General features: G+C 42.8%; 3 protein-coding genes across 5 annotated transcripts in view; 2 read left to right on the forward strand and 1 right to left on the reverse strand.

Annotated features, from left to right (window-relative positions):
* Positions 1 to 18,295: 18,295 nt before the first annotated feature.
* Positions 18,296 to 114,103, forward strand: furinb (furin, paired basic amino acid cleaving enzyme b). The gene is made up of 16 exons (XM_088997363.1): positions 18,296 to 18,988; positions 24,442 to 24,713; positions 53,545 to 53,643; positions 66,083 to 66,178; positions 68,177 to 68,305; positions 68,382 to 68,458; positions 82,582 to 82,670; positions 86,189 to 86,361; positions 91,192 to 91,404; positions 93,804 to 93,904; positions 95,603 to 95,706; positions 102,645 to 102,762; positions 102,860 to 103,039; positions 104,723 to 104,850; positions 110,478 to 110,606; positions 111,260 to 114,103. Exons 2-16 carry the CDS (start codon positions 24,540 to 24,542, stop codon positions 111,910 to 111,912), a joined length of 2,463 nt encoding a protein of 820 aa, XP_088853489.1. The 5' UTR covers positions 18,296 to 18,988; positions 24,442 to 24,539; the 3' UTR covers positions 111,913 to 114,103.
* On the forward strand, positions 113,835 to 118,613 carry LOC148898252 (ribosome-binding protein 1-like). Its single transcript, XM_088995952.1, is given in 3 exon segments — positions 113,835 to 113,841; positions 115,478 to 117,708; positions 117,787 to 118,613. Coding segments are annotated over 3 exon segments (2,604 nt in total). The 3' UTR covers positions 118,153 to 118,613.
* Positions 118,614 to 126,716: 8,103 nt separating this feature from the next.
* Positions 126,717 to 135,121, reverse strand: part of man2a2 (mannosidase, alpha, class 2A, member 2) — a 22,868-nt gene continuing 14,463 nt past the window's right edge. For all 3 annotated transcript variants that reach the window (XM_088997368.1, XM_088997367.1, XM_088997366.1), the window contains 9 exons: positions 134,461 to 134,697; positions 134,270 to 134,392; positions 134,066 to 134,180; positions 133,805 to 133,938; positions 133,582 to 133,723; positions 133,301 to 133,434; positions 131,145 to 131,339; positions 130,034 to 130,144; positions 126,717 to 128,800 (listed from right to left, as the gene is read on the reverse strand). In XM_088997368.1, coding sequence (XP_088853494.1) covers positions 128,648 to 128,800; positions 130,034 to 130,144; positions 131,145 to 131,339; positions 133,301 to 133,434; positions 133,582 to 133,723; positions 133,805 to 133,938; positions 134,066 to 134,180; positions 134,270 to 134,392; positions 134,461 to 134,697 — 1,344 coding nt within the window. In that variant the 3' untranslated portion in view covers positions 126,717 to 128,647. The remainder of the gene's footprint in view (positions 128,801 to 130,033; positions 130,145 to 131,144; positions 131,340 to 133,300; positions 133,435 to 133,581; positions 133,724 to 133,804; positions 133,939 to 134,065; positions 134,181 to 134,269; positions 134,393 to 134,460; positions 134,698 to 135,121) is intronic.

A 135,121-nucleotide genomic window follows, 5' to 3' on the forward strand; every position in this document is an offset into this window, starting at 1 on the left:
CCATCATAGGGCTAAACCTAATACCAACTAGCACTGAAGGTAGAGAAAAGGAGTCAAAACATATCAGGAGAGCACTCACTAACTGGGGTTACCCTCAGTGGTCATTCAACAAATGTCAGAAAGAAAGAATGCGGAAACGAAACCAAATAATTTCTCAAGATACAAAAAGGGAGAGGCAGTAGCAGTACCGTACATTGCAGGAGTTTCTGAAAAATTACAAAGAGACCTTTGGCAACAAAAAAATCCTACTTATTTCAAACCAATAAACACGTTAAGGCAAAAATTAGTGCATCAAAAAGATAGGCTACCAAATGAAAAACCAAGTAAAGTAGTTTATTCCATACATTGTCAGAATGAAAATTGTAAAGAGCAGTACATTGGGGATACTCAACAAATTCTCACAAAAAGACTTTATCAACATCGCAGGGATAATATAAAGTGGACCTCAATCGGCAGTACATTTGCACCTAAAAGCTAGCAACCACTCATTTGACAACAAAGAGGTTAAAATCTTAGCGAAAGAACATAGATGGTTGAAAGGGGGGTAAAAGAAGCGATTCTTATAAAACAACAAAATCCTTCATTAAACCGGTCTGGTGGGGTGAGGTTCAATTTTGGATCGTTCATACAACAGCCTGCTTAGGCAAAACAGTTAGGCAACTTTCGTAAATGCTGATGAGGGTCGTTATGCTGATGAGGTGATACCGGTGGGAGAGGGGGTAATAGGCCAGTTCTTAGTCAGGGAATGTAGGAACAATCAGTGGGGCCACAGGGAGGGGTCCTCTGCCCCCCCCAACCTGAGAGTAGGGACCTATCATAGCTGTGTCCGGCGCCACACCATGTCTGGGACAATAGGGATATATAAATAGGGCCGATTCGACCAGTCAGACTTTAGTTCGCTGACGAAGCCTCTTGGATAGAAGGCGAAACGTCCGAAACCTCCACATTAGTACAGATGACGGCTGAAGAAACCTTCTCATCGAGTGACAATTATGTTATCATTTACAGCAGGTGATTGTGTACTGGGGTGCAGGAATACTAACAGATCCACATTGGTTAAGTATTTGTGTGCTAAAATCAGCAACCAAGACAGTATATTTAATTGACACCCAGAATGAATTGACAAATGAACATTTCAAAAATGATATAAATTGTGATTGCTATGTTTTATTAGTCCTCAAATGTAACCCCAATTATCCATTTAAAGTGAAGTGATAAGAGAAATGATGAACAAAAAGTTGAAGAAAAAATGGCCATGGTTGTCGATTCAGCCTTCAATAAATGTTACTTCGAACCAATTGAGGAGCCTTAAAATGGTTTTTCAGTCCACAACAGCACACATCAAAAAAAATATGTTTATTGCTTTGAGTAATTCATGTTTACATTTTAATGTAATAAAATTCCAGTAATGACCAGGTATCTGGAAACAAAAATGAATTTCACCAAAGGTTAATGTCTCTGACCCCTGAAAACATCAGCATCTAATTTAGAGTTGCAGTAAGGGCCTCTCTGAGTTGCCAGTACAAGTTCACAGCCTGATACGGCTCTTTTGGTGGCATCAGACCAGACAGGGCCATTAAGGAAGCACACAATGCAAAATACATCTGGATCACAAGGCATAGTTAAACAGAAGACACACTGGATTTTAGCATAGTTGAAATTGTTCATTGTCAACTGTGGAGAGGAAGTACCTTGTGCCATAAAGTTCAGGTAAAGAATACATCACGTTGGGCCGACCACTGGGGACATTTATGTTCTTTGAGGGCCTGATGATGATGGCTGTTCCAAACTCGGGCAGTATCATCCAACTCATCCTGTTGAGAATAATATCTGAATCAGAATCATCTTTTATTGCCAAGTATGTAGAACACACAAGGAATTTGTCTCCTCTAGAACACGCTGCACTAGTCTCGTTAAAAAATGGAGGCACTATAACAGTTCTATTTGGGTTACTTTTTTGAGGAGTAAATGGCTTGAGGAAGAAGCTGTTAAATGTATGTCTTGCTGGATTTGGTTTGCATAAACAGACAGATTTTAGGAAGAGTTGCACAGTCATAGCAGCATTTATGAGCAAGAAATAATAGAATGAGACTGCTTTTCTCTCCCTGCTCCCTCCTTTCTGCCTAACACTCGTCACTCTCATGTTTACCACTGCACATCTCCCACATTTCCAACATTTTTGTTTTACTTTGATCATTTCACCTTCACCCCATGTCCCCCACACACAACCCACTATCTTCTTGCCCACTATCCGATTTATTTACCTTCTTTTAAAAAAAAAAAAAAAAAAAAATCTCAAATACAAAAATACATAATTTCATAAACGGAGCTACAGAATAATTTGAACTCACCTGAATAAGTCCCATGCAACAAAATAAGTGCAGGATGCATTTTGTACCATCAAAGAAAACATTGTCTCTGAGGTCTTTGAAGCGTGATAACCGAGAATTCCATGCATTGGCTGCTAAGAAACCCTTCACCAATAATTCAAATCTTTGATTGGCGGTGCTGGCTCCATCCAAGTAACTGTCAAGGGTGCTGCCTGGTGGTATGGGGCACCAGAAAACCACTGAAAGCCTTTAACATGACCATTTTCTTTCCCCGAAAAATCAGCTCGAAAAATTCGAGGACAACCTCACCAAACGGTGCAACAAAACTTCAATGTAGTAGCCTCCAATTAACTTTGGGTCACTACTTGTTGTGGTAGGCATTGGAGCCACATCATTTTCCTTGAAAAGCCCAACAATAGCCCCATTGATGCAAAAAAAAAAACGGTTTTCATTTTGTCAAATGAATCCATATGCCAAAATAAAAATTCGGCCCTTTCGAGAAGTAAAAAAAAAAACTCAAAAAAATTGCTTGCCTAAACGACAAAAAAAAAAAAATCCAACTCAAAAAGGAACAAATCTAAAATCCTCCTTCCTGAAAAGAAAAAAACATGTTCCTCTGCACTTACTGTACATCCACCTGTAACTGTGTAGTTTGTCCGGAATGCTGCAACTGGTTGTGAATAAAGTCAACCAAGACGGCCAAGTCATCGAACGTTTTTTGACGAAAAAGTCCACATTTGTTCACCACTCGCTTCAAATGTCTTTCACTTATGAGTAAGCCGTGTTTAATCTCAAGAACGGATTTTATATCTTTGTATTTCAAACCTTATTCCTCATTAGGGTGGCAGGGGTTGCTGGAGCCTATCTCAGCTGTCTTCGGGCACGAGGCGGGGGACACCCTGAATTGGTTGCCAGCCAATCGCAGGGCACACAAAGACATACAACAGTCACTCTCACACTCACACCTAGGGACAATTTGGAGTGGTCAATCTGCCTGCCATGCATGTTTTTGGAGTGTGGGAGGAAACCGGAGGATCCGGAGAAAACCCACGCGGCTCCGGGGAGAACATGCAAACTCCACACAGGGAGGCCGGACCGGGACGCGAACCGGCGACCTCTGCACTGTGAAGCCGGTGTGCTAACCACTTGACTACCGGGCCGCCACCCGTCTCCATGAGTCGTCACCTTACCGTGGTGGAAGGGTTTGTGTGTCCCAATGATCCTAGGAGCTAGGTTGTCTGGGGCTTTACGCCCCTGGTAGGGTCACCCATGGCAAACAGGTCCTGGGTGAGGGACCAGACAAAGTACGACTCAGAAGACCCCGTATGATGAGAAAGACAAATGGATATAGTTTTCCCTTGCCCGGACGCGGGTCACCGGGGCCCCTCTCTGGAGCCAGGCCTGGAGATGGGGCTCATTGGCGAGCGCCTGGTGGCCGGGCCTACACCCATGGGGCCCGGTCGGGCTCAGCCCGAAGAGGAAACGTGGGCCCCCCTTCTCAAGGACTCACCACCCATAGGGGGGGCCAGAGGGGTCGGGTGCATTGTGAGCTGGGCAGCAGCCAAAGGCAGGGACCCTGGCGGTCCGACCCTCGACTGCAGAAGCTAGCTCTAGGGACGTGGAATGTCACCTCTCTTACAGGGAAGGAGCCTGAGCTGGTGCATGAGGTCGAAAAGTTCCGACTAGACATAGTTGGGCTTGCCTCCACACACAGCCTGGGTTCCGGTACCAGCCCTCTCCAAAGGGGTTGGACTCTCTTCCACTCTGGAGTTGCCCACGGTGAGAGGCGTAGAGCAGGTGTCGGCATACTTATTGCCCCCGACTCGCCGCCTGTACGTTGGGATTCACCCTGGTAGACGAAAAGGTTGCTTCCCTCCGCCTTCGGGTGGGGGGACGGGTTCTGACTGTTGTCTGTGCATATGCACCAAACAGCAGTTCAGTGTACCCATCCTTTTTGGAGACCTTAGGGGGTGTGCTGGAGAGCGCTCCCCCTAGGGACTCCCTTGTTCTGCTGGGCGATTTCAATGCTCATGTGGGCAATTACAGTGTGACCTGGAGGGGCGTGATTGGGAGGAACGGCCCCCCCGATCAGAACAGGAGTGGTGTTTTGTTATTGGACTTCTGTGCTCGACACGGATTGTCTATAACAAACACTTTATTCAAACATAAGGGTGTCCATATGTGCACGTGTCGTTCCCCCCCCCCTATGATCATGGGTTCGGGGGATTCCTCCAGGCGCCGCACACGCTCGCTGCCGGGTGTGGGAGATCTGGACCGGCTGCGTGGCTGTCTGGGCCGTCGGCCGCGCTGCTCCCTCTGTCGCTCCCGAAGGCGGTGATCCAGGCCGATGACTATGGCGACCAGGTCGTCGAAGGTGGTGCCCGCGTCGCGGGTAGCCAACTCGTCCTTGAGGTCGGTGTTCAATCCGCGACGAAACACCCCCCTCAACGCTCGGTCGCCGTAGCCGCTGCCAGCGGCCCGGATGCGGAAGTCGACAGAGTATTCCGCGGCTGAACGGGCCCCTTGGACGCAGTCCAGTAGTCTCCTCTCCGCTTCGGACTCCGTCACCGGATGATGGAAAACCCGGCGTAACTCGGCGACGAAGTCCGGGTACGAGGTGCGCAGCTCCGGTCGGGATTCTCGGATGGCCAGCACCCACGTCTCGGCTTCTCCCGTGAGCAGGCTGGTGATGAAGGCTACCTTCGCCTCATCGCTAACGCAGGCGTATGGATGTTGCTCAAACACGAGCGTGCACTGCATTAAAAACTGAGCGCAGCGCCCGGTTTCGCCTGCGTAGCGGGAGGGAAGAGGAAATTGAGGAGCGTGCCTACTCACGGGCGGGGAAGACTTGGCCGTGAGAGCGGAAATGCGTGCCTCAGCCGCCTCGAAGCGTTGAGCCAGCCTGGTGGTAATTTGGCTGATTTCCGCGATGGCTCGGGCCAGCTGGCTCAAACGCTCCGCTTGCTCGGTGAGGGCGGCGAGATATCTGTCTTCGCCGGCGGGATCCATAGTTGGTCGGAGTATTATGTCACGTCACTCGAGGCTCGAGGGCTGGGCTCGAGTGACGAAAGGACAGCGGGGAGTGTGGATCCAAAATACACGGCGAGACAGATACTCGGATACAAAAGTCTTTACTGAGGCACGCATGAAAAAATAACAAACAGGGAAGAGTGGAGGAAGATAACTAAATGACAGCAGACCTGGCAACACGGAAGTGGAAACGGCAATGTCCAAAAATACTCCGACGGAGACGGTAGTGAGCGACAGACAGATATAGGCAGAAGGCACAATCAGTGAATGACAATCAGCTGTGGGAACCCAGGTGAATGATGATTGGAGGGGCCGTCTCCCAAGATTGGCGGAGGAGGTGACAGGAGGGGCGGGGCGCGCCCCGGATGGCAACGAGATGTGACAAACCTAAAGATTTGAAGTTGATATGTCATGTAATGTTGCAAATATGTGCACTGTTCAAACAAAAGCAATTATTTTTGTACTTGATATTGTATTCCATTTATATGTTTGTGATTGCTGTTCATACAAATTTGTCAATGTTAATAAAATTTGTTCCAAATAATTCATGGTTTTTTTTAAACACAAGACACCACCTGCTGACGAAATTGAAGAGTGACAATTATGTCTGTGTAAGCTCTCAGTCGTACAGGAGTGTTCCATCGATGAGAAGGTTTCTTCAGCCGTCATCTGTACAAATGTGAAGGTTTCGGACATTTCGCCTCCTATCCAAGAGGCTTCGTCAGCGAACTAAAGTCTGACTGGTCGTATCGGCCCTATTTATATATCCCTAATGTCCAGACATGGTGGCGCCGGACACAGCTATGATAGGTCCCTACTCTCGGTTAATTCCTAAATGCTTGAAGCAAGCACCCCTGGAACCCGGATACTTAGCCGATAAAATGCAACAAAATTATACTAGGAAAATTCTAAATTTGCGAATTAGGAGACTTAACATAGAGATAAAAAACAAACAGTCAGAAATAAAAACTTATTATCAGCGATTACAAACTAAAATTACCCACAAAATCTATCAGGAAGTGTGTGAATTTACTAAATCCGGTTATATGAGGCACCATAGCAAAACCAAAGAGAGACAAAAGGGTAAATTTCAAAAATTACTTTTACTGAAACAATCTCAGCTACTGGTAAACACGCGAAATATTAGGAATGAACAGTTTGCAAGGGAGAATTGGATCAAAAATTTGTCAGACAGAGATCTCTCAGAGACAGAAAAGGCGGTACTTACCAAATGTTTAAATTTCTCAGTGACTCCTAAAACTATACCTACAATAGATTACATCACAGCTACTGAATCGGCTATTAAAAATAACAAACTTTCGTATGCAGAGGCAGATGATCTACGCATTAAAATATCAGCTCTTCTCAGTAGTGCCAAACTTCCCCCGTCCAACATAACATTAGAAGAGAGAAAGGCGTTAACTACTCTACAAAAAGACAAAAATATTACTATTTTGCCAGCAGACAAGGGCAGATGCACAGTGCTTCTCAACACTTTGGATTATGAAAACAAAATAAATAGGTTAATCAGTGATTCTAACACGTATGAGCAACTAAAAATGGACCCTTCCAATAGATACAAGAAAGAAATGATTGACTGTCTCCAAAAGTTAGAGAAAGGAAAACATATAGACAAACAGATGTATTTTAGATTATACCCGGGAGAGGCCACGCCATGTATCTATGGCCTGCCAAAAATACATAAAGAAGGGTTCCCCCTCAGACCCATTGTTTGTAGCATTGACTCCTCTACATACAATGTAGCCAAATATTTAAAAACTATTTTAGCTCCGTTGGTTGGTAACACAGAATATCACGTAGAGAACACCACAGGGTTTGTAGAGAGGATCAAAGACCTCATATTGGAACCTGAGGAAACTTTGGCATCATACGATGTGACTTCTCTCTTTACATCTGTCCCAACCCCAGCAGCAGTCTCAGTGGTGAGGACGAGGCTGCTGGCGGATGTTTCTCTGCATGAGAGAACCAAACTTAAACCGGATCACATCTGCCAATTATTAGAAATCTGCCTTAATACTACGTATTTTCAATTTCGGGAAAAATTTTATAAACAAATTCATGGTTCTGCTATGGGCTCACCAGTTTCACCCATAGTGGCTAATCTTTACATGGAAGAGATGGAGAAACAGGCCCTCACATCCTTCCCAGGGACAAAACCTAGACACTGGTTTAGATATGTGGACGATACTTTTGTCATAATTAAGAAACAAGAAATTCAATCCTTCACAGATTAACCTCAACTCTGTAGACTTCAACATTAAATTTAGTCGTGAGGACATTCAAGAGAACCAACTAGCCTTCTTGGATTGTAAAGTAATTATAAAAGAGGACAGAGCGCTAAAAGCAGAAGTCTTTAGGAAGGCTACGCACACTGACCAATACTTACTTTTTGACTTTAACCACCCTTTACAACACAAACTAGGAGTTATCAGACCCTCCAGCATAGGGCTAAACTAATACCAACTAGCACTGAAGGTAGAGAAAAGGAGTCAAAACATATCAGGAGAGCACTCACTAACTGTGGGTACCCTCAGTGGTCATTCAACAAATGTCAGAAAGAAAGAATAGGGAATGAAACCAATAATTCTCAAGATACAAAAAGGAGAGGAGTAGCAGTACCGTACATTGCAGGAGTTTCTGAAAAATTACAAAGAGTCCTTTGGCAACATAAAATTCCTACTTATTTCAAACCAATAAACACGTTAAGGCAAAAATTAGTGCATCAAAAAGATAGGCTACCAAATGAAAAACAAAGTAATGTAGTTTATTCCATACATTGTAAGAATGAAAATTGTAAAGAGCAGTACATTGGGGAGACTCAACAAATTCTCAAAAAAAGACTTTATCAACATCGCAGGGATAATATAAGTGGACCTCAATCGGCAGTACATTTGCACCTAAAAGCTAGCAACCACTCATTTGACAACAATGAGGTTAAAATCTTAGCGAAAGAACATAGATGGTTTGAAAGGGGGGTAAAAGAAGCGATTCTTATAAAACAACAAAATCCTTCATTAAACCGGTCTGGTGGGGTGAGGTTCAATTTGGATCGTTCATACAACAGCCTGCTTAGGCAAAACAGGTTAGGCAACTTTCGTAATGCTGATGAGGGTCGTTATGCTGATGAGGTGATACCGGTGGGAGTGGGGGTAATAGGCCAGTCGTTAGTCAGGAATGTAGGAACAATCAGTGGGGCCACAGGGAGGGGTCCTCTGCCCCCCCAACCTGAGAGTAGGGACCTATCATAGCTGTGTCCGGCGCCACCATGTCTGGACATTAGGGATATATAAATAGGGCCGATACGACCAGTCAGACTTTAGTTCGCTGACGAAGCCTCTTGGATAGGAGGCGAAACGTCCGAAACCTTCACATTTGTACAGATGACGGCTGAAGAAACCTTCTCATCGAGTGACAATTATGTTATCATTTACAGGCAGGTGATTGTGTACTGGGGTGCAGGAATACTATTCAGATCCACATTGGTTAAGTATTTGTGGCTAAAATCAGCAACCAAGACAGTATATTTATTGACACCCAGAATGATTTGACAAATGAACATTTCAAAAATGATTTAAATTGTGATTGCTATGTATTATTAGTCCTCAAATGTATCCCAATTATCCATTTAAAGTGAAGTGATAAGAGAAATGATGAACAAAAAGTTGAAGAAATGGCAATGGTTGTCGGATTCAGCCTTCAATAAATGTTACTTCGAACCAGTTGAGGAGCCTTAAAATGGTTTCACCCAAACACACATCAAAAAATATATGGTTATTGCTTTGAGTAATTCATGTTTACATTTTAATGTAATATAATTCCAGTATGACAGGTATATGGAAACAAAAATGATTTCACCAAAGGTTAATGTATCTGACCCCTGAAAACATCATGCTTCTAATTTAGAGTTGCAGTAAGGGCCTCTCTGAGGTGCAAGTACAAGTTCACAGCCTGATACGGCTCTTTTGGTGGCATCAGACCAGACTGGGCCATTAAGGAAGCACACAATGCAAATACATCTGGATCACAAGGCATAGTTAAACAGAAGACACACTGGATTTTGCATAGTTGAACTTGTTCATTGTCAACTGTGGAGAGGAAGTACCTTGTGCCATAAAGTTCAGGTAAAGAATACATCACGTTGGGCCGACCACTGGGGACATTTATGTTCTTTGAGGGCCTGATGAGATGGCTGTTCCAAACTCGGGCAGTATCATCCAACTCATCCTGTTGAGAATAATATCAGAATCAGAATCATCTTTATTGCCAAGTATGTAGAACACACAAGGAATTTGTCTCCTGTAGAACACGCTGCACTAGTCTCGTTAAAAAATGGAGGCACTATACAGTTCTATTTGGGTTACTTTTTAGAGAGTTAATGGCTTGAGGGAAGAAGCTGTTTAAATGTCTGCTGGATTTGGTGTGCATATACAGACAGATTTAGGAAGAGTTGCACAGTCATAGCAGCTTTTATGAGCAAGAAATTATAGAATGAGACTGCTTTTCTCTCCCTGCTCCCTCCTTTCTGCCTTACACTCGTCACTCTCATGTTTACCACTCTGCACATCCCCATTTTTGTTTACCTTGATCATTTCACCTTCACCCCATGTCCCCACACACAGACCACTATCTTCTTTCCACTATCCGATTATTTACCTTCTTTTGTGTCCCATCAACACCCTCTCAAATACAAAAATACATATTTCATAAACGGAGCTACAGAATATATGAACTCACCTGAATAAGTCCCATGCAACAAAAGTGCAGGATGCTTTTGTCCATCAAAGAAGACATTGTCTCTGAGGTCTTTGAAGAGTGATAACCAGAATTCCATGCATTGGCTGCGAAGAAACCCTCACCAATATTCAAATCTTTGATTGGCGGTGCTGGCTCCAAGTAACTGTCAAGGGTGCTGCCTGGTGGTATGGGCACCAGTAAACACTGAAAGCCTTTAACATGACCATTTTCAGTCCCCGAATCAGCTCGAACGATTCGAGGACAACCTCCCAAACGGTGCACAACTTCAATGTAGTAGCCTCCAATTAACTTTGGGTCACTACTTGTTGTGTAGGCATTGAGCCACTTCATTTTCCTTGAAAAGCCATCAATAGCCCCATTGATGCAAATCCCAAACGGTTTCAGTTTGTCATATGAATCCATATGCCAAATAAAATTCGGCCCTTTCGAGAAGTAGTTTCGTCGTCTCAGACGTCTTGCTTGCCTTAACGACACTCCTCTCGGATCCAACTCTTTCAGGAACAGACGAACATCCTCCTTCCTGAAAAGAAGCCCATGTTCTCTGCACTTACTGTACATCCACCTGTAACTGTGTAGTTGTCCGGAATGCTGCAACTGGTTGTGAATAAAGTCAACCAAGACGGCCAAGTCATCGAACGTTTTTTGACGAAAAAGTCCACATTTGTTCACCACTCGCTTCAAATGTCTTTCACTTATGAGTAAGCCGTGTTTAATCTCAAGAACGGATTTTATATCTTTGTATTTCAAACCTTATTCCTCATTAGGGTGGCAGGGGTTGCTGGAGCCTATCTCAGCTGTCTTCGGGCACGAGGCGGGGGACACCCTGAATTGGTTGCCAGCCAATCGCAGGGCACACAAAGACATACAACAGTCACTCTCACACTCACACCTAGGGACAATTTGGAGTGGTCAATCTGCCTGCCATGCATGTTTTTGGAGTGTGGGAGGAAACCGGAGGATCCGGAGAAAACCCACGCGGCTCCGGGGAGAACATGCAAACTCCACACAGGGAGGCCGGACCGGGACGCGAACCGGCGACCTCTGCACTGTGAAGCCGGTGTGCTAACCACTTGACTACCGGGCCGCCACCCGTCTCCATGAGTCGTCACCTTACCGTGGTGGAAGGGTTTGTGTGTCCCAATGATCCTAGGAGCTAGGTTGTCTGGGGCTTTACGCCCCTGGTAGGGTCACCCATGGCAAACAGGTCCTGGGTGAGGGACCAGACAAAGTACGACTCAGAAGACCCCGTATGATGAGAAAGACAAATGGATATAGTTTTCCCTTGCCCGGACGCGGGTCACCGGGGCCCCTCTCTGGAGCCAGGCCTGGAGATGGGGCTCATTGGCGAGCGCCTGGTGGCCGGGCCTACACCCATGGGGCCCGGTCGGGCTCAGCCCGAAGAGGAAACGTGGGCCCCCCTTCTCAAGGACTCACCACCCATAGGGGGGGCCAGAGGGGTCGGGTGCATTGTGAGCTGGGCAGCAGCCAAAGGCAGGGACCCTGGCGGTCCGACCCTCGACTGCAGAAGCTAGCTCTAGGGACGTGGAATGTCACCTCTCTTACAGGGAAGGAGCCTGAGCTGGTGCATGAGGTCGAAAAGTTCCGACTAGACATAGTTGGGCTTGCCTCCACACACAGCCTGGGTTCCGGTACCAGCCCTCTCCAAAGGGGTTGGACTCTCTTCCACTCTGGAGTTGCCCACGGTGAGAGGCGTAGAGCAGGTGTCGGCATACTTATTGCCCCCGACTCGCCGCCTGTACGTTGGGATTCACCCTGGTAGACGAAAAGGTTGCTTCCCTCCGCCTTCGGGTGGGGGGACGGGTTCTGACTGTTGTCTGTGCATATGCACCAAACAGCAGTTCAGTGTACCCATCCTTTTTGGAGACCTTAGGGGGTGTGCTGGAGAGCGCTCCCCCTAGGGACTCCCTTGTTCTGCTGGGCGATTTCAATGCTCATGTGGGCAATTACAGTGTGACCTGGAGGGGCGTGATTGGGAGGAACGGCCCCCCCGATCAGAACAGGAGTGGTGTTTTGTTATTGGACTTCTGTGCTCGACACGGATTGTCTATAACAAACACTTTATTCAAACATAAGGGTGTCCATATGTGCACGTGGCACCAGGACACCCTTGGTCGCAGTTCGCTGATTGACTTTATAGTTGTATCATCGGATTTGCGGCCTCATGTTTTGGACACTCGAGTGAAGAGAGGGGCGGAGCTGTCAACTGATCACCACCTGGTGGTGAGTAGGCTCCGTTAGTGGGGGAAGATGCCAGTCTGACCTGGAAGACCCAAACGTGTTGTGAGGGTTTGTTGGGAACATCTGGCTGAATCCCCTGTCAGAAGGAGTTTCAACTCCCACCTCCGGCAGAACTATACACATGTCCCGGGGGAGGTGGGGGACATTGAGTCCGAATTGACCATGTTCCGTACCTCCCTTGCTGAGGCGGCAAAGCAGAGTTGTGGCCGTAAGGTGGTTGATGCCTGTCGTGGCGGCAACCCCCGTACTCGCTGGTGGACACCAGTAGTAAGGTATGCCGTAAAGCTGAAGAATGAGTCCTACCGGGCCTATATAGCCTGTGGGACTCCTGAGACAGCTTACAGGTATCGATTAGCCAAGCGGAATGCAGCCTCGGTGGTCGCCGAGGCAAAAACACGGGCATGGGAAGAGTTCGGTGAGGCCATGGAAGCCGACTTCCGGACCGCTTCGAGGAAATTCTGGTCCACCATCCGGCGTCTCAGAAGGGGAAAGCAGTGCACCACTAACACTGTGTACAGTGAGAGTGGGGCGCTGCTGACCTCGACTCCAGACGTCGTGAACCGGTGGGCAGAGTACTGCGAAGACCTCCTCAACTCCACCAACACGCCTTCCTTGGAGGAAGCAGTGTCTGGGGACTCCGAGGTGGACTCTCCGATCCTTGTGACTGAAGTCACCGAGGTGGTTAAAAAGCTCCTCGGTGGCAAGGCCCCGGGGGTGGATGAGATCCGACCGGAGTTCGGATCTGGATGTTGTGGAGCTGTCCCGGCTGACACGCCTCTGCAACATTGCGTGGTCATTGGGGAGAGTGCCTCTGGATTGGCAGACCGGGGTGGTGGTCCCCCTTTTTAAAAAGGGGGACCGGAGGGTGTGTTCCAACTACAGAGGGATCACAGTCCTCAGCCTCCCTGGAAAGGTCTATTCAGGAGTCCTAGAGGGGCGGGTCCGTCGTAAAGTCGAGCATCAGATTGAGGAGGAACAGTGTGATTTTCGTCCCGGCCGCGGAACAGTGGACCGGCTCTACACCCTTAGCAGGGTCCTCGAGGGTGCATGGGAATTCGCCCAACCAGTCTATATGTGCTTTGTGGACTTGGAGAAAGCGTTTGACCGTGTCCCTCGTGGAGTTTTGTGGGGGGTGCTTCGGGAATATGGGGTACAGGAGCGCCTGATACAGGCCGTTCGGTCCCTATACGACCGATGTCAGAGTCTGGTTCGCATTGCCGGCAATAAGTCGGAATCGTTTCCAGTGATGGTTGGGCTCCTAACCTTTATGGACAGGATTTCTAGGCGCAGCCGAAGCGGTGAAGGTTTCCGTTTTGGTGGCCTCAGTATAGCATCGCTGCTTTTTGCAGATCATGTTGTACTGTTGGAGCCTTCAAGTGGAGCTCTCCAACTCTCGCTTGAGCGTTTCGCAGCCGAATGTGAAGCGGTTGGGATGAGAATCAGCACCTCCAAATCTGAGACAATGGTCCTCAGTCGGAAAAGGGTGGAGGGCCCTCTCCGTGTCGGGGAGGAGATTTTGCCTCAAGTGGAGGTGTTTAAGTATCTGGGGTGTCTTGTTCACGAATGAGGGTGTAAGGGAGCGAGAGGTCGACAGGCGGATCGGTGCGGCGTCTGCTGTGATGCGGACTTTGTACCGATCTGTCGTGGTGAAGAAGGAGCTGGGCCACAAAGCAAAGCTCTCAATCTACCGGTCGATCTACGTCCCAACCATCATCTATGGTCACGAGCTATGGGTTGTGTCCGAAAGAACGAGATCCCGGATGCAAGCGGCCGAAATGAGCTTTCTCCGTCGGGTGTCCGGGCTCTCCCTTAGAGATAAGGTGAGAAGCTCGGTCATCCGGGAGGGGCTCAAAGTCGAGCCGCTTCCCCTCCACATCGAGAGGAGCCAGATGAGGTGGCTTGGGCATCTGATTAGGATGCCCCCGGGACGCCTCCCTCATGAGGTGTTCCGAGCATGCCCCACTGGCAGGAGACCCCGGGGACGACCCAGAACACGCTGGAGAGACTATGTCTCCCAGCTGGCATGGGAACGCCTCGGGATCCGCCAGGACGAGCTAGAAGAAGTGGCTGGGGAGAGGGAAGTCTGGGCTTCCCTACTGAAGCTGCTGCCCCCGCGACCCGACCCCGGATAAGCGGCAGAAGATGGATGGATGGATGGATGGATGGATGGATGGATGGATGGATGGATGTACAGTAAAGTCTCGTTATATCGATATCGGATATATCGATAGTCCCGGTTATATCGATACTATTTCTATGCACGCACGGAGAAAATTACATGCAAACAGGGTCGGATATATCGATAGTCCCGGTTATATCGATATTTTTTCGGACTCCCGTGGATATCGATATAACGAGACTTTACTGTATTTCAAACCAATTTTAAAGTAAAACTGGATTTTTGTTTTTTGTTGTTTGTTGTTTTCGGTTACACTGACGATGAACCGGAAGTACATGTATGCACATTTTTTTAAAACAGATTGTGAGATCTCACATTCTTTGCAAGATCTCGCAAAGAATGCGAGATCTTGCAAAGTTTTGTGAGATCTCGCAAAGTTTTTTTCTTTTTCTTCGATGTCCCCTTAGGGCCTCCGTATTTTTCTGATGTCAGTTAAAAAACAAAAAGTGACGTCGGTTGTCCTTTAAATCCAAACTACAAGCGCAATGGATTAGTGGAATTCTTTTATTTTGAAGGTCACAAACGCCGTTCGCTGGCTATAGATTATCCGAATGCAGATTTTTTACCTTCGCTGTGGCAGCTAGTTTGACTTTAATTTTGCCAGTGCGGACATGCATGACCGCAGTCAGACTCACGCACAGTTTTGGTTGCTTTAGTGTTTCAAAATATTATCTGCCCACACTTTTCCAAAACCTCGAAAATGCTACTTTTCAATAATGTTTCGATGGTCTAAATGCATTTTAAAAATCACAATTTACCCAGTTTTTCAAAAGAGACAGTTCAAATTTTGCACAGTCATCCACTTGCTTACTCTCACTGCACCTCGTCTCAGTACATCGTCTTCTCCCTGAAGCAAGAAATCTACATTCAAACTCGAGTGGTGAAATTGTACTTGACACACGTTTAGATCGGTTTGAAGAGAAGTTGATTGCCTTGGTAGATACTGTTTTGACTTTTGGGGCGTCTCAAGACAAAAAAAAAAAAAGGAAATGAAAAAGAAAATAATAGACACGACAGACTACACTACAGATCCGTGCTGATTTATTCCAGGATACCTGTACCGAGTTCAACGTATCCGAATGGACTATTGCTGCATTCCAAAACATGGGGAATCGGAAGATCCTACTCGAATTGTTCTAATACAGCATAATTTTGCTGCTGTGTTACTTCAGGGTAGAGTGAACACTGGCGCGAATGGCTGCCGCTGCTCACCCGCACAAAAAAAATAAATAAATGTGACTGTTTGAAAAACGGTTATAAATGAAATGGATTATTATTATTATTATTATTATTATTATTATTATTATTATTATTATTATTATTATTATTATTATACAGTATCAATGTAATGTATTCTTTTCCTTTCAGCTTTTCCCCTCAGGGATCGCCACAGCGAATCAATGTCCTCCATCTATCCCGGTTTTGTGCATCCTCTTCTCTCACACCAGCTACCTTCATGTCCTCTTTGACCACATCCATAAACCTCCTCTTCGGTCTTCCTCTCTGTCTCCTGCCTGGCAGTTCAAGACTCAGCATCCTTCTCCTGATATAGTCACTCTCTCTCCTCTGGACATGTCCAAACCATTTCAGTCTGGCCTCTCTGACTTTCTCTCCAAAGCCTCTAATATGAGTTGTCCCTCTAATGCACTCATTCCTGATCCTATCCAACCTGGTCACTCCCAAAGAAAACCTCAACATCTTCAGCTCTGTTACCTCCAGCTCTGCTTCCTGTCTTTTCTTCAGTGGCACGGATGTTATGAATTTCTTGTTCATAAAAATACCTATTTCCATCTTCATAATTTCATACGTTTAGAAAGAAATGTAGTTTCGTTCATTTTACCAAATAACTTCATGCGGGAAGATTACAATATATCTCTGTCAATGAGTTTTGTCAAATAAATAATTGAGTGTAATAGACAAAGACGTACATTAAATTGTTTAATATGGTAAATTATATTTTGCATTTTGCAGAAGTCGTCAGGGGTTGAAACCGCAGGAAAGACTTAGTCCGTTCCTGTTGGGATTGATAATGTGTTTTTTTTTCCTTCCACCTAAAACACCGTTAACTGTGCGCGCTTTATTCCAGTGAAGTTAGTTTCGTGACAACATGAAGAAGACGAACATTTGAGTAGCAGTCGTAGATGTACATTGTACGAAAAAAACAGAATCGCATGCTTCCGTCAAATCTGCATGTTACACTTCTCCCGCATTTATTGCGACAACCATACGCCACACGATGTAGATATTTACAGTGTAGAAAGAAATTACGAGAAACATCGCACAGAAAATCCACGAATTCAAGATAAGCAAAATTAGTGACTGGCAACGCAAGATGGCCTCCAGCATCGTCACTCGTATGAATCCGGTGCTGTTCTTTGCGCCTTCTACGACCGTAATTTAATTCATGTGCAACTTGAATATAAATCCACAAGATGTCGCTATCACACAGCTGTCGTAAAACAATAAGTAAGTACATAGTTGGAGACTACAATTTTTATGGTAAGATATGTGCGTTTGTTTGCGTGCGTACTGACGTACCTGCTTGCGTAACGGACGTGCGTGCGTGCGTCCGAGTGTGCACGTGTGTGAATGCGCATGGGCGTGTGCATATACAGTTTTCGTGCCCCAGTTAGCCAGCCTTTCAGTGGTTAATGAGTCGACCTTCCAGTGCAGGGATGCAGTGTTCGATTTCGGCTCCGGTCTCCCCGTGTAAAGTTTACATGTTCTTTCTGGGCCTGTGTGGGTTATCTCAGGGTACTCCTGTTTCATCTCACATATGAGTGTAATTGCGGATGGTTGTTCATTCGACCCTTGTTAACACAAATAGGATCACGAAATGGATGGACAAGATTGCTGGCATGTTGCAGCCTATCCCAGCTGTCTTCACGCAGTAGGCGGGGGACACCGAATGCCTTCCAGCCAGTCTCAGGGCACCCAGACAAAACGGCCTGAAACTCTCACAAGCCCACATGGGGTCAATTTGGAGTGTTCCCGAACCTTCTGTGCACTTTTTTTTAGAATGGGCCAGGAACCCAGAGTACGAGGACAAGATGCAAGCAAAAAAAATTGTCTTGTGTTACCTATTTATTTGTTCATTGCTGCTGTATGTATGTATGTATGTATGTATGTATGTATGTATGTATGTATGTATGTATGTATGTATGTATGTATGTATGTATGTATGTATGTATGTATGTATGTATGTATGTACATACATACGTATGTATGTACGTAATGTACGTACATACATACATACGTATGTATGTACGTCTGTCCGTCGGTCTGTCTGTCTGTCTGACTGACTGACTGTGTCTGTAGGTAGGTAGGTACGTATGTATTTATTTATTTATTTATTTATTTATTTATGTGTTTATTTATTTTTCATTCCTGCTGCTTTAACCCATAAGGCTGTAACACGCATGTAATACAATGTAATTTCCAGCCTCTCTCTAATATTGACAAATGGATTATTTGGATTGGATTGGATTGGATATGCCTTTATTAGTCTCACAGTGGAGAAATTTACATTTACATTTGAACCCTTATTATGTATTAATATGTGACTATAGATGACATATGAGTCAACTTTAAACAAGAAAAAAATAATTCCGAGATAAAGGTTCCAAAACCCTGAAGCACAGAACACAAAACCAGGTTCAAGCCCCGCCCCTTCCAACAATTACGGGGACCCGATCAAGCACGCTCTGGAAAACGTCTAAGTGACGCATTTCCTGGACAAAGGAGACGGTTCGTTGTCCATCAGCCGGTTGTCAACGCGCTTGCATCCTGCGCTGACCCCACGCAGATTCCATTCACCCGCTTTGTCGCTGTCTCGTAAACCTGGGTGGAACTCAGTTTTATGAGCCAGGAGTATTGACTGTAATGTCAGATGAACGGCGTTTGGAGAAGAAGGAATTTCTTTCAAATGTTGAAGTTACCCGACAAAATAGAATCATCCTGAAGATGGCAAGTTGGTTGTGGACGACAGGCTAGTAATCGAGCTCCAATGCAAGGATGTGGATATGGTCTTGAGCCTCCAATATCGATTTTAAGTTAAGCGGCGAGAGAAAGGTTCGGTGCCCGCCCGACGAGAGAAAGGGGATGGGTGGGCATGACGTCTTGGATTTTGCTTTGTGGCGAGTGGCTTTTTGTGGTTGAAACTACAAGTAAAACGTGTTCCCCGCAGGGTGGGTCGCTACGGCAAAGTGGGTGGGGGCAAACGAAGGGTTAGTAGAAAGCTGAATTCTATTTTAGCCTTAAGTCCACGCCACAGCTGACGACAACATCCCACCAGGATACCCAGTCAGGTGATTCCTTCCAAGTCTTGATCCAAGGCGATGCGATTCGGTGCAGGTGGACCTCGTTCTTCCAAGGGAACCGCTTTCCGCGGTGCGTCCTCTGAAGTTTGTTGGAGGTAAGACTCTGTTCCTCGTCCTCGGCTTTTACCTTCAGGGGTCGCCACAGCGAATCAATGTCCTCCATCTATCCCGGTTTGGTGCATCCTCTTCTCTCACACCAGCTACCTTCATGTCCTCTTTGACCACATCCATAAACCTCCTCTTCGGTCTTCCTCTCGTGTATATATATATATATATATATATATATATATATATATATATATATATATATATATATATATATATATATATATATATATATATATATATATATATATATATATATATATATATATATAGTAAAGTCTCGTTATATCGATATCGGTTATATCGATAGTAATGCTTATTACGATACTATTTCTATGAACTCAAGGAGAAAATTACATGCCCCCCCAATTTTTGCTTTATCTGTACAATCAAGTACCCCTAAAATCATCTGAATGGCTGTAAATGTGTGTGTGTGTGTGTGTGTGTGTGTGTGTTCCCCCTGCATATAGCCAATTTCTGATTTGTGTCGTTCTTTGCTCAGTACATCCCCCTTGCCAGCCTCAGTCAGATGTGCATTAATTTCCCCACATTATCCACGACATGATATAACCACTACCATCATCATTTGTATTCATCCCCGTGAAATGGGATGGTATAGCTAGTAAAATTCACTATACATTATGCAAAGTCGTTTAAAACTCAAGTGGCCTTTGGGCAATCATTGTAGATATATTCCTCCCCTTTCAAAATGTACAGTTTATTGATATTAAGGGCCAAGGGCAACGTAGCTCGACAAACTAACAATTCTATATTTTGCCTTAATAGTAATTTATGGGGGCTCATAACATCAGTATATACGTTAGTATTCAAGTGATGTAACTTTTTTGAAATTGATTAAATGGAGTGACGTGCGGTGAGGTTCATGGCTGGTGAAGCACTGACGTCATCACCGTCAGACTTACAAACATGAACTCTACAGTGTAGCTTAGTCACCATGTTATTGGCAACAGTTAATGTGTTTTGTTTAAAATGTAATGTCAGCATTATTTATATATACAAACTTGGATAGAAAAAAAAGAATGCAAAAATGTTATCATCGTGTTACCTTTACTTATAATGGAAGTGCATGCGCCGCTCCTTCTGAAGAAAGGCACCAATAACTTCTTTGTAGAAGAAGGAAGGCTTTCTTCAGTTTTAAAAGTCTCTCTGTCTCAATGGAGATCACTGCCAGTGAAGAATGTCGTCCTTGATCAGTCATGTTCCGACTGTATGTTTTCAGTCTTTTCAGTGCTGAGAATGACCGCTCCGCTGATGCTGTAGTAGCTGCAACAGTGAGCACAAGCTGGAGCAACTTTGTCGCCTCAGGAATAGTTTCAATGAGATCCTTCTGGGCTACAAAGCTGAGAAGCTGTCCAGGAGATTTACATTCATCCCCCACCGTTTGTGAGCTATACAGTCCGGTGTTGATCTTCCTTTAATTATTATCTCCTGCTTCGATTGAAAGTCCAGTTTATAAAATTCCTTCAATTTAGATATGTAATCCTCCATTCTGAAAATAAGGCCAAGCAACGCAAAAAAATGACTGGATTGTTGCACTTAACCTGCGAACTGTTTACTGTAGCTTGCTGTCACTAATTCTATTGTTCTGCAGCCGAGGAGTCGCAAGAAGAATCTCTAATCACAAGCGCCCCCTGTCATGAGGCAGGAGAACTGTGTGCCTCACATATGCCCACAGTTTTAATAAAAAAAAATAAAAAAAAAATAAAATAAACACTGTAGTACAGTGTTTATTATGTACAGTGACTGTACATTATATACACCAGCTAAACTAGAAATTTAGTTCATATACTAAAAGTGTTGTTTGAACACTTTACGAGCGATATGCAGAGGGGCAGCAATGCAGTCTCACTGCAGAGCAAGCCAGCACCGTTAGCATAGTTACAGTGAGACCTCAACTTTCAAACACCTTATCTTACAAACTTTTCGTCTTACAAACGTCAAATTTCTGAAAATTAAACCTTATAATAAGCACTATTTTCATAATACACACCCACCACGGCTGGCGGAGTGATCTTCGGCGGAAGCACACGACCGAACAGCACCAGAGGTTAAGTTACCAACAGTCCTTATGGAAGGTGACTCTCCTTCCATAAGCCATCAACGACCATCAAAAAGGTAAATAAAACTTTATTTTACAGCACAGTTTATTTCTTTAATTACAGTCCTCATGTAATGCGCCTCTCTTTCCAAACAGCAATTCCCTTTGACCTTCAACCTCCAACGCCATTCCATCAAGCCATAAATGACCATCACAAATGTAAATAAAGTGACTTTATGATACAATGCAGTGTATTTCTTTCATTACAATACAATAGCACATTTATTATACATAGAATAAGGTATGTTGTGTGTAGATTTAAGGCTTATTTAGTTGAAAAGTATATTTTATGGAAACCCGGGAACGGATTATTCCCATTTTAATGGTTTCCTATGTGATTTTTTTTTTAGATACACACTTTTCGCCTTACACACTCTGTCTGGGAACCAATTAAGTTTGTAAGTTGAGGTGTCACTGTATTGCGCAATCCATGGTGAGGTTCAGCCGGCTGCTGCCTCACCGCTCGTCTCTACTTAGTATTTGAACGTTAAATGTGAAAATTCAGCAATTTTGAAAAAAATCCAAAAATGTTAAATGGAAAAGAACTTTAAATTACAATAAATATAACTGTTTAATTTATATTTTCATTTGATATTTCTGTGATGACAGGTGAGGCATGGCCTCACCTGCCTCCCCTGACTGCACGTCACTGATTAAATGCTATATCCCATTTGACTTACATTCTGTCTATTGCACTGCATACATATTCTGTCATGATCTGGTTGGCGACCAACCGGTGGTGCTGTCGGCCCCGCCTGCACCTTCACAGGTGCTGGTCATCCCGATCAGTGGCGGACTGCCACATTAGGATTGGCGACCAACGGGTAGCGCTTTAAGCCCTGCCTGCTGCCTCGCAGGTGCTGGTCGTTCCCAATCAGTGACAGTTAAAAGGACTCCCGGCACGACCATTCGGCGCCGGGTCATTGTATGCAATTGTATGCATTGTGCATTGTGTATGCTGTGCATGTGTTTGTTTCATCTTGGCAGACTTTTACTCTTGGTTTTTCTTTCTTTTGATACTTTGTATTTTTCTGTTCAATTGATTTTACCGTTTTAGATTTTGTTCCTGCTGACTTTATTTTAATACAATTGCTCAAACACAACCTGCTGCTCCCTCCTGCCTGCTTTTTGGGATCCACATCTGCCGTCATCACCCTGCAAACTGTGACATATTCATACAATTGCTACATATTTATTTACAGAGACGAGCAACTTTTATATTTACAGTGTTATAGATCCACTCTTGACATAATGGCATCATGTGTTTATTCCTTCATGGAAAGGTTTCAGCAATGCCGATTAAAATTCAACTATAAGTTTACTGAAATCAGCCAGTATTTTGTCAGAGGTACTATGTACAACATAGTAGAGTTACAGAGAAAGATGTAGGAAGACAAGATGCCATTAGGATAAATTCTCAGTGACAATGATGTGTGAAATTGGTTTTTTAAAAAGAAATATACACGGATCTCCCTAGCAGCCATTGTTTCTAGACTGCATTTCTGTCCAGAGTTGCCTCTGTCTCAAGCAGTAAGCGCAAAGATGGTTTTGGTGAAGAGAAATTTAATCTCAGTACTGTCACTCAATTTCCCATGCATCTCAGACAAAGGCTATTTTGCTATTATTGGGTCCTGACACACATAGCACAGTACAATATGTTGTTTTTCTTTCCATTGCACTGAGCTCCATCTACTCTTGTGAATAGATGCTCACCTGTCACAGTTCTGCCCCATCACTGCAACTTACTGCTGAGAATTCTTTTAGAGGAGAGTCCAACGCACATGGGTGGGTGTTTATTTGGCCTGGGCACAGCCTGAAATTGAACTTCAGTTCTGGTTATGCTGTGCTACCTACCTACATCTCTTAAGCCAGCAAGTTGCATTTTTAACAGCATTGCGTGCATGATTGTTAGTTGACAAATGAAAAAAAAACCACTATAAGCTGATCTCACAGAAGAATGTAACATGGGCGAAAAAAATTACTTCATGAAAAACACTGCATTTGAGTTCTTCAATGAGGGAACATCACTCGGTCATGATAGTAAAGACAGTCACCCATATCTGACCTCTTGCAAGTGATCAGTATACAATGTTTATAATAGTAAGTACAGTTGCCATTTGAAAAGACAAATCAACTTAAAAATGAGGAAAATGTGTGGTGCGTCACATTTTTGGATATTCTGACACTTAGCTTGGATTAATTATCACAGGGTAGGGCGAGACTAAGGTTTTGCACTGGTTACACAGGTGTATCCAACATTTTCCTTGGTAGCACCAGCACTTCTGTTATCCAGCTGTCCATCCACCCACCCACCCATCCATCCATTCAACCGCCCATCCATCCATCCAACCGCCCATCCATCCATCCATCCATCCATCCATCCATCCATTCATCAATTCCTCGATTCATCCATTCATCCATTCATCCATCCATCCGTCCATCCATCCATCCATACATTCATTAATATGTTTTCTTATACATGTACCAACTTTCATAATTCATAATCTCTCAATAATAGATCTTTTTTTCCTCACGTTTATTTTCTTCACACGTACTCTAGTTTTACCAGTTATATATCATATTAACGATGGAAAAATGTCTTGCTTTCATTTTTTTGAACTGCAAAAATCTGACATTGCAACAGAGATGTACACACTTTCATTGCCACTGTCAATGAGTGAATTCTGTCAAGAACAAGTGAAGCAAAAATAATGACCGAAGCTTGTTGCTGGCCACTGAGAGTGTTTGATCAGTGTGAAACATTCAATCAAGTATTACTGGAGCTGCACCACATTTTGACACTTTGAAGTTAAATCATTGCAAGTATCAAATAGTTAATCTTGTTACATTTTAAAACAGTGTGCAATACAGCAAATTATAAATTAATGGTAACTCACACTTGTACAACCAATTCTTATACAGTAAAGTCTCGTTATATCGATATCGGATATATCGATAGTCCCGGTTATATCGATACTATTTCTATGCACGCACGGAGAAAATTACATGCAAACAGGGTCGTATATATCGATAGTCCCGGTTATATCGATATTTTTTCGGACTCCCTTGAATATCGATATAACGAGACTTTACTGTATTTAGAAATAATAAGGGATATTCATTTCATAGTCATCACTGTAACAGTATAGTATGTATTAACTATGCCCTTCATATTTATTAAAAGAGTTGGAAAGTAATGTAAAGCTTCAGTGGCGACCATGGCCACGTTGAATTTGTGCCTGTCCTGCTTGGTTTTGAATTGGTTCTGTGAAGGTAATTTTGACCCAGCAGATATGCCGTTAAGAAAACGTTTGTCACCTCTAGGTCACTTTTCCACTTTACCACCATAAGGGAGTGCAGCTCCAGTTTGCCTGTGGTGCAGTAAAAGACCCACCAAAACACTGCCCTGCGTTCTGCTTTTCATGGATGCCCAGGTGGCTCTGCTGCACTTATGGACATTCCTTGTCCTGACAGCAGAACAGAATTGGATTGATACTGCAGAGGTCTACACCAATGCTTGGGCTATCCAGATTAATGGAGGCCCGGAGGAAGCTGACCGCATCGCAAAGGAACACGGTTTCATCAACCATGGCAATGTGAGTTGGACATACAATATAATCTATCTGTGTGTGTTCGCGCTTCTTTTCAAGATGTTGCTGTCATGTGTGATTGTCCCCACAGCACTCCACGTGGCACAAATTCGATCAATGTTGGAATACTGTCTTCACCAAACGTATTGCTTAATGCACTTCTTTTAATGTACTGTTGTTATCTTTGCTTGTTCAAGATGTAATCTTAAATGCAAACATTTTATATCAGAATCAGAATCAGAATCATCTTTATTGCCAAGTATGTAGAACACACAAGGAATTTGTTTCCGGTAGAACACGCTGCACTAGTATCGTCGTCAAAAAAAACTGCTAAGTGGCACTATACAGTTCAATTTGGGCTACTGTTGAAGAGTTCAAAGAGTTAATGGCTTGGGGGAAGAAGCTGTTTAAATGTCTGCTGGATTTGGTGCGCATGGATTGGTAGCGCCTGCCTGAGGGGAGTAGCTGGAAAAGGTGGTGGGCAGGGTGCGGAGGGTCCAGTATTGTCCACATATATATATATATATATATATATATATATATATATATATATATATATATATATATATATATATATATATATATATATATATATATATATATATATATATATATAGTCCATATTGATCTAATAGAAAATTTATAGAGTGCAATAAAAATGTTTCCTCTATCATAACATTCTAATGCTAGGTCACAGGACTTGTAAACATTTCTAGTTTTATTTATTTATTTATTTATTTATTTATTTATTTATTCTTTCTGTCTTTCTTTATGATGACGAATGATTGGATTGGGTAAGAATATAAAGTAAAGTACATAAAAGTTTCAGAATAAGTAACTATGGCATACATTCCAGAAGAAACACTGTGCTTGGTCATTTGTCCTTCAAATCTCTTTATTTCAGAAAACCTCAGGAACCTTGATTAGTGTTGAAATATTCTTCTCATGGTCAGCTCAGGTTATCGACTCGTGGCTCAGGGGGTCCGGATTTGGCCGGCGACATAATTTTATGTTGCCCTTGAAATTGCATCATGTGTGTCAACGCCATGTCTCTTTAAGCGATTCAGTGCTTAATTTAGTTTACAGGAACCTATAGCTTGCGAGCCATGTATGACTCTTGATGATTGAATCTGGCTCGCAGATAAAAAAAATATTCTCACTTGTTTAATTCACCCATTGATTAAGTTGTCACTGCTCCTTTCCTGTTAGGGCTGCAGTACCGTATTTTCCGGTGTATATAAGTATATACTATAAGACGCACCCCAATGAATGATGTGTTCTCAAACCTTTTTCCGTATATAAGGCGCACCGGGCTGTAAGGCGCGCCTTCAATAAATGAAAAAAAGCTTTCCTAATATACAGCACACCACTTTATAACGTGCTACAGTAGAGGCTGGGGTTATATAGAGAATATCGATATAATGAGACTTTACATATATATATATATATATACAGTAAAGTCTCGTTATATCGATATTCTCGGGAGTCTGAAAAAATATTGATATAACCGGACTATCGATATATCCGATCCTGCGGCATGTAAATTTTCTCCTTGCGTTCCTAGAAATAGTATCGTAATAAGCAGTACTATCGATATAACGAGACTTTACTGTGTGTATATATATATATATATATATATATATATATATATGAGAGGAAGACCGAAGAGGAGGTTTATGGATCTTCTTTTCCTTTCGGCTTTTCCCTTCAAGGGGTCGCCACAGCGAATCAGTAACCTCCATCTTCAGAGGTATGATACGCATGTTTGTTTTGGCCCAGCTTTTACGTCGGATGCCCTTCCTGACACAACCCTCTGTATTTATCCGGGCTTGGGACCTGCACAAGAAGACTTATGTCCCTTTGTGGCTACAGAACAAGCAACACGCTCAGTAAAAGGCTCCCAAACACAAAATGGTCATGAGCACAGCAATATATATATATATATATATAGATATATATATATATATATATATATATATATATATATATATATATATATATATATATATATATATATATATATATATATATATATATATATATATATATATATATATATAGACGTGCAGTCAGGGGAGGAAGGTGACCTGTCATTACCTACCATCATGGAAATATCAAATGAACAAATTAATTAAACAGTTATATTTATGTAGTGATTTGTACTTTAACGTTCTTTTCCATTTAACTTCACCTTTCTTGGATTTTTTTTCAAAATCGCAGAATTTTCACATTTACCGTTCAAATACTAAGTAGAGACGAGCGGTGAGGCACCAGCCGGCTGAGCCTCAGCATGGATTGCGCAATCACTATGCTAACTGTGCTGGCTTGCTCTGCAGCGAGACCACATTGCTGTCCCTCTGCATATCGATATTAAAGTGTTCAAAATATTTTAGTATATGAACTAAATTTCTACAGTTTAGCTGGTGTATATAATGTACAGTCACTGTACATTATAAACACTGTACTACAGTGTTTATTTTATTTTTATCAAAACTGTGTGCTTAGGTGAGGCACACAGTTCTCCTGCCTCATGACAGGGGGTGCTGGTGATTACAGATTATTCTTATGACTCCTCGGCTGCAGAATAATAGAATTAGTGACAGCAAGCTACAGTAAACAGTTAGCAAGTTAAGTGCAACCATCCAGTCATTTTTTTCGTGTTGCTTGGCCTTATTTTCAGAATGGTGGATTACAAATCTAAATTGAAAGAATTTTCTAAACTGCACTTTCATTTCAATCGAAGCAGGAGGTAATAATTAAAGGAAGACCAACACCGGACTGTATAGCTCACAAATGGTGAGGGATGAATGTAAATCCCCTGGACAGCTTCTCAGCTTTTTGGCCAAGAAGGATCTCATTGAAACTATTCATGAAGCGACAAAGTTGCTCCAGCTCGTGCTCACTGTTCCAGCTACGACAGCATCAGCGGTCATTCTCAGCACAAAAGACTGAAAACATACAGTCGGAACAGGACTGATCAAGGACGACGTTCTTCACTGGCTGTGATCTCCATTGAGACAGAAAGACTTGGACTTCATTTACAAGTAAAGGTAACTATACTACAGTTTGTATAAAGTATATAAAGAAAGCTGACATGACATTTTAAACAAAACACGTTAACTGTTGCCAATCAAATGGTGAATAAGCTACTCTGTGGAGTTCATGTTTGTAAATCTGACTGAAATCTGACTGTGATGACGTCAGTGCCTCACCAGCCATGAACCTCACCGCACGTCCCTGAGATATATATATATATATATATATATATATATATATATATATATATATATATATATACAGTAACGTCTCGTTATATCGATATTCAAGGGAGTACAAAAAATATCGATATAACCGGGACTATCGATATATCCGATCCTGCGCCGAACTGCATTAAACAAAAGCCGCCAAAAGAGGGCAGCCAAGCGCCATATAAGAAACGGAGCTGGCCATTAGCTCCGTTTTTTTTAGGTGAGAGATGTTCCCCCATTGTTGCCTCAAAATGGCACATATAATTCTTTAATGATTGTAAACATGTATGCTTTAATCTTCAGAACTACAGTGTATTTGAAACATATTCATAACTGGATGTGTAACAAGAAAGCATATTATCCGAATCTGAAGCCATTGTTTGGATTCACAAGCAATGCAAGACGTCTTGGCGTGAAGTCATTTTTATTTGCATTTGAATAAAAAGTGACATCGGCTGTCCTTTAATACACAGTATGGAATGTTAATAATTTTCAAAATCATCGCGCTTCAGCAGACAAAACAAGAAACATTGTTGCAAAAAACGATTGCATTCATATACAGTACAGTGGGCATGTACATAACACAACAGGGAAACTGCAACACTTACATCTTACTGTATTATGTATACAATTTAAAAAAGTCATCAATCTTCTTCTGCTTCCCATTTTTACCTTTTAACACAAACACTTCAATCTCGTCTGCTACACACAAGCTAGCGTCTGAAAATGAAAATGGCTCTGCTACACGGGTGCTGGGCACGTAACCAAGTCACCTGACCAAGTCGACCAATGGCGCGACTGATGGCGTGACACGTAACCAAGACACGTGACCAAGTTGACCAATGGCGCGACTGATGGCGTGACACGTGACAAAGTCACACGGCCAAGTCGACCAATAGCGCGACCGATGGTGGCTCATGTGACCAAGTCCACCAATGGCGCGACCGATGGCGGCTCACGTAACAAGACACGTGACCAAGTTGACCAATGGTGCGACGGATATATCGATATAAACAACAGAAATGGCCGGCGGGGGATGAAAAGGAGCACCGTAATAACCGGATTATTGTAAAAACCGGGTATCGTACTAAACGGTACTAATTATACATTAAAAGACTAGAAATGTGCAAGGGAAATGAAAATAGTATCGTAATAAGCGGTACTATCGATATAACCGATATCGATATAACGAGACTTTACTGTATATATATATATATATATATATATATATATATATATATATATACACACACATACACACATACGGATGGCTGCGTGGAACTCATTGCCAGTTGGGACCCTAGGACGGAACACTGGATTTGGAACCTTGCTAATGGTGGCTAGGCTACGTAGGAAGGACATGAACACGGGTGAGGCCTAGAAATACATGGAAAAGAACCCCATCTTCAGTTTTACCTCAAAAGAGACTGTTATAATTTAAGAATTGGAAGGGACGCTAATCTTGCCTTTTTTTTGCCTGTCAATTCCCCCTGAAACCTTTATTAAAATCGTTTGCATTCAAACCTGTTGCCCATTGCAGTCTTTGTCCTGCCCCGCTGAGCGCTAGCCTCTCATGACATCACATATGGTGGAGGATGCGGGCACTGGACAAGCGTTAATAAGTGCATGGACATAGATGGAGGTTTGTGTTTTGTTTTTTACAAATTGACAATATCTCAAATTACAAATTCAAAAATGGAAGACATCTTGAAAACCCTTCTATGTCAGGCCAATGTGGCTCTCCTAGAGGAGCAAAAGAGGAAAAATGAACTGAAGGTAGAGGAATTGCTCTTGCAAAACCAAATGGCCGCCAAGAACATGCCCCGGGTGAAGGCGGGTGATTTTTTTAGCCAAGATGGGGGTGCCGGATGATATTGAGGCGTATCTGCATCAGCCACTAGAGAAAGGTGGCCCAAGCAGTAATGGGTGGGATTGCGTGCACCCTTCTTGACAGGGGAATCACTGAATGCTGTCCGGGACTTGACCGTAGACAGAGCAGAAGACTACGATTATCTAAAAGCTGAAATTCTCAGCAGACATGGGCTCACCAAGTTTGGGATGGCACAGCGCTTCCAGACCTGGACGTTCCAGCCAGACCAGCCTCCACGGGCACAGATGCACGAATTGGCCCGCATCGCCCGGAAGTGGCTGGATCCGCAAAGGAACACGGCAGCTGAGATGGTCGAGGCCATTGTCGTGGATCGCTACTTACGGTCCCTGCCATATGAGGCAAAAAAGATCATCGGTCAGCAGTCGCTGAGGACTGCCTGTCAAACAGTGGCAGCAGTGGAGCAGTACCAGGCCACAGCGCAGATGCTGTGAACGACCAGGAAGGAAACCAGCAACACATCCCCACCCCGGACCAGAAGGCCCGCACAAAAATGCCTAAGCTTCCCAACGCAGCCATGATGGCTCCAGGTGGCGTCAGAAGCCCACCCAGGCAGTGGCGGATGCCCAGAGGCACTGAACCCAAACAATGCTACAGATGCGGAGAGACGGTACACATCCCATGGCAGTGTGGAAAACCAACGGAAGAGTCCATGCCGACAGGTAACGAAGCAAAATGATGAGGTACATGACCAACTTCTCGTGCCACAGCAACACCGAGCTACAGTACTGGACTTGGCCCACACACACCTGCTAGGGCAGGGGTGCTCATTATGTCGATTGCGATCTACCGGTCGATCGCGGAGGTAGTACTGGTCGATCGCAGCGTGACAGTAAAAAAAAAACATTTGTCAGCCTATCAAAAGTCCCGTCACTTGATTGACATACAGGGCAACCATTCAGATGACAACTGAATTTTTACCTTTAGGTCACCGTGCATGCGTAAACAACGCAGCAAAATTTACAAGCTAGTCAGCGAATTACCTCAGATTTTAAGCCCTTGCTAAAACATATGGTGATCAAAATGAGTGAAAAAGCTGGATCAAGTAAGAGGGCAAAACATATTACTTTCATACGGAATGGGAAAATTTGGAGCGGCATTTTCGGACTGTTCATGGAAAATACGACATTGACTTCACGCCGAAAAGCCAGCTGAGAAAAAGAACAGTGGACGAACTAAAATCCCAGTTGTCCGGACAGCAGTCATTTTTCACTCAACATACTTCAAAAGCGAAAGCCGCCAACCTGAAGCATCTTTCCGGGTGAGTCACACCATCGTTAAAAACAATATGTCCTTCCAAGACAGAGAGATGGTAAAAGAAGCATTCGTTGAAGCAGCTAACTCCTTGTTCAGAGACTTTACAAATAAGGCAGAGATATTATATTCAATCAAAGCTCTGCAGCTGTCTGCGCTGTGAAGCCACGGCTGAGGATTTAACCCAGCAAATGTGGAAAGACATCGGAGATTGTGCGTGTTCTCACTGCTGAAGTCCAGGGCTCATGGGCAGTTCTGTAACTTACTAACACAGGAAAAGTACCCCAACATGAGGAAATGTGCTACCTCCTTGACTGCATTATTCGGTTCCACTGATTTATGTGAGTCAGCCTTTTCCTACATGAATATCATTAAGTCCAAATACCGTTCCACCATGAATGATGAACATTTGGAAATGTGCTTGAGGCTGGCTGTCAGCAGCTACTGTCCGGACTATTTATCCCTGGCTGATTCAATTCAGTGCAAGTCATCAAAGTAAACTCAGGTAATTACAAAAAATGTTAATGGTTATTTATTATGTTATGTATATGTAGTTATTTTGAACTCTTTCAACAGTAGCCAAAATGGAACTGTATAGTGCCACTTAGCAGTTTTTTTTTTTTTTTTGACAACGATACTAGTGCAGCGTGTTCTACCGGAAACAAATTCCTTGTGTGTTCTACATACTTGGCAATAAAGATGATTCTGATTCTGATTCTGATTATTATGTGTGTTGTACAATATTGGCTTATTCAGTTATGCAAGGTACATCAACATACATTGTACATACAACGATGAGAAGGTTTCTTCAGCCGTCATCTGTACAAATTTGAGAACCAAATTAAGAACCACCACAGATGTATTGTACATACAAAGAATCCTTAAAACATTTGAAAATAATTCTTAAATGCAAACATTTTATATCAGAATCAGAATCAGAATCATCTTTATTGCCAAGTATGTAGAACACACAAGGAATTTGTTTCCGGTAGAACACGCTGCACTAGTATCGTCGTCAAAAAAAACTGCTAAGTGGCACTATACAGTTCAATTTGGGCTACTGTTGAAGAGTTCAAAGAGTTAATGGCTTGGGGGAAGAAGCTGTTTAAATGTCTGCTGGATTTGGTGCGCATGGATTGGTAGCGCCTGCCTGAGGGGAGTAGCTGGAAAAGGTGGTGGGCAGGGTGCGGAGGGTCCAGTATTGTCCACATATATATATATATATATATATATATATATATATATATATATATATATATATATATATATATATATATATATATATATATATATATATATATATATATAGTCCATATTGATCTAATAGAAAATTTATAGAGTGCAATAAAAATGTTTCCTCTATCATAACATTCTAATGCTAGGTCACAGGACTTGTAAACATTTCTAGTTTTATTTATTTATTTATTTATTTATTTATTTATTTATTCTTTCTGTCTTTCTTTATGATGACGAATGATTGGATTGGGTAAGAATATAAAGTAAAGTACATAAAAGTTTCAGAATAAGTAACTATGGCATACATTCCAGAAGAAACACTGTGCTTGGTCATTTGTCCTTCAAATCTCTTTATTTCAGAAAACCTCAGGAACCTTGATTAGTGTTGAAATATTCTTCTCATGGTCAGCTCAGGTTATCGACTCGTGGCTCAGGGGGTCCGGATTTGGCCGGCGACATAATTTTATGTTGCCCTTGAAATTGCATCATGTGTGTCAACGCCATGTCTCTTTAAGCGATTCAGTGCTTAATTTAGTTTACAGGAACCTATAGCTTGCGAGCCATGTATGACTCTTGATGATTGAATCTGGCTCGCAGATAAAAAAAATATTCTCACTTGTTTAATTCACCCATTGATTAAGTTGTCACTGCTCCTTTCCTGTTAGGGCTGCAGTACCGTATTTTCCGGTGTATATAAGTATATACTATAAGACGCACCCCAATGAATGATGTGTTCTCAAACCTTTTTCCGTATATAAGGCGCACCGGGCTGTAAGGCGCGCCTTCAATAAATGAAAAAAAGCTTTCCTAATATACAGCACACCACTTTATAACGTGCTACAGTAGAGGCTGGGGTTATATAGAGAATATCGATATAATGAGACTTTACATATATATATATATATATATATACAGTAAAGTCTCGTTATATCGATATTCTCGGGAGTCTGAAAAAATATTGATATAACCGGACTATCGATATATCCGATCCTGCGGCATGTAAATTTTCTCCTTGCGTTCCTAGAAATAGTATCGTAATAAGCAGTACTATCGATATAACGAGACTTTACTGTGTGTATATATATATATATATATATATATATATATATATATATATATATATATGAGAGGAAGACCGAAGAGGAGGTTTATGGATCTTCTTTTCCTTTCGGCTTTTCCCTTCAAGGGGTCGCCACAGCGAATCAGTAACCTCCATCTTCAGAGGTATGATACGCATGTTTGTTTTGGCCCAGCTTTTACGTCGGATGCCCTTCCTGACACAACCCTCTGTATTTATCCGGGCTTGGGACCTGCACAAGAAGACTTATGTCCCTTTGTGGCTACAGAACAAGCAACACGCTCAGTAAAAGGCTCCCAAACACAAAATGGTCATGAGCACAGCAATATATATATATATATATATAGATATATATATATATATATATATATATATATATATATATATATATATATATATATATATATATATATATATATATATATATATATATATATATATATATATATAGACGTGCAGTCAGGGGAGGAAGGTGACCTGTCATTACCTACCATCATGGAAATATCAAATGAACAAATTAATTAAACAGTTATATTTATGTAGTGATTTGTACTTTAACGTTCTTTTCCATTTAACTTCACCTTTCTTGGATTTTTTTTCAAAATCGCAGAATTTTCACATTTACCGTTCAAATACTAAGTAGAGACGAGCGGTGAGGCACCAGCCGGCTGAGCCTCAGCATGGATTGCGCAATCACTATGCTAACTGTGCTGGCTTGCTCTGCAGCGAGACCACATTGCTGTCCCTCTGCATATCGATATTAAAGTGTTCAAAATATTTTAGTATATGAACTAAATTTCTACAGTTTAGCTGGTGTATATAATGTACAGTCACTGTACATTATAAACACTGTACTACAGTGTTTATTTTATTTTTATCAAAACTGTGTGCTTAGGTGAGGCACACAGTTCTCCTGCCTCATGACAGGGGGTGCTGGTGATTACAGATTATTCTTATGACTCCTCGGCTGCAGAATAATAGAATTAGTGACAGCAAGCTACAGTAAACAGTTAGCAAGTTAAGTGCAACCATCCAGTCATTTTTTTCGTGTTGCTTGGCCTTATTTTCAGAATGGTGGATTACAAATCTAAATTGAAAGAATTTTCTAAACTGCACTTTCATTTCAATCGAAGCAGGAGGTAATAATTAAAGGAAGACCAACACCGGACTGTATAGCTCACAAATGGTGAGGGATGAATGTAAATCCCCTGGACAGCTTCTCAGCTTTTTGGCCAAGAAGGATCTCATTGAAACTATTCATGAAGCGACAAAGTTGCTCCAGCTCGTGCTCACTGTTCCAGCTACGACAGCATCAGCGGTCATTCTCAGCACAAAAGACTGAAAACATACAGTCGGAACAGGACTGATCAAGGACGACGTTCTTCACTGGCTGTGATCTCCATTGAGACAGAAAGACTTGGACTTCATTTACAAGTAAAGGTAACTATACTACAGTTTGTATAAAGTATATAAAGAAAGCTGACATGACATTTTAAACAAAACACGTTAACTGTTGCCAATCAAATGGTGAATAAGCTACTCTGTGGAGTTCATGTTTGTAAATCTGACTGAAATCTGACTGTGATGACGTCAGTGCCTCACCAGCCATGAACCTCACCGCACGTCCCTGAGATATATATATATATATATATATATATATATATATATATATATATATATATATACAGTAACGTCTCGTTATATCGATATTCAAGGGAGTACAAAAAATATCGATATAACCGGGACTATCGATATATCCGATCCTGCGCCGAACTGCATTAAACAAAAGCCGCCAAAAGAGGGCAGCCAAGCGCCATATAAGAAACGGAGCTGGCCATTAGCTCCGTTTTTTTTAGGTGAGAGATGTTCCCCCATTGTTGCCTCAAAATGGCACATATAATTCTTTAATGATTGTAAACATGTATGCTTTAATCTTCAGAACTACAGTGTATTTGAAACATATTCATAACTGGATGTGTAACAAGAAAGCATATTATCCGAATCTGAAGCCATTGTTTGGATTCACAAGCAATGCAAGACGTCTTGGCGTGAAGTCATTTTTATTTGCATTTGAATAAAAAGTGACATCGGCTGTCCTTTAATACACAGTATGGAATGTTAATAATTTTCAAAATCATCGCGCTTCAGCAGACAAAACAAGAAACATTGTTGCAAAAAACGATTGCATTCATATACAGTACAGTGGGCATGTACATAACACAACAGGGAAACTGCAACACTTACATCTTACTGTATTATGTATACAATTTAAAAAAGTCATCAATCTTCTTCTGCTTCCCATTTTTACCTTTTAACACAAACACTTCAATCTCGTCTGCTACACACAAGCTAGCGTCTGAAAATGAAAATGGCTCTGCTACACGGGTGCTGGGCACGTAACCAAGTCACCTGACCAAGTCGACCAATGGCGCGACTGATGGCGTGACACGTAACCAAGACACGTGACCAAGTTGACCAATGGCGCGACTGATGGCGTGACACGTGACAAAGTCACACGGCCAAGTCGACCAATAGCGCGACCGATGGTGGCTCATGTGACCAAGTCCACCAATGGCGCGACCGATGGCGGCTCACGTAACAAGACACGTGACCAAGTTGACCAATGGTGCGACGGATATATCGATATAAACAACAGAAATGGCCGGCGGGGGATGAAAAGGAGCACCGTAATAACCGGATTATTGTAAAAACCGGGTATCGTACTAAACGGTACTAATTATACATTAAAAGACTAGAAATGTGCAAGGGAAATGAAAATAGTATCGTAATAAGCGGTACTATCGATATAACCGATATCGATATAACGAGACTTTACTGTATATATATATATATATATATATATATATATATACACACACATACACACATACGGATGGCTGCGTGGAACTCATTGCCAGTTGGGACCCTAGGACGGAACACTGGATTTGGAACCTTGCTAATGGTGGCTAGGCTACGTAGGAAGGACATGAACACGGGTGAGGCCTAGAAATACATGGAAAAGAACCCCATCTTCAGTTTTACCTCAAAAGAGACTGTTATAATTTAAGAATTGGAAGGGACGCTAATCTTGCCTTTTTTTTGCCTGTCAATTCCCCCTGAAACCTTTATTAAAATCGTTTGCATTCAAACCTGTTGCCCATTGCAGTCTTTGTCCTGCCCCGCTGAGCGCTAGCCTCTCATGACATCACATATGGTGGAGGATGCGGGCACTGGACAAGCGTTAATAAGTGCATGGACATAGATGGAGGTTTGTGTTTTGTTTTTTACAAATTGACAATATCTCAAATTACAAATTCAAAAATGGAAGACATCTTGAAAACCCTTCTATGTCAGGCCAATGTGGCTCTCCTAGAGGAGCAAAAGAGGAAAAATGAACTGAAGGTAGAGGAATTGCTCTTGCAAAACCAAATGGCCGCCAAGAACATGCCCCGGGTGAAGGCGGGTGATTTTTTTAGCCAAGATGGGGGTGCCGGATGATATTGAGGCGTATCTGCATCAGCCACTAGAGAAAGGTGGCCCAAGCAGTAATGGGTGGGATTGCGTGCACCCTTCTTGACAGGGGAATCACTGAATGCTGTCCGGGACTTGACCGTAGACAGAGCAGAAGACTACGATTATCTAAAAGCTGAAATTCTCAGCAGACATGGGCTCACCAAGTTTGGGATGGCACAGCGCTTCCAGACCTGGACGTTCCAGCCAGACCAGCCTCCACGGGCACAGATGCACGAATTGGCCCGCATCGCCCGGAAGTGGCTGGATCCGCAAAGGAACACGGCAGCTGAGATGGTCGAGGCCATTGTCGTGGATCGCTACTTACGGTCCCTGCCATATGAGGCAAAAAAGATCATCGGTCAGCAGTCGCTGAGGACTGCCTGTCAAACAGTGGCAGCAGTGGAGCAGTACCAGGCCACAGCGCAGATGCTGTGAACGACCAGGAAGGAAACCAGCAACACATCCCCACCCCGGACCAGAAGGCCCGCACAAAAATGCCTAAGCTTCCCAACGCAGCCATGATGGCTCCAGGTGGCGTCAGAAGCCCACCCAGGCAGTGGCGGATGCCCAGAGGCACTGAACCCAAACAATGCTACAGATGCGGAGAGACGGTACACATCCCATGGCAGTGTGGAAAACCAACGGAAGAGTCCATGCCGACAGGTAACGAAGCAAAATGATGAGGTACATGACCAACTTCTCGTGCCACAGCAACACCGAGCTACAGTACTGGACTTGGCCCACACACACCTGCTAGGGCAGGGGTGCTCATTATGTCGATTGCGATCTACCGGTCGATCGCGGAGGTAGTACTGGTCGATCGCAGCGTGACAGTAAAAAAAAAACATTTGTCAGCCTATCAAAAGTCCCGTCACTTGATTGACATACAGGGCAACCATTCAGATGACAACTGAATTTTTACCTTTAGGTCACCGTGCATGCGTAAACAACGCAGCAAAATTTACAAGCTAGTCAGCGAATTACCTCAGATTTTAAGCCCTTGCTAAAACATATGGTGATCAAAATGAGTGAAAAAGCTGGATCAAGTAAGAGGGCAAAACATATTACTTTCATACGGAATGGGAAAATTTGGAGCGGCATTTTCGGACTGTTCATGGAAAATACGACATTGACTTCACGCCGAAAAGCCAGCTGAGAAAAAGAACAGTGGACGAACTAAAATCCCAGTTGTCCGGACAGCAGTCATTTTTCACTCAACATACTTCAAAAGCGAAAGCCGCCAACCTGAAGCATCTTTCCGGGTGAGTCACACCATCGTTAAAAACAATATGTCCTTCCAAGACAGAGAGATGGTAAAAGAAGCATTCGTTGAAGCAGCTAACTCCTTGTTCAGAGACTTTACAAATAAGGCAGAGATATTATATTCAATCAAAGCTCTGCAGCTGTCTGCGCTGTGAAGCCACGGCTGAGGATTTAACCCAGCAAATGTGGAAAGACATCGGAGATTGTGCGTGTTCTCACTGCTGAAGTCCAGGGCTCATGGGCAGTTCTGTAACTTACTCACACAGGAAAAGTACCCCAACATGAGGAAATGTGCTACCTCCTTGACTGCATTATTCGGTTCCACTGATTTATGTGAGTCAGCCTTTTCCTACATGAATATCATTAAGTCCAAATACCGTTCCACCATGAATGATGAACATTTGGAAATGTGCTTGAGGCTGGCTGTCAGCAGCTACTGTCCGGACTATTTATCCCAGGCTGATTCAATTCAGTGCAAGTCATCAAAGTAAACTCAGGTAATTACAAAAAATGTTAATGGTTATTTATTATGTTATGTATATGTAGTTATTTTGAACTCTTTCAACAGTAGCCAAAATGGAACTGTATAGTGCCACTTAGCAGTTTTTTTTTTTTTTTTGACAACGATACTAGTGCAGCGTGTTCTACCGGAAACAAATTCCTTGTGTGTTCTACATACTTGGCAATAAAGATGATTCTGATTCTGATTCTGATTATTATGTGTGTTGTACAATATTGGCTTATTCAGTTATGCAAGGTACATCAACATACATTGTACATACAACGATGAGAAGGTTTCTTCAGCCGTCATCTGTACAAATTTGAGAACCAAATTAAGAACCACCACAGATGTATTGTACATACAAAGAATCCTTAAAACATTTGAAAATAATTATGTTTTGCATTTTTGTCGTGGGTAGATCATTTTGACTTGGTAGTCTTTATAAGTAGCTCGTATGCTGAAAAAGTGTGAGCACCCCTGTGCTAGGGGGACACCTAGGGGTAGAAAAGACAAAAGAGACAATGTTGCGACGGTTCTTCTGGCCAGGGGTGCGACGGTTCTTCTGGCCAGGGGTGCACAAGGATGTGGAAAACTTGTCAACAGTTTTGATTCTCAGAATGTTGCTGCTCACAAAGAATCAAGAATGGTCTGTGAGTGGATTGGTCCTGAAATAGGTTTGGATGAGAAACAAGGAAACAGCCTTAACTAATGATGTTGGGTTATGTTGAGAAGCTTCCCAGATAGCAAGAAGGACCTTTCTAAACCAAATATTTTTGCCTGATGTCGCCACCTTCACTAAGCTTTTAGCTCAGACACACCCAGAATACGTCTGAGAGCGTCGGCCCCTATTTGGTACTTTTCTTAACTTTGTTTTTGTTACGTGACGTGAAAGGGCTTGGTCTCACATATTAGTAATTCATTTAATTGTGTGTTCCGTACAAAATATGTATTTTATCAGCAAATGAAAGGACAAATGTTATTCAATTTAATGAAAGATGCTACTTTGGGATATATGACTTTTTTAACAATATATTGACATTTGTGGCGGAAAAGCCGAAAGGAAAAGAAGATTGACATTTGTGGCGGCCTGGTAGCTTTGTGGTAAGCATGTGAACTTCACAGTGCTGAGGTACGGGGTTCAAGTTCAGCTCTGGCATTTCTGTGTGGAGTTTGCATGTTCTCCCCAGGCCTGCGTGAGTTTTCTCCAGGTATTCCGTTTCTTCTCACTTTCCAAAAACATGCATGGCAGGTTGATTGAACACTCCACCTTGTCCCTTGGTGTGAGTGTGAGAGCGAGTGCGGATGGTTATTTATTTCTGTGTGCCTTGCGATTGGCGGGCAACAGTGCAGTGTCCCATGTCTACTGCCCAAAGACAGCTGGGGTAGGCTTACGCGCCCACTGGGACCCTAGTGAGGATAAAGTGGTTCGGAAAAATGAATGAATACATTCATATTCACATTTGAACCTTGCTGTTCACAGGGAATAGAGTCTGAATTGTGAAAAGCTGCGTAATATTGACAACTATTGTTTTGACGATATAAACCATGGTTGTACTCGTACGAACCATTGAGGTTTTCTCTTGTGCGGCCCCTGACCTAAACACCTTGAAAATATTTGTCTTGGTATGATTATAGCGAGAATGATCCTTGAGCAATTATTTTGACTGAAGTACGACTGTAATTATGCTCTATTTTCACTTTCTAAGGTATGGTGGAAAAATGGGCAAATAAAGTGAACTGTTGTTATTTTTATGAAATGCTTTAATACAATGCAGTACAGGTGGAAAATAGCCACGATGTTCAGGCAATAAATAAATGATAAAGGGAATAAATGAAATTATTGACAGCTAATTCCAACTCAGTGCTACATCAGTTTGAAAAATTCCATCATTGTCTTAAAAATGAAAGACAAAAGTACTTCAAATTTGGGGAAAAAAGAAAGCAATAACCCCAAATCACGTATTATTAATTATTGTATCTATGCTTGTCTGTGACTATAACGATTCCTTGAGAGCTTTGAAAGGTGCTTGAAAGAAAATGTATTATTTTACTTACTTTTATTTTATTATTATTATACTTCCCAACGACTTCATTCCTGATCAATCCACAAAGTCCCAATGGGAAATTTGTACAAAGCCAGGGTGACAAAAGATAAATTTGCTGTGAATGATGGTTGTTTTGGTGGGGAAACCATTTGATCAATTCAATATTCTCACAAAATCCAATTCAAACTGTGATGGCTGGAATTTCAGAGGGCTAAACATGCTAAAGGGAATCTTTATCTGTCTCCCCCTTGTCTCTGTCAATAGTTCATTGTTATTATTATTTTCATGTAATCCAAAAGAAGAAATCAGATAATCATGTCTGTCTCCTGTTGTACACAAAGACCTATTTGTGTGCAAAGATAGAATTCCGATTGAAGAGCCCACAAGTCTCCAGTGCAATCTTTCTATCATACAGCTTTAGTCTGGAAAGAAAAAACAACTTTCCGCTGACCTGATTTGGAAATATACTGAGATGAACTTTAAAAGATCTCAGACTTATTGTATATGCAACATCAGTTCAATATACCCTGAGCTGATCTGCCAAATCAGGGTCAGTCATGGGCAAGCTTCAACATAAATCCTCACATACACATAGATGAAAAGGTTTCTTCAGCCGTCATCTGTACTTCTTTGAAGGTGTCGGACGTTTCGCCTCTTATACAAGAAGCTTCGTCAGCAAACTAAAGTCCTACTGGTAGTTTTGGCCCTATATATATCCCTACTGTCCAAACGTGGCGGTGCCGGACTCTGCTATGATTGGTCCCTGCTCTCAGGTTAGGGGGAGCAGAGTACTAATCCCTGCAGCTCCACTGATTGCTTCTATTGTCCTGACTGACGACTGGCCAGATTGCCCAATTTGCCCTGGTATCACCTCATCGGCATAACTAAGGCTATGTTGCCTAAGCAGTGTATTGCACAAACGATCCACCTGGACAGTAGGAATATATATATAGGGCCAAAACTACCAGTAAGACTAGTTTGCTGACGAAGCTTCTTGGATAAGAGGTGAAATGTCCAACACCTTGAAAGAAGTACAGATGACGACTGAAGAAACCTTTTCATCGATGGACCATTCCTGTATGACTCAGAGTTTACACAGACGTGTCACATCCACATAATGGCAAAGAATCAGGTGCATACGTCTAAAACAAGTACTGTATGTATCAAAGTTGGTCTGCTTGCCCTCACCCAGGTTGGTTTCCTGGAAGTTTTTCACTTCTGTGTGCTGAAAGCACACCTGCTTGAAATGAGCAGCTAATCAGCCAAGTCCGCAGAAGCTGACTAACGATCGACACCATTTGAATAAGGTGTGTTGCGGCAGGGCAGGATGGAAAACAGGCAGGGCGGTGGCCCTCAAGGAACAGGATTGAAGACCCCTGCCCTAACCAATCACAATGTAGATACTTGACCCCCCGGCAAATTGGAGTTTTCATGTTTATGTTTGTTAAGTAATTATAAGTGCCTTGCATGCTGGGTCCGAGAGTACAGTAATTTCATCTGTGCTGTATGTCATGCATATTAGCATATTTGACAATAAAGCTGACTTTGACTTTGAAGAGAACCATACGATCACGAGTGAGGTAAGTAAATGTACTGTGGACCTCAATAAGAATAATAAAGCGACTACAAGGCAGTAGCGACTAAATACTGCGAAGCAAGCTTACTGTTCTGAAACGATATGCTCTCGGTTTCAAGCGTGTGTTTGTGATCACTAATGTTTTCATTTGGAATTTGTCACGTGTGCCAAAACCTCAATCATTTGAATAATGATTCTGATTTGTTCCGTTCAGTGACATAAATTACCCTCATGAACTGTTGCATCAAATTTCACCTTACATGAAATGCAAAACCGGCACTGTGCCACATCATCTAAAAATTAATGAGAAGCACATTACATGAGTGCATGCCCTCCCAGGCGCAGCACAAACAAACGTGTTGCTTCAACAAGCTGCAATGTACACACCTTTCTGTTCAACATGGCATCTAAATCACTCGCTTCTGTCTTCAATCCTGAGATTAATGGAAATGAACACTTGCTCTCGGTTTCACGGAATGTATGCAACTTGACTACAATGAAATGGCTCACCCATAAGGCTGTCCATAACTCTAGCCGGATGCTTAATTTTGTCAGCTGCTTAGAAATCCCTGCTTAGATGAACTGACATAGTCAAAATGTCCACAAAAATTGGGCAAAATGTCTAGGTGTCCTGCAAGTGGGCTGCAGAAAATTGCAGTGACGTTTCAAATTCCATCACTTGCCCTTAAAAAAAATCCTCATAAATAGCACAGGTCTTTTTTGGGAGAAAATCCCAACTGGTCGGCCTGAAAAGCAAGTGACAGTGAACGGTGGAACCCACTAAATTTCGGCAGTATTGAGTGATAGGTTGCAATAAATTACCGTATTTTCACGACCATAAGGCGCATATAAACGTCTCAGATTTTTTTCAAAATGTGCGGTGCGCCCTATAGTGCGAACGTATTAGAGACCACCATGAGGAGGACGCGGTAAAGAAAACGAGGGGTGTGTGTGGGCGTGGTTTGTGTATAAATGAACAGGTATGTGCTTTATGTAGAACATTGCTGTTTTAACAACCCTGAAAATGGCAAAGAGACATGGTTATGAAGCTCAGTTTAAACTGAAGGCTACGCCGAGGAACATGGGAATCGAGCCGCCGTGACATAATAAATAAGGCAAGGTCCGGAGTTGGAGGAACGGCCAGCGAATTATTCTGAAAAGCTAGCGAAAAGCCTTCGTTTCCTGTTGTGCTTACCTGCCATGCCAACGGAAAGAAACTCCTGCCGATTGTGATTTTTTAAAAGAAAGACTTTGCCTAAAGAGACATTTCCAGCAGGCGTCATTATCAAGGCAAACGAAAAGGGCTGGATGTTACGCCACAGTTTGACAATGGATTGTGGATGCTTGGGCTAACGTGTCTGCTGGCACGGTGGCTCGAGCTTTCGGAAAAGTCGGTACCGGTAATGTGCTCTTTTTTACCATGCCGACGCCTATTGAGTGATGATTACAAAATGAAATTACTTTGTAATTAATAAATAAAGCACTACCAAAGTCAGTTTTGCTCCCGATCTGTTTTTTTAAATACGCACACTTGTATGCCTGCGTGTTGTTGTGGGGCGGACGTACGTATGGCAGTAGAGGATGTGTACCGGTATATAAAACTTGCGCCCTATCAGCCGGTGCGCTCAATGTGTATGTTAAATACAGAAATGGCACACATAAATGAGACTGCACCTTTTCACACGGTGCGCCCTTTGGTCGTGAAAATACGGTAATCACAACTTGTTGAATTCTTGACCGATTTTGACAGAGATGGGTTTGTTGTAACCATCAGACAGCGTTGCACCCCAGTGAATGGACCTCAGTAGTGTACTGTCCCCTGATAAGTAGTCTGAAAAGTCCTGTACATAGGAATGCATGTACACCTTATACTTTTCTGAACCCCTCAGACCGACTTAATGAATCTCCAGTGTTTGAGTGAACTCAGATTAAGAACCATTGCATTCAAGGAAAGCACAACTTTGTCTGTCACATACGTGCACACACATGCGCACACACACGTACACGCAGTATATGCATGTACACGCAATCACACACACACACACACACACACACACACACACGCACGCACGCACGCACACACACACACACACACACACACACACACACACACACACACACACACACACACACACACACACACACACATCAGATTTAAAGGCCAGATAAGTCTCAGCTTGAGTAAAGAATTTATGGTGTGTAGAACGAATGGTGCTCAGAGACAGGGATGAATGCAGTGTACTTTGAGTGTTCCTATTTCATTTACTTTGTGAATCTTTAGTGTACAGTCTTGCTACAGCCCTGCAAGAGTAGATCTCTCTAAAATTTACATTTCTCCGGACTTTTCTGATAGACCAAATACTTTTTGTGAAAATACTGCTTGGAAATAAAAAAATGTTATTATTTTATTTTCCATGTTCTGTTAAGGACTTTGTTATAACCGTAGTGGTTGTGAAAGCTCTATCAAAATCAAGATGTAGTGTATTAAGATTATTTCTTGCTTTTTCACCTAAATATGTGCCATGCGACAGACTGGCAACAAATTCTGGGTGTAGTCCACCTTTCGCCTACGAGTCGGCTACGACAGGCTTGCACAACAGCCCAGAATGGATAAACGGTTTTGAAAATGGATGGATGACTTCCTGTTTTTTAAGCATGATGTTAACTAGATGACATGTGGGTGCGGTGGAGCATAACTAAATGAGGCTACGTTAAAATCTTGCTCACAGCTTGAATATCTCAGACAGCACCTTTACTAATACAGTGACATCAAAGGATTAAGATGGATTGGATTGAATTTACCGTTATTAGTCTCGCAGTGGAGGCATTTACTGTTCAATACAACATCAGCAGCGTAAAATTGCAGATTTTGATTAAAAAAGATGCGGGTGTAGTATGAGTTTTACTTTTTTTCTTGGCTTTTTTGTGTTGCATGTTGAAATTTGCTAACATCACCCATTTTTTCTGAACTAAGCCCTTGAAGTCAAGGTCAGAATCCTGAGATGAGCCTGTTTTACATATTTCCTTCTGGGGTTCCATCACTAATGCAACACTCCCTCAGTCTCCCTGCCTCCAGTCATGCATCACCAGATCGATGAATTGATGATGTCTTTGAAATATCTATCAGACAATCTTCACATTGATTTTCTTCATTTCCTGGACGAACACATATAAATCAAAGTCAAAGTCAGCTTTATTGTCAAATATGCTAATATGTATGACATACAGCACAGATGAAATTACTGTCCTCTCGGACCCAGCATGCAAGGTACTTAATTACTCAATTACTTAATTACTTTAACAAACATAATAAACATGAAAACACAGAGAGAGGGGAGCCGCTGCGTGTTCACGCGGCGCCATCTTGGGAAAAACAAAAATAACAAATATGACAACACAAAGACACAGAGTCATTCATTCTTTAGGACATGCTGTACCCTCTTTGTGATGACATGAAGCAGTTCTAGTTGAAAGAGGAGAGGATCAAAGCATCCATGTCAGCAGTGGATCAGGGACGTCATGGTGGAATTAGTACGTCTATTACAAGCTAAATGTTGAAAGTAAACACGAAGCTGTAGCATCCATTGACGAAAAGACATTGTCTCACATCTCCTGTCCCACATAAATCCGCTTCAATTCCAAGCCGCGACAGTTCCACATACGCATCAGCGCTCCAGCCGCAGACTGTCCAACAGCACTGACTTTCCGCTGAACAAAGCGGGGCTGTGAAGATGCTGCCCATTACAGGCGCAAAAAAACCACAATGGCCCCTTTGGTGTCCAGCGATGGCTGTCGAATGGCTCCGACATTCCTCCCATTCAAAAACAGTACTGGCATATTCATGCTGCCGAAAGGCGCAACCGCTCAGCACAGTCTCCTCCTTGATGATTATCGTGGCCAAAAATGCTGAAAAACAATCTGTATCCGTTCCACGTGACGCACAACAACATAAAGTGACAAAAGAAAACACAATAACAAGACTAAAACAACAAAAAAAGCAAGGCTCGTGAGAGCACTTGCTGATGGCTGCCTACCCAGGCGCCATCTTGGAAAAAAAAAAAATGCTCCTTCACATGTATTCCAAGACAGGAGAACAGCTCAAACTCTTACAATACAACACAATACATTAAGATTTATATAGTGCATTCATGCCCATTACAGGCGCAATAAAATACAATTTTGAAAATTGTACAGATGACGGCTGAAGAAACCTTCTCATCGATGGACCACTCCTGTACGACTGAGAGCTGACACAGACATAGTGCATTCATACCATCTTAAATTATCGCAGATTCAGGGAATAGTAATACACATTATCTGAATGACAAACCCATGCTTACAATGCATAGGATTCAAATATGAATGCTGTCTTGAGACCTATATTTAGGATCAGCAGTACTTGGGTGGTCAGAAAATTATGACCTGGATCTATAGCTTTTAGTCACCTGCAGATACTTGGTTAAAACAATCCATACTTGGCCAGACTATCAAATTAGCACATTGCACTGAGCGGATGTGAGCAATTATGCAGTCAACGACTTTTGATGCAAAAAAACTGACGAACAACAAAACAATAAAAAATGCGAAGCTCACCGACACCCAACTGTTCCCTGGCCTTGGTATGACTTATATTCAGTCTCATCTACTTGCATCATGTGGTCATGCTCGTATATACATCACCCCAAACTAATGCTCTCTTCGATACGGATGAGCTACACAAAGCCAGTAGAAAGCTTATTTTGTTGCAGTGCACATACTCAATCACCTTGGTTTCAGTCAGATTTCATTAGCTACAAAATGTGCAACAAAGGGTAAAAACACACTGGACAAACCCTAAAACAACATCCCAAAATAGTGTAGTGCAATTATCTGCCAGACAAAAATGAGTGACTGAAAGGTTTCTCAAAGAAGATGCAAACCAACTGCCTGAGCTCTTCATGAGGTTTTTCAATCAATCACGAGCACGGTACTTTATTGCACCGTCTGAACGCTGTAACAATCAACAAATCAACAAACAACCACCAGCAGTCTCAATGACTATCGACCAGTCACTCTCACACCAGTTATCATGAAATCTTTTGAGAAACTGGTCCTAGCTTGCATCATGTCCTATCTCCTTCCAATGCTTATTTGCCTACACAACAAATAAACTCGACAAAAGACGGCATTTTCACCATTTCCCACCTGGAGCAGCAGGGACGCTATGTCATGCTGTCCTTTATTGCAGTAACTGAAGCTCTATTTTTACCACAATACTGCTTGGCAAACTGACAACAAATTACAGCACAATTGACTTGCTCTCGCCACCTGTTGTTGTGCACATTCTGTTTGAGTGGTTGTCATTTGTCCCGATGTGGGACAATACCCCAATTTCATTCACTTCAATAGCAATATGGAGCTGGATTTTTTCTTCATTTGCATAATGCTCGCTTTATTTTGTATGCTCTTTGTCAGATGCACTCATCACATAGTAGTATATTTATATGGCAAAAAAAACAAAAAACTAAATGTGTGTTCCTCAGAAAGTATGGCAGGATACCTTTTATTCTGTGTCCTTTCCTCAATGCAATAAAATTGAGATCTGAGAAAAGTCATTTTCTGCTTTCAAGCACCACTTTAAATCCTATATCTGTCTGTCTGTCCGTCCGATCCTTCAAGTCTGTGGCCAGCAAGCTTTAATGGACTTGGAAATAGTTTAAATTCAAAGCATGTTTGTTTGTAAAATACCTTGAGGCATGATGGTGTTGCCCAGGTGAGAGAGAGCTAAATAATTGAGTTGAGAACCCTGAATTTGATAGAGTAACTATAAACTGCGCTAGAAGTATTTTCGTGTGAAGTTAGCCTCTAATACAAGCCCATCATTTCCTTGTGGCCGTACACTCTTGGTCTAATAAATACATAGTCACTACAAGTATTAGAAACAAGTTTACTCCACAGAAGCACACTTGTGCAGCACAAATAGCCCTCTGTCTAATCGCTATCAATGTTAATGTCTATGCCATTCATGATACGGGTCATACCTTGGTCCTGCATACATAATAATAATAATAATAATAATAATAATAATAATAATAATAATAATAATAATAAATAATAAATACAGAGGGTGGTGGCCCGGTAGTCGAGTGGTTAGCACGCCAGCTTCACAGTGCAGAAGTCGCCGGTTCACATCCCAGTTCGGCCTCCCTGTATGGAGTTTGCATGTTCTCCCTGGGCCCGGGTGGGTTTCCTACTTTCCTCCCACACTCCAAAAACATGCATGGCAGGCAGATTGACCACTCCAAATTGTCCCGAGGTGTGAGAGTGGCTGTTGTATGTCTTTGTGTGCCCTGCGATTGGCTGGCAACCAATTCAGGGTGTCCCCCGCCTCGTGCCCAAAGACAGCTGAGATAGGCTCCAGCACCCCCCGCAACCCTAATGAGGAATAAGCGGTAAGGAAAATGGATGGATGGATGTAATACAGAGGGTTTTGTCAGGAAGGGTATCCAACATAAAAGCTTTGACAACATGTGAATCAAACCTCTGAAGGTCGAGGACACTGAATCGCTGTGGCGACCCCTAAAGGGAAAAGCTGAACGGAAAATAATAATAATAATAATAATAATAATAATAATAATAATAATAATAATAATGTGTCTTTTTATTGCATTATTTTAAAAACTCAAGTACGTAGCCGTAAAATTGTAACCAACAACTATGGGTTTTTATTTCACCATGTGCAATGTAGAAAATGGCTTTCCTTATTTAAGGTGTGAGAGTAGTGACATTCATATATGACTGTAAAAGATAAATCTCAGTTTGGTAGTCTTGGTGTACGTATTGTGTGACTTATATTTTTGTCAGCCAGTGGCTTTAATCAGTCATACACATGTAGTATTTTTTTAAAAATGCTCATCCTGTGTCATTGCAACACACCATATACGGTATCTAAGTGCCATGTGTGTTCTCTTGTCATTCAAATTGGTTCAAGGTTTTGATATAAACATTTATGTCATATTTAAGGCTGCTGTTTGCCGTAGTGAGTGACGTAGTGAAGTAGTATTTCCATTCTTGGAGTGCTGTTGTAGGTAAGGTATTATTTTTGCTGTTTAGAAAAAACGATGAAAATAAAATGTACCCAAAACTGATGAAACGATAATAATAAGACTATTTTTGAAAACTAGAAATGAATGTCTTGTGCATTTTAAAAGATACAATACTTAATTCCCGCTTTCTTCTAATGTCATCGGATGATACAAAAAAAGTGCAATGTACAATCTCATGTTTCATTACTTTTGTCACTTCAGACGGTGCGGTTATGCGCAATCTGAAAACCCCTGATGGGTATCAGTACTTATTCATCATGTTGGCCACATTTTGTGATCACCTCATAGTAATGCTTCAAAGAATAAATCACTCACGAATTACTATTTACTCAACAGTAAGATTTCAACAATGCACATTGCACACACCCATTTTTAGACAAAGGCAGGACCCCAAATGTTGTAGTGCTACCAGCATTTCCATGTGAAGAGGCTTTCGAGGCCACACAGAGAGAAGCGAGAGAGAGAGGCAGAGAGAGACTGAGAGAGAGAAATATGTTGTCTGTGTTGAAACAAAACAATAGAAGTTGTTGGATTTGCATCCATCATAAACTACAAATGATCATCATTTTCTAGTCACATGTATTTCATGTTGGCATTTTAATTTGCATTTATTGCAGCTTTCTCTTTAGAAATGGTGCAATTCCATAGTAGTGCCAAGTCGATTTGGGTCCTTTGATGGAAAATTATGACTTATTTCATTGCAAAGTAATAAAGTTGATTTACTCTGGTATGATTTGTTGTCAGGTAGTAATTTTAATTCACGGCTAGCTGGACAGTTGGTGACTTTCACTCAGTGCTTCCAAGCAAGGCTTCGCGCCTCCAGTCTGTTCAGCCAGCCTGTAGCCCCAAAAGGGCCTTCCTGCTCCTGTTGTCTCCTCTTCGTTCTCTTCACACACATCCATCCTTCCTGGTGTGCCTGTCAAATCTTGAAACTCACTCCTCTCTTCCCTCCCCTCTTCTGCCTCTCCTTTTCTGCTCCACTGGGCAGGGAAGGTGAGTCAGTCCCTAGTGGCACCCTTGTACGGATTGCAGTATTTCTTCATGAAACAAAGAGTGGTTTCTTCTGAAACCCTATGCTCTCTTCTTTCCTTGTGCCTTTGCTATTTCGGTGTATTATCCCAGCCTAATTTTGTCATCTACTGTCATTTCTCAAGCATGACAAAAAAATTAAAAATCACATTAAAATCAGTGAAACATTCTACACACCGGAAAAAAACATTGTGTAGACATATTCAGGTAACGAGGGCTTGTGAAAAACGTATTAAATCCCAGTCATTTTGCTGAATTTTGACTGATTTGCCCACCTATAAAAATCAAAACTTTTCTTTAGCTAAAAAGACAGTCGACATTACATAATGGTTAAATTTAATGAAATTGCCATTTTATGAGGGAAAAAAAAATGAGAAAAAAATACATTTTTTGTAAAAACATCATTTTTGGCACCACTGTTTTTTGCTTTTGTGGCATCTCAAACATCTAAATAAGAAACTTTTTTGATGGATATTTGTTACTTTTGAGAGGACAAACGCATTCTGCTTTCAGCAAACCCAAATGTCTTTGTGTTGTCATATTATTTGTTATTTAGTTGTTGTTGTTGTTTTTTTACTTCAAGATGGCGCCGCGACAGTGGCTGCCTTTCCAGCATCTCCTGTATTTTGGTTTTCTACTTCTTCCATTCCTTTCATCTTCCTTTCATAACTTTGCTGCTGTGAATTGTAAATTTCTCCACCACGAGACTAATAAAGGCTAATCCAACCAAAACTCCCTCGTCATGATGGAAGACTGGTTTGAATGCACTCAAACATAGTTAGAGGCTGTGTGAAATCCTTTTGTGCTTTATGACGCAAAAAAAGGGAAACGACGTATCAATATGTCATAGGTAGGCCTTAATGGCTTTTCTTTACAAAAAGATTTTTTTACCAATATTATATCTAATGTCTAATGTTAAAAATGTATTTATAAAAAAACTATGAAATAACATTTTCTTCCTCCAAAACATTGGATCGCTGTGTCTTTTCAATGTAACTTGCTTATCAAGGCTAATTGCTCTCTTTACGTTTGTTTGATATTTTCCCCACACTTTCTGTCACAACAAGGTATTCCATAGCCTCCCTCAAAATGTTTAAACACTTCATATTTTAAGCTTGGACACCAGCTGGTTTGGTCAGCATGTTATATGGAGGTAAAACGAAAAATCACCATGGTCAATTTTTATCCCTGCTTGCTTCCTGGATGTGCTTTGCCGCTGTTTCCGCTGACCAATGGCAAGAAAAACGACCCGATCAATTCCTCCCCTGAACGACTGCCGACTTTCCAATGGCTGAAGGACCTCATTGCCGACAAAATGGTCATTGCCGACAAAATGTTCCTTGCCAACCCGAGAACCAAAAACAAGTTGTATCTGATGGTCGACGCCTCCAAGGATGCTGTTGGTGTGTGACGATTCTCTTCACCTGATGGTAAGAGGTGATCCCTCTTCCTAACAGCAGTACAGTCTGTCATGCTGGCCTTGCACCAACACTGGGTCGTTCGCTTTGGTTCACAGAGAACCATCCCCACTGATTGTGGATCCCAGTTTGAGTCGAGCCTCTTCCGCCAGCTCTGTATCTTCCTTGGGTGCAAACGACCTTGGACTACCTGGTGCCAATGGAATGGTCGAGGGCCTCGAGAAGGCTTTTCTGATGTCCTCTGACAACGCAGAGCTCTGGGTTGACAACTTGCCGCTCGGCTTGTTTTGTATTCGCTCCACACAAATGCAAGACATCGACTTGTGTCTGAGACTGACTGGTGAGTTTTTCATTGCCACCGATCCAAGGACAGGTGGCATATAGGATCTGCTTCTTCATTTATGTCAGTTCAGAAAAATACAACTGCCCAATCCGCCATGAAAATCCAACATGTCGGCTTGGGATGATCTCCAACTTTGGACCTGAACTCATGTCTTTGTCCGCTGCGATCAATTGCAGAAGACCACCGAACAACCGTGCCTTCCCCATCATTGCCCGAGGGATCAAAACCTTCAAACTATGGATATGGCCATCATGAACAGCAACTTTCGCTGCCATCATGAGACCATCCTCACCCGAAATTCCCTCATCGACAGGAGCCATTTCATTCCCGATTCTGTCAACCTCAAGCGCTGACCTTCCCATTCACAATTTGACCACGACATCATCCAGAGCCGTTCACTCTTGATATCTAGCATTCATCCCCTGAAATTGTGTCTGCCATCTTCTTCCAGCAAACCACCCACAGCGGCTGACGTATCTGCTTCCCCAATTTCTTCGCCTCCTATCGGTGATTCTGACCATTCCGTCATTACAATGATTTCCTTCCTTCGTTTCTTTCGCCGACTTTCGATCCACACGATGGGGAGCCTGTAGTAGCGGCACTGGAGTAAAGCACATCTCACTCAGCATGTGCTCTCAACCAATCAGTGCTCACGCAACCTTTGACACAGTTCAAACAGACTTTGAACTACAGAAAAAGCTAAATTAAGCTAAACTAAGCAGACAGATGGACATGTTCCTACTAACAATATGTGTTTTTTTCCCAATATATTCTTTGATTGCAATAACTGTCCATGTCGTCTTTTTTCTTTCCACTGGGGTTTAGCTAATGTGTTGACAAAGAGACAAGGACGTAATGTAAGTTATATTGTCTATTGAACAGCATGAAATAACAGCAATGGTATTGTATATGTAAGTAATGGAATGTTGTAATTTTTTAACCGGAACTCTCAATGATTTGCCCACATCAGATTAAAATAATTATGCATGCATTTCACATATACAACTGTTTCTGGTTGACAGTTGCAATTCAGTAAAAAAAATATTTGTCATTTCATTCATAAGTCTTTGATGACCTGATTTTGATGCAGTCCTCATGGGTTGAGTTCCCACTTAGTAGCGGCTTGAATGGCAGTGTGACTGGTTGTTCATCTCAATATGAGCCATGTGACTGCCTGGTTTTTACTTCAAAGTGTAGTCCACCTTTCACCTTAGATCAACTGGGATAGGCTCCAGCACACCTGTGACCCTGAACAGGACAGCCGGTGCTGAAAAATGAATGGAACGTTTTTGATGGCTCCAGACATTTTCTTCTGTGAGAAAAAATAGCTCATCTCTACCTCTTTCTGTGTTTGTGTAGGTTTTTGGAGATTATTATCACTTCAGACATCATGCTGTGGAGAAGAGAGCATTTTCTCGACACACAAGGCTGCACACCAGACTGCAACGAGATGCACAAGTAAGATTTTTCTATGCAATCACAGCTAACTACTCAAGACTAAAGTCAATTATCATGTGCATAACTGGAAGGGGGAACTGATGTAGATGTGAAGGACAGCTAATATTAATCAGTGATTGGCAAACACGTGTTTATGATAAAAATGGGCTTTATGTAACATTTTAAATGTAACATTAGGTAGAAATATAATCTTCACTTTTAACTGTTTTTAAATGTTTCTTTCTGATGTAATCAGTGTTATATTCTTCAATATTGTATGAGAGTGGTAATGAAAGTATCACTTTAATTCTGGTTCATGAGGACAGGTGGGTAAGAATCTGCTTTCTGCTCTTCCATCAAATCTTTACTGATAATTTCCAGTCGAGGATTTCAGCCACAGTATTATCAGGAAGATGCTCTAGGACAAAAAAAATGGAGGATAATATTCTCCATCATTTGGATGGAGATTAAAAAGCACCAAATTTGTCGAGTCTGATGAGGCTCCAGAAAGACGACTTGTGGACAGCTTCAAAAAAATCTCATCAGCCACCCTGCAGACAAAAAAAAATTCTTAGTTGGATTCTAAAAAAAGTTAGACTTTAAAATCTCTGACTCACTTATTCCACTGTCAATCAAAAAGAGATTCACCTTCAGACAAATCGTCCACTCATCACGCAGAAACCTGAGCGTCTCATCCAGCCCATTGCCCCATTGTCCCCCAGGGACGCTGAATTGTCGATGGTCATGATAAAGTCCAGTATTTAATTGGTGGCCCACTTTAAGCTTCCCCTTCAAAGCAGGGAAAAATCCTGAAAAAAAAGCAAAGTAAAAATACAAGTTGACAGCGTCCGGTTTTTGTACCCGCTGTCCTGATGAAGGAGGTGGGGGAAGCGGGGAGGCGCTGTCAATCTGTATGATGTTTATTTGCTGGAGCAGCATTGCACAAAATGAGGATACAAAATAACTGTTTCTTAACAAACGCGTCCGACAATTTTGTCCAGCACGACAGCGTCTCACTCGCACAGCAATCGAGTGCGTCGGTTGGTGTCGGCGCTCGAGCGGGTGGGATTGCCGCAACGCAAATGGTGCGTCGGGCTCACGGTCGGCGCCTCTTTCAGACAGTTCATTCTGCTGTGCGGCAAGAAGGCAGGTTGGGCGGGTTGGGCGAGTCTGCATTGCAAACGGCCCCTGGGTCAGGCCGCACGTCGCCCGCGGGGTACGGCCGGGGAGAGGGCAACCGGTAGAACCTATTTGCTTCAGTGTCCGCCTCAGTCCGAGCGTGTACGTTGGGTGACCTCTTCTGGCTTATCCGTTAGCAGGCAGAGCGATTTTTGGACAGCTTGCGTGGGAAGTCGTGCGTATTTGGGTCAGCAGAAAGCGTGTGCGCCGACACAGTTATAAAGATCGATAATATGAAATATTAAATGATTAAAATGACCTTAAAAGTTATAAGATTTATAAATGAACTGTCAACATTTTTGTATATAATAGTATTCAATAGAAAACGTTGCTTAAAAACAACAAATTGACATTGTATACTATCCTGTCATATAAACCTCACGTCAGCCATTTTGAATGCATTTCGATTTACGACCGTTTGACTTACGACTGTTTTGTCGGAACGGAACCGGTCTAAACTCGGATGTTACCTGTATATAAAATAATTAAATGTAAAATAAGTATTTAAACACAAAATCAGTCATTATAAAAATGGTCGTTTGTCGAATGTGTAGGAAAGAAGCAACAAATGTCTTTTGTGTTGTGCCGTATTATTTTGTTATTTTGACTTCAAGAATGCGCCGCAAGAGTGGCTCCCTTTACAGCAAATTCTATGTTTTGTTGTTCTACTTCTTCCTTTTGTAACTTTGCTGTTGTTCTACTTCTTCCTTTCGTAACTTTGCTTCTGTTAATTGGGAATTTCTCAGCTGTGAGACGAATGAATATTTCATTTATTTTGCTATACTTAGAATATCTTGTTTCTATCACCCCCCCCCACACACACACCCCATCCCCTTTCAAATTGCTGCTGTGGACTGCAAATTTCCCCATTAAGATTGAGCACTACTGGGAAAAAGCCACACTCTCTTTCAACGTCTCTGCCTCCTCACTCAGCAACAGCACAACCCCAACACTCCAAGCTTCAGAGTAAATACAACTGAGTTGCTTACAACTGTAACATTCAAAAAGATCTCTGAGCCCATATCTAATGCACCATAAAACTGAATTAGTGTTATTGATCACATACCCACATGCCATCACAGAGAACAAACGGATTCACAGGCTTAGAAAATGCAAGAACACTTCACGAGACTCACGAGACGAGAATCAATGAGAGCACGAGCATTTTTTGACGGAGAATCAAATCACAAGTTGCTTTTTCATGGCAACTTGTAAATTGCATGTCATTATATTCGAAATGTTCGGAACGCAGAACCGTGCTGGCTGGTTTTCACTATTGGCAATAAGATGAGTGGTTGAATTGAGTATTGCTGTGTGCCCTGTGGATTGCCTGCTCGGCAGTGGAAATTGTACCATGCCTCCTTTAGAATATAGATCGAGGTATTTTATTCCAAATTCTACATTTTACACTGTACATATGTTGTTCAACTCAGACTCATTGGAATGCCCTCAGAAGGCTCAAAATGTCAAAATTTCTGCTGCAGTGATGTTCGGTTGGTTTTTAAGGCACAATTTTACGATTTTATATATATATATCTCATCTCATTTTCCGTACCGCTTATTCCTCATTAGGGTCGCGGGGGTTGCTGGAGCCTATCTCAGCTGTCTTCGGGCGCGAGGCGGGGGACACCCTGAATTGGTTGCCAGCCAATCGCAGGGCACACAAAGACATACAACAGTCACTCTCACACTCACACCTACGGACAATGCCTGCCATGCATGGGTCCGGGGAGAACATACAAACTCCACACAGGGAGTATATATATATATAAAATAAACAGATCCGCCATGTACAACATTATATATATATATATATATATATATATATATATATATATATATATATATATATATATATATATATATATATATATATATATATATATATATAAACAGATATATATATATATATATATATATATATATATATATATATATAAAATAAACAGATCCCGGGAACAACATTGGATATCTCGGTCCAGAAAAGCGCATTGCTGGGAACAGCACGGATACTGCGCAGAACCCTCAAGCTTCCTGGCCTCTGGTAGAGGACCCGAGCTAAAATGGGGGACAGACCCCACCCATGAGGGGTGAGACGAGGATTTTTATATGAGCCCGCAATGAGAAGAAGCTTTTGCGTCGGATGCCCCTCCTGACAAAACCCTCTGTATTTATCCGGGCTTGGGACCGACACAATAATACACTGCTTGTGTCCCCTTGTGGCGACAGAAGAAGCATCTCTATTAACTTAATAAAGATGGAGATGCGGATCATACCTCTGAAGATGGAGGTCACTGACTCACTGTGGCGACCCCTTGAAGGGAAAAGCCGAAAGGAAAAGAAGAAGATGCTCAATAAAAAGGCAATGACAGCAAGGATAACAGTCATTTACAACATTCAAATAAAGTAAAACTACCCACCATTTGATGACAATGCTCTGATGTTACACTGAAATGGGTATTTATTTCCCTACATTTCATTAGAAACAGAACTTCAAAGGCCTTTCAGAAAGCCTTGCCTTTACGACAACAAGGGCTATGCTAACGGTTGCATAAAATCTAATATTAAACCCCAAGCGAACAAAATGAGTAAACACACAAATCACGCATGAAGCCAGCGCTGCACACTATGCGGCCATCAGCTCTTGATCTTGCGTTACGGAGACTTGCTCGTCTCCGTAACGCAGGTGAGGTCTAATTAGGTGTATGACACATTTCCCAAACTGTTTTTCTACGTTTGTTGAGTTTGTTTCATGCAACTTTAATAAAGCCTGGAAACAAATTTACACAACATTTCCTTCCACATTTTTATGAAGAAGCAGCTGTTTTCATGTTCACATCGTTTGGGCCGATGCAATGGCGTCGTTGATAAATCATTTTTCTTGCTTTTGAGAACACTTGCTAAAAGGACACTGATGATGCCGTCAATAGAAATTCAAGTAATGTTTGTGTGAGGTCGGGTTATGTGTCATGGCATCAGCAGTGGCATCGTCTTCTACAAAGCTAAGCGGCTTACAGTCTGTGATGATCATATTCTCAATGGCCTGCTTTCTGAAAGCACCACAGTTCATCACAATAATGTCCGCCGGTTCTTCTCTCTAAAGCCGGGCACGATAAAGCCTCAGTATTGTGGAAGTGATCCGGTTCCTGCAAGCTCTTGGGAGCAAATCCTACATTTCACATACAATAGAAAATGAAGCATAATCAATATGAACCGATTATCCTCCAGAAACACATTAGAAGGACCCAAAAGAAATAGGATCACTCATTCAGGCAATAATAGATAAATCATTTAGCTTGTTCTCTGTCTTTGTATGAAAATGTTTCTCCTTGACAGAAACCATCCTTGTCCCTAGTTATCCATCATTGAGAAGCCAATACCAATAACCAACGCAAAGCAAGAAGTCTCCAGCCAACAAAACCCACAAACATCTCGACATACAGTATTTTCTCCCTTATGAATACAATTTGGTGCTTCCGCCAACAAGCAAAAACAGCAGTGAGGCGTCGCCTTGCTTGCCTGATGCGTGTGCCGAGGATTCACTGTTGTCATTACGGGTTACTTTATATATAGTTATGGACTTTATAATTGTTCAACGCTTATAAATGAAACGTCTTCTTCTTCTTCTTCTTCTTCTTCTTCTTCTTCTTCTTCTTCTTCTTCTTCTTCTTCTTCTTCTTCTTTTTCTTCTTCTTTTTCTTCTTCTTCTTCTTCTTGTTATTATTCTTGTTATTATTATTATTATTATTATTATTAATATTATGTCTGCCTCAACTATGATTTATATTGCGATCGAAATACCTCCATTTTTATGTTGCTTGTAGAATAAATACTCTTCATATTTTTTCTGTGATGTGTTCCCCTTGTTATGGTATTGGTGATCATCGTAAAGGTACATAAATATGTTGATTCTCGTTTGTTGTTTTAATTTCTTAATCACCACTGAAAACTGTATCAACCGTTCAGCAGTACTGAACATGTTGAGGACTCAAGTGATAAAACATTACAACAACATCGCTTCCATTTTATTAATGAATTTGGTCAACAGGAAGATTATTCCTTTTGGTGAGTAAAACAAACATTTCTTCTCTTACACACCATGGATGTGTCTGTGTAAGCTCTCAGTCGTACAGGAGTGGTCCATCGATGAAAAGGTTTATTCAGCCGTCATCTGTACTTCTTTGAAGGTGTTGGACGTTTCGCTTCTCATCCAACAGGCTTTGTCAGCAAACTAATTTTTTTTCTTGGTAGCTCTGACCCTATATCCAACTTACCAAACGGTCGTTTGTGAAAATGGTCGTAAGTGAAATACATTCAAAATGTTGAATAGAGACTCATAGGCTAAATGACTGGCAAACACCCTTCTCTGGTGCCATCAAACGGTCGATAGCTGTGTGGTGGTGAGATGCTGGCTGGCTGGCCAAAATTGTTGTACGCGTTGCTGGCCTGCTAACACGTTGTGGTGCCAGGCACAGAATTAAAATTGCAAAAATAGGGTCTGGAGGTCGTGGTCGTAAGTATGGGTGGTCGTAAGTCAAGCCGGTCATAAGTCGGGTGTTACCTGTATATCTTTACTGTCCAATGGTGGCAGTGCCAGACCTCTGCTTTGATAGGTGCCTGCTCTAAGGTTGGGGGGAGCAGAGGAGGCTCCACTGATTACTTCATTTTTCCTGACTGATTATTGTCTGTGCTATGGGCTCACCAGTTTCACCCATAGTAGCAAATCTGTACATGGAAGAGATGGAGAAACGGGCCCTCACATCCTTCCCGGGGACAAAACCTAGGCACTGGTTTAGATATGTAGATAACATTTTTGTCATAATTATAAGACAAGAAATTCAATCCGTCACAGATCACCTCAACTCTGTAAGCATCAATATTAAATTTACTTGCGAGGACATTAAAGAGAACCAACTAGCCTTTTTGGATTGTAAAGTAATTATAAAAGAGGACAGAGCGCTAAAAACAGATGTCTTTAGGAAGGCTACGCACACTGACCAATACTTACTTTTCGATTCTAACCACCCTTTACAACACAAACTAGGAGTTATCAGAACCCTCCAACGTAGGGCTAAACTCATACCAACAAGCGTCGAAGAGAGAAAAGGAGTCAAAATATGTCAGGAGCGCACTCACAAACTGTGGTTACCCTCAGTGGTCTTTTTGTCATGGTTTGCAAGGTGGTGATGGCGGTTGTGGATCCCAAAAAGCAGGCAGGAGGGAGCAGGAGGTTGTGTTTCACGAATTGTATAAAATAAAGTCAGGAGGAACAAAATTTAAAACATCAAAATCATCTGAACAGAGAAAATACAAAGTATCAAAAGAAAACCAAGAGTAAAAGTCCGCCAATGTGAAACAAACACATGCACAGCATACAATGCATACACAATGCACCATGCATACAATTGCATACAATGACCCGACACCGAATGGTCGTGCCGGGAGTCCTTTTGACTGCTACTGATTGGAACAAACAGCACCTGCGAGGCTGCAGGCAGGGCTGACAGCGCTACCCGTTGGTTGCCAATCCGAACGTGGCAGGCTGCCACTGATCGGGATGACCAGCACCTGTGCAGGTGCAGGCGGGGTCGACAGCGCCACCCGTTGCTCACTAACCAGATCATGACAGTACCCCCTCTTCAAGGGACTTCTTCCACAAGTCCCAACAGTCTCCCAAAAGGTCCAACTAGCCAGGAAACAATGGTGGAGACGGCAACCGTTGCCTCTCCAGCATATAATGGCGGCGGCCTGATGGGAACGGGACTCAGCCTGACGAGGACGTGGCACGGATCGTCGTGGACGTGTGTGCAACCCTTCTCGCACAATCACGTGACGACGCCTGGCTCGACGTGGACGTGCATTGCCAGGCGCAGAGAGGCACCCCGGACGGCCGCATGGGAACAGGTCTCGACCGGACGTTGACGTGGACGTTACGGCTCGTCGAGTGACTCAATTCAAACTCGACGCACCGGGGAAACGAGACCAGTCCATAGCAGCTGTGGGATCCAGCGGTGAGTGGGGTCTCGGACTGACGCGGACGTTGCACGGCTCGTCGTGGATGCGACTCAATTCAGCATGCACGATGACACGTGGCTGGACGTGGGCGTGCACTGCCAGACACCCAGTCTCACCCTGGACGGCCACCTGGAAGGAGGTCTCGACCTGACGTGGACGTGCAAGCGGTACCGCCTGTCGTGGACGTGAGTGTGAACCTTTTCACAGAATCACGGGACGAAGCATCTTCTCGACATGGACGTTGACTGCCAGGCACAGGGTGGAAATGAGACCGGTCCGTTGTACCGATGGTTGGGATCCGATGGTTGGTCGGGTAATTCTGTCACGGTTTGCAAGGTGGCGGTTGTGCATCCCAAAAAGCAGGCAGGAGGGAGCAGGAGGTTGTGATTGACAAATTGTATTAAAATAAAGTCAGCAGGAACAAAATCTAAAACATCAAAATCATCTGAACAGAAGTAACACAAAGTATCAAAAGGAAACTTTGTGTCTTTGTGTGCCCTGTGATTGGCTGGCAACCAATTCAGGGTGTCCCCCGCCTCGTGCCCGAAGACAGCTGAGATAGGCTCCAGCAACCCTCGCGAGCCTAATGAGGAATAAGCGGTACGGAAAATGAGATGAGAATGAGATAATAATAGGTATATTATTATCTCAAATGCTCCCTTGCTTAATTTGTCGTAAATATCCTTTGCTGATGATTTTGTTCCAGTTGTGGTTTGTCCATACACTTCCCGGCAGGTTGCCCAGTGCAATATTTGTGTTGCGTCGTCTGCTGCAAGCCACGTAAACTCCTCAATGTACGTTTACGTTTTGTAGCGCCATACATTTTGTGAGCTTCTTTTGAGTCTCTCTTCTGGGGCTGAGGTTTTGGCTTGATTCCTAACCACTTATCCATTTTCTCTGTGCGTCTACTTTTGAAAATGATATGCAAAGTCACGACCTGATAACGTTCGGGAAAGTCCAGACGCGAAGTTATTCGATGCAAGCTTCTGATTATGTCAATTGCCAAACGAACCGAAATTAAAAATTGCCAAATGAACCGAAATTCCGAAATTTAACCAAACAAATGTTTCGAAATCAAATCAACAAAATGTTTGATTTGAAAAAAAAAACTTTCTTTTTTTTCTGGAAAAAGTTTCGGCCATCTGGGCAGAGAGGTTCTGGAAGTTGTATGCCCGGCGTAAAAATTACACGCCTCGGGCATCCGGGCAGACATTTCAAACACTGCTTGAAGACAAAAATGTGTGCATCCAAAAGATAGGCTGCCAAATGAAAAACAAAGTAATTTAGTTTATTCGATACATTGGAAAAATGAAGATTCTAAAGAGCAATACATTGGGGAGACTAAACAAATCCTCAAAAAAAGAATTCATCAACATCGCAGGGATAATGCTAGTGGGCCTCAATCTGCAGTACATACATCCTTAGTCATGCTGGTGAGGTGATACCAGAGTGAATGGGGTAATCAGGGTCAGTCATAGACTGTAATCGCACGATGGATGTGTTGTTTTTCTTGTTATTTTAACCATGTATAATAGTTATTATCGGAATAATATTATTTTTTCTTTTGTTTGAACATTTATTATTCTAAATCAGAACAATTTTCGTTCTTCTACCCACCTTTACCCATCTAACAAATTTCACAGTGTCAGCACCAAACTAACCCTGAAGCAAAAAACATACATGCATGCGTACGGTTAGTGAGTGAGTAGATGTTTGTCTTCATATTTTTCTAAAAGCACGATTCAAGTCAAGGTCAACTCCATTTCATGTAGATGGCGACCATTTATAGCCGAAATTATCTCACGGCACTTTTACACATTGAGCAGGTGAAAAAGTGCACTCCTCATATGGAAAACCAACTCAACCCAAGAGAGCCATGTGGATGAAAAAAATCCCAAAGAAAATGTGACTTGAACTGTAGCCAACATAGCCGTTGTAGAAGGCAACAGAAATATTTTCTGGAGGATGAAGAAATTCTAAATTTTGAGATGGCCTGGTGCTTCTGTTCTCTCTTTTATGTATTTATGTTGTCTTTTCTTCCATTCTGGGATGCTGACACGCAGCGTATTTTCCCAAGTGTATAATCAGAGAGTCAAAAATTAGCTCATAATTCATGGTGTAGCTTTGTCTGCTTTCAACATGACACACGGCGGGGCGCATAAACTAATGCCGCTTTTAACAAATGAAAGAGAATTTGATAAAGTAATCTCTATTTGACAGTCCAGATTATTTTCTTTCCTCTGTTTTCTCTCCTTTACTCGAAGGATGAATCTGAAAGCTGTGCATGCATGACATTGTACTCGGAAATATACACAAACATTTTTATCTATATGCAGTGTCTGAAGGGCCTGAAGCTGCACGCCCCGGACGCCCGGGGCGTGAAACTTTTACGTCGGGCATACAATTTACAGAACGTCTCCGCCCAACTGGCCAAAAACTTTTCCAAGGAAAAAAACCCGAAAGATTTTCGAAATAAACGTTTGCTTTCTTCAATAAATCAAACATTTGAACGAAGATTTCGAAATAAGAATAATGTATTCTTTTTTTTTCTTTTTTTTCGGAATTTCGGTTCGTTTGTCAATTTGCATACTCGGCACGGCAGCCAATCAGAAGCCTGCTTTCTGCTGCCGGACTTTTCCGAGCGTGACTTCCGGGAGGCCGATAGCCAAGTAAACACAATTGTCAGCGAGTGCAATCATTGTTGTGTAAGTTTGTGCCTTTCATTTTTGGTTTTGATGAATGAAAGTCTTCGCGTTTTATTTAGTACGATGGTGATATCGTTTGTGGTTGTTAGCTGTACGAACCGTTTTGCGAAAGGATCTGCGTTAATATTTCACCGAATACCGATTGAAGGAGGAAAACAAACCGGTTCGTTTGGCAATTTACATACTCAGCACGACAGCCAATAAGAAGCCTGCTTCGGATTTTCCCAAGCGTTATAAGGTCGCATTTGCATATCATTTTCCAAGGTAGATGCACAGAACCTCAGCCCCAGAAGAAAGATTCAAAAGAAGCTACATTTATGACGCTACAAAATGTAAACTTACATTATTTTGTGCATATTTTGCAATATAGCTACATATATCAATATGCCTTTCTTGATACTTGCATTATGTACATTTTTTTATGAAACGGTTTTGCACATTTACAGTATACAATTGACATTTTTATTTTGCTATGCTTAGAATATCTTGTTTTCTATCCTTTCACCCCCTACAACCTCATCCCCTTTCAAATTGCTGCTTTGGACTGCAAATTTCCCCATTGTGGGACAAATAAAGGTTTTCTGATTCTGATTATCCCGTGTCCTTGAGAGTTTTGAAAGGCGCTTAGAAAATGTATCATTATTATTAGTAAAACTATCGTGGAAAGAGGAGTTCACGTGGCTTCTAGCAGACCACGCAACGCGAACAGTGTATGGACAAACGACAACTGGAGCAAAATCATCAGCAAGGAATATTTACAATACAGGTAGCAAGAGAGCATTTGTACATCCTTCGTTAAAAAAAATCCTTAATACTTTGCAACAATGTTTTTTTGCGATTAGTCGTATTATTGTGGTTGAAGTTGTGAAAAACGAGGCAGGCAGCTTTATGGCCAGGCAGACAACTTGTCAGAGTTGTTTGCCCTGGTGTCCGGTAACTTTTTGTCATGAGTTTCAGACACTGCCATATGTTGAAGAAGCTGCCGATATCAATTCTTCCCGGCCAGATAGTATACATTTCTGAATTGTACCACCAAAGCGACAAAAAAAGCAAAACTATCCAGAGAAAACCCACAGACGGGGAGATCATGCACACAAGGATGTCACAGCTGGAATTGAACCCAGTATCTCTGCACCGTGAGGTCAATGCACCAACCACAGGATCACCGAGCCATCATTAAGATCCACCATGAATCACTTTTACAACCACAAAACACATATGTCCACACTGTACAGTTCTCCATAAAAAATACATTGAAAAAACATGTCAAACCAAGATGAACATTTTTAACCCTTTCTTTAAATACATCTTCTTTCATTCAGATATTAAAAATGACATACCAGATGACAAATACTAAAAAAGTGTGCTTGTTTGTTAGCATGTCATTTTACCAAGACAACTTTGTAATGCACTCAGTTTGCTGGAGCCAAAAGGTCAGTGATGCGTCAGAAAAGAAATGAAATATGTGTGACTGAAAAATAAGTTGTCATTCTCAAAACCTATTTTTTCCTTGGAATGTTATAACCATTCAGTGAGCTCATTGTGTAGGACAAGGTTACCATGGGACAAGAAAGCCAAGATTTGTTCTAATACAGTGACACACGAGCACGCACGCACACACACACACACACACACACACACACACACACACACACACACACACACACACACACACACACACACAAATCAATAGAGACACTTTGTAATGAAAAATCGTTTTCACCTTCATAATCTAACTGCCGTTGAACATTTAGAGATAAGTGAGTATCCAATTGTCAAGCATTTATGGTGAGATAATTCAAACAAACCCCTTGACTTCTGTGTGGTTGCTGTCATCCCCCAAAATATGAGTGTGATTGATGTCTTTTCTGGAACTCAGTAAAATACCTTTGCCGCATTCACCAACATTTTCTATCTCTTGCTTGTACTTTGATTTTGTATTTTGTAGCGCTCTCCCAAATTCACATTAAATTCAAAACGCTCTTTTAAATATGGTACATAACAATCCATCCATCCATCCATTTTCCAGATCGCTTAATCCTCATTAGGGTGGGGGGGGGGGCTGCAGCCTATCCAAGCCGTCTTCGGGCACTAGGCGGTACATCAAAATAAAGTATTAAAATCGCGTCCAAAGCTGTTACGGTGAGGACAATGAATCAGACTCCCATCCTACCCGCCGATCATTGGCCAAGACTTTATTGAAATGATTATTTCATCCCACAAGAACTCGCTGCAGGTCTTAAGCTTTTTCGATATTATATTGGAACGTATTTGAATTTATGTCACACTGTCTATTGGTACCGTGGAAAGAAAGAAAAAAATGATCGCAATTTTATTTAGTCATGGGAAACAAGCCCAACAACGGTGTGCGCAATCTATCAGAGTGTACTTGCAATGTACCTGCCGCTATTTTTATGTTGGCCCCTTTGCAAACAGCTGGGGCTTGTTTTTATCTCTACCTTTGATGTTTGATGGCTATCACAATAATTTCTGACATTCGAGTCCAATCATGTCAAAATGATGAGTGTCTGTCTGTGCTTGTGTGTTTTTGCACACTGCAGGTTCTGTGGGCAGAGCAGCAAGTGGTGAAAAAGAGGAAGCGAAGGGATGTCTTTAAGGCACCAACAGACCCCGATTTCCCCAAGCAGTGGTACCTGGTATGAAACGATCTCTCAGATTTGTGATTTCTACAAACATGTAATGCTTTCTATCTCTAGTCAGCATAACAGTCCTGAGTAGTAAAATGGGTGGAACGCTCGGACTACTGTTTTACCGCACTTTTCACTCGTCACAAGTAGGCGTTTAGGCTCCTTGTTAGGAAATATGTCAGGCACTGCATTTGTTTTGAACCATTGTTTCTAGTCCAATGCACCACTGAGATTTCTCAGAGGAGAGCGCAGCCGCAGGTCTTAAGGCAGGTGGACTCTTACAAAAGCATCCTCCCGCTGTTTTCTTCACTTGCTCTATTTGAGAAAGCTTTCTAGGCTGAACTTGCTTTCTTTATTTGCCTGTGATTCGAAGCGAGATCCAAAATAGACACCATGTGGCATCTTCGCTCAATGATTGCAGTTGTTTGGAATTATGTGGCTTTGACTTTGCTGAAACTCTGCCACCTGACCTGCTCAATTCAGATATTATTATTATTATTATTATTTATTATTATATGGATTGCTGTTTATATTATTGAAGCTATTTTTTTCTGATAAAAGCCTTTGTTTCAGCTCTACAGTGTTATTGATTTCCAACCAGAGCAGGTTGTACACCAAATGGTGGAAAATGAAAAAGAAAGACAAAAAAAACGTTTGCTTGATTGAGTACCACTGAACAAGTAAATATTTAAATGCTGTTTGAAATTGTAAAATGTGCCTCTACTTAGCGCCTTATAACGTGGTGTGCCTTATACTGTATATGGAAAACATTTAAAAATATGTCATTAATCGTGGGTGCACCTTATAAGTCTGGTTGGCGTTTTACACAGGAAAATACAGTACTTCATGATGCTGGATGATCTCTGTTTGTTGGAGGTTTTGTGTTGTTCTCTTTTAAATCGTTGTAACCTCCACAATGATTCGCTGGCTGGGAAAAGTTCAGACTGGCATCACTTTCTGAGTGGAAATCTATGATACGATTCTTTGTGTTTGTCACTTCCCCAAATAATCAACATTTTCACCAAACCTGCTCAGTGACTCACACTACGGTCCCATTTGTGAACTGAATTGACTAACGGGTGAGTTTTGCTTCCTATTGAAAAAAAGTCGCCGACCCCCATACCCCACCCTCAACATCAAGGAATCATTTAAATAGAAATTCTCTTACAAAATGAAGTCCACCAACAGACCTCAAAAACCTGCAACAAAATAGCCTAGACCAAAGAAAAATGAGAAGTAAAATTAATTTCATCGATCCATCTTGAAACAGTTACAAAATCTTTCCTAAAATGTTTGGACTCGGTGAGAGCTATTCTTCACAAATTGAAAATGCATGGCATTGTGTATGAGATCAAAATTAGCCCAAGAGCACAGTGACTACTTGTACAAGAGGTCGCAGAGGAACCCAGGACAATAGTTAAATAGCTCCTGGGCTCCCTCGCCTCAGTTATTAAGGTCAGTATTAATGACTCAACAATGGAGAAGTGGCTGAGTCAAAATGACATCCGTGGTCAAGAAAGAGCCTGCAGTGTTAAAGCAAGTCTGCAAGGAACAATGGGCCGAAATTTCTACATGGGGTTGTGAAAGACTCATGTTTTCAATTGAATAGAGGTTGAAGTTGATTTGCAAATCATTGTGTTCTATTTTTATTTCGGTTAAACAGAATGCTCAGGGTACCAGTTACAAGGTTTAGAAACCAATCAACTTTTCACACAAGGAACTGATTTTCTTCCTCATATCCAAACCATTTGAAAATGTGCACTTTGTGTTTACCTGTGTTGTCTTATGAATTCACAAAGACAGCAAACACATTTTCACACCACTGTAAAAATTGATTATTTGTCCAACCACAAAGGATCACATCTGGAATACATATAAATAGACAGTCAAAAATCTGGTTTGGCATAAAATTAGGTCTGAGTCTAAATCAATCCAAAAATGTTTTGATTCTTATTACATCATATTGTAATGTTGAAACCTGTCTTATCATCTTATTGTCTTCTCCAGTCCACTCCAACCCATCAAGACTTGAATGCCGAAGTAGCTTGGGCTCAGGGCTACACTGGCAAAGGCATTGTGGTGACTATACTGGATGACGGCATTGAAAAAGACCACCCAGACCTCATCAACAATTATGTTAGTGAAGAGAACATTATATTATTAAGATACGTCCAAAAACATCCCGAGGCTTATCACCTTCTTGGTCTCGTAGGACCCCGAGGCCAGCTATGACGTCAATGACGGAGATGCGGACCCCCAACCAAGATACACTCAACGTAATGAAAACAGGTAAGATGGCCGTCAATTCCCCAATTTGCCCGGGGATTGGTTTTAACCCTCCGTCAAATGAGGAAAGCGAGCAACTGCATTTAACAGGTACTAGATAATGTAGAGCATAATTTAGTTAGATATCGTCCCATCCCCTCACAAGGAAGTTTGACAGTCCTGCTTTGTCCATTCTACTCGAGAAAATATAAACTCTCCTCTCTTACACACATTCATCTGCAGCATTGAGGTCCCTCACAGCCGTTTTGGTAGATTTATGTTTCATGCCTCAAGCCTTTGATTATTGCATCCAAGTGTGTTTGCCACGCCTCAATGTTATGAATGAAGCACCTGAAAAGAGTAAATGCAATTCTGTTCTGCCATGGTCCAAGTGTGAAGTCACACTGATGTTGGATGACAAGCACTGGTACCAGTTACCTCTCGAAACAAATCCAAATCAGGTTGAGGGCAGGACTCTGCGGGTGAGTCAAATTTATCCACACCAGATTTTGTCTTCCATGCAGCAATTTGAATTCACTGTTCTACTGGATCAAGATGGGCCAATATTCTGCATTTTCCACAAAAAAATGATGCAATTGACCTTAATGCAGTGTTTGAAATAACATCCGGGGCGGACAACTTTTACATCGGGCGTACAACTTTCAAAACGTCTCGGCCCGGATGGCCGACAACTTCTCCAAGATAAATAAAAAAACGATATTTTTTTTTTCAAATCAAATGTTTGTTTTATTCAATAATGCTAAAGTGTAAAGCAGAGAATTAAAGTGTAAAGTGTAGTTGAGAGTTTTGAAACGTGCTTAGAAAGAATAGTCCACGTGGCTTTTAGCAGACAACGCAACGCAAACATTGCATTGTGCCCCATGATGACAAATGGCAACTGGAGCAACTGGAGGATCTTCAGCAAGAGGATACTTATCATGAATTAAGCAAGGGATCATTTGTGGTAGGTACTTCCTTAAAGGACAACCAACGCCTCCTGACAAGTTGTGTCCATAATTTGTAAAATCACTTCAAATGACTTCTACTGAGCGTATTTTACAAAGATTCCACCGCATATAGCTATATTTTACGTTTTAAGACTCGCGCTTAATATTCAGGAAGTCTTGTTTTTGAGTTGGTGACAGTGCCTGACATGACGTCACGTCTGGAACGCCCCTGACCGAGAAAGCGACACACAATGCATTTTTGGGTACTTTGTTTGGTCTGAAAACTTTGTGTTGATCCGTGTTGATGGCGAAATTAGAAGGAAAACACAAATAATGCGATGGTGAATCGTTGTGTGTTGCACCATGACTACTATTTGATACTAGCTGACACAAATTCCCAGCAAACAAATCAGTTCATATCCAACGGAGCTTGGGCGCCATCTTGTGCATTTTCTGGGGCGCTACATTTCAGTCCAGGTGCCTCAAAATGACACGGAATAACTTCTTTAATCAATTGCAAACATTTATGCTTTCCTCTTCAGAACTATATGAATCATATTCATAACTGGATGAGTAACAAGAAAGCATCTTCTCCGAATGTGAAGCCATTGTTTCGATTCTCGAGCAAGGCAAGACGTCTTGGCGTGATGTCACGAACAAGGGGGCGGGACCTTCTGAAATTGGCCATTTCCGGTTTCATTTTGAAGTAGTTTTTGGACACTTTAAGTTATTTTTATTAGTGTTTTTCATTTGACTAAAAATATCAGCCTGCGTGTTTTGGGTATTTTAGATGCTATAAAACGTTTTTCTGAATCAGTTAGGAAACAAAAAAATGGTGTCGGTTGTCCTTTAATTAAAAAAAAAAATCCTTTATACTTCGCAACAATGTTTTTGTTTTTTTTTGCGATTAGTCGTCTTATTGTGTTTCAAGTTGTGAAAAACGGGGCAGGCAGCTTTATGGCCGGGGAGGCAACTTTTCAGAGTTGTCAGCCCTGGTGTCCGCTAACTTTTCATGATGAGTTTCAGACACTGCTTGATGTCCCCAAACCAGATTTTTCTTGTTAATAATTTTGTCAATGTCAGATGAAATAAGAGTAACTACCAGATATTTCACATTTTTTTTCCATTGTTGCTATGTGGGAAAAAGACAACTATAGTAATCGCAGATTTTGACTTTTACAAATCGTACAGCACACATGCTGTTTTGTTGTTGTTTGAGGACTTTAAATATGATGTGTTTTTTTTCTCACAAAAGCACCTTACTTTTGATAAGAGAACTTATTTCATGTCAACGCCGTGGGGTTGAGCAGTCATGCAGAGAACTAAGCCATTTTGTCGGTGTGAAAGTACATTAATATCATACAGTCCCGCTGACAGAACGAAGCACCGGTAGGGAGGGGATTATGTATTGCCTCTGATTCAGCCCCACGATGGAGCCAAACCATCACCTTGAGATGATACACATACAGACTTTTTAATCAGAGGGCGAACATTAGCACTCACATACTTTCTGATACTAAGTCAGTTAAAGGACAACCAATGTCACTTTTTTGTTTCTTAACTGACATCAGAAAAACGTTTTATAGCATCTAAAATACCCAAAACACGCAGTATGACATTTTTATTCAAATGCAAAACATCTTAAAGTGTCCAAAATCTGTAAAAAAAATTGAGCTGCGAATTGGGACTTTTCAGAAAGTCCCGCCCCCAGTTTGTGATGTTCGTGATCGTCCTTTAGTGACGTCACGTACGGATTCGTCACCAACTCAAAAACAAGACTTCCTGAATATTCAGCGCCAGTCTTAAAACGTAAAATATAGCTATATGCGGTGGAATCTCATTAAAATATGCTCAGTAGAAGACACAACTTGTCCGGAGAAGTCGGTTGTCCTTTAAAGTACATTCAAGATTGCGCATTGTCTTCAAAGGTGTTGACCAGAGTGAGCAGCTATCATTTTGGAATATCTGTTTAAAAAAATCTGCAGTGATTGAGAGTAACACTAAACACATGCGAATAATATGAACAACCCTTGCAATTGGATTTTATGACCTAATTCATAGGCTGGAGGGCGCAAGGAGGTGGGTGATTTTCTGGCTACCAGTTTGATTAAAACACATGACACAAAGGCTGCTTTCCTTCCTTCTCATTAATATATCAGGCACTGTGCTTCATGAGTCGGCAATTTGGACAGATATTATGGGAATGGAGACAGGCTATACCGAAGGCTGGTTGTGGTTTGTCCTAGCTGGTGACATTGATGCTCTCAATCATAAGTGTGGTTCTTTTTGCTTTTTGTCTCTGTAATGTCAATGTGATGACATATGTACTTCTTTGAAAGAAGTACAGATGACGACTGAAGACTGTATGTAGTCAATTCAGAGCAGTAGATTGCAGGATTTATCCTCATCAAGTTTGAAACTACTACATGTGGTTCCTTCAACTTTTTTAGCCCAGGAGTGAAAAATGACAAACTCCGGTGTACAATGGACTATTGGTTACCTGTAGCCAGCCATTGCTGCATTTCTCAATCGAAAATATATTTTGTGAATGCAAAGTTCAAGCAAAGAATGTGAGGTAATTCTGAGCTCTGTTCAGACGTTTTTATTTATCATTCATGAGTGTCAAAATCATGCATTACTCATTTTTAAGTGTAAGCCCCATCAAAATGATGTATTTTGTTTCCTACCTCAGTGCTACCCAAGTGATAAAATTGACTGATTCAGGGAGTAGAACATCTGTCATGATTCATGATCGGAGGCGACTATCAAACGCTTGTATAACTGCCGCTGCGGGGAATCAAACATGTGGCCTTTTTTTGATTATGAGATGGAAGCTTTGGACTATTATTATGTTTCAGGGCCAAAGCGAATTGCATTGTGCACAGCTGTCAAACTCAAGGGCCGGCCAGGGGCCACATCTGGCCCACCACATGATTTTATGTGGCCCGCAAAAGCAAATCAGATGGCAACTTTCATGAGGCTTGATAAAATCTCAACCAAAATTTCACATTCTCCTTTGTAATAAATAAGAGTTGTACTGTAAGCATGTTGCTGTGAACAATTCTCCATTACAGTAACTTAAACAATTGATCCTACGTGTTAAATTTCAGAAATCATAAATCGGGAGACTTTCGTACTCGCCTCTCTGTGGTGCGCGTTAAAATAATGTGAGCGTTACAAAAGTGTAAATTAGAGGTAAATAAAACACAAAAATATACATTCAATTGTTTTTTTTTTTTTTACATTTTCTTTTGTTTCACCTTAAAAATGAACTGTCTGTATTGTGTCAATAGTTGCTTTATTAAGTGAGTATTGTGAGTACTGTGATGAAAATCGGTAGTCTCATGACCAAATCATAACACTTAACATGTATGGTAGATGAATACCATTTTTCTGGACTCCTTTCAGTCAGAATGGCCCTCCCAGTGAAACTAACTAAAATTTTGCCTATGACAAGTATGTGTTTGACACCCTAATTTTATTATTTTGACATGATTCAGACTTCATCTTAGTTTTACTCCCTGGTGCTTTCTACTATCTTTGTGACTGCTTTATTTCCTGTATATGATAGTTGTCCATGTTAAGCGCTTTGTTACAGCTTCAGCTGTTGTTAAAGCTTTATATATATCAATATGTATTGTATTGTGTTGTATATTCTATTCTATCAATTTTAAATACAGTATTCTATTAAAAAACAAAAGACAAACCAATAAAAGCATGATCAGGAGAAAAAATATTGAATTTATGTGTGCAGTTTTAGCAGACCTCATAATATTAAGACCTGAAAAAACAAATATTATCTTTTGTTTAGCATGTTGGAGAAAGCAACTTTGTGCTTAGTGTGACAATATCCCAACCTCCAATCTAATCCTTTGGATATATCATTCACAAACTGCAAATGAACAGAATACAGCAACACAGTGGGTCACACCATTGAATAGACTCACCATAGAAACCTACTTAAATGAAAAGCCAAAATGCAAAATACCAAGAGACAGATCCCTACAATTGAGCCAAGCATGGGTAAGCTACAAGCCACATTTGGTCATGCTTTCATGCGTCCTACTCAAAAGTCAAAATCCATCCGACACAAACAGAGGCATCCACGTTGATCCAGCAAATTTTAACCAGCACTTGAATGCTCTGCATACACAGCAAATGATTTAACCGGAGCTTCATCCACTGGAACGAATAGGCTTTCCTGTAAAAAAAAACATTTAAATAAATACAGACCGGCAATGGGCTGAAAGAAAAGCCATTATTTAGCTATTGGGAAAAGCAATTCTCTGTAACATAAAGTCCTGTCAAAATCAAATTGTGTGGCTGTGTGAGAATGGTCCTGTAACTTCATATGCATGTTATTCTCATAAAACAGAATGCTCAATATACAGAAAAAAATATCTACATTAATTCCTAGGACTAATGAATCTTCATTCATTCCTACAAAAGACAGTCAAATGTGGCTACGAGATTTTTGTACTGTTGATCCCCAGTGGCTAAAAGATTTCATCAACCCTAAAAACCAAATGTATTTTCTCCTTGCTTTTTGCTACTCACAAAACGAGCCCAAACATTAAAAAGTAACTTAAAAATTAGAAACATGAATTAATCACTGTTGGTGGAATTGTTTAGTTAACATATCATGGGGATATGATATGTGAAGCTTTGACTTTCGACCTGCATCATGGGTCCCAATTTGGCTCTTGATTACATTCAGTATATTGTTAATAAAGGGACTGTTAATGTTGCATGAAAATATTAGCCCAGCCAAACCTCTTGAAAGCAATCGTGGCATTTGATTGCACAGGTGATATGCAGTATAACACCCTCCTGTATGCTGTGCCATAATGCTTGTGAAAAGAAGACAAATCTGAATGTTCATGAATAATGAGCCCTGTCAGAACATTAATTTGTCTGTTTTATGAACGCCTTTGCACACAATATACAATGTAGTTATTGACTGCCTGTAGTCTAATAAATGTGATGAATGATTTATGAGGATGTTGACTTGTTTTTTCCCTGTATTATACTTTTGTGTTGTTGTGGTGTCAATACCTTATTGGCCTCATTTATTAAGATCCCAAATAGTAGGAGCTAAATTGCATGTTTACTCACTCTACACATCGTGTGCATCATTGGTAACAATTGTCAAAATGACAGAGACCACCGTATTTTAAAGGTTTTTCGCTTTTGGTAACTCTGAGTTTTTTGGAATGGAACATTTGGGAGCACACCTCAAGCGCAAACATTTATAATAATGGAATTGGACGTGATTGGAAGAGGCAAAACAAAATAAACTTGGCTCTGACAAGTTGTGTTTCTTTTCTTTTCCAAGATGGCGGCGCGTGCACACACAGCGGCTCCTCTCTCTCCCGGCAAATTGTTTTTTTTCGTGTTCATTATGTTTGTCTCACTCGTGTAAATGTTCGTCTCCGTCTGCCTCGCTACACCCGAGGCGGACCTACTCCCGTGAGGTTCTACTCAACATCGGCAGTTCCTTTTTAAAACTAAACCAGCTGAAGCAGAAGTACTACGCAAGCATGGATTGCTCAGGGAGTCGGCTCGTCCATTGACCCCCACTCTTCCACCGACCCCCACTCCTGCACCCAACCCAGAGTGGAGGCGCCACAAGCGCTGTATGGGGAAACAGAAGAAGGGAAAGCGTGGAGGTATCTGCAGTAGGCTCGCGGCTAGGCCCCACCGGCCGATCATTCCTACCATCACGCTGGCTAACGTGCACTCGCTCAACTTCCAAGACCGTGGGTGAGTGTAGTGCCCTTGTGTTTGTGGAAACATGGCTGACCGACAGCCTACCGGACAGTGCCATCCAGCTAGCCCAGCTAACTAGCTTCCGGGCAGACAGAGCGCTCGTCGAGGGGGGGAAGACTCGTGGCGGGGGACTCTGTGTTTACATCAGTGATGCCTGGTGCCGCAACGCTGTTGTGGTATGCAAACACTGTTCACCACTGATGGAGCTTATCATCATAAAATGTCGGCCATTCTACCTGCCGAGGGAATTTAGTGCCATACTGCTGGTAGCAGTTTACATCCCCCCCGAGCTCAATTAATGACAGGAGCGCGGCATTGAATGAACTCTACCAGCACATCAGCGAGCAACAAACAGACCACCCAGATGCTTTCCTTATCCTGGCTGGCGATTTCAACCATGCTAACCCGAAAAGCGTGTTTCCAGAACTCCATGGACACATTAACTTTCCGACTAGAGGTAACAACATTATGGACAATGTTTTCACCACACACAAAGAAGCCTACAAAGCCTACCCCCTCCCCCACCTAGTGTCACGTTCCGGCGGCGACAGTGGCAGCTGGCGAGCAGGAACGTGTGGGATTGGCGGTGGATCGCGAAGCAGGACAGAGGCGTAGGTACCGGCAATGGATTTATTAACATAAAGCGCGGGTCCGAAAAGACGCGGACCCGGTAAAAAGTTCGTGAGACAAAACCAAAAAATGACAAACTGACAATGCTAGTGGGTGAGTGGCGGCAATCCACCCAACCTCACTAACTAAGAAACATAAAATGGCACACGGGGGTGCAAAATAACCTACGACGCGGTGCAACAAACAAACGCGTTCGTGGCTAAGATCATTCCTCGGGCGAAGCAAATTATGTACTGGCTACAAGATCCAAGTACTGGCATGGCACGAGGCGAAGTTTCTTCCGACGCTGGGTGAGTGCCAGCGTCGGGTTTAAATGTCCACAGACAATGAGGAGGAAATTGACAGCAGCTGACGAACGGCGGGAGCGGAGGCCCCGCCCAGCTGTCAACTGGCTCATGACACCTAGTAGCTTCGGACCACTTAATGTCCGCATACAGGCCACTTGTAAAAGTCGTCAAACCAGTCAAGAAGCAGATAACGGTGTGGCCTGATGGGTCGTCAGAGGCACTGAAAGACTGCTTCTCCAACACCGACTGGAACATGTTCAGACAATCGGCTACCTACAACAACATCACAGACCTCCAAGAGTACACAGACTCTGTTATCTCCTACATGAGGAAGTGCATGGATGACGTGACTGTCACCAGATCTGTCACCATCCGGGCCAACCAGAAGCCATGGCTTACGGGTGAAGTCCACAGGCTCCTTAGGGCTCGGAACGCTGCTTACAAAGCTGGCGATGACCTGGGCCTGAGGACAGCCAGGGCTCTCCAGCACAGAAGACCCTACCACGTCCTGGCGAACAGGTGCTGACACTGTCCCAGGACAGTATGAGGCGGTCCCTCAGAGGGACCAACGCACGAAAAGCCCCGGGTGCCGACGGCATTCCTGGCCGTGTTCTGAGAGACTGCTGAGGAGCTCACAGATGTCTTCACGGACATCTTCAACACCTCTTTGAGCCAGGCTGTTGTGCCCACATGCCTCAAAGCCACCACCATTATCCCGGTCCCTAAGAAGTCATCCCCCACCTGCCACAAAGACTACCGCCCGGTCGCACTCACTCCCATCCTCATGAAGTGCTTCGAGCGGCTAGTTATGAACTACATCAAGGCCGCCTTCCCCCCCAACCATGACCCTTTCCAGTTTGCATTTCGGCCCAACCGCTCGACCGATGATGCCATCTCCACTGCTCTCCACACAGCGCTCACCCACCTGGAGACCAGAGACTCATACGTCAGAATGCTGTTCATCGACTTCAGCTCAGCATTCAACACAATCATCCCCCAACAGCTCACCGACAAACTGAGCAAACTGGGGATCAGCACCTCCCTGTGCAACTGGCTGCTGGACTTCCTGACGGGTACACCACAGGCAGTCAGAGATGGAGACAACACTTCCAGCACCATCACGCTGAACACAGGGGCCCCCAGGGGTGTGTGCTGGGCCCCCTCCTCTTCACTCTGCTCACACATGACTGCTCTCCATCATCATCCAGCTCCACCCTCTTCATAAAGTTTACGGATGACACAACTGAGGTGGGCCTCATCAACAACGATGAGGAGACAGCCTACAGGGGTGTGTGCTGAGCCCCCTCCTCTTCACGCTGCTCACGCACGCATGACTGCTCACCATCATCACCCAGCTCCAACCTCTTCATAAAGTTTGCGGATGACACGACTGTGGTGGGCCTCATCAACGACGAGGAGACAGCATACAGGGACGAGGTCAGCCGCCTGGCCACGTGGTGCAAGGACAACAATCTCCGTCTGAATGTGGAGAAGACGAAGGAGATTGTTGTGGACTTCAGGAGAGTGCGCCCCCAGCAGGCTCCACTAACCATCAACGGTGCTGCAGTGGAGAGAGTGAGCAGCACCAAGTTCCTGGGAGGGCACATATCCGAAGACCGATCCTGAAGCCACAACACAGCATCACTGGCCAAGAGATCCCACCAGCGCCTGTACTTCCTCCGCAAGCTCAAAAGAGTTGGAGCCCTGACCCCCATCACGACCTCCTTCTACCGCGGTACCATCGAGAGCATCCTGACCAGCTGTATCACCGTGTGGTACGGCGCCTGCAGCGTGTCCTGCCGTAAGACTCTGCAGCGCATCGTGAGGACAGCTGAGGAGATCATCGGTGTCTCTCTTCCCCCCCTTCAGGACATTTACAACACCCGCCTCACCCGCAGAGGCATCAGGATCGCTGGCGATCCCACCCACCCCTCCCACAGCCTCTTCAGCCTGCTGCCATCGGGTAGGAGACTGCGGAGTCTCCGAGCCAAGACCAGCAGGCTCAAGGACAGTTTCTGCCACCAGGCAGTCCGGAGACTCAACTCCCTCCCGGCCCTGCCCAGCCTGCCCCTTCCCACTGCCACACTCACCGAACTCTGAGTACACGCTACATGCTGTACTATCATCCTGAACTCTATTTTTTTTTTCTTTCTCATTTTTTTCTGCAAGACCTCACTTCAACCCATTCTTGTTGTTTGTTTTTGCATTACTACATTACGTCACTTTATATACGTCACTTCCTCACTTTACATATGTCACTACCTCACTTTACATACGTCACTACCTCACGTTCCAGACGACACTACCTCACTTTACATTCAGAAATTGCATGTATTGTCTGTTGTCAATTGTATGTATAGTTCTATCAGCTATTTTATTATGTATCATTTTACATATGGTTTTATTGTTATGTGCTTTGTTTTATTGTTTTTATTGTAAAGTGTCCTTGGGTGTTTTGAAAGGCGCTTGAAATAAAATGTATTATTATTATGTCTTTTTAGCCACATTATAAGTGCTTTGCATGCCTTGCACGCTGGGTCCGAGAAGACATTAATTTCATCTGTGCTGTATGTCATGCATATTAGCATATTTGACAATAAAGCTGACTTTGACTTTGACTTTGACAATTTGAAGGAAGACAGCAAAATCATTAAAAAACACGTTTTGTTTGATATAACTTGCTCTGAGTACTCAGTGGATATGTATAGGATGTATCACTTCATCTGTTTCACACATGGGACAGCACACCAGTAAAACAGTTCTGGGAAAGCTTACCATCAATTTTCATCGTTCATTGAAATCATGCAGATACAAGGAAATACAGATGTAAAAGGAGGTTTTTTTCATCGATGGTATGTGTGACTCCAAAGGCGGGACGTTCCAATCGATGGCAGAGGTGTCGTGTGCACCAATCTTTCAGAGACTGTATTTGAAGACATAAACCAATCATCTGTGTGTATGTACTCCTCCCAGAAAGCACAAAATAAACTAGCCATTATCATGGCCATTTGGCAAGCACAATCCTGTGCCTGTCTGCCTTGCAGATTGGATTCCACATCGCGGAAAAAAATGGAAATGTTTTTTTTCTTTCATGCTCAAACCTTGAGTAAATCTGAAACTGTATCAGGAAAAATAGAAACAATAACTGTGAAGGAGTGAGAACAGCAACAAGATGGTAATACATCACTGTGTTCCAGAACTTAATCAGGAGTCTTGCTTGAGGCGTAGCTCGGCTCTGTACCTGTGAAATTACTTTAAATTCAAAAGGTTTTTTTTTTCTTACCCTCTGCGACAGCAGCAATGCGGCTGTAATCACCTTGACCACTTTAATGCTGTGAAGATAGGACATCCCCGAGACAGCTCCATCCATGTATGACACTTGGGGAATGAATATCTGATGGCGCCCCCCTGTGTGGCTGCCTCCACAGCAGCTCTTTCCCTTTCTTGTCTACTTTTTCACTTTTCCGTTTTTTCTTTGCCTAATTTCGTTCCATAAACCTACGGAGAGGTGATGGGCATCTTTTCTTTTGCTCATAGCCCTTATTTTTTACTTTTTCACCGCTCCTGTGAACGGGGAATCCACGCGCACGCGGAATCCCATTGTTTACAGTCGAGACCAGCTACTAGCGTGGCGGGCTAATAGCGGACTAGCGGCCGCCGCACCAGACATCCCCGATGAACTGAAGAGGAGGAAACGAGGATGTCGGGCCGGGAAAGATCGTCGCAAAAGAACGAGGAAATACCGACACGTTCTCCCGTCCGTCATCATGGGGAATGTGAGATCGCTCCCGAATAAAATGGACGAGCTGGCGGCGCTAACGCGGCACCAGAGGGAGTACCGGGAAGCCAGCTTGCTACTCGTCACGGAGACATGGCTTTCGTACGACTCGTACGAGCGGACAGAAATGAAGGCAGCGGTAAGCAGAAAGGAGGGGGATTGCTGTATTTGTGAATGACAAATGGTGCAACCCTGGGCACATCACGGTGAAGGAAAAACTTTGCACTCGCGACATCGAGCTGCTAGCCGTTAGCCTCCGGCCGCATTACCTGCCACGGGAATTCTCACACGTCATAGCCGTGACGACGTACATTCCCCCTACGGCAAATGGCGGCGCTGCCTCCGATGCCCTCATATCTGTTGTAAACAAGCTGCAAACCCAGTCCCCCAACCCAGTCCCAGAACTGTGCGGTGTTTTGCCAACAACAAACCATGGATTAATCCCGACATAAAAGTCCTCCTGAAGGAGAAGAAAAGGGCTTTTGTGTCGGGCAACAGAGAGGAACTGAAGGCCGTGCAGATCCAACTGAGGAAGATCAGAGAGGGGAAGAAGGCCTACAGGATGAAAATGGAGGAGCAGCTGCAAGCCAGCAATGTCGCTGGTGTCTGGAAGGGCCTGAAAAACATCTCAGGCCACAAAAGCCCAGTGACATTGAACGAAAAAGACAAGGACTGGGCAGATGAACTCAACCGCTTTTTCAATCGGTTTGACAAGACGCCAGCCGCCCCCGGCCCACCGTCAACTTCACCTGTAGCTGCACCTGCACCAACTCTCACTGTGGCCTTACCCTCCCTGCCCCCTCTCACGACCAGCTTTCCACAACCAACATCTGCCCTCCCAACCGTTGCCACACCCTCAGCCGCCACTCTGCCTCCTGGTTCCTGCCTGTCTGTCACAACTGCGCAGGTGAGGAACCAACTGAGGAGGATGCAGGTGGGGAAGGCAGCAGGTCCGGATGATATCAGTTCCCGACTCCTCAAGACCTGCTCCGACCAGCTGTGTGTCATTGTCCAGCACTTGTTCAACCTGAGCCTGAAGCTGGGCAGAGTTCCACAGCTGTGGAAAACGTCATGCCTGGTCCCAGTGCCCAAGATTGCCAACCCCAAAGAGCTCAACAGCTACAGACCGGTGGCGCTGACGTCTCACCTGATGAAGACGCTGGAGAGACTCGTCCTCGCCCACCTGCGACCGCTGGCAAGCTCATCGCTGGACCCGCTACAGTTTGCCTACCAGCCCAGCATCGGTGTGGAGGATGCCATCATCTACCTCCTCCATACGGCGTTGCTGCACCTGGAGAATGCTGGGAGCACGGTGAGGTTCACATTCTTCGATTTCTCCAGTGCCTTCAACACCATCCAGCCAAGTCTACTGGGGGACAAGATGCGGCATGCCGGAGTCGACCATCACCTCACATCCTGGATTACAGATTACCTCACAAACAGGCCACAGAACGTGAGAGTAAAGAACTGTGAGTCGGGCAGGCTTCTCTGCAGCACCGGAGCGCCGCAGGGAACAGTCCTGGCTCCATTCCTCTTCACCCTCTACACCTCGGACTTCAATTACAACACCCCAACCTGCCACCTTCAGAAGTTCTCTGACGACTCAGCTATTGTCGGCCTCATTACAGAGGGAGACGATAGGGAGTACAGGGGACTGACAAAGGACTTTGTGGACTGGTGCCAGCAGAATCACCTCCAGATCAACACCGGGAAAACCAAGGAGCTGGTGGTGGACTTCTGCAAGAAACAATCCTCACCTGCACCATTGAACATCCAGGGTTCGGACATTGAGAGGGTGACCTCCTACAAGTACCTGGGTGTTACTCTCAACAATAAACTGGACTGGACAACAAACACGGATGCCCTAATCAAAAAGGGACAGAGTCGCCTCTTCCTCCTCAGGAAACTGAGGTCTTTTGGAGTTCAGGGGTCACTCCTAAAGACTTTCTATGACTCTGTGGTGGCATCAGCCATCCACTATGGCATTGTCTGCTGGTCAGGCAGCATCACCACCCGGGACAGAAAAAGACTGGAGCGCTTTGTCAAGCGGGCCAGTTCTGTCGTGGGCTGCTCGCTGGACACTCTAGAGGAGGTGGGCAACAGACGGACGCTAGCTAAACTAAAAGCTATGATGGACAGCCCCTCCCACCCCCTCCTGCCCATCCTGACAGCTCTGGGTAGCTCCTTTAGCCAGAGACTATTACACCCGCGCTGCAAGAAGGAGAGGTACCGCCGCTCGTTCCTACCGACTGCTGTCAGGCTTCACAATTCCCAATGATCACATGTGAAAAAAAAAAAATGGACACTTGTAAATATGGGTTGTTGCAATATATCTTAATGCATTTCTTGATTCTGCACTATGTACAGTCTTGTTTATAGAACGATTTTTGCACATCTACATTTGCACAGTATACAGTTGACATTTTTATTTTGTTATGCTTAGAATATCTTGTTTTCTATCCTTTCACTCCCACCCCAACCCCATCCCTCTTCAATTGCTGCTGTGGACTGCAAATTTCCGCATCGCGGGACAAATAAAGGTATTCTGATTCTGATTCTGATATTTTAAAAGGAGTTAACCTTTATAAAAATAAAGGCAAGGTTTGAAGAAAGAAAGCAAGGTTTGGAAAATAGGAAAGGGTCTTCCTTCAATTCAGGACTAACGGACTCTCATGCTCACTTTTTAATGGTAATAATGTTTCTTTCATGGACCTTTCGAATCTGCTCTCGTCAAAGACATGGAACTCGATGCGCAGGAGAGGTTGCAGCTGCAGCTAACAATGGAGTGTGCGGCGTTGGTGTGGCCTACAACGCTAAAATTGGAGGTAAGTTCATAGTCATAACTAGGATTTTCTCTCATCTCTCATGCCCCTTGACTCGTATTCGTAAGAGAGAGCACATAGCTCCTACTCTGGAATCCCTTCACTGGCTTTCTATACATTTTTCTTTTTTCAGATCCAAGTATTCATTTTTAAATGACCTTGCGCCACCTTACCTCTCCGAGGTCATCTGCACCTACACAGGCCACAATTCTGTTGACCAGACATTATTAGAAGGAAAAAAAACTGAGGCTCAGAGGAGATCGAGCCTTTTCCGTTGCTGGTCCCGCTCTCTGGATTCACCTCACACCTCCCAGTATTTTGCAACCCCCCTTGGTCTCCATCTTTAAAACCTTCTTCAAAACTCACTTGTATTCTTTGACATTTGATTCGGCGTGACTCAGATATTTTTCTTATTGTTTGCCGCTTTCTACCGTCTTTGTTATTGATTGATTTGTTATTGATTCATTGTTTTATTGTTCATAGTCTATATGATAGTTAATCTATGTATATCGCTTTGTATACAGCGATGGGTGATTGTATCTATATTTTTGCAACACAGTGATGCTATTTGGAAGGGATGGAAGTAAACTTTTAATTTCCCTTTTTGTAAGCATATGTTTTGACATGATGCCGTCAAATATGCTTTACTGCGTGTTTATTTGCCTTCCGCTTCTGCTTGATTGGCTCGTCATGTTTTGAAAGCCTGATGGCGGTGGCTGTAAAGGCCTCAATCAGGATGATGCTGTCTGGTTTAAAACCAGGCTGACCACCCATTTTTAATCATTGGCTCACAACACAGCGTGAGAGACTGCCATTGTTTTTAGTGCCTTATTTGTTTTCATATATTTTAACATTATTGTTTTTTTTTGTTTCTAAATTATGTTAGGTTCAAATATCTTGCATACTTATATTCCACTTTTGTTTATGTACAGCCCTTGGTTGTAGCTGCGGGTGTTTTAAACTGCTCTATTAAACATGATGTAGTTTCAAAACCTGCTTTATATCTCAGTAGATATTCATTCAAGGTATTTAGTCCACAGTATCCTGTAGAATTTCATCAGGCGAACCTCCCCAGTGTGAAATAGAATCTGCTTTGTGATGTTCATCGACGTTATAAATTTGAAGCAATTTGACCAGAACAAAATTATGTATGAATGAATTGTTCCAGCTTCAAATTATCCCCATCATAAACTAATTAACTGTACAGACATTATTGTGATTGTTTTGTACTCCAGTTGCATCTCACGTTTAAATACAAGAGTCAAAATTGCCCCAAGATAGAAATGCACCTGGAAGTGTGAACGGTTGTCGGTCTTTGTACAGTATGCCGTGTAATTATGCGCAGACCAATTCAGGGTATACCCGACCTCTCACCAAAATCATTTCAATAGAATGGGATGAGTACTTGGAAAAAAAGGAATGGACACCCAAAATGGCTATTGGACAAAATGTTGTGATGTTTTGACCCCTGGGGTATAGTTTTGACTCTTAAGGCACTCGACTTTATTCTATATGTATTCAAAGTTGTTTATTCATTTAACTCATTCACTGCCAGACGATGTGCAAAAGTATGAGTCCACTCCAGTGTCAGTGTTTTTGTCATTTTCACTCAAATTGCAGGACCCACAGAATATTGAGATTTAGGACTACATCAACATTCAATACAGCGTTAGAAACCTTAAAGAAAGAAAACAAGAAAAAAAAGTTAATTCTTAAGTTATATGGGTCTGTAGTTATCTGAGCTTGAAATTGGGGTGGCTGTACAAAAGGCAAATGCTGCACCCTCGTCGTAGGGCCAAACATTGCCAGGAGTCTGACAAGCGCTTTATCGGCACCCCCCGCAAGAAAAACCAAAACCTGAGCAAATTTGGGAATGGCGCTCCACATCACACTTGTCAATTCCCGAATAAATTCAGGAATTGCTGTGAATAAATTAATTTGATGCTACTGAGACATTTCCTGTCCTGGATTAAAGCCGATTTGTTGTAAATGTTGTCTTCAAATGATCGGTTATTTTGCATGACAATCAAAGCCTGCGCGACTCCGCATGCCGGCCCCCTAGGAACTTAAATCAGCCCCATTCCAGATGTTCCTCAGCATTCGCCTTCTTTCTCTTCATTACCATTAGTCTCCCAATGGAGCAACAGATTGTTCATGTCCTTTGAGTTTCCTAACGAGCTGCTGTGTGTTGATTCTCCATGTTTGCCAGCACAACGGGACACACTGTGATGGTGGTATCCTTGCTGAGCAATGATTAGTGATAATGATTTAAACACCACCGCTGACCTTAGTTGCCTCAATTAATGTTTGCTTCCTGCATGTCTTCTCCTTTTGCTACTGCTCCAAACGAGCCCCTGAAACGCAGCGGTATTTGTGTCACTGAGCTGCAGGAAGTAAACGAGAATTGTAACAACAGTGTTTACAATGATTGCCGCCACACACTCTGCACATTGCGATGACCAAATAAACATCCTTTCCGTGTGGCACTATATGTAACGCGGCATTCAAACTTTTGTACACCGCATCTCCTCCTGCGGTGAGACTACTTATCCATATGCAGCACCGCTGGAGAATTTCAGCGTGGTGTCTGGAATCGATTATTGAAGTCTTAATGTGGATGTCTGTCTTGCCTCGGCGCCGCGGGTCTAGTCCCAGTAATGTACTTCATTTGAAGGTGGTTCATTTCACACCTCTCTACTGCTATTAATGTTCACTGGACTGATCTGAGGCTGCTCACATCAAACGCCCAGGCAGGGCCATATTTAGGTGTGATTAAAGGTGTCATTTGGGTTCTACCCCGTGGACATGCCATTATGTTGCAGGCTCTCTGAACTCTCATCTTATTTTTCAATTGGGTGACCGTTTGATGTCTGAGCACATTCATGTGCTCGTTAAAACCATTTTTCCCCCATCCCTTGTGTTGGTTCCTATTGTTGCAGATATTAACAAGGGTTGGTATTTCCACCCGGAAGATTTCTGTGGATTGTCATCACTTGTTTTGGATTGGATTTTTTTTCATTTTGAAATTTCTGAGTGTTATGCGGCGAGACAGCAAGCAGGTGGAAAGATGATAAAAGTTGACTCAGCCAGATCCAGGAAGGATATTTTGAGTTTTCTTTATTTGAAGTCGTGGTGGATGTCGCTTTTCGGCAGACCACAGGTAACACTGCTCTCCAGGCTGTCCTGTCTCCCTCTTCTTCCTCTCTGAAGTGACTTCCTCAGTCTGGTTTTAAAGGTGGTTCACCTGAGCTTCTGGCCAATCAGGTCCCAGCAGCAATTGGCCATTCCCAGGTGGTTGCAATCACCTTCTCAGGGACAATTAGCGGTCGCCGACACTACTGTTTTGGATGGGGAGAAATGTGCACCTTTCTCCCATCCAAACTCCCGAAAACACGAAATTATTTAACATTTCTTTTGGCATCATGACACTGAGGCTGTAATTTATGCTGCTGTTCTCTTGTGCGCATCCTCCACATCCCCCGCTGGCTTAATATGAGCTAGTCTGTGTGTGCTTTTAACAGGAGTTCGTATGCTGGATGGGGAGGTGACCGATATAGTGGAGGCACACTCTCTTGGTCTCAACCCCCAGTACATTCACATATACAGTGCCAGCTGGGGTCCAGAAGATGACGGCAAATCACTGGATGGCCCTGCAAAACTGGCCAAGGAGGCTTTCCAGCAGGGAATTGCCAAGGTCAGTCAGGACATCTGTCTTTTTCATATATTTAAAAGGTGCCTCGTACAAGTACAGTATGTTCACTGGGATATGCAGACAAGCGATCTCACGATCGTGATATGAAACCAGGGTCAGATCATATCTGTGGGATCCAGTATAATTCTTAAATAAATTCAATAAGAAAATGCATTTGGCAATGTACTGTAATAAGTGCTCACCTTAACCATTAAATCGAGACACAAACAACTTCAAACTCTTTGGATTTTTGAAATTGAGGGTATTATATTCTTCCTATTGTTTTTATTTATTGTGTTGCATACAAGGCAGGACTCTGCCATTAGCTGACATATTGTTGGTGTTCTCCTGTTCGTTGTCAGTGCCCCTGCAAGTTACATCCAAGCAGGGCATTCAGTTTTGCTTCCCAAACAAGAAATGTGCAATTAATTACACGGGAAATAATACTTTTCAAACTGAACAACAACCGAACCAATTGGTCATGATGCCCATTTCCCACCTTTTCCATCATCACTGACCAGCCCTTGCAATGCTTTTATATGTTTTTATGTCAAAATATTCATTCACTCAGTTTCCAAACCGCTTTATCCTCACTAGCGTCGCAGTGGGTAGCGGAGCCTATTCCAGCTGTCTTCGGGCAGTTGGCGGGAGACACCTTGAACCAGTTGGCAACCAATTGCAGGGCACACAGAAACAAATAACCATTCGTGCTCACAACCATTCGCTCTCACACTCGCACCGAGGGACGATTTGGAATCTTCAATCAGCCTGCCATGCATGTTTTTGTAATTTGGGAGGAAACCGGAGGAGCTGGAGATAACTCCACATAGGGAGACTGATTGAAACCACGACCTCTGCACTGTGAGTTTGAAGTGTTAACAAGACATCCACCAGGCTGCCAGAGAATATAAAATAATATATGTGCATTATTTTAAAAGTACATTACGTGACCATACCTGAAAGAAAACTAGACACTCAACTCCACTCCACTGGGATTATATGGCAGTAAATGCCATTTCAATGTAACCATTCATTATTTTGTTAGTTTTCCAATCACAGCATAACAAGACCTCTTTTTCCCCCCTGCTTAGTTCTCAAACAATTGATCCACAAATTTATGTCCTCCCGGTTGGACTGATGCTTCATTCAGTCTTGTGTAAAACGCTAATAACTAATTCAAAATCTAGAAGCCAGACTTTTAACAGGACACACTCAGCGGTTCCATTATGCCTGTTCTTATATATCCTGCTACTTGGTTCCAATTAAAGTATGTATACTCCCAGATCCTGTTAATTACTGCCAAAACTAATTTATGTTGTCAAGCCTTTCCATTGACCTCGCGTGGTGTTCCTGTTCTGTTTTATTTCATTCTAGTTGAAGTCTCTTGATGTAACCTTTTTATCTTTGTGCAGACTACATATCCATTTTGTGATTTGTAACTGTGTTGTAAAATGTGGGAATGACTAATTAAGGTTTACTTAATTGTATACGTATGTATATGTGTGTGTGTGTGTGTGTGTGTGTGTGTGTGTGTGTGTGTGTGTGTGTGTGTGTGTGTGTGTGTGTGTGTGTGTGTGTGTGTGTGTGTGTGTGTGTGTGTGTGTGTGTGTGTGTGTGTGTGTGTGTGTGTGTGTGTGTGTGTGTGTGTGTGTGTGTGTGTGTGTGTGTGTGTGTGTGTGTGTGTGTAATATAGCCATGCTCTTAGTTCTTCAACAAGAGGGTACCAAAAAATGGTACAGATGTGTTGCTTTTGTTCTTTTTGCAATTTTTGACTGATCAAATACAACCAAATTATACTTGTGAATTGCCCCGAACTGCAGTGCCTGCTGTAGCTTTGGAACCGGACAGTAGAAGTTGACAGTTGTCCTTCACTAGTCGCAGTGGTGGGATTCAGGGATATTGTCTCAGGCTCATATTTTTTTTCTTTTTTGTCAGAGTTGAAGAGTGTAGGCTATTTTCACTCATGAGAAATGAAGTGTACCTCAGAACAGATTGAGTCAAACACTTCAGCCATTCATTGGCATACAAATAAGCCAAACAATCGACTAAAGTATAGAGAAAGAAGGGATTGTGTCACAAAACACACAAGCACATGTGTTTTGACAAAAGCAAGCACAGTTTGAAAGGAATATGCACACGCACAGACAGACATGCCGCGCACGTGAGTACATACACATTTACCGGGCGGGGTACACTGTATATAATGTATATGCGTTTGATTCACTGTATTTATTTCTTTATTGCTTTGCAATGTTTTATTCTATTCTGAATAGACTGCAAATTAGGTGACAATAGATATGTTCTGTGCGCAACACATTCCCCTTGTAAAAGCAACCCAGGACAATAGTGATGGATACACAACATTTCAGTTGCCTAGTATGTAACATATATTTATGATAGGATGCTGCTTTCACAGGCTTGTTTGGACTATTGCGGCAGTAAGGTCAGTATGAGCTGGAAGCATATAATACACTAAAGCTCACATGAAAGCCTGGTCCGACGAAGCTACTAGTACGATTTAATTCATCAACAGATTTCTTGATTCAAATTGGCTCTCACCAGGGCTGTTAATTTTCATACCGTGGGTTTTTCCTTGTATCATCAAAATGCACTAAATCTAGAAATATAGATCTCCTGGAAAATTAAACATAAAATGTTCACATGAAGTATTCGAGTTGTTATTCCAAATGGCTGTTCATTCATTTTTTCCAAACAGAGCTCAGTATTTTTGCTTGGAAAATAGACAATAGAGAGAGCACTGTAAGCGAAGAATGACATTTGTAGCAATGGAATTTGAAAAGGCAAATATAATTTCGGTTCAGAAAAACTCACTTGTATTCTTTTACATTTGATTCAAGACATCATTTTGGGGGAAGCCAGCAGCAGCGTCACAAACACGTTTTGCTTATTTTATCTGTGCAAATTGCATGTATCCACTCATCCTCCATAAAACTGCATTAAAAAACATCTGAGAGGCCAGCCATGAACTCTATTCACCCAGAAGTAAATGGAATACAAGTTGAAAGCTGTTTTGTCATAGGGAATATGGCATGACTCCCTCCTGAGATTGGCTCAGAGTCAGTGCTGTGATCATTCAGAAGCTCTAAGATTACATTTCTGAACAGACAATATGTCATAACATTGTTAGAAAAAAAAAATGTATCCCTGAGTAGAAAAACTGCCCACTGCCTCTCATTTTGCTTTACGCTCTGCTCACACTGTGATTTGCTGCGTTGTTCCTGCCTTTCTTACACAGTATTTCAAGAGGCATAATCAACTACAGCAATTTATCTCTAGTTTAATAAATCACAATGAGCATGCTAAACTCATGTTTTTGTATCCATTCCTCCCACATTGCATCAACACTCCTCATTAGGCACACACAATCCTAGTTGCTCCCAGTTAGAAGATCAGCCTCCACATGTGTGTGCGTGGGCTATCACGTTTGTGCGTGTATTTAGTAAATCAAACCATTAGTGCCCAGGTTTCTGCTTCTGCTGTATTTTTTGTCATGTTTCATCTTCCAAAATGTCCATAGACTGCATTGTATTTTGTTCTGCTATTTTTCAATGGCTGTTATATTTCACTCAAGCACTTGTCATTGCTGCCATTATCCACTTCAGCCCTGTATATAATATTGGGAATGCCGAATACTGGAAAGTATATTGGGTCAATACATACATTGATCAGACAATTAACGCAACCACCTTTAATAACCATTATGATTGCCAACTCCTTGTTATGTCAAATGAGTTGGTCCCTGCGAGTCTCCATCGCAACTGAGCATTGATTATCTTTGTCAATTTGGACTTTTTAAAGCTCTTGTGTTGAATCTGAATCATTTTAGATTATGGTCATAATTTTGAAACATGAACAGTTTTCATGTTACATTTGCATCCTGTTGAGTGTCAGAAACAATTTGTTCTCTTCTCAGTGGAATTCATCATGGCCCAGGGTCCGTATGTTGCATTAGTCATATGACCAGCTCGCCAGAAATTATTTGGTAGCTCGGATCTTTCAACCTCGGTCTGAATTATTTTTTTCAGATAAATTGCTTGAGTGCTAAACACGAGTAGCTATGATTGACTTAAAAGAAGACAGACATACAAATAAACACAATAGTATATTCATAAAGATTATTTCAAAAAAAAATTGACAGCAGATGGCCCCCTTTCCTTCTTTATAATGATTTTGATAACTCCATCGTTGCCAAGCAGGCCAATCAATGTGCAAACAGGCAACACCACATTTTAAAAATTGATTCGGAAAATAAAAAGCAACTTGTATATGAAGGCAGTAATCAAGATTTATCCGTTGTAGCTCAGACGGCAAATACGACTTAGACAGCTCGGGCATGCCAGTCTCGGGAAATACGATCCAAGACCAAATTCCTGGTACGTCTTGAAATAATCCACTTTTTGAATTGACATAATACATAATTCGTTACTTCAGTCGCATTCTTATTATGAGCCATAAATTACAGGCATGATAGTTTGACTGCTTGTAAAGTGCACACTTAATGAGATTGAACGGATGATATACTCTTTGTGATTCAGGCGAGTGGAACAAAACAGTGTCTTGACAGCTATAGATTTTTCTGGCCTCTAATTATTCATATTGATTAGATTTTGTATTATTTTTTCTCCATTTTATCTTGTGTCCTAACATGGTTCTTAAAAGTTGCGGATGTCTAACTCCGTTTCTGAAAGACAACATGTGCACTAACTAACAAGGCACTTGAGCAGTGGTGCATAATCTCCTTTCTCGCCGTCGCTCATAATTACTGTTGTGCAGTCATTTGGAATGATGTGTTCATTTTTCTCTCGGCCTTAGGGACGGGGTGGACTGGGCTCCATTTTTGTGTGGGCCTCAGGAAACGGCGGCAGAGAGAAGGACAACTGCAACTGCGATGGCTATACTAACAGCATCTACACGTTGTCCATCAGCAGCACCACGCAATCGGGAAATGTGCCATGGTACAGCGAGCCTTGCTCGTCCACCCTCGCCACCACCTTCAGCTCTGGAAACCCCGGAGAAAAACAGATCGTAGGTCAAAACAAAAATGCATACATACACTCATTGAAAGTCTCTGGTTTGTGCGAGCATGACAAGAGAAAAAAAAGAAGCCATGAATGTCAATGATTCACTGTGTTTTGAGTCGTAAGATGACATCCAAAATCAATTCATGTTCAACATTGACACGCATAGGGGAATCTCTGCTGTCATATAGGAGTGTCTGATGTGTAACACACAGGAAGCAAAGCAACTGAAAAATCGCTACATGCCCCGTTGGAGCTACTTGTCAAAAAAAGCTCGCCTCAGGGACAAGGAACAGAGATAACTGCCAAAGGAGAGGCATGCTGCGAGCAGCCAGAAACAAATATCTTGGCGTCCTCTTTTGTTTCTTATTGGACTGAGAAACGCTTGTCTTCGCCAGAGGTCACAAGATCTTTTGTTCTTCACAAATGACAAGAGTAGAACAGGCAGGAATTTAGTTTATCTGACATCCCTTCAAAATTTCTACTCCTTTGATATTTTCACATCCAGGATGAGCAAAATGTAGCTGTGAATATATATATTTTTTTACTTTATCTCGAACCATTTTCAAGCTTCAGTACATCCTTATGAAATCTTGAAATTACCCTTTTTCATGCACAGTGTAACCTGATAACACGATAAGCTGCCGTTACCACTGTCCCTGAAAGTGATAAAACGGAATACTTTATTGAAAATATCCTGACTTTGAAATCATTAATAACATTCTGTGACATCCTAAATGTTATGTAAAGCATTTTTTCACACTTGCCAATGTGTTGTATTGTAAATGCTTGTCAACAAAATACAGTAAAGTCTCGTTATATCGATATTCAAGGGAGTCCGAAAAAATATCGATATAACCGGGACTATCGATATATCCGACCCTGTTTGCATGTAATTTTCTCCGTGCGTGCATAGAAATAGTATCGATATAACCGGGACTATCGATATATCCGATATCGATATAACGAGACTTTACTGTATAAGGAGCAACAGGTACTGTAAATCATAAAACTATATATATATCAACATTATATACACTGGTATGCTTGGGTATGCAACCGTCCAAAAGTACTTCAGCACTTTTCAGTGCCTGGTGCTGTGGGATATTGGTCAACGACAATTGTTCAAGGATGTAGGGAGCTGGTTCCAGGGGGTGCGCAAAAATGCAAATAGCCACACATGTAGTTACTGTTTAGGGTACAGGTGTCAAAGTCATGGCCCGAGGGCCAAATCTCGCCCACCACACTATTACTATATTTATTTGGCCCACAAAAGCAAATCAAACTACTGAAATACCATGATGCTTGTTAAAGCCCAAACCAAAATTTCTAATTGTCCCATGTAAATCACAAAAGCAGTCATTATTTTTACTTCAAATTTGAAAATTCGTTAGTCATTAATTTGGTGTGCACTCTATCTGCGGAGGGGATTAAACATTCTGATGGCTTCTCCAAATTCATAATGGCCCCCGAGAGGAAACTATAACTACAATGTGGCCCGCGGCAAAAAAAAAATAGTTTGACAATCAAGTTTAGGGAATTTATTGCGACCTTCTTGTCAGTATGCAGACGTATCAACGTTTTTGATTCGGCCTTGGTGTCTTCTGCGAACTTTCTGAGTTTGATGGCTGGGTGTGTTGAGGTGTCGTGTATTTTCCGGTGATAAAGTGATAGCCTTCATTTTCTTCAAAAAATGATCCTGTGCCATATACGCAGGTGCACCTTATCTGTGAAGTAATATTGAGCCACAACAGGTCTCGCAACTACTGTCACCAGCCACCGACTCTAGCGCCTTACAATGTGGTGTGCCTTATATTTGGAAAACATTTTATTGAAGGTGCACTTGGTAGTCCACTGTGCCTTATATATGGAAAACGTTAGAAAATACACTATTCATTGGGGTGCCTGTTATACTCTGGTGTGCCTTATACACCAGAAATATACGGTAGTTATTTGTGTCATGGTAGAAGAGCTCAGTGGCGAGACGACACATCATTGGAGGACCTCAGCGTTGATGATATGTGTTGATCATTCCCTAACCTTTTGAAAAACTAAGGATGTTAATCTCTTAGTCATGCGTATCTCTGACCAAATAATTCACTTCCATTCTTGAATTGAATGGCATCATGACTGAAAGAATTTACCATTACCAGCAAAAAGTTGCATACTGTACTTAAATTCTGAAACCGAATGGCGCCATTGCTTGACACATTGGACTGAAAACAAAGTGGACTCTTCCATTTTCATTCCTTTTACTCATTTTGCTCGTGACAGGATCTTCTTTGGTTCCCTGGCCCTCAATGTCTCAGACTCAACATCTTTCACTGTGAATTTCCGTCACACTTAAGTGGAATACTCGAAGTGTAAAATTGAAAGTGTCTCTCAACATTCACATCTCTCTCAAAGGTGACAACAGACCTCAGGAAAAAGTGCACCGAGTCGCATACAGGAACATCGGCTTCAGCACCACTCGCCGCTGGGATTATTGCTCTGGCGCTGGAGGCCAAGTGAGTTGAACCATTCTTCTTCTACAATGATTGGGCTTGCCCTGTTTTCATTCAAATGTTAAATCTTATTAGGCATGCGGCACTGCAAGCCCAGAGGTAAGTGTGAATAATAGTTTGCACGCAGTCTGCCAAAATCCCAGCCCAGTTTATCCCCCAGCAAGCTGATCTTTTTAGACTCACTTAATTAGCCAGACAAATGAGAGACTTTAGCCCACACAGGCATCAGAATAGCTCTTAATTTTTAGTGACATCTTCAACTCGAGAGTACCCTCCATTATTTTTCATGGAGGTTTCCAAATTACTGTCAGCAGTTCTAACGTGTTCCATCACGAGGTATGTCTTGTGCATATTATGTTTCCTTATCTCCATAATCTCCATCATGCTTGTAAATCTCATTTCAAGCAATATGTTAGAATTATTTTAGCCGTAGCCCAGAAAAAAATCACAATGATGTTTTAGTGAAGAAGCAAAAAATACAAAACATATATTTAACCTTCAAGCATGATAGCTGAATTAGTAACAGTGGACTGCACTTCTGTTACAGTTCATCATCTTGCTCGTCCAATAAATGTTACAGTTGTACATTCCAACTGTAGGAGTGGGGTCAGCCTAATTTGTAATTCCACAAATTGTGATCTTCTAATGTTAAGGGTCGATGCAGGTAAAAGCATGTGACATTTTTCACTGTGTGTTCTGCCACACACTGACCTTATTCCAACTTAAATCAGTTTTTGTTCTTAAGGCAGACCAATAATCATATCAACGCAGAAGTATGTCCGATGTTAGCGGTGGATCTCGTGACCCACCGCACATCGAGCATGTTTCCCTTGAGATGAGTAACATCTCATCGATGATGTTTATGAGAGCTCGGTTCAAAGGCCATGCCTGTAATTTGTATTTGTCAGTGCATTACGAGAAGACATTTCTCAAACTCTGATCTCCTTGCGGGCACTACAGGCTGTTGTCATCTGTGACAGCGCTCTATTTTATCGCGCTCTAATCTCGTCTATAAATTATCCTGACATGACAGATAGATCCATTTGAAAGGAAGTATTATCTTTCTCCTGTTGCAATACTCCATCTTTCAGCTCTGCACTTCTTGTGAAGATATTTAAAAAATGAAAGGGTCTTGTCCATCAAAGGCGCACAGTCCTTTTCAGCAGTATTTCTGACAGCTGTAAGCTTTAAAGTAAGCCAAGGCATTGCTCCTGATGGGCCTTATCATTCAACTTCTCATTTGTACAGAACATTACGAATAGTGTCTACAATGTATAGGCTCGCTTCTGCGATTGATCATTTTACATCCCTGTAACAGCTGTTACAGAGAAGTCTCAACTAGTCCCTTTCCCGTTTTCCTGTTTAATTGGAGGACAGTCATGTTTTGCATCTGTATGAAAACTGCAATGTGAAACAGCGTAGTTGTATTACTTAACTCACATGGTGCTCAGGCCCTTGTCTTGACCTTGTTCTAGTATTCTAAAAACATTCTGCCTTTGCATTGTAACGTTCTGAATTATATTTCAGCAAAGGGTGAGAGACTTCTCAGCCTTTCTCACATCCCTTCACTTCCTTTCTTTTGCGATATATTTAGAGGTCAGTGAGGCCTGACAGCTCAGAATATATGACGGGGACCAAATTACTCCTTCTACTCTTGTGCAGCATGAAGATTAAATGGTCTCTTTCCCCACACCTTGGCAGTATGAACCTGACCTGGAGGGACATGCAGCACCTTGTGGTGAGAACGGCCCGCCCCAAACATCTCAACGCAGGAGACTGGAAGACCAATGGAGTTGGACGCCGAGGTAGTACTGACTGCACTTACTTGTACATGTATATTCTTATCACTGTTCAGTCAGTATGATAAGGTACACCTTATGTTTTACAAATCTCATCGAAATGTTGTCTATATATGATTGGTCAGTCCATCTGCACGGTGAGCGGATGCTTTAAAAAAGTGACAGCCGACGTTTTCAGTGGCGCCCATCCCTATTTACCATGGCCTGTTATAATGAAACCACTTCTTTGTGCATTATGCCACAATGACACGAAAAGAAGGTCAGCATCTCCTGAACAGTGTAGTTTTTGGTGTTGATTTTACATTTATGGATCTCTGCTCTACCATTCTGTTAAATTTCCACGTGATTTACCAGTAGATTTTATATATTCCAGCTGTTTAATTCAGACTTGCCTATGTCAGGGAAAACCCTATTACAAAAAAATAAAAACAATAACAACAATAATAATAAAAATATAAGATGTGGCAAGCCCACAAAAGATCTTATGTGATTGAGCAAGCATTGACTGCATTGTCTTCCAAAAATGAACTGCAAAGACAACATGGGCATCTCATTAGCCTTCATGGAACAGCGATGTGAATTCCTCCAAAGCGGATAATCAGATGCAAGGCAACGGATAAAATTCCTGACAGTCAAATGACTATTCATTCGATTCTTTCAACACAAACGGACAGAAGTGACTCACACCAAAGTCCTTGCCATCTGCTCTCCCAGCAGGCACCCCACCTCCCCCCCCACTGTCCTCAAAAGGCCAGACATTTGTGCTTCAACAGTGACCTTTCTTTTTGACGGCATGTTTCATCCAGAGGAGCAAAAGTGTGAAACAGTGAACTTTGGTGTTTTGTGTAAAAATGGATTCTCATCTATGCTCTTGCACAAAACAACAATATATCACAGATATACTTTGAAACATAAACATCATAATCATACTATGAAAGTGTCATGTCTATAAATTATGTTAACTGGTGTATATGTGTCCATTCAGAACATTAATCACTGTGAAAAGAAGATGTCGTGGAAAGATCATTTCCATCAAAAGTCCATCAATTGATTGGTTTTCTATATGGCTACTATGAGACTGATACGGCTTGTTTCCCTCCGCTAATTGACATTCTTGCACTGATCAGCATGCCTTTTTTTTCATTCACATCATGTAAAGCTCAGCATGCAGAGCCACACACCTTTTGACATGTAAACACTGTCCATCGATCCAGATTTTTCTTCATCTCTGGCGTTCGTGCTCTTTGTCAAGAGATGACCATCTTCACTGTAATTGTGTACACATTTACTATGGGGCAGGGTGGGTTCGGAGGTGGCTGATGAGGCCAATCCGAGCCCGGAAAGTCCTTGGGCAGTGAGGGCAGGATAGCGGACCTGAGGCCTGAGCTGGAGGGTTGGGGCGACTGGCCTTGCGTGCTGCTCGCTTGGTCTTGGCAGTCTGCGAACGCTGTTGCTCATACGCTGCCGCTCCTGTGTGAATTGATCCATGCCAGGCTGTCCGATTCTTTGAGAGTGTCTCCCATTAGTTGTAGTCCAATCCGAAGTCCTTCCTGGATGCTTTGAGTGTGTCCTTGAAGTGTTTCTTTTGACCACTCTGCAAGCGCACTCCAGTCTGTAGTTCTCCATAAAGAAGGCGCTTGGGTAGTCGATCGTTTGACATCCTGCTGACGTGGCCAGCCCAGCGAAGTTGAGACTTCCGGAGCATGGTGAAGACGCTGGACATTCCTGTTCGTTGGAGAATCTCTGTATCCGGCACTTTGTCCTGCCATTTCACTTTCAGTAGTTTTCGAAGGGAGTTGAGATGGAAATGATTGAGTTTCTTTGCGTGCCTCTGGTAGACAGTCCAGGTCTCGCTGGCTTACAGTAGGGTGGTAAGGACAATGGCCATGTATACTTGCAGCTTCATTGCGAGACTCAGACCTTTGCGCTCCCACACTGATGAACCCAGCCGGCCAAAAGCCATACTGGCCTTGGCAATCCTGGCGACGGTCTTGTCGTCGATGTTCATGCTGCGAGACAGCGTGCTGCCAAGGTACAGCTACCAGTTTCTGTCCACTCACGATCACTGTGGGTTCACGGTACTGTTTCCCTGGAGCGGGTTGGTACATCACTTAAGTTTTCTTGGTGCTGAACGTCAGCCCAAAGTTGTAGCAGGCAGTAGAAAAAAGGTCCACGGAGCGCTGCATGTCTTCAGGGCTGCAGGCGTTGAGGGCACAGTCGTCAGCGAACAGGAATTCACAAATCTTGTCAAAGTGGACCTCGGTCTTAGCCTGGAAGCATCGCAAGTTGAACAGCTTGCCATCTGTTCTGTATCTGATCGGTATCGGACTCCCGGAAGGCGTCCATCAGCATGGCAGAAAACATCATGCTGAAGAGTGTTGGAGCCAGTACACAGCCTTGTTTCACTCCGTTGGTCACTGGGAAGGGAGTGGATGATTCTCAGTTGTCGAGGACTTGTGCCTGCATGCCGTCGTGGAACTGCCGAACCATTGAAATGAATCTATCGGGGCATCCAAACGTACTCATGATGCTCCAGAGGCCGCTGCAGGTGACAGTATCGAATGCTTTTGTCAGGTCCACGAAGGTGATGTACAGGTCCACATTCTGTTCCTGGCACTTCTCTTGCAGCTGGCGTTCAGCGAACACCCTGTCGATGGTTCCACGCTCTTTTCGGAAGCCACACTGGCTTTCTGGCAGCAGGCCACTCTCCATGTGTTCGATGAGGCGGTTTAGAAGTATGCTTGCCAGTACTTTTCCAGCTATGCAGAGAAGTGAAATTCCTCTCTGGTTGTCACACGCCTGTTGCCTTTCCGCTTGTAGAGGTGAACCACGGTGGCATCTTTGAAGTCTTGGGAGACTGCGCCTTGACTCCACATGGCCTGGAAGATCTGCGTCATTTTCTCTCGCAACTGTGGCCCAGCATGCTTGTAGACTTCTGCTGGGATCGCATCAGCTCCTGGAGCTTTGCCGCTTGATAGCTGGTGGATGGCCCTTTCTACTTCAGACAGGATGGGTGGTGTGTCCAGGTCGTGGTTGATGTTGACCTGGGGTCGTCGGTTGATCGCTTCTACATTGATGTGGGATCATCTGTTGAGGACGGCATCAAAGTGCTCTGCCCATCTCTCCAAGATGTGCGATTTCTCAGTGATGAGCCTTGTTCCCTCAGCACTAAGCAACGGAGCTGAGCTTGCATGTTGGGGGCTGTACACTATCTTAACAGACTCGTAGGAGCGCTTCATGTCTTTGGCGTCAGCGTAGCGTTGAATTTCTTCTGCTTTCTGGCTCAACCATGTGTCTTGCATATCATGCAGCTTCTCCCGGACCGTGTTGCGGACGTTGCTGAACGCAGTCTTCTTTGATGGCGACTTGTCTCTGACGTAGGCCCTGTGTAGTCTGTTCTTCTCTTCCAGCTGCTTGGTGATTTCATCGTCATTCTCATCAAACCAATCTTGATGCTTGCGCTGGGTGGTTTTATAGGCTGCTGCATACACAGTGTTACGAAAGGAAGTCCAGCTGTCTTCTACGTCATCTGAGACCTGGATGCGCTGTGCTCGCTCCTCCATGGTGTCGGTCAACTCTGCACTGACTGAAGGCTTCTTCAGTTTCGACTCATATAGTCGCTTGGGTGTTGGTTTTCCCTGGGGTCGTCGCTTCGGGAGAACTCTGATCCTCATCCTCAAGATGATCAGTCGGTGGTCAGTCCAGCAGTCAGTGCCACACATGGCCTTGGTCACTCGAACATCCTGCCGGTCCCTTTGCCTGACGATGACGTAGTCCATCAGATTCCAGTGTTTTGATCGCGGGTGCATCCATGATGTCCTGTTGCGTGCAGGGAGGCGGAAAACTGTGTTGGTGATCAGGAGTTCATGCTCGGTACAGAACTGCAGCAGGAGGAGGCCGTTGTTGTTGCAGCTTCCAATTCCGTTCCTCCCAATGACGTTCTCCCATGTTGAGTGGTCGGAGCCTACACGGGCGTTGAAATCGCCGAGGATGATCAGCTTCTCCGACTTAGGGACAGCGACTGCAAGGGAGTGTAGATCCTCGTAGAATTTGTCCTTGATGTCGTCAGGGTTGGTCATCGTGCGTGCGTAAGCACTGATGATGGTTGCCTGCTTGCCTCCAGAGAAGGGTAGTTTCAGGGTCATGAGACGGTCGTTGACACCTTGTGGGAGGCTGCTCAGCTTACTGACTAGCTTGTTCTTCACTGCAAAGCCAACCCCTGCTTCTCACCGTTCGTTTGTGACTCGTCCGCTCCAGAAGAATGTGTAGCCGGCTCCACTCTCTCTAAGCTGTCCTTCCTCAGCAAGGCGTGTCTCACTCAGTGCTGCAATGTCCACGTTGTTCAGAATCAGAATCAGAATCATCTTTATTGCCAAGTATGTAGGACACACAAGGAATTTGTTTCCGGTAGAACACGCTGCACTAGTATCGTCGTCAAAAAAACTGCTAAGTGACACTATACAGTTCCATTTTGGCTACTGTTGGCCTGGGTGTCGTCCATAAGCGTGCACACTTTCCATGCGCCGAAATGGACGGGGTGTATCCTAGTTCTTTTCTTCTTGTTATTCGTACCGCTGCAATGGGATCCCCGCCAGCCGCGGTCTGTTGGCCAGGGTGATTTGAGACAGACAATGTTTGGGACACCATTTCTAGTCCGCTCCTCATGCTATGAAGGTGAGCAGTGCGATCCTAGAGAGGGCTGCTCAGTCGTTCAGGGGGATGCCGAATCTTTCTGCCGTCTCGGTCCGGAGAAGAGACGACCCTATGGCCTGAACCGCCTGTGTGCAGGTCTGTGTCTACAGCTCCCAGTGTATCCACACCTGCTGCTTCGTCGCTCACCCATCGCCACAGGACTTTAGAAGAGTAGGTGGTAGGGTGAGGAAGGGAAGGGAATGGGGGGTGATGAAGATGACTTGCGCGCGAGTTTGATTAAAGTGAAGGAGACTTGCGCAATGTCGTCTGCCTCACTCTGTCATCCCAGCCCATCTGAATCCAGTGGCAAGACAGAGTCAAGACGGCTGGGAATGGGTCGGGATTCAGTGGATGACCACAGTGTTCTACGTGTCTCACCGTGCCCTACTTGCGCTCCACAACGCTTTGCTGGGCCCACCTTCATGCCTGTTGAAACAGTCTAGTGGTTTCCTCCACGCAATCTGCTGGGTCCAGGCTTTACATGCGTAGGTAGACAGGCCCTACAATAACCTACTGTCTATGTGGCATGCTCACTTAGACAGGGAGACTTGTGGTGGCTGGGATGCCTAACCCCATCACAGGTCACAGATCAAACAGACCTCATCTCTACACTATACATGATGCCACTAACCTTTAGACTGAGAGTCATTGTCAGGCCTTCAGAACACGGCAATGATTCTACATTCCGAAAAGCAGCCACTGAAATGGTTCATTTATTCGGAATTCTACAGCTACACAAGCGCAAATGTTACATGAAGCAATGTGTTGTATTTGTTTTTGTTAATTGTATTTTACTGCATTCCTTGAAAAGACGATATGCGACTCGATGTTTTCAATGAATATTTGTGGCCACTGGATATTTGTGTTTCATTCTATTTCTTCTTTTTTTCCTCATATTTTATTTCATGGCTAATATAAAGAATATGTTTTATAAATAGATGGAGAAATTTGCCATAATAATAACAATACATTACATTTTAAGCGCCTTTCAAAGCTCCATTCGTTACACATAATTTTAGTGAAAATTTGTACATCAGGGTACGCATGGTTATTGAAATATAAAATTACCTGTATCAAGATCTACATTTTGGTCAATTTTGCACAACCTTGATTCATGCATATGTTGTGTAGGCGCTTTTTAATTATCGCTAAAGATGTGTCATGATACACAGGATCTTAGCACAACTGTGTCACATTTTTGACAGTAAGGATTCAAATCTGGACTATCTCATACTGTACTTGAACCAGTTTTCCACCGATACTTCTCCTTCCTCAACTGTGTCTATTAGGTGGATTGAAGTCATTCAACTATCCCGAGGTGTGAATGCTTGTTTGTTTATCCCAGAGGTGACTGCAGATACCAGGTTGCCTTTGAGGGCCACATGAGCCTGTTTTATAAAAAAAAAAAGAGCTGACCAGTGTCAATATTTTTGTGTGGTGTTGTTTTCTATCACATCACATTTGCATTGGTGTATTTTGAAATGTTGACAAAAAAGTATCTATTTTTTTTGCAGTTCATCAGTCAGTTTTGTAACGCGTCATCAAGCCTTAACATTTTTGGAGACCGGCCGTGATTTTGTTTGATAATTTGGGCAAATTTGTGTTTTCAGAAGTGTATATGGAACTTGTTGTTCACATTCATCATCTCAACAAATAGATTTCAGTTTCAAGGTTTGTGCGCCCGGGTGGTCTAGGTCAAGGGTCTCGAACTCATTTTTTGCCGTGGGCCACATTGTAATTACTGTGTCCTCTCAAGGGCCGTTAAGAATTTTGGGAAACTATTAGATTGTTTCATCTCCTCCACACATTACATACAGAACGCACAACAAATTAATGAATACCTGTAACTCGTTTTCAAATCTGAAGTCAAGAATAAAGACTTATTGTGGTTTACATTACAAATCTACCAATTTGAAATTTTGGTTCCGACTTTTGCAAGCATCATGGCACTTGACATGCTTTATTTGCTTTCGCCGGCCAAATAATATGATGTGGCAGGCCAGAATTGGCCCCGAGGCCTTGACTTTGACACCAGTTGTCTAGGTCCTGCCATTGCCTACTTCCAGCTAACCCTTGGCCCTAATGAGAATGAACAGTATAGAAAACGTATGGATGATCACAAAAGCTAACTAATTCCTTGTTGGCATATCAACTCCAGTTTCCCTCTTTTATGGGTTCCGCACATCCACATTGTTTACCCAACAGACAATCAGTGACCTGGAAGTAATGCCTACAGTTTTTTCTTCCCTTAGTGAGTCACTCATACGGATATGGGCTCTTGGATGCTGGTGCCATGGTGGCTTTAGCGCAAAACTGGACCAGAGTGGGACCACAGCATCAGTGTGTTCACACAATGCTCACAGAACCGAGGTGTGGGTTGAACACATCAGTCACCACATTGCCCCTCAGTTGTAACACGTTTATATGCGTAGACAACCACCATTAAGTTGTCTTGTCAAATCTGCAGAGACATCGGAAGCAGGCTGAATTTCAGAAAGAGCATTGATGCCTGCTGGGGACGGCCTGACTACGTCAGCTCTCTGGAGCACGTTCAGGCTCGTCTCACTCTCCTCCACAACCAGAGAGGCAAGCTGGCGATTCATCTCATCAGTCCTCTGGGCACACGCTCTACCCTCTTGTTCCCCAGGTATACAATGAAACACGACACACTAGACAGACGGACTTTTTTTTCAGTCTGAATTTCACATGTGACGTGTGTGTGTATGCGTATGTATGTATGTATGTGTGTATATATATGTATATGTATGTATGTGTATGTATGTATGTATATGTATGTATGTATGTATGTATGTATGTATATGCATGTATGTATATGCATGTATGTATGCATGGATATATGCATATATATATATATATATATATATATATAGATATATATATATAGATATATATATATATATATGTGTGTGTGTGTGTGTGTGTGTGTGTGCGCGTGTGTGTGTGTATATATATGTATATATGTATGTATATATATATATATATATATATATATATATATATGTATATGTATATTTATATGTATATGCCTTATATCATGTATAATAAATGTGCTATGGTATTATAATTAAAGAAATTAACTACTGTATAATAGTCATGTTATTTACCTTTGTGGTGGTCGTTGATGGCTTTATGGAATTGAGTGGCCGGTTTCATCAGCATTAAACACTTTATGAGGAACGTAGCCTTCTTTCACCATCGTAAGGAATGATCCCTTGGATGTGCTTTCTCTGCGATAATTTTACCTTTTTCCTCAATTGTATTCTGTTTAGCTGGGTTGATAGGGACTTCTTGCCCTTCAGACTTTGCACAAGTCGGAAGCTTTGACCGGCAAACCTATTTACAAACTCTTTGGTTATATTTGTGGCGTCAGCACAGGTGAGATTTGGAATATGTACTATTGTAGTTGCTTGTTCTGTAGCCACAAAGGGACATATGTCTTCTTGTGCCGGTCCCAAGCCCGGATAAATACAGAGGGTTGTGTCAGGAAGGGCATCTGACGTAAAAGCTTGGCCAAAACAAACATGCTGATGAAACCTCTAAAGATGGAGGACACTGATTTGCTGTGGCGACCCCTTGAAGGGAAAAGCCGAAAGGAAAAGAAGAAGATTATTATTATTGAATTTGCTCATGGCCCCTTAGGTCACTGTGGTGAATGAGTGAATAGTAGATAAGTCAATGAGCTGTAAACGTAGACTTTGAAGTCCTGTTTGTGATGTAATATAGGGAAAGACATGCCCATTTCATGGTAAGATCAGAGCATTGTCATCAAATGGTGAGGATAGTTTTGCTTTTTTGATTGTTGCTGCGCTGATGACCATTTTGTGTTTGGGAGCCTTTTACTGAGCGAGTTGCTTGTTCTGTAGCCACAAAGGGACATACGTCTTCTTGTGCCGGTCCCAAGCCCGGATAAATACAGAGGGTTGTGTCAGGAAGGGGATCCGACGTAAAAGCTTGGCCAAAACAAACATGCGGATCAAACCTCTAAAGATGGAGGACACTGATTTGCTGTGGCGACCCCTTGAAAGGAAAAGCCGAAAGGAAAAGAAGAAGAAGACATTCAATAAATGCGTGTTTGTTTGCAGAAAATGTTTCGCGTTGATGGTAACTATTTAGAAGCTGTGATAAGTTACCTGCAAAATATTGGAAATATTTCCAAACATTTCGCAGGACATAATATTAATTGAAGTACATTTCTTTTGAACTATTTCAGTTCAATATGATTCAGTTACTCTGTATATCTTTCTCCAAAACGTGTTTTTTATTCCAATTCAGAGAAAATAAATAAAAAGTGTTACCACCATGTTTGCAGGCCAAATGACTTCTCCGCTGAGGGATTCAATGACTGGGCCTTCATGACCACCCACTCATGGGATGAGGATCCTCAAGGGGAATGGACCTTGGAAATAGAAAATGTTGCAGCTAATACCCGTGACTACGGTAATCTAATTGATTTGCATTATTTGTCACGTGCGTCACATTACAAACAACATCCACAAGACTGTTTTTGTAAACATTTTTTTAAACCCACACTATTAGACACTATTAAGAGGCACCGATAGCTGAGCGGATGCTCAGAAGGGATCGAGCCTTTTCCTTTTGCTTGTCCCTCGTTTTGAAATGACCTGCCACTCAACGTTCTCAGCATGCCTCCTTGCTGCCCATCTATCAAACTTTGTTGTTGTATGAATTCTTTTTCCTCCATGTACAGCAATTTGCATACAGCAGTGGTTGTTTAACGTCCTCTATGAATACAATTAAGTTGAAAACATGACAACAGTGGCATTGTGGGGTGTGATGTGAGAGTGTGTGACAGTCAGTTTGCACCTTCCTGAATGGAGTTTGCATGGTCGTTTTGTCTGTTTGAGTGCCCTATCACTGACCGGCCACCAGTCCAGGAAATGTATCATGTCTCACATGCGATGATTGGATAAAACACTTCACGTCCGTACTCCTTAGGGCACACTCATCTCCAGCAAGGTTGAGCTCTGAACAAAAGTGATTTTTTTTCCACCTGTGTGCTCAGAAGAAAAGATGTCACTATACGGTGTGGATTGCCATCATTATGAACACACACACATTCAAAATACCAAAAGATCTTTCCTGCTAACAGCCATAGAATCTTATAATTAAAACAATTCCAAATAAACAGTAAGGTTATGTTACACAGGTGGAAAATTTCTTGCTGACCCTCCATTTGTGAAAGAAAACCCCAAGAAACATATAAGTGCGCTTTGCAATGAATAATTTGACCCACCCCAGGACATTTTCAACTAGCCTTTTCACAATGCGGATATGACGAGGTGACGCGTTGTTTATTTCAAAACAGAGGATGCGCAGATGGGACGCAATTTGGTTTTTCTGGTACAACGCTTGGCTTATTCGTAATATAGGAATATGAATCCGATTCGATTCATTTTTTGGATTTTTATTCAAACTGAAGTGATTCAATTCTGATTGGAATACATGACTCCATGTAAGCCTGGCTATTGAAAGTTACCCACAAAAATATTTGCATTACCTCAAAAGACTGTGCAAAAAATATTAAGTAATGGGTACTATTATTTCTGTTCAGCCCTGTTTTGCGAGTTTGTTTAAAAAACAGTCAGCTGATCTACGATTCAAGCCAATTCCTGATTTCCAATGGTCTTTTTTTTTCATTCATTCATTTTCCGGACCCCTTTGTCTTCACTAGTGTTGCAGGGGATCCTGGAGTCTATCCCAGCTGTCTTTGCACTGTAGGCAGGGGACAGGCCCCTGAACAGGTTGCCAGCCAATCGCAGGGCACACAGAAACATACAAGTGTTTGACACGTGTTTTTATGGAAAGAAACCGGTGGACCCACAGAAAACCCACATAAGCATGGCGAGAACACACAATTGTGTGCAATGGGGTAATGACTCAAATACATCATATGAGATACTGTATCTCTGGTGCCCATTAAATCGGTCGCAGCCGACAAGTAGCTCGCAGACTGGTGCCAAGTCAATCGCGAGCACTGTAGGGGAGAAAAAAAATAACAACCATCCGTTTGTGCATGTTAGTGATATATTTTAATGTCAACCTCACCGTAATCATCCGATCAGTCTTATTTTCACAAAAATCGTTCAAAAAAATAAAATAATGTGTGACCCGTCACTGGAAGTTGTTTGCGCACAGCAGTCTGTAATTGCAACGTGTGATCAGAGGGCCGAGGGAAGCACTTTAAAACTGTTTGTGTGAGCTATTATTATTAACAAGCTGTAAAAGTGCATCCCATGCTTCCCGCGTCAGGCTGTTGATCATCATGGCGTGTGTGTGTACATAGGTGCGTGTGGGCAGTAACGGGTCGATCGCGCAAGGTTGGTTGATTGAAAAGTCGATCTTCGGTCAAAAACGTTTGGTCACTTCTGCGATATATGGTAGATAATTTAGGATGATGGGAACGTACTTGGGTGCTTGCTTCCACCATGACTCAAATGACCAAAGGGCAAAACAAATCATTTGGTCTGGATTTGTCAAAACTAAATATGCAATTGGTCAGCATGTATACCACAACTATCCACAAAGTTAGTGCTAAAGGTTTGCATCATTTTGATGGCTCACTAACTGCCTCACTGTCATTGATCAAAATAATGCCTGTACCCTTTTAGCCTTGACATAGTACAAGTCTCTCAGCCACACAGCACTAGAATAGAGAATAGAGCAAGAGGAATTCTTGGTCTGGTCCAAAAGTACAAATAAATGGTGAGCCTATTTATATCCACACCCCGCCCGCTCCCCCATTGAGTGTTGCTGTTCCATTTATTTAGCCACCTCTGTTTGTCACAGACCTCTACCTCACCAAGCTCGCAAACTCCCATTTTTATAAGTGGAAAAAAAGACCGTGTGTAACGTTTGATATCAGGCAATGACAACCACAGCGGTGTTATATTATGCCAACATGCAGTCATCTTCCCAGCTGGGATATTGTCTGTGCAAGGGCCATTCATTTTCGATAACGCTGCCTCACCGTTTTCATCCTCCTTCAGCCCGACGGTGTTGCAAAAGTAAAGAAAAAGAAACTGAGGCACCGAGATTAGAAAGACAAAAGTGAGATTATATTTGTGTGATTGCCCAAATGATTTCTGAGAACACACATTCAATATAAAGTTGAAAATTTGCCACTTTTGCCATTTTCCCAGAAATGTTGTCACTTCTCTTTGGAGAAATGCTTGAGACCTTTTTTAAAATTGTCTTTTCATCTGAAGCGATTCACTAATATCACCAATATGTGTGCGTTTGTGGCGTCACACGTGTGTATGATTTTGAAGTGCGCCTTTCAACCCGTTCATGTCTTTCAATTCCTTGATCTCCTTGATGTGCGTCTCACCCTGACGCATAGCACACGCTTGAAAATGGTATAAAAGGAGCTGTCGCAGGACAGAGAGATTGGGCGAACCACGGGGCAGAATCATCTCAGACTCAAAGAGACTTGCAAAGCCCCGCACAGGCACGCCCGGCATCGGACGGACATCACGGCACGACTTGCTCAACTCCACGCCACGATCAAGCTCTGCGCGTCACCTGCCTGGGAGATCTGACAACGAACCAACTTACAAATAAAGAGAACCATCAAACTCTTTACGTTCATTTGCGTTCATTTGACATGACTCTGTGTCAAATATTTTGGGTACTTTATTTCACCGCACAAACAGCTATCGTGACGATGTGTACATGGAGCCTCGCAAACTGTAAAAATGAATATTTTCTGTGAATCGTTCTATGTTGGTGTCAGTCAAACCCGGTGCATTTGCAATGGCTCTGAGATGAGCGCTCACGAGGTTGGGCCAGGAAACTACGGTGCTCTATGTACTCAGATCGCCTGCTGTCTGCCAGTGCCGCCTGCAGTAATGTGGTCACTTGACTCGCGACACAGCCTTTACTTCCTCCCCCGTGTCCTCATCACACATTTGGCAGTGTGTTTAATTCCAAAATGGCACTGACTTAAAAGAAAGCCCATCGCCGTCCTGCCTTGTTTGTTTACACAGAATTTATCAACACCGGCAACATTCCGCTCCCGTGTGCGAAATGATGCTTTATGTTTGTCATTCATTTTAAATGAGATGATTTACACACACGTCCATTTTGCAAGCGTTACGTCAGCCCGAATAACCTCTGTGCCGTTTTTACCCAGAGCGGCTGGGAGTGACTGCAATGTGACTTTTCTGGCTTTAAAAACAGCTACGAGTAGCTGCAGTTGTATTCAGAATAATAGGATAAAACCATGGGTGAGTAAAGCTCAAAGTCCTTATAATGGATTTTATGTTTGCACACTCAAATTCAGTATTGCACAATATTTAAGTCAAAATGATGAACAAAAATATGCTTGTGTTCTTCCTGTGTAGAAATTATCCCAAATAAGCAACCTGCGATTTTATCTTCATAAGCTCACAACATGTACTTTATGAACTTAAAAATAACAAAAAAACATTCAGACTTTGTTGTCCTGTGAGTGACTTCATATTTAGAAAGAAACAGACCAACGAATAAATGACAGGAGCTGCATCTTCTTTCCAGACCAACTAGATGTTTATGTTATACATTGGCAGAAACTTAATCCAATCAAATTGATCAATTCAACTTTTGTTTGCGAGGTAAAAGGCAAAAGACATCTACTGCAGTGGTTCTTAACCTGAGTTTGATCGAACCCGAGGGGCCTTTGCCATGGAGGTTAAGACACACCCCACTCAACATAAAAATTAGTTATAAGCCACCCGTTCGGCCATCACGAGCTGGTTCATTTTGTGCACAATTAAATAACCTACTACTTGTTTCTTTGTTTGTTTTTAATAAATGCATTTTTGTGTCTTTAATTTGTCTCTTTATTTTTCCCTTATGAAAGGTTCAGTCCCCTCTTTCATGTAGAATGTGCTTCATACAACAAAGAGGGTACAGAAAGATTGATTGACTGTCCGTGTCTTTGAGCACATTATTTGTTATTTTGTTGTATGTTGTTGTTGTTTTGACTTCGAGCTGGCACCGCGAGTGGCTGCCTATACTGCAACTCCTATATTTAGTTTTTCTACTTTTTCTCCTTTCCTCTTCCTTTCATAACTTTGCTGCTCTGAAATGTAAATCAAATCTAATCAAATGTGCATTTGAACTGGTAGGGTTCTTACGACTAACAACGTTAAGAACCACTGATCTGCCGGAGTAAAGTAACATATTTTCCGTACTATAAGCAGTATCATCGACGCATCATCAAATATTGGCCTATTTTGGCACTATTTGCATTTGTAAGGTGCGCCAAATTACAAGACGCAATGAATAGAAGCTACAGTAGTGGCTGAGACTAAGGAATGCCCTCACAAGATGGGCATATGCTAAATTGAATACAATACAATATAGCTTTATTTATATCAAGCTGTTACAACTGCTGCAACTGTAACTGAGAGCTTTACAAAACATTTAAAATACAGTGATACCTCAGCTTACAAACTTAATTGGTTCCGAGAAAGTGTGTGTAAGGCGAAAAGATTGTCTTCCAAACATTTATTTCCCATAAGAAACCATTAAAATGACAACAATCCGTTCCCAAGTCCCCATAAAAAATAATTTTTGACTAAATAAGCCTTAAAACTACATAAAATATACCTTATTTTATGTACAATAAACTAGTTCGTCAGCCAAGACTATATGCTCGAGAATTTAATGTTTGTGAGGCGAAAAGTTCATGAGCTGAAGCGTTCATAAGCTGAGTACTCACTGTACTACCTTCACAACATCACAATAGTGATCCATTTATAAGGTACGTCAGAGAATAAGGTGCACTGTCACCTTTTGAGAGAATTGAATTCTCTTAGGCGTGCCTTAAATTGTGGAAAATGCGGTCCTCGATTGTTTGGGGACCGGAACACCAGTTCACAGATGCCAGACGTAATTGTTTACAAGTTGCAGTGCAATTTGCGTATATTGAAATATAGTATTAACTGTTACTGTAACTGTTATACTGTTAACACAATTACGAGTTTGCTCTCCGAGACTTTTTCAAAATAGCTCATCTGTATCCCCTCTCAACCTCCAGTTGGTCTGTCCATCTCTTTCAGGTGTGCTGAGTCAGTTCACTCTCACTCTGTGGGGTACAGGCTACAACGTGGTCAGCCCTTTGTTGTCGGACTTCCCTCGGCCCTCCAACAACAGCTGCAAGACGTTTGATGCCCAGCAGATCTGCATCGGTGAGATGTTTTACTCACAGGACATTGCTTGTCCCGCAGCATGATCTTTTAAATTGCAACAAACTCATATAATACTTTGTTTTTCATGATTAAAATAATGATACATTTCAGTTTTTCTTGGCAAATTTGCACGTTTGCATCATGGCACCATTTGTACATCCTCCAGTCAAGGCCACTCGAAACGAATGGCTTGCGCAATATGAATCTCAAACTAGGGATTGACAGCAAAGAGGAAGTAAATCAGAAGAAATTTTCGACTTGCCGTAATTTACTAAAGGTTTGCCCCTTGTTTGTGTCAACGCAAACGAATCAAACAGACATGTCTGTCTCTTGTCAGATGCCTTCATTGGGCAAAATTGACCAGTAGAACGTTTCTGCTTTGTTTCTGCCTTAAAGTGCCACCAAATCAAATTCTATATTCCCTTAGAACGGTTGGTTCTCCTGTCGAGTCTTTGCATATGATTTTGCTGCTGGATTTAACGCCTCTTCAGACACAAGTATGGATTTATTTTCTCCAAAGAAGCACCAAACCTGAAAAGTGTGTAATGGCGGTGTCTAAATAGTGAGAAGACTAAATAGTATTCTCAAATTACCTGTTGTTGTATCGATTGAGGAAACATCTGCATGTGCTTGTTTTTGTCATGCGCCCACAGAATGCAGCCCAGGTTTCTCCCTCTTCCTTCAAGGCTGCGTCAAATTATGCCCTCCCGGTTTTACGTCGGGGCCGCAGCTCCTTAATCTCTCACTGGAGAACTGGGTGGACTTGTCTTCAGTACAAGCCTGCCTGCCCTGTCATCAAACCTGTCTCACCTGCTCCGCCACGGGGTCCGCAGACTGTCTATCCTGCCCGCTTCACAGCCGCCTGGTCCTCACCTCCTGTTCGCACCAGAACCAGGTCCAGCGCAAATCTCCAATTGGCGGCGGAGAGCCAAGACAAGAGGATCCAGCGACAGATGATCACAAAAGCAGCGGAGGAGGGGATCCTCCCGACCCACGCTCATCTTCTCAGCATCCCGCCGTCGTGGCTGTGCTCGGCTGTGCATTTATCCTGATGGCCTTTGCGGGAGTTTTTCTCACGCTGCAGCTGCGCTCGGGCGGCTGGAGAGCCAAGTTGCCTGACAGACGAGTGGATTTTGGTTTTGGCCCGGGACGAGGACAGAAGAGGAAGGCTCGCATATGCTACAAAGGGATCCCAACTGTGTGGGGGGATGAGGACATGACCGTCTACGAGTCTGAATCAGACAGCGAGGAAGTTGAGGGCCGCAGCGAAAGGACAGCTTTCATCAAGACGCAGAGCGTTATCTAGTCGACGCTTGGACTTCCAGTTACCAGGAATCAGGGGTCCTCGGTTCACGGCAGAATTTGGCAATCTGAATTTGTAAATCCAATCATGTCGTAGTTGATTATTAACCTAAGCAGATTTGGCAGCAAGGTCAGAAGTACAGTTTAACTCATTCATTGCTCTTCCCTAATTTATTTGGGAATTGAAAAGTGTGACGTGGAGCGCCATTCCCGAATTTGTTCGGGTTTTGCTTTTTCTTGCGGGGGGTGCCGATAGAGCGCTGGTCAGACCTCTTGCTTGTTTTTCCCTCCCACGAGGAGGCAGCATTTGCCTTTTGTACAGCTGACCCCACTTGCGCTTCATATTACTACACATCCATATAATTTAGGAATTAACTGTTTTGTTCTAATAAAAGAAGAAAGTCAAAGGTTTCTTACATTGTATTGAATGTTTATATAGTCCTAAAACCCAATCTGCTGTAGGTCCTGGAATTTGAGTGAAAATGACCCAAAAAAACTGGCACTGGAGTGGACACATTTTTGCACATGTCTGGCAGTGAATGAGTTAAAAAAGACTTGGAGGCCAAAGGTACAGGTTGTTCCGAAACATATGACATCAATTGAAATATGCAAATCTACTTCAATTAAGGGTTCTTTCTGCACTTGTATGCGTGATCTCCATGCTTGTCCCACTTTCCAAAAACATATACATTAGGCCAACACAACTCAAAACACATCAGTCGGAATCTGCGGAGGTGGGCATGTCAGTTTGTCAGTCATCCTTCCAACATCATTTCAGGCTATGTCATGTGAAATAGTCACCAGATTGACTGTTGACTGTGCTGGCCTGAAGTGATGGAAGGATGAGTGACAGAGCGACATGACTGCAAATCTTGACTGTGGGACTGCTTGCAGCAAAGCGTTTGTCAATTGTAGATTAATCTGTCCATTATCAGAATCAGAATCATCTTTATTGCCAAGTATGTAGAACACACAAGGGATTTGTTTACGGTAGAACACGCTGCACTAGTATCATCATCTAAAAATTGCTAAGTGGCACTATATATTTTCTTAAATAATCAATCAGATTTTTTAAATACTTGAATTTCGATCCTCTTATTCAAAAACAAGAAAAAGGAAACAAACTATATATTTAACATTGAGGGACTGAAATACTGAAACCAGAGTAGTCTCCTGCATGCAGTACCTGCAATACGGTGCAAATGTTCCGCGCGCTGCATTGCTTGATTGTGTTCGAGCTTATTCTAACACGAAAATGACATTTCCTTGATTGTCAGTGCCACACTTCACCCTGAAAAAGTTTCAGTAAAAGAAATATTTTCTGAATATAAATGAATGTAAACATTGGCCTTTTTTTTGGGTTGCGATATATTGAGTTTGAATTGGCTATGTTGTTTCGTTATGAAAAAAAGGAACGCGCTGTATGATACAATCAAGTGGGAACTGCTCGTGCCTTTCTTGTGCTGCAGGACATCGTGTTCTTACAATATGGCGCAAACTGATTATGTGATATCCTCCAAAACATGATTTGTCAAGAACCGAGGACCCCCATAACGGTTGCAGACCCCAACTCAACACCAACTTTTGATCGAATTCATCGGGAATAAAACTTGGGCCTTCTTGCCCCACCAAATGCATCCCACTTTTTTCATCGTGTATTTATTAAATGTGTAATTGTATGACTTGTTTTAACGTAAAATCAACTCTCCATATAATGGTGAGCTTGATTAAGGAGACGTGTGTCAAACTCAAGACCTGCCGGCCAGATCTGACCTTTCACATCGTCTTACGTGGCTGGCAAAAGCTTGGCCCAATCTTTTGCTGATCTGTAAACAAGTTAATCAGAAAACCTTTATTCGTCCCACAATGAGGAAATTTGCAGTGCACAGCAGCAATTTGATGACGATCGACGTTCTAGCACAGAACATGTTAGGTAAGGCACAAGAAATGTAACTGCCACGCTCACTAGCCAAAGACTAGTCTGTAAACACGCGCCATGCAGATTATCTTCTGGTTCGTGGATGCCGTGGCTTGTTAATGTGAACAATTGTTATATGTGTTCTACTCGGAAAAACAAAGTTTGACACCACTGGTCGAGCCGCCATTTATACAGAATGGCCATGTTGAATAAAGGCTGGAAATAGCTGGAGGCTTAACCGAAGAAGTCAAAACATTTTCTCTATGTTTGCCACGGATTAAAGTGCTTTGTCAATGAGATATTTTTGCTCCTTGATTTCCAGCCTGAAGTGTTGTCGATTTTATTTACTCAACATCTTAGTAAAGCAGAGGACTCCTTAGCAAATAGTTATTTTTGCTGAAGAGGTAATATGACTCTTGGGGCCACACTAAAAAGAAAAAAGGTCACAATACAAGAAAAAAGTCCATTCATCCATTCCATTCAATACCACATATCCTTGCCAAGATCACAAATGAGCTGCAGCCTATTCTCGTGTACAAACTGAACTTGGAGCAACAAATCACACTCATATTCACACCTACAAACACTTGAGAGCTTTCAATGTGACTAACGCGAAGGCTTCAAGAATGTGGAAGAAGCCAGTGCGGCACAGAAAACCATCCACCCATCCATTTTCCAGACCGTTTTATCGTCACTAGGGTTGCCGGGGCTTGCTGGAACCTATCCCAGTCGTCTACGGTCAGTAGGCAAGGCACACCCTGAACCGGTTGCCAGCCAATCACAGGGCACACAGAAACAAACAATCTGCAAGCCTCACAGTCACACCCCTCGGGACCATTTAGTGTTTCATTAACCTGCCACGCCTGTCCTTGGAATGTAGGAGGAAACTGGAGGACCCGGAGAAAACCCACGCGGGCACTAGTAGAACATGCAAATGCCACACAGGAAAGCCGGCGCCGCAATCAAACCCTGCTAACCAGCTATTCCACTATTCCACTCGCTCACGTAAAACTATTGTGGAGATCAGTTTCAGGAATAAACTGGCTTTTGAGATTGCAAAGAACCATTCTGTCTTTTCATGATTCCGATTCACACACTTAGCATTGCTAATTGTAATGGCAGTGAACTTCTCCCTGGTCATGTTTCAGCTTTACCACTTCTGTCATCCATGGACATCTGTTTGAGCTTTGATTTCATCTTTTACAGATCCATCCTAAGGTCCATGGACTACTACACATGTTTTACTTTATGAGTAAACATGCACTAATAGGCAACTTGCCAATCAGAATCAGAAAGTCTTTCATAGTGCCACAGTGGGGAAATTTGCAATCTACAGCAGCAAGATTGAAAGGAGTGGGGGGGAAGAAGGGCCAAAGATAAAACAAAAGATTTAAAAAATGTCAGGAGACTGAAATTTACAACTGCACAAAAGAAAACGTTTAATAAAAATAACTGTACATAGTGCAAAGTATAACAATATATAAACATATAAAAGGCATATTTGATATATGTCACGGTATTGAATTGACATAAGGTGGCTGTGCTATTTACAATGCATGAGACCGTTTTTTGTTTTTTTTCACTTGTGTTTATTATGAAGCCTGACAGCAGTCGGTAGGAACGAGCGGCCGTATCTCTCCTTGCACCCCAGTCACAGACAAGTCCACCAAAGACAAGACTGCTACGGACAAGTCCACCAAAAACAAGACTGCCACGGACAAGTCCACCAAAGACATGACCGCCACGGACAAGTCTGCAAAGGACAAGACCGCCCCAGCCAAAGACAAATCCACCAAGGACAAGGCTGCCCCGGCGAAAGACAAGCCTGCCCCGGCCAAAGACAAGACCGCCAGCCCCACCTCAACCAAATCCACACCTGCCTCTGCCAAATCTGTCTCAACCGTATCCAAGTCTGCTCCTGCTCCAACCAAGACCTCACCAGGACCCACCAAATCTGCCCCACTTCTTGAAGCTGTCATCAAAGATGTTCCCGTCATGGCTGTACCCCCCGTAGGGTCTAGTGCACCAAAAGCCCAGGAGCCCAAGAAGAAGTCCTCCAAGAAAAAATCTGGGAGTGTGGAAGCCGTGGATTCAGCTGAGACTGCGCTCTATCTACCTTACAAAACTTTGGTTTCCACTATCGGGAACATGGTCTTCAGTGAGGGAGAAGCTCACAGGCTCATTGACATGCTATCTGAGAAAGCTGGCATCATTCAGGACACCTGGCACATGGCCACTCAGAAAGGAGACCCAATGGCCATCCTGAAGAAACAATTGGAGGAGAAGGAAAAACAGCTGGGCTCTCAACAAGAAGACAACTCTGCAGCGAAGAACCGACTGAGAGGTCTCACTAAGGAACTGGCTGCTGAAAAGTCTAAAGTGGCCAGTGTGGAGACTAGACTGAGCTCTCAGCTCAGCAAGAGGGAGCAGGAAACGATTGCTTTACAAGCGCGCATGCAGGCCAGCTACCAGGACCACGTGGCACAAACCCAGAAGCTGAATGCCAAGATTGTCAGTCTGCAAGATCAGATCGAAAAGGGTCCCAATGCCCAGCTGGCCCGTCTCCAGCAGGAGAACTCTATTCTCCGGGATGCTCTCAACCAAGCGACCAGTCAGGCTGAGAGCAAACAAAATGCAGAGCTCGCCAAACTGCGTCAGGAATGTGCTAAGTTAACCAAGGAAGTTGGGGAGAAGACTGAAATTTTGCATGCTGATGAACACGTGAGGAAAGGGTTGGAGGCCAAGGTGTCTGCCACGGAAAAGCAGCTCTCTTTGTTGCAGGCCAAGCATGTAGAGAGCCAACAAGGCTTGCAAAGGAAATTGGAGGAGGTCTGTGAGGAGCTGAGAAATACGCAAACTGCAAAAAACAGCCTGCAGGACTCTTTGAAGAAGGCACAGCAAGACACCAGCTCACTCTCAGAGTTTCAGATGCGAATGGGAAATCTTGAGGCTCAGGTCAAGGAGCGCGCCGCTCAGGTCAATGCTCTCACTGCTCAGCTGGAGGGAACACAGGTTGAGAAACAACAGCTCGTGCAGCAGTTGGCATCCACCACCTCTTTGTTGGAGGCCAGTCAGAGTAAAAACAAACAGGCTCTTCAACAGGTAAATGTTGAGGAACTGCACAAGTTAAAGCTCAGCCTGCAGGAAAAGAATGACCAGTTGACCACTCTACAGGAGGAGCTGAAGGAATTTCAACTCAAGAAAGAAGCAGCGCAATCAGATGACTCTGCAGAACAGATAAAGAGCAGTCTGACAGAGAAGGAAGCCCTCGTCACATCCCTGCAAGAGCAGCTGAAGGAGTGGAAGCAAAATGAAGCTACAATGATCCAGTTAAAATCTTTTCAAAGTGAAGCCCAAGATTCTCTCCAAAAACTATTCCCTCTTATACCCCTAGAAACACAACAGCCAAATTGGTTGCAGGGTTTTACAATGAGAGCTCAGGATGTTCTGAGACAACAGAGCCAACAATCCCAATCAAGAAGTCAAGAATCACCCGAGTTGCTAGAAAAGTTGAAGGAAGCCGAGGAAAACCATTCTACCCTGTGAGCAGTACAGGACGGTTTAGCTGAAACGGAAGGAATGTTGAAACATCTGCAGAAGAGTGTGGAGGAGGAGGAGTTGGTGTGGAAGTCTAAAATGATGAGCTCTGAGGAGCAACTGAAAGCAGCTTTGGAGGAAGTACACAAGCTAGAGTCAGAAAAGCAAAGTATAAAGCAGTTGAAAGAGCAGATGATGCTTCTAGAGGCACAGCTGGAGAAGCAGTCAGATAACCATTGTCTCGCTGAGGAGATGGAACAGCTAAGGCTGCAGCTGTCTGGCAGTCAGAACCAGCTGGACTTGGCCCACAAGGAGGTCCAGGCGCACAAGGAGGAGCTTGCTCAGGTCAGAGAGCAGCTGAGCCAAGTCGCATTGAGCGGCCGGCGAGAACAGAACGGCCCCACAGAGGCTCAACCTAGTCAGGTTTTGTCAGAGTTGAATCAGACAACTGACAAGCTGCAAGGGGAGGCTGCTGCAAGACAGATGCTGTCAGAAGAGTTTCAGCAGGCCCAAGCAACCATCACAGAACTTCAAGCTCAACTGGATCTTCTGAAGGATTCAGCGGAGTCACAGCAAGGCGACTCAGAAGATGTTGCTCAGCTCAAGGAACGTCTGGAGAAGGAGAAGAAGTTATCCAAAGACTTGGGACAAGCGGCCACCAAGCTCCAGCAACTTCTCAAAGCCACACAGGAACAGCTGAGCAAAGAGCGAGAGGCGGTTGTAACACTACAAGGACACCTAGACAGCAAGGGTGAATACGTGGAATTAAAGGAGGGAACGTCCGTCTGAGAGGAAGATCAATGTCTGGATATCAAACCAAATATGCCTTAGTAATACCATAGTTATGCATTCCAAAACAATTTCTTTATTCTACTGTAGTTTCTTTTTTTTTTCTTTAATCATGCCAGTAATCAAATTATTTGATATAAACATATTATTATAGGAGGCAATCACGCTGCAATCTTGACTGAAAACCCACATCGCATCAACAGTTTTGACTATATCAAGGGGCGTGTACTCCTGCCTTTTAGTCCAAATATTTGCCCCACGGTTCAGTGTTAAAAGGGAAACCGAGTGTGCGTTAAACGTACATCAACCTGTGCAATTACTTTGTATGTTTTTTTTTCTTTATGTGCTTTACTGATGGTAATACTTCAGTTCCAAGTGCTTTGGGCCAGCTCCTCTCCAGAAAAGGACACCAGCTTAAGTTGAATTTGTATGGCTGAATAAACTACAGTGTAACTATGTAAAAAAAAAAATCTCTCCTTGCAGCGTGGTTGTAACAGTTTCTGACTGAAGGAGCTACCCAGTGCTGTCAGGGTGGGCAGGAGGGTGTGGGAGGGGCTGTTCACCATAGCTTTTACTTTAGCTAGCGTCGGTCTGTTGCCCACCTCCTCCAGAGAGTCCATGGAACAGCCCAGGAAAGAACTGGACCTCTTGACCAGGCGTTTCAGTCTCTTTTTTTGTCCCGGGTGGCGAAGATGTAGCATATGTCACACTGCGACACAATGTTGCGAAAGGTCAAAAAGCAGATGTGACATCACGACCGAAGGTAGACGAACATGGCGACACAAAAAAAGACATCGACAAAGAAAGTCTTCTCTCATTCCTCCGGACATAACATTGGCAACGAGGATGGGATTCTACACAGTTCCCCTCCCCTCGTTTCTCGCGCTCCCCGGTGAGCCACCAGTCCCGCTTGTATGACTTTCACGACATAGCTGACGGCGATCGGACTAAACGAGGCAAGCGACGTCAAGGGGCAGACACGCGCAGGCCTTGTGCTAACTGTGTGTCTGCCTGGCACCCCACACGCGCGCCCACTTGCAAAGCTACCGGTCAAAGATGCCAGCACTGCGGAAAGATGAACCATTTCGCCAGGATGTGCCGCTCTGCTCCCACGTCGACAAACCTGTCACGCCGCTCACCAGGCCGGCCAAGTCGGACCCCCATCCACTGCGTGGGCTCGCGCGCCAAGCCATTCAAGTGGTGGACAGTTTCACTGGACGGAGTGATCTTACCACTCCTGCTCGACACTGCAGCCTCCAGGTCACTGTTGAACGTGTCCGCAGTTCGACGCCTATTTCCTCATCTCCCGATCGAGGCCAACGCTGAAGACTTGTTTGGCTATGGCCACGCTAAGATTGGCATGGTAGGCACTGCCAACTTCACAGTGTGCTATAGCTCGAGCCTCGAGGACTCCCCTTCTTCACCTTCCAAGTATGGCGGCAACCTCTTGGGCTTGGTCTTGTTTTGTGCACTCCGGTTTTCCACCTCTGACAAGGTAGGTGCCACAATTCACCCCCCAGGCCAACGGGGGTGGAGAAAGGTTCAACCAAGCAGATGGCCTTCCCTCCTCTTCCTCAGTGTGTCCGACTGGGTTCGCAGAAGCGGCCGTTGTTTGAGCCTATCAGAACATCGGTACTGGTCGGAAGAAAGTGAAAGGGAAAGTGAGGAATGTGACAAATCCTTCAGTCAGCCTTCACTCTGGGGCGCCATTACTGCTCACAACCAGACCTGAAGCGGCCCTTCTGCCACCATTCACTTTCGTTTACACTTCAAACTGTTTTTTTTTCATATCACAGAAAATAAACTAATAAAAAAACAGTTGTTAAAAAAATCTATGGGCACGTCAGCCTCACGGTGTGTACTGCAGACGGACTGAGGTACGGAGGGAGGGAGAGGGCGAGAGAGCTCAGAGCAACTGGATGGATGGATGGATGGCACTAGAATCTAAAACGTGTATACGTATTTGGATTTGAATCAACTAAATTCCCACTGAAAATACATGTATACACATGTTTACATTCAGTTCTTCCCAAGACAAATTCAGTTTGCTTGACAGCAGTGACGTGCAGTCAGTGGAGGCAGGTGAGGCAGTGCCTCACCTGTCATCATGGAAAGCTGTCATGGAAGTATCAAATGAAAAAAATAAATTAAACAGTTAGATGTATTTAGTGATTTGTACTTTAAAGTTCTTGTCCATTTAACTTCACCGTTTTAGGATTTTTATCAAAATCGCTGAATTTACGTTCAAATACTAAGTAGAGACGGGCGATGACGTCTTTGATGACGTCAGTACCTCACCAGCCATGACCCTCACCGCACGTCACTGCTTGACAGGCACCCTGCACCTCTGACCTGTGCGGTCGGAGCGCAAACCACCAAATCTGCTGCCTTATATAGTACGATGGTTCCTTGTTTGCGATCTACTGAGTGAGTCGCTGCTCTGCACTTGGGGTCATTTCTGTAGTCTGGCCACAACTGGCAAGGTTCTTCATTTCTTAATTAAACAGCTCTGAAGGTAATCAAGGTTGGGTGTGATGTGTAAAAATGACCCCAGTTCTCTTAAAAAAACGTGATCATTGAATGTGTTTACGGTCTGAAACAATAAAGTGGGGAATTTTTGCAGCAAAAATGAGACTACAGAAGGCATCCAACATTTTTTCGGGGCACTGTATTTCTAACACGAAGTGAACCTCCTCTCGGTGCTTTTTCGCTGTACCACTTCTTCTTTGTCACCTCTCCTATAACTGGCCTCATGGGAACGGCATTTGTGCTGACTCAATGTTGCCCCCTGGAGGCTCAGCAGTTATTAAGGCTGTTTTCTTTTTTTTTTTTTTAAGTTTATGATCATTTCACAGGTCCGTACATTCAATGAAAGGAAAAGAAGCATACAACTCACTTCTACATCCATTAATACTCTGAAGTAGTTCCCTATCTTTCACATCTTGTGTCCCAGTCTTTTGGTATGAAATTAAGTCCTATTTAGCTGCACAACAAAGGGAATGAAAGGGCAAGGGAATCAGTGCGACAAAGAGGGCGACCTAGCAAGGCAGCAGGTTGAACCTCGATTGGTTCTCGGTTCCAAACCCGACTCGGAACTCCTTGGATGCATTTAGCATGTTAGCATAGCCTTGAGTGCTTTGCTGCACTCAACGCAAAATGTCCAAATGTGACAATGCTTGTTTGCCAAGTGGTGACCAGTCCCACGTTTGCTTCCAGTATCTAGCTAGCTATCTATTATTAGCTATATGGGTAGCTAGTGGTTAAAATATTACAGGCTAATATTAGCATTAACAGTTACTTTTAAATTTGTAAATATTATGAACGGAATTAAATATTTATCTTATTGCGCAACATTATAACCCAACAAAATGTTCATTGTGAGAGAGATCACCAAAGAAGCCGGCAATTACTCACAGATGTTTATTCCTAACAATTTGATCTAATGCAGAATTCTGGGTCTCAGCTGTTTGACACAGAAAATATTTGTGTGCCCTCAAAATCAGGTGAGACTGGCAGATAGAGACAGGGTCCCTTTTTTATAAGGTACTACATGCATATTCAATTTGGCTCAAACAAATAAATCAGCAGTTGATTGGATCCCTCTCCTCTGATGTCGTCATCCTTTTGGCAGGATGTCGCGGATATGTGTCGAGTTGCTTCTAAAGAGTTTCATGTTTCTCTTTATTTGTAGAATGGTAGCTGTCAGATCTCCCAGGGAAGTGACACGCAGATGTATCCCAGAGCTTGATCGTGGCGTGGAGTCGAGCATGTCGTTCTGTGAAACTCCGTCCGATGCTCTGCGAGTCTGCGTGTCTGTCTGGGTCTGAGTCCGAGGTGATTATGATCTTCTGTCCCGCGACGGCTGCGCTTTTATACCATTTTCAAGCGTGGGAAATGTGTCAGGCTGAGACGCACATCAAAGGGCTTGGAAGACATCAAACCCGCCGTGTGCACCTGTGACGCAACACTTCTGCCAAGTCAGCGTTGGTCAGGTTGTAACCTTTCACCTCCTTTGTGCAGCGTTGGCCAAGTCATAACGTTTCTCTTTCCTTGGGTGATGAGGACCAGCTGACCCCTTGAGCCCCTGGTACCTGAACAAACACATCTCCCAACAAACATGCAAACATTCCATGTCCGCTCGCACATCCTCCTATTGATTTCATCTGTGCTGTATGTCATGCATATTAGCATATTTGACAATAGGGCTGACTTTGACTTTTGACGTTGAAAGTGTGTTGCTTTGTGTTCGGTAAATGATACAACTTCTGGATAGAGTTGAGGTTCTTTATTAGGACGGCTGTGTTGGTTGGAGGGAGAAGGCAATTGACATGTGTGGCTCTCGTAGGCTCTCATCAGACTAACTTGCAGCAGCACGCATGCTCCTTTGATCTAAAGCCAGGCATCACTAGTAGAACATGCAAATACGATTTGCTCATATCATTACATCTCCCTTTCTTAATGGAATTCTTTACTTTTAACAAATGTAATGAATTTAATTCTGTCAGTAATTAGCAAACTGAAACTTGAATAAAGTCTTTTTAAATTTTGCAACAATAAATGAAACATTCACATGAAACATTCACATCATTTTTTTTCACCATGATCACTTAGAAAAACATGTTAAATGGTTTCAATCAGTCTCTCAGGTGGTTTCACTTTCCTTGAGGATTTTCGGATAGCATGTCCTGGATTTAGAGGTGTTACAACAGTCTCTGTTCGTTGACTTGCTATGGTTGGTTCTTTGAGAAGATCTCGGCGGTTTCTTCTTAAAACAGCACCTTCCTCTGTCTGAATGTTGTATGACCTTGGTTGGACCTGACGCAGAACAGTTCCTTTCTGTGACCATGTGTCTGTTTTGTCTTTGTACCGTACTTGGTCACCGGTGTGTAGTTCAGGTAGGTTCCGTGTTCCCCTGTCATGGTAGAACTTTTGTTTTTGCTTCTGTTGTTCTTTGATCTTCCTCACTTTCTCCCCTTCCTTTGTCTTTAGCAGGTTTTCCGGGATGGGTAAGTTGGATCTCAGCACGCGTCCCATGAGTAGCTTGAAGTGTTCTCTCTTGATGGCTCTGTTTAGATCTCTGGGATCCAGGCATATTCTGAGTTTTCCGTTCTTTTTGTCCACGACAACAAGGGAACTGACCCAGTCAGTCGGCTCATCAATTTTCTTTATCACATGCCTGCTCTCCATGTTGTCCAATTCTGATTTTAGCTGCTTTTGAAGAGCAAACGGGACTTTCCTGCATGGATGTATGACTGGTGGCACACTCTTGTCCACTCTGATTGTGTGTTCTCCTGGTAGGCCACCTAACCCTTGAAACAAGTCTTTGTACTGCTCCATCAGTTGATCATATGCTGTCTCTTTTTGTCTATCCACAACAAAAACTCTCTTCAGTAGGTGTAGTCTCTCACATGCCGACAATCCTAGTAGACCCTGCACATCCCTTGGAACTATGATGAAAGATAGCTTATGTAATTGGCCTTTATGTGTCACATTCACAATGCATTTTCCTTTCATTGGTATGACTGCACCCGCATAAGCTGTTACTTTCATGTTTGCTTTATGTATTTTTGGTCTCGGCCTGATCTTCATGAAATCAGTCTCTGAAATGACATTCACATTGGCTCCAGTATCCAATTTGAATTTTAGATGAATGTTGTTCACTTTCAGCGTAGTGATCCAATCTCTTTCTTCTTTTTCATCTTTTACAGCATTCACATAAAGTTCCTCCACTTCATAATGATCATCTACTGCATCTACCTTGCCTTTCATGTCTTGGTTCCTGCAGCAACGAGCATAGTGATTTGCTTTGTCGCAGTTTTTACAGTTTCCCATATGCTGGACATTGCTTTGGGGGATGTTGCGTACCACGAGTACAACATTTTTGTTTGAATATCCTATTTTCTTTGGGTTGTCTCACTCTTGCTTTCATCTCAGCAGTCTTGTTTTTGTTGAATCTGTGTGCATTTCTTTCCACTGCATCCACGTTGCAGCTAGCATCATTTAGCAACTCTTTAGCCTGTGACTTAACAGTCTCAGCGGCTCTACACAGTGCTAAGGCTTTTTCCAGGTCCAGATCTGATTCTCTGAGTAGCCTTTCTCTCAGTTTATTATCTGTAATGCCACACACTATTCTGTCTTTGATCAGTGATTCTGTTAATCCAGCGAACTCACACACTCTTTGATCTGTTTCTCAGTTCATTTGCATATTGGTCAATAGTTTCTCCAACTGTCTGTACACATGTGAAGAATCTGTGCCTTTCAAACGTCAAATTGCGTTTCGGAATGCAGTAAGCTTCAAACTTTTCCATTATTTTTGAAAGCTTCATCTTGTCATCCTCAGCATCAAATGTGAAGTTATTGTAGACCTCTAGAGCTTCCTCTCCCACAACGTGCAAAAACATGGATGCTTTCATCTTTGAATGGCTTTCATCAGCTCCAATTGCAGACAAATACAGTTCAAAACGTTGCTTAAATCTCTTCCAATTTTCAGCCACGTTACCTGTTAGCTGCAGAGCCGTGGGTGGACGTAAAGCTTCCATTTCTGCCGTTTTCTGCCGTGGGTTGTGCTCAATGTCTTTCCTCCGTGGAATCTTCCGTTCCAAGTCCTTTTATCGTCCTCTTGTCTTCCAGACCAATTCTGACACCATGTGTTGCTTTGTGTAAGCGGGTTCGGTAAATGATACAACTTCTGGATAGAGTTGAGGTTCTTTATTAGGACGACTGTGTTGGTTGGAGGGAGAAGGCAATTGACATGTGTGGCTCTCGTAGGCTCTCATCAGACTAACTTGCAGCAGCGCGCATGCTCCTTTGATCTAAAGCCAGGCATCACTAGTAGAACATGCAAATACGATTTGCTCATATCATTACAGAAAGCAAAGTACTATTTATGAGTAACTCATTATTTTACCGTTTATCCTACACAATTCTTAACATAGCTAACTAAATGTATTTATTTCCTTCACTAGCGATCCATTTGAGTGAGGAAACATTTTAGCTATGTATCTCCCTGGCTATTTATTAGCTATCTATTGGCTATCGATTAGCTGGCTAGCTATCTATTAGCTAGCTATCTAGCTCTCTATCTTTTTGAGTTATTCTGGGTTGAGTGAACGCATCGTGAATTGCAGATTATATTGGAAATTCGGATGACAATGCATTTTCAATGTCCTTCCACGTGGTGTAGTATTTTGGGTTGTACAGGCAAATTAATGGTTTTAACTGAGCTGCAAAATAATAATCTTTTAAACGTGGGAGGGCCGTTCCCCCTTTATTTTTTTGCCAATTGTAAACTCTGATGTCTAATTCTTGGTTTCCCTCCCTGCCAAATGAATCTGAAAATTAACCTGTCCCACTCCTGGAATTGTCGGGCGGATATATCTAATGGAAGATTTTGGAATAGATACAATAGTTTTGAAGGAATAGCCATTTTAATAGAGTCCACACGCGACCCAAGGTATAAGATCTCATCTTCTTATAAGAACAAATAGAATGTTCGGGGTTGGATAAATATACCAATATGTCATCTGCAAATAATGAGGTAACTTGTTCTCCTCCATTTATCACTATTCCTTTAATCTTGTCGTCCTGGAAGATCCATTGGCTCAGGGGTTCGATAAAGATTGCAAATAGGACAGGGCTGCGTGGACAGCCCTGTCTTGCTCCTCGTTCCAGTAGGAAGGGGTTGGACACAGCGCCATTAATTTTTATTCTTGCCATTGGATTGTTATAAAGGGCTTGTATTATTTATTTTTTTCAGGCCAGGCGGGTGGGTGGACTTTGGCCTTGTTTAAAGCCACAATGGATTTAAAATAAATCAATTATTTGAATGAGTTGCGGATTCGTAATTTTAACAAATGGGTATATTGTCTTCCTGACAATTAAACGTTGGCTATAAGTTAATGTGCTGCAGGGTGGAACAGTGCAGTTATCAAAACTCCGGAGGTCAGCTCTGATCTTCCTGTGGACTTTGCATGGTTTCCCTTGTTCTTGCGTGGTTTTTGTCCAGGTACTGCGCCTTCCTCCCACCATTCTTTAAACAGGCATTTTTAGGTGTGATGCACTGGATTTTTCCCTTGATTTTCCTGACATTGTGTGCCTCGAGACATGTCGAGGGCCATCATAATGGGGTTGAGGCGCCGTGTTCCGGTGCTTTTGAGTGTTTGCAGAAATGCCTTTGCAAACAAAAATGGTGAATTACTGATGGGATAAGCGGTTTGGCAAATGTTACTGTATAACCAGATTAGTCTCCTGTGTGCACCGCCGGCGACACGATCCACATCTGAATGCCCTGCACTCTCCTACATTGCGTGATTGTGTTCGACTTCAATTGGCCAAATAATGTTTTGCCAACGGGTAAGTCATTCTTTAACGAACCAACCTTGCACACGGAGGAAACGCAGGCACGCAAACAACACACAACTCCTCAGTGGAAGGCCTAAATCCGGATTTGGACCCACTCTCTCTGCGCTGTGAGGCAGTTGGGAGAACTACTCACCACCATGCCGCTATTGCATCACATTTTCCTTTCAAATTATTAAAAAAAAAAAAAGATCAATATGAGCAACTTGGAATTTTCTTCTTTATTAAATTTCTCTCCATGTTTATTCCACGGGGACTTAATACAGAAGATAGCCTGCCACCATATATTACCTTTGAACATAGCGCTACAGCAAATAGCACTTCATGTTTACCTTTTTTAACCCCAAAGACAAAATTTCACAATTTCCGTGTGACACGGTGAAAGAACAGAAGTTGAAATTGAGGGGTGGAAAAGAACAAAGTGAAACTCAATATTTTCTCATTGAAATGTTAATCAAAGCCATGGCCAAGCATGTTGATGTGTGACAGACGTCCTGAGAGAAATGAAATAACCAAACAGTTAGGAATAACAAAAATGTGTGGCTACAGCTCCATGCGGAGTACAGACTGAGGCTCAGGAAAACGAGGCAGCACTGTGGAGATGACATTTTGTAGCCCAGGGTGGCACACACATCAGCCAGTTATGCTTACAGTGTCACTCAGTTCTGCATCCCAATTTTGACTTGAGGCAACCAAGTCCCACAGCAGAGCGTGTGTGCAAAAGTCAAGCAATCCATCTGTTTGCAAAACAGGCTACTGGAATTTTCATTGGATGCTTTTAGAAAAACAAAAACTACATGTCGTGAAGGTAAATTCTCAGATACGCCACCTTTTGACCAAACTTAATCCATAAACACGGTTTCTCCATGATCGCTGAATATTACGAATGTATACAATAAATCTGATTATGGAATCGCAACTCTGTTTAGCTGGACTTCATAAATTAAAGAGCCCACAGTAAAAATATGTTCAAAGTGTGGAATGATAGTTTAATTTCTATGGATTAAAAACAGGTGGCTCAAATTGAAGAGGAGATCGTTTGTATTCGGCTCCTGAGCTGAAACTAGTGACAGCATCAGCAATTGGCCCTGACATAATCCTTGTGTCCAGCTATAAAAGAACTGTGCCCCCCCCCCAAAAAAAAATCCAGTTTTAGATTTGTTGTTTCAGCCAATGGTGCTTAACTGGGCCACACCAACTCAGGTACGGTAGATTGGGTAGGGGGATTATAGTTTTTGGAGTGGAGAATCTACTTCCAGATTGGGAATACAAGCCCCACAAACTCCGCCAGCCACCCCAACAACACAACGCCCCTCCCCCAACTCTTGTCGTTGGCATTTGAAGTGGGCAGGAGGACATTACATTAAAACAATTGAAATGATTGCAATGTGTGCCAGCATCAAATTGCATCTCGCTGCTTCTTTGCAGCCTCATCCTCTTGATTAATTGTACATGTTGTACAATTTAATGTTTTACCGTATCAATGTGAAAGGCGCACGGATACAGCATGTGGAGTGGAAGCCTAAGACTTTGCATGCACACACATACAGGGCGATGTTGTGTTGGCGCAGCACAACTACACGCGTAGCCGCTTAGCCGTAATGTTCCAATGCAAGGATGAAGACACATTTTGACCCATGGTGACAAGGAAGCTTCGAATGATGAGTGAAGCTGTCCTATGATCCCATTATTACTACTGAGCGGAAACCCGCTTCGCTTGCATCTCCAAATATCCACGCCGCACAGTGTCTTTGTTGAATTGAGCCCTCCCTTACCCTCCAAAAAAGATTGCAATGTGTGCCCGCATCAGCATAAATAAAAAAATAAAAAAAGCTCCCAAAAGAAGCAAAGCTTTCAAAATTGCAATCATGTGGCAAAGATTTTTTTATGAAGCCCTCCTAACTCCTACCTGCACATCATTGGGATATTTACATTCAGTAGTTCAGTTCCAGGCTGAAAGCAGAGAACGAACACATTCTTACAAAGCAGAACCCACTGCAGTCGTGTTCTCAGAGAGTTTGTGGTTCTGTACATCTCTTTCGTCACAGCTGCACCTGAGTCCCCTGTGATGGTCCAAAGCCATCAAGACACCAGTTCTCATTCCGAAGAGTGCGAGCCTGCTGGATCCGGTTGGGTACTAGCACAGTTTGAGCTTAAAGGCAGAGATCTCCATCGGATCCAGGCTGACACTTGAGTGGTTGGCCAGTGGTGGACTAGAGTACATTAGGGTCAAAGACATGGGCTGCAGCAACTGCAGGTCCAAGTTCTTGAAGAGGCTGGAAACATTCAGCTGCACAAAAGATGACAAAGCGACCCAGGGTATCAACACAGGTACGGAACAGAGAAAAAAATGCACGCTGGAGTACAGACGTGTGTGCATGTGTGTGCATGTGTGTGTACGTGTGTGTGTGGGCGTGTGTGGGCATGTGTGTGCACGCACACGCACACTCCCAAGTGTAGGGAGGGAAAGAGAGTCAGGGAATGTGAGGTGGGAGGGGGCTTTGGGGAAAACATTGCATAGAATTCGGATTCAAAAGGTTTCGAGAATTACTTGGTCCACTCTGCAATTCTAAAGAAAGGAGCTTGTGGACATTGGGGTAAGTGTCCATGAAAGACAAACTGGTTATTCAACAAAATCAGAGGTGAGACTTCAATTTTAACTGTATATGCTTCTCTGTACTGTATTTTGTCATACACTTGTTTTGACTAGTTGTACTTTAGTCTTGTGATTGCACACTGTCTGATTGCAAAAACCTCCAAATCAAAATACCCAACTTACGAACATTCGAGTTACGACAACCGGTACATACGAACATTTTTGCGGGTACTGTATGTCGAAAAAAGTTTGGACAGAGCTGTTAGATTTTGTATTGCGCGCCTATTTACAGCCGAGCTCGCTTGCGATTGGCTGCGTACTGTGCTAACGCACGTACGCACACAGCACATTGGAGGTTTCAAGGGCTGGAGGTTTACATGACGGGCACTAAGACTAACCAATCAGCTGAAGTGTTGCCAACGAGTTCAGGCCCCGATCCCCGAGCTAGTTTACGATTGGCTGCGTAGAGTATGTGGGCGGGAAGGAAATCTGGGAAGGGCCCAGTTGACACTCCAGGAGCATGTGATGCATAAGATAAAGTAATTGAGACACGTAATTACTGAGTTACGTGCCAGCAGCTTCAGTAATGGCTTACTGAAGACCCAACGATATATGTCGTCGTACTAAAGTGGGTGTGAATTTATTTTATGACTGTTAGAGTGTCTGTTTTATACTTCCCTGTTCAGTGTTTGACTTAAACATACATTCAATACAAAATATAGCACTGAAGCAACTTATGACCAAATTCACCTTATGAGTCAGACCATATCTTGTTCGTAAGATGGGGAGCGTCTGTACGTTTTAACATGACAGAAAAAAACAAAAGCAAAGAGAAAATAAATGTGGACCGCTTCTGGGGGGGAAAAAATGCATGTTCGGAAAGTTTTAAGTCAAGGTGTCACTGAATTTTGTGTGTTTGTTCCTCACCTGTCCTTGGGTGGTGGTGCAATTGAAGCCCAAGTTTGGAATATCCACAGCACAGTCAAGGGCAAAACGGTGAAGAATTAAAGCGGTGTATGGCGATGGGGTGTTTGGGTCCTACACATGCACAAAAAGAAAGCTAAACATTAGCTTTGATGTTGCGACATTTCTCACATTGGAAGAATACAAAACCAAACATGGGTGAGAAGTGCTCTAAAAACGATGGCTGTACTTAACACCATATGGCATTTTTAGAGAAAAATACACCAGAAGACAAGCCCAACATTAACAGTGTGGCATATAGCACATGAATTCCGTAATATGCCACGGAATCTAGTGAATTGGTCAAAAATGCTCAATATGGCGGTGGACAGCCTCTGTCATTATGTTGATAAGTTATATCCGCTTGAATTTCTTTCCCCAGGGAATCAGATCCCATTGACTTTTGCACTATTCTTTTTTTGTACGCATTGACTCATAGAATGAAGGAAAATGAATGTTCAGTAGTATTTTGGATGACTACGATGACTAATTTGTGTTGCAAAAAAAAATAATGGTTGGTACTTGTAAATGTTAGTTGACGCGCTGCTGTATTCACTTTCATTCTTTGCACAATCAAACATGCTGTTGGGGAATATTCCTGCTCTGTAAATTTGTGTTTCATTGTAATTATTTTTATCATTTCATTTTGTGTTTTATGCAAAATGTGCATTTTCAGAAAAGGTGGGAAAATATATCATGGAAAAATACATATTTTCAACATACATAATTTGAAATGCTGTGTATTTTGTTGTCTAAATGACATGTCTCTACTGATGTATTTTGATGACAGTTAATGAATATATCCTGTCTTTTAAAGTCTGCTGCATTTACTTTGTCATATTTGATACGTGTTAAATTTGCATCTACATTTGGAAGAGAAAAAAATCCAATAATAATATTCTCAAGTTTTTGATTCCACATATTGGTGCCTTGAGACAGATCTAAATGTTGGCCAACTGAAAGTAAACAAACAGTGTCCAACAGTGTCACTTGAATCATGCAGAGACACCATATCCATACATAAAGGTGAAGCTGCGAATTGAAAAATGTGTAGGAGTGGAGACGGACTATTTACTTGGCTCTGGATGCTGCGAAGGTTGAGAAGGTGGAAGTCACAGGGCAGCACCGTCTTGAGTGGCGCAAAGGTTTGCAGAAGAGGGACGCCGCGCCTTTTGGGCAGGACAGGTAGCGCCAGAATGTTATGATTGAGGATGGCGTTGGTCATGTGACCAAGCACTGAGGGGAAGCTTATCGTGGAGCTCTCTGTCATCTGGAGGAAGGCACAGGAGAAGAAAAAAAGAAATAAAAAAGAAAAAGGACCATTAATTAGTGTGATATAAATAGTAGGTTCAAGCGTGTATGTTTCTTTTAAGACAACTATCAATACACATTGGGTTTAGGTAGGTTTACTATTATATGCCAAGTACAGGACAATATGATCTTGCTCAAAGCACTACTTGAAATGTTTTACTTGAAAAGAGAATCTTGGCAAGCAGAGACTATCCAATTTTAGAGAGCTACACAGAAAAACTTCAATCTACGCCCTTTGTTCTCATTTGTACCATTAGTTACTTTTAGCTTTGAGGAGCTATAAGGAAAGTAAACGGGAGCTCTAGAGCACAGACGAAGGCGGTGAGTCTCAACCAGTGTGCCATGAGAGATCATCAAGGATGCTGGGGAAAAGTATCTAATGTCATTTCTTATGAAAAAAAACTGGGAATAATTGTAATGTTTTGTGTGATTTTAGGTAAGAAAACAGTAATAGGCAAAACAAGTAAATGCTTTTCCACTATAAGGTTAATTATAAACCTGAATAGGCCAAGCGGTGTGTCTTTTTTTTCCGATTTGAAATATGTGCCTCCAATCAATAAAGGTTGAGAAACACTGGACGAAAGGTACATGTACCGTGTCTTTGTCATGACATTACCTCTTCAACTCTGTCATTTAATATTTTGGGGAGGAAAGTGTGAAACAAGGAGGAGAGTTTGTAAAAGAAGCCATCGTGCTAAAGGCAACACAGGGGAAGAGAAGGAAAACAAATTCATGAAATGTAAACTGGTGAAAAAAAAGATGTTTTCATGAAGTTAGTGAGGAAGAACAATGAACAATTAATTGTTTTGAATTTAAAAAAATGAGAAAATTAAATTATACATATAGGCCCATACGATTATACATTCAGGTGCCTAAGTATGCGCGTGTATATACAGGGTGACCCAAACAAATGGGGCCTAAATCTAATTAGGCCCCGTTTCTTAGTGTTTTGTCCGAATGAACTGAAACTTTGGTCATAACTAGTTGATTATATTCAAAACATCACATCAAAATACTAGGGTCTTTGGCCTTTTTTTCTCTGTTCTACAGCATATGTTCGAGATGGCCTCCATTTAGCTGCGTGCATTTCTTGAGGCGCAGCACAAGGTTGTCCATGACGTTCTGACAGACTGAATTGGTAATTGCTATCATCTCCTCCCTGATGGTTTTATTCAGTTCTGTGATGGTTCGGGGTTTCACTGCGTAGACTTTGTCATTAATTTAGCCGCAAAGAAAAAAATCTTTGGGGCTTAGGTGCAGGCTATGGGGTGCCGTAAATCACTCTTGAGACCGATCACTCGGCCTCCGAAGTTCTCTTTCAGCCAATCTCGGGACAGGTTTGAGGTGTGAGAACTTGCTCTGTCTTCCTGGAACCAGAACTTGCTCATGAGCAATGGGTAGATGGACCAATTCAGTCTGTGAGAACGTCATGGACAACTTCGTGCTACGCCTCAAGAAAGCAAAACAGAGCTAAATGGAGGCTATCGAGAAAACAGGCCAAAGACCCTGGTGTTTTGATGCGATGTTTTGAATATAATAAACTAGTTATGACCAATAATTAGTTTACTTAGGCACCTATAACCATATGTATTTGTGTGTGTACACGTATGTATACACACGCAAACGCACACGCACCCACACATATATATAATACAGTAAAGTCTCGTTATATCGATATCGGCTATATCGATAGTACCGCTTATTACAATACTATTTCTATGAACGCAAGGAGAAAATTACATGCGCGCAGGGTCGGATATATCGATAGTCCCGGTTATATCGATATTTTTTCGGACTCCCGAGAATATCGATATAACGAGACTTTACTGTATATATAAAATGATAAGCACCTGATTGAGCCTTTATTGTGCAGTTAAAGTATGTGACAATTTCCCGCTTATCTGCTCTGAGCTATCTGACCTTGTTGTCCGTCAATCTCCTCTCCAGAAGTAGTCGAAAGCGGTTGACCGTCCGCTTATTGTCCTTCAGGCCTTGACCGAGCCCACGATTATCATCCTGCATCAGTCGGCGGTCCAAAATTACTTCAAGCTGGCCTTGGGAAAAAAAAACACTTTCAAAACATTATGACTCATACAAAATTGGGGGAGTGAGTGGTTAAAAGACAGAGGCTTCTAAAAAAAAAGGGAGACGGAAAAAAAGACACAGACAATTCAACAAAGTAAAAAAAATGAGATGCAAACCATTTCCCAGACTGCTGACACCCAGCGAATGTGCCGTGTGCAGCGTTAGCCTGTGGTGGCTGTCTTGGATGTAAGCCTGGCTAGACATTGGGAAGAAGTTAGCTTGCAAAGGAAGTTTCTCGTGGCGCCGACGAAGCTGCATCTAAAAAAGGAGGTGGATGTCAGCTTCTCAGCATTTTGAGATATGCATCAGTAATACTCCTCAAAGCAGAGTCACACTGACCTGGAAGCCATTGAGGTCTGTGTAGAAGACGTCTCCACTCTGGATATCAGTGACCAGTCGCAGGACCAGCTCCTTATTGTTCTGATCTCTAATGTCCACTGTGGTGGTGATGTCCACAGACAGTCCTTCCACAGCTGCAAACAAGGGGAAGTCAAAGGAAACAAACATGTATCTTAATGAGATATAAATTGCCTGTTAAAGGGAACAAGCTGGCTAAACATTTGCTGCATTTGCTATTTGATCCCAAAACAGTTTCGTTACCTGGCACGTTGTGGATGCGAATAGCCTGCTGAAAGTGTTGGTAGGATGCCACAACTTCAGAGAAGAGAGGTCCCTCAATAACACGCACAGCAGGTGGCTCTTGGTGGAGGTATGGCTGCAAGCAGCAAGAAGGAACATGATCAGCATTACTCGTGGAAATAGAAAGTGTGGGGGGTTAGAAGAGACCACAAAGTGACTTCATACCTTTGCTTTTCCATCGGGCAGAAAAAGGTAAGCGCCACTTTTGTCCTTAGAAGGACGAGTTCCATAGACCATGAACTGCATCTGAACCTTAATTTCCTGAGGATCATCTTTGTATTTGATAGTCTGCAGAGGAATACAGATTTAGCAAAGAGCCTTGTTGAAAAGAGCAGATGAGCAGTGGTGACACAAACCTCCAGCAGGCCCGTCGTCCCAGAGAAGCCCAGTGTCAGAAACTGACTGCTGATGTAGAATGTCTGAGGATCAGCCTGCTGAGACCGAACAGGAAGTGGGTCTGAAGCTTGGGCATTGCGGGTGCCTCCTGGTAGCCGGAGAAGGGTGTCTGAGCGCAGCGTCATCGGCGAGTCTGGAGAGTCATACAGATGGAAGACAGCGAGCCCCAGAGCTGGTAGACGCACCATGAATGTAGCCTGTGAAGAAGATAGGAGGTGTGCAAATTAGACATCTGTTAATTCGCTGTCCGGTGCCTGGCTGCATTTCCATTGCTATAGAACAGGGATCGGGAACCTATGTCTCATGAGCCATGTATGGCTCTTTTGATGATTGCATCTGGCTCGCAGATAAAACTAAATACAGTAAAGTCTCGTTATATCGATATTCAAGGGAGTCCGAAAAAATATCGATATAACCGGGACTATCGATATATCCGACCCTGTTTGCATGTAATTTTCTCCGTGCGTGCATAGAAATAGTATCGATATATCCGATATCGATATAACGAGACTTTACTGTACATATTATCACCTTTTCGCTGTTCATTTCCCCATAATAATAATAATAATAATAATACATTTCATTTATAAGCACCTTTAAAAACGCTTATGGACACTTTAC

The sequence above is a fragment of the Hippocampus bargibanti genome, linkage group LG05 (genome assembly GCF_051943395.1).
Source record: "Hippocampus bargibanti isolate YZ-2025 linkage group LG05, ASM5194339v1, whole genome shotgun sequence".
Lineage (NCBI taxonomy): Eukaryota > Metazoa > Chordata > Actinopteri > Syngnathiformes > Syngnathidae > Hippocampus > Hippocampus bargibanti.

What these genes read in the sequence shown, in the direction of transcription:
- furinb (XM_088997363.1), top strand. Translation starts at nt 24,540, where the DNA reads ATGGATGCCCAGGTGGCTCTGCTGCACTTATGGACATTCCTTGTCCTG. An exon ending in TCCCCAAGCAGTGGTACCTG is followed by an intron (nt 66,179 to 68,176) that starts GTATGAAACGAT and finishes TGTCTTCTCCAG; the next exon opens with TCCACTCCAACCCATCAAGA. An exon ending in ACTCAACGTAATGAAAACAG is followed by an intron (nt 68,459 to 82,581) that starts GTAAGATGGCCG and finishes CTCTCGTCAAAG; the next exon opens with ACATGGAACTCGATGCGCAG.